Source organism: Lepisosteus platostomus, chromosome 5 (assembly GCF_059453375.1).
Source record: "Lepisosteus platostomus isolate fLepPlt1 chromosome 5, fLepPlt1.hap1, whole genome shotgun sequence".
Taxonomy (NCBI): domain Eukaryota; kingdom Metazoa; phylum Chordata; class Actinopteri; order Semionotiformes; family Lepisosteidae; genus Lepisosteus; species Lepisosteus platostomus.
The window spans coordinates 24,318,333-24,450,843 of NC_142615.1; the positions used below are offsets into that span (position 1 = coordinate 24,318,333).

A 132,511-nucleotide genomic window follows, 5' to 3' on the forward strand; every position below is an offset into this window, starting at 1 on the left:
GATCACAGAGTCCCCCTCTCACTGCCAGGACAGGAGCCCAGTGCAGCACGAATAATAATAATAATTAATAAGTCTGGACTCTCCACTCATGGCTCTTCCCAGGTCAGGGGGAAACTCCATTCGAAACGGGAGAAATCACCAGGACACGATACACCTTGCTCCGGACGATGGGAGAAGACCTGTACCTTCACGAGTCCGGGTTGTGAAAACTTCTTCTGGCAGTTCAAAACGTTTCGAAGGGACTACAGCGCTACCCTGTGTTCCATTTCTATCGTGTATTATTATACAGTCATAAGTATCTGTCCTGATCACAGAGCCCCCCTCTCACTGCCAGGACAGGAGCCCAGTGCAGCACGAATAATAATAATAATTAATAAGTCTGGACTCTCCACTCAGAGCTCTTCCCAGGTCAGGGGGATCCCCTCCAGCCCCCCCAGTGTGCAGCCCCCACCTGGATGATGCTCCAGTCCGCTCAGCACACAGCAGCTCTCAGTGGGGAGGAGAGCAGAGGGATGGAGCCAGTTCAGAGAAGGGGGGTGATAAGGAGGCCATGATGGGTCAAGACCAGGGGGGGGAATCAGGCCAGGACACTGGGGTAACACCCCTACTCTTCTCCAGAAACACCCCGGGATTGTAAATGAGCACAGAGAGTCAGGACGTCGGTTTGACGTCTCATCCGAAGGACGGCGCCTGTTTACAGTCCAGTGTCCCCGTCACTATACTGGGGCATCAGGACCCACACAGACCGCAGGGTGAGCGCCCCCTGCCGGCCCCACTAACACCTCTCCCAGCAGCAACCTCAGTTTTTCCCAGGAGTCTCCCCTCCAGGTACTGACCAGGCTCCCACCTGCTGGGCTCCAGTGGGGAGGGGGCTGCCAGCTGGGAGCTGCAGGGTGAGATGGCTGCTGGGCAAACGATGGCTTAAGAGCTTCCTAGGACACCCTGGACTTCGTGGTCGACTTCCTTCTCTTCAGATGGAGGAGGTTTGAAATCTGTCTCGTTTCAAGGAGTATTGGACACGATGCCCCCCCCGCTATATCCCCGCCAACTGGTGGCCTCAATCCGTCAACCACAAAAGAGAAAGAGAGAGACAGGTGAGTCAAGTGTCCCTAGAGCACAGAGACTCTGCTGGGATCACACTCGCAGGGAGTGAGCCTGGGTGTAGCCCACTAATACTGACCCACTGGACACCACAGGACAGAGAGGAGGAGGAGGAGAGAGACACACTGCCTGGACACCACAGGACAGAGAGGAGGAGGAGAGAGACACACTGAGGACAGAGAGGAGGAGGAGAGAGACACACTGAGGACAGAGAGGAGGAGGAGAGAGACACTGACAGACAGGGCTGAAAGAGAGAGAGATAGAGAGGCAGGGACAGGCAGACAGCAGGCTGAGAGAGACACTGACAGACAGGGCTGAAAGAGAGAGAGACACTGAGACCCAGGGACAGACAAGACGGCAAAACTCCACCACAGACAGGACAGGAGGCAGGGTGGGACCAGCACTGACCTTCTTCCTCTCTCCTGCCGGAGGAGCTGTCTCCATCTCCTCTTCCTCCTGCAAGTCAAGAGACAGGCTGAGAGAGAGACGGGCTGGCGGGACATCGGCGAACAGAGCTGAAGGCAGAGAGCCGGGGAGACAGGCCCAGCTGGAACAACGCAGGACAGACAGAGAAGCAGACAGGGAGACACACGGAGAGACACAGGGAGAGAGACCCAGCTGTGACAACACAGGACAGACAGAGAGCAGGGAGACACACGGAGAGACACAGGGAGAGAGACCCAGCTGGGACAATGCAGAACAGACAGAGAGCAGGGAGACACATGGAAAGACACAGGGAGAGAGACAGGGAGAGAGGGACAGACACAGAGAAAAAGAGAGACTCAGACAGAAGGACAGAAAGACAGAAATAGAGAAGTACAGACGGACAAAAAAACAGAGAAAATTACAGATGGACTGATGTACAGAAAGACAGAGAAAAGGACAGAAAGACAGATGGAGAGAAGGACAAATGGACAGAGAAAAGAACAGAAAGTCAGAAGGACAGAGAAAAGGACAGACGGACAGACAGACAGACAGACAGACAGACAGACAGACAGACAGACAGACAGACTCTGCCCCACTTGCCTCGTCAGACATCTCAGCCTCTCTCCTTGCCCTCCGCACTGGGGAGCCCCAGGCGGGGCCTGGCGGGGCCGGGCGGGCGATGGGGGGCAGGACGGGCGGGGGCAGGGGCAGGGGCACCGCCCCAGGCAGCAGGGGGGGCCGGAGGGGGGGGGGCCGGGGGCGGGGAGCGGATTGGGCTCTCGGGCGAGGAGGGGGGGGACACCGAGCGGGACAAGCTGGGCGACCCCGGGAGCTCCAGCTGCAGCTCGGCCGCCCTCTCCAGCTTCTGGACGAGCTCGGGGAAGCACGAAGACACCACGGGATTCTGTCCAGCGGGGAGAGGGGGAGACACAACGCAGGGGGGATGAGGAGCAGAGATTACGCCTGGACAGGTGAGTGTGTCCAGTTTGTCCAGTGAGAGTGTGGACAGGTGAGTGTGTACAGTGTGTCCAGTGAGAGTGTGGACAGGTGAGTGTGTACAGTGCGTCCAGTAAGAGTGTGGACAGGCGAGTGTGTACAGTGCGTCCAGTAAGAGTGTGGACAGGCGAGTGTGTACAGTGTGTCCAGTAAGAGTGTGGACAGGCGAGTCTCTACAGTGTGTCCAGTAAGAGTCTGGACAGGTGAGTGTGTACAGTGTGTCCAGTGAGAGTGTGGACAGGTGAGTGTGTACAGTGCGTCCAGTAAGAGTGTGGACAGGTGAGTGTGTACAGTGTGTCCAGTAAGAGTGTGGACAGGCGAGTCTCTACAGTGTGTCCAGTAAGAGTCCGGACAGGCGAGTGTGTCCAGTGTGTCCAGTAAGAGTGTGGACAGGTGTGTCCAACAGTAAGAAGCTGTCTTACCCTGTAACCCAGCTCAGGGGTGTTAGGGGGTGCTCTGTCTCCTCCTCAGATCTCACCTTCAGGTCTGGTGAAGTGACAGACCACAAGGAGACGCTGGAAACGAGGACACAAGACAGAGGTCAGGTCCACAGAGCTCACTCAATCACTACAGCAAGCAGAGACCTCTCGGCCATCAGGACTCTGGGGGTCAGAGTGGGGAGCTGTAGGGTATCGGGAGTTTAGGGGTCAGTGTGGGGAGCTGTAGGGTATCGGGAGTTAAGGGGTCAGAGTGTGGAGCTGTAGGGTATCGGGAGTTTAGGGGTCAGTGGGGGGAGCTGTAGGGTATCGGGAGTTTAGGGGTCAGAGTGGGGAGCTGTAGGGTATCGGGAGTTTAGGGGTCAGTGGGGGAGCTGTAGGGTATCGGGAGTTTAGGGGTCAGAGTGTGGAGCTGTAGGGTATCAGGAGTTTAGGGGTCAGTGTGGGGAGCTGTAGGGTATCGGGAGTTTAGGGGTCAGAGTGGGGAGCTGTAGGGTATCGGGAGTTTAGGGGTCAGTGGGGGGAGCTGTAGGGTAGATGTGGGGCACCGGGCCCACCACAGGGCGGCCGGTCCAGTCTCGCGGAAGGCGATCGGGTCAGACTTACGGAAAAGCACCGGGACTTGGGCCGGGATCTCTCCCACTGCCAGTCCGGGTTCTGCCTGACCGGTGTGACCTGTGAAGACGCCAAACAGCCCATCTCCGAGACAGCTCTGACCAAATAGCCCAGCCCAGTCGTGTCGAGACTAGAGGCCTTGGGCAGTCTCTACAGTGTGTCCAGTGAGAGTGTGGACAGGTGAGTGTGTACAGTGTGTCCAGTGAGAGTGTGGACAGGTGAGTGTGTACAGTGTGTCCAGTGAGAGTGTGGACAGTGTGTCCAGTGAGAGTCTGGACAGGTGAGTCTGACCAGTGTGTCCAGTAAGAGTCCGGACAGGTGAGTGTGTACAATGTGTCCAGTAAGAGTCTGGACAGGTGAGTGTGTACAATGTGTCCAGTAAGAGTCTGGACAGGTGAGTCTGTACAGTGTGTCCAGGAAGGGTCTGGGACGTCCAGAGGCAATCTGTACTCTCAGAAGGGCCATAATGGACCCGCGACCCTGTCTCTTGAGCCGAGGCGCGTCCTCAGTCAAGATCACCACTGGAAGTGTCTCTCCTCGTCTGGCGGTGTTACCGTGAGACCTGGTCTGTCAAGCGCTTTGCGCTGCTATGTGTATGAAAGGTGCTCTATCAGTCAAGTTTATTATTATTATTATTATTATTATTATTATAATACAGCGAGCGCTGCTGGGGGTGGAGAGGTCAGTCGGAGGAGGGCTGGACGCTGGACGCTGGACGGCGGGCGGGAGGGGTGGACTTACGACGCCTCGCCGGGCCCGGGTCCTGCTGCGACCGCGCACGGCCGTGCGGCATCTCTGTTGGTGCATCGTCCTGCCGAGACGAGCAGAGTCACAGAGGGGAGGGGAGGGGGCGGAGCCACACAGCTGGGCGGCTTGTTCCCCACCCCCACCCCCCTCTGTGTACAGTAGAGCCTCCTGTCCTGACTGGAGGAGCTCAACCAGCTGTGTCCTGAGAGAAGCCAGGGTATCGGCTTCAACCACACGGGCTGGGCGGCTTGTTCCCCACCCCCACCCCCCTCTGTGTACAGTAGAGCCTCCTGTCCTGACTGGAGGAGCTCAACCAGCTGTGTCCTGAGAGAAGCCAGGGTATCGGCTTCACCCACAGGGCTAGGCGGCTTGTTCCACACCCCTGCCACCCTCTGTGTAGAGGTGCACCTCCTCTCAATATCTTTTTACAGCACGATCACACCAATAAGAGTGGAGTAACGGTAAAAAAAAAACTTTTTCTCAACTTATTTTGTTATTTCTCACCAGCGGCGCTTTTGAGCGACTTACCGATTTCACGGGGATACTGAAGAGCGATTCTGAAGCTGAAACTAACGATCGAAGTCGAAGTAACTTTATTGGAAGAAACACATGTTTAGAAAGGACTCTATAGTCCTTTCCTCCTCCTCTCTCTTCACTCCTCTGAGCTCATGGGGCTCCGGCGCCGCCCCCCGCTAGAATCCGCCGCTCTGTGACGTCAGGCAGCTCATTGTGAAGCCCCCGTGACGTCACACCCAGCCAGGTGTCCCTGTACGACCCCGGTAGTCGCCACCTCGGACAGGCAGGGGAAACGGGTCCAGCTGTTTCCGGCCCAAGGGTTACAAAAGCTGCACTTGAATTTAAAGACAAAATCACGTCGAGGGCGCATTCAGCACCCCCACGTCCAACACGGGTTTCCGTGGGGTGGGGATCAGTAAAATAGACACCCCCCCTACCCCCAAGTCAAAGAAAGACCGACCTCCACCCCCCTCTAGCAGCCAAGGGCGGAAATTTCGGGCCACGCCACGTCCAAAAAACACGAGTCCCCCCCAACGTCCTGCGGGGAAAAGAGACGCCATTTTCTTTTCCGAGCGCTGCGTGGGACCTCACGACCCCCCCAAAAAAATGGGTTTCGCAGACGAGGAAAACCAGATACATCGACCTCTCTACAACACCACCCGGCTGATTTTGTTTCAGACCGTGGGAAAAAAATAAATAAAATTTTGCCCCTCACCGACCGCCGCGCAAAAAAACACAACTTCACGCTACAGAAACGGCCTGTGTGAGGGGGGGCATGGGAAAAAAATAAAACCTGCGTGTTTTCGGCAGAGTAAGCTCAACGGGGAAACTCCCTGAATCTCGGGGTTGCTTCTTGAACCCCGAAAACGACCTTTTTTCTCTCGTTTTCTTGGTGTCTGGGACGTTCACGAACCCCGCCGCGTCGGTGCGATTCCCAGCGGGACTTGAACATAGCCCCCCCCCGTGGGGACACAGTGCCCCCGTGTGGCCAAGAGGACCACCACCTGCAGGGCTGAGCTTTTACTGCCGTGTCCCGCTTTCACTCTGGCGATGAAGGAGGGAATCAAGGAGGAGAATTAATATTGTGATCCACCAGTCCATCACAGTACACACACACACCCTGGACAGGACAGCAGTCCATCACAGGACACACACACACTCACACACCCTGGACAGGACAGCAGTCCATCACAGGACACACACACTCACACACCCTGGACAGGACACCAGTCCATCATAGGACACACACACTCATACACCCTGGACAGGACACCAGTCCATCACAGGACACACACACTCACACACCCTGGACAGGACAGCAGTCCATCACAGGACACACACACACTCACACCCTGGACAGTACACCAGTCCATCACAGGATGTTCAGTGCCTCTCTCTAATAAAGTAGAAATGCGACATTAAACTCCGTTCGAAACGGGAGAAATCACCAGGACACGATACACCTTGCTCCGGACGATGGGAGAAGACCTGTACCTTCACGAGTCCGGGTTGTGAAAACTTCTTCTGGCAGTTCAAAACGTTTCGAAGAGACTACAGCGCTACCCTGTGTTCCATTTCTATCATGTATTATTATACAGTCATAAGTATCTGTCCTGATCACAGAGTCCCCCTCTCACTGCCAGGACAGGAGCCCAGTGCAGCACGAATAATCATAATAATTAATAAGTCTGGACTCTCCACTCAGAGCTCTTCCCAGGTCAGGGGGATCCCCTCCAGCCCCCCCAGTGTGCAGCCCCCACCTGGATGATGCTCCAGTCCGCTCAGCACACAGCAGCTCTCAGTGGGGAGGAGAGCAGAAGGATGGAGCCAGTTCAGAGAGGGGGGTGATTAGGAGGCCATGATGGGTCAAGACCAGGGGGGGAATCAGGCCAGGACACTGGGGTAACACCCCTACTCTTCTCCAGAGACACCCCGGGATTGTTAATGAGCACAGAGAGTCAGGACCTCGGTTTGACGTCTCATCCGAAGGACGGCGCCTGTTTACAGTCCAGTGTCCTCTGTCACTATACTGGGGCATCAGGACCCACACAGACCGCAGGGTGAGAGAACCCCCTGCCGGCCCCACTAACACCTCTCCCAGCAGCAACCTTAGTTCTTATTGTCAAGAAGGAAAGAATATTAGGAACATGAAAAGGCTGAATGTCTTAAATGCATTTTTTTATACTGAAACAGAGGAGCACACACACGTCATTACAAACGCACACCCGCACAGAGACGTTCTCAAGTGCCTTGTTCATATTTATGGGCTCCAACAGGAACAAAAAACGCCAGCCTGACAACTCGAGCATTCAAACCAAGAACCCAACACGTACTCACGTTGGCAGCCTGTGCATCCAGAACGTATCATTTCTTGAAAGGGATTGCTGTCCGCATGCACATCTGAATCCCAAACAGAATCTCTAGTAAAATACGATCATTTGTGAAATAGGCAAATGACTGTCTCAGGGGCCCATTCCTCATTCTCGAGACACATGTATGCAGTACGTACACCATGCATTGAGCAATAGGGACTGAAGACACCACAGGTAAGGTTAGAAGTCATTCTGAGGTGCCACATGTGAGGGATACAGCTAGGCATCTTAAATGCAGGGTTTGAGAGCCCTTTCAGGAGCACTGCATCCTTTGAGACAGACCCGTGCATGTTAAAGAAATTATCATTTCTTTCAGCATTAGGGACTAAATATACTAAACGTATGATGCTTAAATATTATTTTCACATATATTAATGTAATAAATGATTGCCTATGCTTTATGCACTACTTCACTGCTTCACTGCTCTATGCCGTCTGGAAATAAATCCTCAGACTGCTTACTGCCCTGGGCATTTACCAATAAATTACAGGAGCACATCTATATATCACTGCGTTGAAGCAGGAGACACACAGTCACTGCAAACACATCCTAAATACAGTGTTCCAGCACCTCTGACCTCATCCAGAACGTATCATTTCTTGAAAGGGATTGCTGTCCGAATGCACATCTGAATCCCAAACAGAATCTCTAGTAAAATACGATCATTTGTGAAACAGGCAAATGACTGTCTCAGGGGCCCATTCCTCATTCTCAAGACACATGTATGTAGTACGTACACCATGCATTGAGCAATAGGGACTGAAGACACCACAGGTAAGGTTAGAAGTCATTCTGAGGTGCCACATGTGAGGGATACAGCTAGGCATCTGAAATGCAGGGTTTGAGAGCCCCTCCAGGAGCACTGCATCCTTTGAGACAGACCCGTGCATATTAAACAAATGATTATTTCTTTCAGCATTAGGGACTAAATATACTAAACGTATGATGCTAAAATGTTATTTTCACATATATTAATGTAATAAATGATTGCTTATGCTTAATAAACAAATCTAATTAAAATAAAAGCTTAAGTTTTGTATTTATCTTGTACCATAGAACATGATTTTCTTTGTATTTCAAGCCCACAAAGTGTCCAAATGACACACTACATGATATAAGGAAGATTATCACATGCATATCGGTATTATCTTTCTTATGAAAATGCATTCCTTTCATTACCTTTTTAAAATGAACTCAAATTGTGTATAATGTAATAATTTAAGTAGAGGACGCCTTCACTGTCCTGACTCTCCGCTGTGTCTCTGATCCTGTCTCTGTCTGTGGCTCTTCTCTCAGTGTATCTGATCTCCTCCATGAGGACTCCTTCACTGTCCTGACTCTCCGCTGTGTCTCTGATCCTGTCTCTGTCTGTGGCTCTTCTCTCAGTGTATCTGATCTCCTCCATGAGGACTCCTTCACTGTCCTGACTCTCCCCTGTGTCTCTGATCCTGTCTCTGTCTGTGGCTCTTCTCTCAGTGTATCTGATCTCCTCCATGAGGACTCCTTCACTGTCCTGACTCTCCGCTGTGTCTCTGATCCTGTCTCTGTCTGTGGCTCTTCTCTCAGTGTATCTGATCTCCTCCATGAGGACTCCTTCACTGTCCTGACTCTCTCCTGTGTCTCTGATCCTGTCTCTGTCTGTCTGTGGCTCTTCTGTGAGTTTGACCTTGAGAGATCTGTAATGCTGAGTTCTCACTGGAGCAGTCCGATATGATGGTCAATAAAAGGTCCAGCAAAGTCAAAGCTGGTCGCTCCCAGAACAGGACAACGCAAGCTCAAGTATCAATTCATGACGTTTGTGGGTTTTAATGGATCCGGCCTGAGCAAGCCTGGTTCAGTTAGCAAACGGGCGGCCCACGATCGGCTTTCAACTCATTTCACAACTGCGGTCTCTCATCCTGTGTTTTGGGTTGTTTCAGAACGCCTGGAGAAAACGGACTCCGACTACTGCCTGGCGCAAACCCCACTCCCAGCTGGTAACGGTGAGATCCGAAGACCTTTTAGAACAGGACTTGTAAATATTCCCCTTCCATCGTCGTCAGAAGTATGAAGTGGCTCTGCGGGTTTTTTTTAAAAACCCAGCAACACCGACTTTGTCTTCACCCGCAGCGGAGCAGGTCAAGGTTTATCCCTGCGCTGGAAGGACAGGAAAAGAGACGCGGCGTTTCGGCCGCGGAGCCTCCTTCGGGCGCGTGAAGCCGGAAAAGACCACAGTCGAAATGTCGCGTCTCTTTCCCCTCTCTCTCGGCCGCGTGGAACGATCCCGTACCTGCTGCCTCTGCGGCCTGCGGGTGGCCAACACGGCCCCCTCCCTGACCGTTATCCCTACCTGCCGCGCGTCTTCAGCGACGCTTCCCTGACCGTTATCTCTCTTTCAGGAACCGCGGCACCGCAGGAATGCCATTACTCCGTGATCCAGGATCCCGGGCCCGCGGGCGGAAGTAGGTTTTGCCTTCTCGCGTGTAAGGGCTCGCAGGGCTCAAACAGCAGCGGCGGGGGGCGGCGAGACGCCTGTGGTGCGCGGGCTTGCTAGGTCAGTGCGAGGTGAAGTCGGGGCAGAGCCCCTGGACCACAGCCCCACCACCGGGAGCTCTGCTAAGTGGTGGGTTGGGCAATCATTACTGGATACGAGTGTCAAGTGTCAACACGAGTGTGAGCAGCGTCGATTCGAGTGTGAACGGTGTCGACACGAGTCCTGTTGGTCAGTACAGTGTCAATGCGAGTGTGAACAGTGAGTCCGGTTCTGTACAGTGTTAACTCATTGAATTCCCTCTTGCTCTGCACAGTGTTAACGGGTGAGAACACGTGTTTTATTCTTTGCAGAATTAACACAGACAGATACTGCTGTTGAATACTCCACAGTCAACAAACCCCGAGCCGCACAAAGTGAGGATCTTTTACTTCTATCTATTAAACTAGCAGAAATAAAACATCATGATAACTTCTTGCTGCTCTGTCCAGTTTTAACACAAGTGTGAACATTTGTAATAATAGTGAGTCCTGCTGTTGTGTCCAGCGTGAATACAAGCGTGAACAGTGAATCCTGTCGTCTGTACAGTGTCAATACGTGTGTGAACAGTGAGTCCTGTTGTTCAGTACAGTGTCAATACGCATGTGAACAGTGAGTCCTGTTGTCTGTACAGTGTCAATACGAGTGTGAACAGTGAGCCCTGTTGTTCAGTATGGTGTTAATGTAAGTCTTATCCTGTATAGTATAAGTAAACATAAGTATTGACCTGTATCCTGTTCTCTACAGACATCACACTACCCAACAGTGATGTGGAGTACGCCACCGTCAACAAACCGAGAGCAGCACAAAGTGAGGACTTTTTTAACTCTTTACCACAGTATAAAACCCACAGGAGTAATGAGAAGGACACTAAAAACAACAACACTGATAGTGAACAAGAGATTTTGAACAATACACATTTTAGTCAGATTTAAATACCCACAGACCTGACCGTTGGAAGTAGTAAAACAATGCAAATTATTTTTTTTCTGCGTGCAGGTTTTCTAAGAACTGAAGAAAGGTTAAAAACGAGAGAACGCCATTCGGTTTTTCAAGCCTGTCTGGTAGTTAGTGATTAATTGGACCCATGATTTAATCCACCTGTATCTGGAGAGAAGCCAGGGTATCGGCATCAACAACAAGGCTAGGCAGCTTGTTCCCCACCCGCCTCTGTGTAAAGACGCATCACCCATTCTTGGTTTTATTTTCACCTTTCACTATACGTGAAGAATTCCAAAAGGTGCACAAATGCTCCGGAGCTATTCTGTGGTTCGGCGATGTCTCTGGAGCCTTTTGTCACAGTGTGCGACTTCCCTGTGTGTCTCCCTGAACACAGGGTCTGACTGAAGGGGCACTGACCTGCAGGAATGGGAGGAGACCGAGCTGGGACGGTTCTGCCATGTCAGCGAAACTCTGGACCCCGACTTCATCTGCCAAAGAAACAGCAGCGTCAATTAACTCAGCCAGCGAGTTCAACTGTTGCCTCCCTTCTCTCCATCTCTGTGTGTCCCATCTCTTCATAACCCGTCTCCTATCAATCCTACTGTGTTTCATTTACTCTTCCTCACTCTGTCTCCTGTCCGGTTGTCTGCACTTAAAACTGAGGTATTTCCTGTGATCTCCTCTCTCTCGCTGTGTCTCGTGTCCTGTGTGTTTGTTACTGAGGGATTCTCTGTGATCTCCTCTCTCTCGCTGTGTCTCCTGTCCTGTGTGTTAGTATGTTTGTTACTGAGGTATTTCCTGTGATCTCCTCTCTCTCACTGTGTCTCCTGTTCTTCAGTGTTTTAATCCTCTTAAATAATTTAGCTCATTCCTCTCTCACTCACTGCGACTCCTATCCATTCTGTGTTCAGTTCCTCTGACTTGCCTCTTGCATCAGCGCTAGCAATATCATGCATCTATTTAATTTAAAATTAATGATCTGTCACCTTGATAGTTCGATATCTGCTACAGTTAGCATAGATGGCACAATTAAAGGGACGATGAGCTCAACATCTGTGCGCGTCTAATTAACTGAACCGTACAGAACGTCCTGCCTCAGCTAGTCTCTCGCTGGCGGGGTCGCCCATCGGCTAGGCCACGTCTCCAGGAAATTCTGCGGACTGGACACTGCGGGAGGGTGGGGCTGTGTTTCCACACGAACGCCGGAAATCACTCAGGATCTCCAGAGAGACTCCTGTAGCCTTACAGCATCACAGTCACAGGCCTCAGCATTGCAACTGTATAATATCAAACGCCCAGACACCCTGAGGTGAGGCCGACCAGTCTGAAGTATTACCTGTAAACACCAGGCACACTGGAACCTGATTTCATCGTCCACTTAGCGCAGAGGTGGGGCGGACAGTCAGTTTTCTGGGGAGAAAAAAAACAACACCAGGAATTTAGCATACTGAAAGGATCATGGAGTGATGATCTGGCTGAACCCTCTTGGCTGAGGGCTCCTGGCCAGAGGACGAGGAGGCTGGGACCCCCCCTGCACAGCGAGGAGGAGTGACCAGGGGGGGCAGCTACACAGGTGGAGACGGGGTGAGAGAGGGACGCGAGGGTGAGAGGGGGATCACGTGCAGTATTGACAGTGTTTCAGGAGAGGAGTCAGGAGTGATTGCTAAAATATCGACAGCCGAGTCTGACCGAACTAGGGTGTGGCCATCCCTCTCGAACTTTCATCACAAACTCCTGTCTTCCTGCGGTGTCTCTGAGGAAGCTACCATTTTTCACTGGCTAATAAGAGGTGGAAGAGGTGTTAGTGGGACAGCAGGGGGGCGCTCACCCTGCGGTCTGATACCCCAGTATAGTGACGGGGGACACTATACTGTAAACAGGCGCCGTCCTTCGGATGAGACGTAAAACCGAGGTCCTGACTCTCTGTGGTCATTAAAAATCCCAGGGCGTCTCTCGAAAAGAGTAGGGGTGTAACCCAGGCGTCCTGGCCAAATTTCCCATTGGCCCTTACCAATCATGGCCTCCTAATAACCCCCCTCTCTGAACTGGCTTCATCTCTCTGCTCTCCACCCCACTGAGAGCTGGTGTGTGGGGAGCGTTCTGGCGCACTATGGCTGGCGTCGCATCATCCAGGTGGGGGCTGTACATTGGTGGCGGTAGAGGGATACCCCATTCCCTGTGCAGCGCATTGAGTGGGGTGTCCAGAAAAGCGCTATATAAGTGTTAGCAATTATATAGCTCAGCCCCTCAGTAGTTGAGATCTCTGTTATACCCATCTAGAAACATGCAATCAGCATGTTATTGCTGAAGCAATAGTCACAACATTATTCCACACCTGGGTGAGAGGCGGGTTATGATGACAGTCGTGCTTTCTACACCTTATACTGAGCTCAGAAATGGACCGGGCGGACATCTCACGAGCAGATCCCTCCGCGTATAAGAAAGGCAACTTGTCTCTGCAAAAATACCACGGATTCACATCCAAAATATGATAAAAAGGCAAAAACACCACACTTGGAATGCAAACGTACCCTACAAAGGAAACACGGTTTTAAAACCAACTTGATTTTCCCCTGGAGAAACCTTTTTATGGACACACATCGCATCTATTACACATGTATAACTAAATATAAAGATAAAACTTAATATAAGAAGTCATGACATATCACACATGACGAAGTCTGGTCCAGAATAAACAGTTTACACTGACCCACCTTTATTTACCCTGGTCACTCACTTCTATTAACTGTTTTAATAAGGGTAACAAATGAATATTTGTTTCAATTTGGGATCTACATCTGGGAGCCCTGAAATGTTGGCCAGAGAGGAGAAGCTGATATTCAGACGTGAGAATATATTAAAAAAAGGATCTGATGTTGTTTTTCACCTGTCTAATCAAAGCTTGTTCAAAAATTACACACGAGTTTATAATCATACTCATTCCACTTTTTAACCCCGTATATATGCACAATATGAAACGTATATACACTAAATCTCACGTGTGACTCCCATAATATACATTTCTTTACGAAAATTAGGAACACTTATTACAATTATCAACCCCCCATGACGAGGCAATATTTCATACCTTTGTTTCTTTGTGGGTTCAAAGTTCTGTCCTGTCGTTTCACACGTAATGTTTTGGTAGTTATCTCAATTTTCCTTTGCAATTATCTCCAAGATCATCATCAACTTTTTGTAAAACGCTATGCACAACTGATATTTAAAGAAAGTCCTGTACCAAAACGTCTTCGTAGGGAAAGACAACTTTTTTTTCCTTACGTCAGTCGCTACACGGTTACTCTTAAAATCCATTCATCGCCTTTAAAAAAAAGTTTCGTTTTTTATTGTGGTTCACTGACATTTCTGTCACAATTCTGAGGGACCCCAAATAAAATTCACTTGCCGGTATAAAGACGCCGGCGAGGTTAAGACAGGTATCGAGACACCTGCGTATCTAACGGACGTTTAAAATAAAAAAATGGCGTGTAATGTTGCGAAGGCCTACTGTTTTTTTATAGTTTGTCGATTGTAAGGGACGTGGGCCGCGACAGAAATACTGGTCGGAGTGGGAAAAGGTTTATTGATGGTTTATTGTACCGCAACGGTCACAATTGACTCACCAGCAAAGATGGCGCCGAGGCCACATCGACTCCCTCCCGCCCTGCCTCGCACCGAAGCTCGAGCTGCGGAGCGCGACGCCGAACCGCCGGTCCGCGGGCGCGGGCGCCGGACATAAACGTCATAACCCCTTCCGAGGCGCAGGAATTATAGATCACTGTAGTTTCTTCTGGACCCGGGTTAGGGACAGTGTGACCTCCGTGAGAGTCTTCTGAGGAAGACAGTGTCTCATGGGTGTCCAGGCTGGGTACCATCTGTCCATCACAGGACACACAGACATACACACTCACACACCCTGGACAGGACACCAGTCCATCAAAGGACACACACACCCTAGACAGAACACCAGTCCATCAAAGGACACACATACAAACCCTGGACAGGACAGAAGTCCATCACAGGACACACACACACTCACACACCCTGGACAGGACACCAGTCCATCACAGGACACACACACTCACACATCCTGGACAGGACACCAGTCCATCACAGGACACACACACCCTGGATAGAACACCAGTCCATCACAGGACACACACACCCTGGACAGGACACCAGTCCATCAAAGGACACACATACAAACACTGGACAGGACAGCAGTCCATCACAGGACACACACACTCACACACCCTGGACAGGACACCAGTCCATCACAGGACACACACACACTCAAACACCCTGGACAGGACACCAGTCCAGCACAGGACACACACACTCTGGATAGAACACCAGTCCATCACAGGACACACACACACTCACACACCCTGGACAGGACACCAGTCCATCATAGGATGTTCAGTGCCTCTCTCTAATAAAGTAGAAACGCGACATTAGACTCCGTTCGAAACGGGAGAAATCACCAGGACACGATACACCTTGCTCCGGACGAAGGGAGAAGACCTGTACCTTCACGAGTCCGGGTTGTGAAAACTTCTTCTGGCAGTTCAAAACGTTTCGAAGAGACAACAGCGCTACCCTGTTTTCCATTTCTATCGTGTGTTATTATACAGTCATAAGTATCTGTCCTGATCACAGAGTCCCCCTCTCACTGCCAGGACTGAAGCCCAGTGCAGCACGAATAATAATAATAATTAATAAGTCTGGACTCTCCCCTCAGAGCTCTTCCCAGGTCAGGGGGATCCCCTCCAGCCCCCCCAGTGTGCAGCCCCCACCTGGATGATGCTCCAGTCCGCTCAGCACACAGCAGCTCTCAGTGGGGAGGAGAGCAGAGGGATGGAGCCAGTTCAGAGAGGGGGGGGTGATTAGGAGGCCATGATGGGTCAAGACCAGGGGGGGAATCAGGCCAGGACACTGGGGTAACACCCCTACTCTTCTCCAGAGACACCCCGGGATTGTTAACGAGCACAGAGAGTTGGTTTGACGTCTCATCCGAAGGACGGCGCCTGTTTACAGTCCAGTGTCCCCCGTCACTATACTGGGGCATCAGGACCCCCACAGACCGCAGGGTGAGAGCGCCCCCTGCTGGCCCCACTCACACCTCTCCCAGCAGCAGCCTTGGGGGAGGGGAGAGGGAAAAAACCAAAAGCTAAACAGATTTTTTTTAATTTTTTTTTTATTGATCCTTAACAAAAGAATAAAAATTACAAGCTTCAGTCCAGTCCAGTCTGGTGTCCCTCAGCTCCAGTCCAGTCCAGTCTGGGGTCCCTCAGCTTCGGTCCAGCACAGACTGGGGTCCCTCAGCTTCGGTCCAGCACAGTCTGGTGTCCCTCAGCTTCGGTCCAGACTGGGGTCCCTCAGCTTCGGTCCAGCACAGACTGGGGTCCCTCAGCTTCGGTCCAGCACAGTCTGGTGTCCCTCAGCTTCAGTCCAGACTGGGGTCCCTCAGCTTCGGTCCAGCACAGTCTGGGGTCCCTCAGCTCCAGTCCAGTCCAGTCTGGTGTCTCTCAGCTCCGGTCCAGTCCAGTCTGGTGTCCCTAGGCTCCTGTCCAGTCCCGTCTGGTGTCCCTCAGCTCCAGTCCAGTCCAGTCCAGTCCAGTCCAGTCCAGTCCAGTCCAGATCTTAGCCGGCACAGAACCAGGAAAGGAACCTGGAAAGAATATTGTTATTGCAGGTGTGAGGGACACAGACACAGACGTCACCATGACATCAAACAGCAAGAGGAGACTCCTCCTTGAATCACAGACACGACCAGGCGGCGCCCCCCTGTCTGCTCACCTGCACCTCTTCTTCCTCCTCTTGTCCTTCCCGGCAGCCAGCTCCTCCTCTCCCTCGCTCTTCCTCTCCTGAGCTACGGTCGCCACCTCCATCGGCTCGTCCTGGTCTTCTGTCTCCACCGACACGCAGCTCAGGGAGTTAAGAAGGGCGCACCAGCGCTTCTGAAGCAGAGACAGGAGAGTCACGTTAAGAGTCGGACTGGACACTCCAGTACATGAACACTGCACTGAGAGAGAGAGGGGTTCATACAGACACACTGACTGGACACTCCAGGACATGAACACTGCACTGAGAGAGAGAGGGGTTCATACAGACACACTGACTGGACACTCCAGTACATTAACACTGCACAGAGAGAGAGAGAGGGGTTCACACAGACACACTGACTGGACACTCCAGTACATGAACACTGCACTGAGAGAGAGAGGGGTTCATACAGACACACTGACTGGACACTCCAGTACATGAACACTGCACTGAGAGAGAGAGAGGGGTTCATACAGACACACTGACTGGACACTCCAGGACATGAACACTGCACTGAGAGAGAGAGAGGGGTTCATACAGACACACTGACTGGACACTCCAGGACATGAACACTGCACTGAGAGAGAGAGAGAGGGGTTCATACAGACACACTGACTGGACACTCCAGTACATGAACACTGCACTGAGAGAGAGAGGGGTTCATATAGACACACTGACTGGACACTCCAGTACATGAACACTGCACTGAGAGAGAGGGGTTCACACAGACACACTGACTGACTGGACACTCCAGTACATGAACACTGCACTGAGAGAGAGAGGGGTTCATACAGACACACTGACTGGACACTCCAGTACATGAACACTGCACTGAGAGAGAGAGGGGTTCATACACACACACTGACTGGACACTCCAGTACATGAACACTGCACTGAGAGAGAGAGAGAGAGAGAGAGGGGTTCACACAGACACACTGACTGGACACTCCAGGACATGAACACTGCACTGAGAGAGAGAGGGGTTCATACAGACACACTGACTGGACACTCCAGTACATTAACACTGCACAGAGAGAGAGAGAGGGGTTCACACAGACACACTGACTGGACACTCCAGTACATGAACACTGCACTGAGAGAGAGAGGGGTTCATACAGACACACTGACTGGACACTCCAGTACATGAACACTGCACTGAGAGAGAGAGAGGGGTTCATACAGACACACTGACTGGACACTCCAGGACATGAACACTGCACTGAGAGAGAGAGAGGGGTTCATACAGACACACTGACTGGACACTCCAGGACATGAACACTGCACTGAGAGAGAGAGAGAGGGGTTCATACAGACACACTGACTGGACACTCCAGTACATGAACACTGCACTGAGAGAGAGAGGGGTTCATATAGACACACTGACTGGACACTCCAGTACATGAACACTGCACTGAGAGAGAGGGGTTCACACAGACACACTGACTGACTGGACACTCCAGTACATGAACACTGCACTGAGAGAGAGAGGGGTTCATACAGACACACTGACTGGACACTCCAGTACATGAACACTGCACTGAGAGAGAGAGGGGTTCATACACACACACTGACTGGACACTCCAGTACATGAACACTGCACTGAGAGAGAGAGAGAGAGAGAGAGGGGTTCACACAGACACACTGACTGGACACTCCAGGACATGAACACTGCACTGAGAGAGAGAGGGGTTCACACAGACACACTGACTGGACACTCCAGTACATGAACACTGCACTGAGAGAGAGAGAGAGGGGTTCAGACAGACACACTGACTGGACACTCCAGTACATGAACACTGCACTGAGAGAGAGAGGGGTTCATACAGACACACTGACTGGACACTCCAGGACATGAACACTGCACTGAGAGAGAGAGGGGTTCATACAGACACACTGACTGGACACTCCAGTACATGAACACTGCACTGAGAGAGAGAGAGGGGTTCATACAGACACACTGACTGGACACTCCAGGACATGAACACTGCACTGAGAGAGAGAGAGAGGTTCATACAGACACACTGACTGGACACTCCAGGACATGAACACTGCACTGAGAGAGAGAGAAGGGTTCATACAGACACTGGACACTGGACAGGAGTAAAGAGAGGATCAGAGCATCACCCACCTTCTTTTTCTTCTGTCTCACAGGAGGTGGTGATTGGACCTCCTCCAGCTGGAGTCCGAGGAGGGAGAGAGGGGGCAGGAGAGGGACAGCACAGGGAGAGAAAGACAGAGACAGGTGAGTCAAGTGTCCCAAGAGTACAGAGACTCTGCTGAGATCACACTCGCAGGGAGTGAGCCTGGGTGTAGCCCACTAATACCGACCCACTGGACACCACAGGACAGAGAGGAGGAGGAGGAGAGAGACACACTGCCTGGACACCACAGGACAGAGAGGAGGAGGAGGAGAGAGACACACTGCCTGGACACCACAGGACAGAGAGGAGGAGGAGAGAGACACACTGAGGACAGAGAGGAGGAGGAGAGAGACACTGACAGACAGGGCTGAAAGAGAGAGAGACAGAGAGGCAGGGACAGGCAGACAGCAGGCCGAGAGAGACACTGACAGACAGGGCTGAAAGAGAGAGAGACAGAGAGGCAGGGACAGGCAGACAGCAGGCCGAGAGAGACACTGACAGACAGGGCTGAAAGAGAGAGAGACAGAGAGGCAGGGACAGACAGACAGCAGGCCGAGAGAGAGACACTGACAGACAGGGCTGAAAGAGAGAGAGACACTGAGACCCAGGGACAGACAAGACGGCGAAACTCCACCACAGACAGGACAGGGGGCAGGGTGGGACCAGCACTGACCTCCTTCCTCTCTCCTGCCGGAGGAGCTGTCTCCACCTCCTCTTCCTCCTGCAAGTCAAGAGACAGGCTGAGAGAGAGACGGGCTGGCGGGACATCGGCGAACAGAGCTGAAGGCAGAGAGCCGTGGAGACAGGCCCAGCTGGGACAACGCAGGACAGACAGAGAGCAGGGAGACACAGGGAGGGAGACCCAGCTGGGACAACGCAGGACAGACAGAGAGCAGGGAGACACACGGAGAGACACAGGGAGAGAGACAGGGAGAGACGGACAAACACAGAGACTCAGACAGAAGGACAGAAAGACAGAAAGAGAGAAGTACAGACGGACAAAAAGACAGAGAAAAGGACAGATGGACTGATGGACAGAAAGAGAGAAAAGGACAGAAAGACAGATGGACTGAAGGACAGATGGACAGAGAAAAGAACAGAAAGACAGAAGGACAGTGAAAGGGACAGATGGACAGAAGGAAAGATGGACAGAGAAAAGGACAGAAGGACAGAGGGACAGATGGACAGACAGACAGATGGACGGACAGACAGATGGACAGAGAAAAGAACAGAAAGTCAGAAGGACAGATGGAAAGAGAAAAGAACAGAAAGACAGAAGGACAGTGAAAGGGACAGATGGACAGAAGGAAAGATGGACAGAGAAAAGGACAGAAGGACAGATGGATAGAAAGATAGAAGGATAGACGGACAGACGGACAGAAAGACAGATGGACAGAAGGACAGATGGACAGAGAAAAGAACAGAAAGTCAGAAGGACAGATGGAAAGAGAAAAGAACAGAAAGACAGAAGGACAGTGAAAGGGACAGATGGACAGAAGGAAAGATGGACAGAGAAAAGGACAGAAGGACAGATGGATAGAAAGATAGAAGGATAGAAGGACAGACAGACAGAAAGACAGACGGACAGATGGACAGAGAAAAGAACAGAAAGTCAGAAGGACAGATGGACAGAGAAAAGAACAGAAAGACAGAAGGACAGTGAAAGGGACAGATGGACAGAAGGAAAGATGGACAGAGAAAAGGACAGCAGGACAGATGGACAGAAGGACAGACAGACAGACAGACGGACAGACGGACAGACGGACAGAAAGATGGACAGACAGACAGACGGACGGACGGACGGACAGACAGACAGGCAGACAGACAGACAGACAGACGGACAGACGGACAGACGGACAGACGGACAGACGGACAGACAGACGGACAGACAGACAGACAGACAGACGGACAGACGGACAGAAGGACAGAAGGACAGAAGGACAGACGGACAGACGGACAGACTCTGCCCCACTTGCCTCGTCAGACATCTCCGCCTCTCTCCTTGCCCTCCGCACCGGGGAGCCCCAGGAGGGGCCTGGCGGGGCCGGGCGGGCGATGGGGGGCAGGACGGGTGGGGGCAGGGGCAGGGGCACCGCCCCGGGCAGCAGGGGGGGCTCGAGGGGCATGGCGGCGAGGAAGGGGGGGCGGCGGGGCGGGGCGGTCAGGGGCCGGAGGGGGCCGGAGGGGGGGGCCGGGGGCGGGGGGCGGAGGGGGCTCTCGGGCGAGGAGGGGGGGGACACCGAGCGGAACGAGCCGGGCGAGCCCGAGCGGGACGAGCCGGGCGACCCCGGGAGCTCCAGCTGCAGCTCGGCCGCCCTCTCCAGCTTCTGGACGAGCTCGGGGAGACATGAAGACACCTCGGGATTCTGTCCAGCGGGGAGAGGGGGAGACACAACGCAGGGGGGATGAGACTACGCCTGGACAGGTGAGTGTGGACAGTGAGAGTGTGGACAGGTGAGTGTAGACAGTGTGTCCAGTGAGAGTGTGGACAGGTGAGTGTGTCCAGTGTGTCCAGTAAGAGTCTGGACAGGTGAGTGTGTCCAGTGTGTCCAGTGAGAGTGTGGACAGGTGAGTGTGTCCAGTAAGAGTCTGGACAGGTGAGTGTGTCCAGTGTGTCCAGTGAGAGTCTGGACAGGTGAGAGTGTACAGTGTGTCCAGTGAGAGTGTGGACAGGTGAGTGTGGACAGTAAGAGTCTGGACAGGTGAGTGTGTACAGTGTGTCCAGCAAGAGTCTGGACAGGTGAGTGTGTCCAGTGTGTCCAGTAAGAGTCCGGACAGGCGAGTGTGGACAGTGTGTCCAGTAAGAGTGTGGACAGGTGTGTCCAACAGTAAGAAGCTGTCTTACCCTGTAACCCAGCTCAGGGGTGTTAGGGGGTGCTCTGTCTCCTCCCCAGATCTCACCTTCAGGTCTTGAGAAATGACGGACCACTAGGAGACGCTGGAAACGAGGACACAAGACAGAGGTCAGGTCCACAGAGCTCACTCAATCACTACAGCAAGCAGAGACCTCTCGGCCATCAGGACTGTGGGGGTCAGAGTGTGGAGCTGTAGGGTATCGGGAGTTTAGGGGTCAGTGTGGGGAGCTGTAGGGTATCGGGAGTTTAGGGGTCAGAGTGGGGAGCTGTAGGGTATCGGGAGTTTAGGGGTCAGTGTGGGGAGCTGTAGGGTATCGGGAGTTTAGGGGTCAGTGTGGGGAGCTGTAGGGTATCGGGAGTTTAGGGGTCAGTGTGGGGAGCTGTGGGGTATCTGGAGTTTAGGGGTCAGTGTGGGGAGCTGTAGGGTAGATGTGGGGCACCGGGCCCACCACAGGGCGGCCGGTCCAGTCTCGCGGAAGGCGACCGGGTCAGACTTACGGAAAAGCACCGGGACTTGGGCCGGGACCTCTCCCGCTGCCAGTCCGGGTTCGGCCTGACCGGTGTGACCTGTGAAGACGCCAGACAGCCCATCTCTGAGACAGCTCTAACCACACAGCCCAGCCCAGTCGTGTCGAGACTAGGGGCCTTGGGCAGTCTCTACAGTGTGTCCAGTGAGAGTGTGGACAGGTGAGTGTGTACAGTGTGTCCAGTGAGAGTCTGGACAGATGAGTGTGTCTCTACAGTGTGTCCAGTAAGAGTCTGGACAGGTGAGTGTGTACAGTGTGTCCAGTGAGAGTCTGGACAGGTGAGTCTCTACAGTGTGTCCAGTGAGAGTCTGGACAGGTGAGTGTGTCCAGTGTGTCCAGTGAGAGTCTGGACAGGCGAGTGTGTCCAGTGTGTCCAGTAAAAGTCTGGACAGGCGAGTGTGTCCAGTGTGTCCAGTAAGAGTCTGGACAGGTGAGTCTCTACAGTGTGTCCAGTGAGAGTCTGGACAGGTGAGTGTGTCCAGTGTGTCCAGTGAGAGTCTGGACAGGTGAGTGTGTACAGTGTGTCCAGTAAGAGTCTGGACAGGCGAGTGTGTCCAGTGAGAGTCTGGACAGGTGAGTGTGTCCAGTGTGTCCAGTGAGAGTCTGGACAGGTGAGTGTGTACAGTGTGTCCAGTAAGAGTCTGGACAGGCGAGTGTGTCCAGTGTGTCCAGTGAGAGTCTGGACAGGTGAGTGTGTACAGTGTGTCCAGTGAGAGTCATGACAGGTGAGTGTGTACAGTGTGTCCAGTGAAAGTCTGGACAGGTGAGTCTCTACAGTGTGTCCAGGAAGAGTCTGGACAGGTGAGTGTGTCCAGTGTGTCCAGGAAGAGTCTGGGACGTCCAGAGGCAATCTGTGCTCTCAGAAGGCCATAATGGACCTGCAGCTTGGTGTTCCTCGGACCCGCGACCCTGTCTCTTGAGCCGAGGCGTGTCCTCAGTCAAGATCACCACTGGAAGTGTCTCTCCTCGTCTGGAGGTGTTACCGTGAGACCTGGTCTGTCAAGCGCTTTGCGCTGCTATGTGTGTGAAAGGTGCTCTATCAGTGAAGTTTATTATTATTATTATTATTATAATACAGCGAGCGCTGCTGGGGGCGGAGAGGCCAGTCGGAGGAGGGCTGGACACTGGACGCTGGACGGCGGGCGGGAGGGGTGGACTTACGACGCCTCGCCGGGCCCGGGTCCTGCTGCGACCGCGCACGGCCGTGCGGCATCTCTGTCGGTCCATCGTCCTGCCGAGACAAGCAGAGTCACAGAGGGGAGGGGAGGGGGCGGAGCCACACAGCTGGGCGGCTTGTTCCCCACCCCCGCCCCCCTCTGTGTACAGAAGAGCCCCCTGTCCTGAGTGGAGGAGCTCACCCAGCTGTGTCTGGAGAGAAGCCAGGGTATCGGCTTCAACCACACGGACTGGGCGGCCTGTTCCCCACCCCCACCACCCTCTGTGTAGAGGTGCAGCTCCTCTCAATATCTTTTTACAGCACGATCACACCCATAAGAGTGGAGTAACGGTAAAAAAAAAACAACTTATTTCTCCACTTATTTTGTTATTTCTTGCCAGCGGCGCTTTTGACTGACTTACCGATTTCACGGGGATACTGAAGAGCGATTCTGTTTATTACTATATAGTTCTTTCCTCCTCCTCTCTCTTCACTCCTCTAAGCTCACGGGGCTCCGGCGCCGCCCCCCGCTAGAATCCGCCGCTCTGTGACGTCAGGCGGCTCATTGTGACGCCCCCGTGACGTCAGCCCCCGACGCGCTCACGGCTCGGCCGCGAAACAAAAATGGCCGCCATTTTTCGCGGTTGTTTTTTTTTGGGGGGGCGGACATTTTATTTTTCCAACTCTCAGCGGCCAGCCGGGTGTCCCTGTACGACCCCGGTAGTCGCCACCTCGGACAGGCAGGGGAAACGGGTCCAGCTGTTTCCGGCCCAAGGGTGACAAAAGCTGCACTTGAATTTAAAGACAAAATCACGTCGAGGGCGCATTTAGCACCCCCACGTCCAACACGGGTTTCCGTGGGGTGGGGTTCAGTGAAAGTAGCACCCCCCCCGACCCCCAAGTCAAAGAAAGACCAACCTCCACCCCCCTCTAGCGCCCAAGGGCGGACATTTCGGGCCACGCCACGTCCAAAAAACACGGGTCCCCCCCGTCCTGCGGGGAAAAGAGACGCCATTTTCTTTTCCGAGCGCTGCGTGGGACCTCACGACCCCCCCCCAAAAAAACGGGCTTCGCAGACGAGGAAACCCAGGCACGTCGACCTCTCTACAACACCACCCGGCCGTTTCTGTTTCAGACCGTGGGAAAAAAAATAAATAAATAAAATTTCGCCCCTCACCGACCGCCGCGCAAAAAAACACAACTTCACGCTACAGAAACGGCCTGTGTGAGGGGGGGGCACGGGAAAAAAATAAAACCTGCGTGTTTTCGGCAGAGTAAGCTCAGCGGGGAAACTCCCTGAATCTCGGGGTTGCTTCTTGAACCCCGAAAACGACCTTTTTTCTCTCTCTCCCTCTCTCGTTTTCTTGGTGTCTGGGACGTTCACGAACTCCGCCGCGTCGGTGCGATTCCAAGCGGGACTTGAACATAACCCCCCCCCCCGTGGGGCCACAGCGCCCCCGTGTGGCCGAGAGGACCACCACCCGCAGGGCTGAGCTTTTACTGCCGTGTCCCGCTTTCACTCTGGCGATGAAGGAGGGAATCAAGGAGGAGAATTAATATTGTGATCCACCAGTCCATCACAGGACACACACACACCCTGGACAGGACAGCAGTCCATCACTGGACATACACACCCTCACACACCCTGGACAGGACACCAGTCCATCACAGGACACACACACACTCAAACACCCTGGACAGGACACCAGTCCAGCACAGGACACACACACCCTGGACAGGACACCAGTCCATCATAGGATGTTCAGTGCCTCTCTCTAATAAAGTAGAAACGCGACATTAGACTCCGTTCGAAACGGGAGAAATCACCAGGACACGATACACCTTGCTCCGGACGAAGGGAGAAGACCTGTACCTTCACGAGTCCGGGTTGTGAAAACTTCTTCTGGCAGTTCAAAACGTTTCGAAGGGACTACAGCGCTACCCTGTTTTCCATTTCTATCGTGTGTTATTATACAGTCATAAGTATCTGTACTGATCACAGAGTCCCCCTCTCACTGCCAGGACTGAAGCCCAGTGCAGCACGAATAATAATAATAATTAATTCGTCTGGACTCTCCTCTCAGAGCTCTTCCCAGGTCAGGGGGATCCCCTCCAGCCCCCCCAGTGTGCAGCCCCCACCTGGATGATGCTCCAGTCCGCTCAGCACACAGCAGCTCTCAGTGGGGAGGAGAGCAGAGGGATGGAGCCAGTTCAGAGAGGGGGGTGATTAGGAGGCCATGATGGGTCAAGACCAGGGGGGGAATCAGGCCAGGACACTGGGGTAACACCCCTACTCTTCTCCAGAGACACCCCGGGATTGTTAATGAGCACAGAGAGTCAGGACCTCGGTTTGACGTCTCATCCGAAGGACGGCGCCTGTTTACAGTCCAGTGTCCCCCGTCACTATACTGGGGCATCAGGACTCACACAGACCGCAGGGTGAGAGCGCCCCCTGCTGGCCCCACTCACACCTCTCCCAGCAGCAACTTTGGGGGGGGGGAGGGAAAAAACCAAAAGCTAAATAGATTTAAAAAAAAAAAATTTATTGATGCTTAACAAAAGAACAAAAATTACAAGCTTCAGTCCAGACTGGGGTCTGGGGTCCCTCAGCTTCAGTCCAGTCCAGTTTGGGGCCCCTCAGCTTCAGTCCAGTCCAGTCTGGGGCCCCTCAGCTCCAGTGCAGTCCAGACTGGGTTCCCTCAGCTTCGGTCCAGCACAGACTGGGTTCCCTCAGCTTCGGTCCAGTCCAGTCTGGGGCCCCTCAGCTCCAGTCCAGACTGGGGTCCCTCAGCTTAGGTCCAGCACAGTCTGGGGTCCCTCAGCTCCAGTCCAGTCCAGTCTGGTGTCTCTCAGCTCCGGTGCAGTCCAGTCTGGTGTCTCTCAGCTCCGGTCCAGTCCAGTCTGGTGTCCCTAGGCTCCAGTCCAGTCCAGTCTGGTGTCCCTCAGCTCCTGTCCAGTTCAGTCTGGGGCCCCTCAGCTTCAGTGCAGTCCAGTCTGGCGTCCCTCAGCTCCACTCCAGTCCAGTCCAGTCCAGTCCAGTCCAGATCTTAGCTGGCACAGAACCAGGAAAGGAACCTGGAAAGAATATTGTTATTGCAGGTGTGAGGGACACAGACACAGACGTCACCATGACATCAAACAGCAAGAGGAGACTCCTCCTTGAATCACAGACATGACCGGGCGGCGCCCCCCTGTCTGCTCACCTGCACCTCCTCTTCCTCTACTTGTCCTTCCCGGCATCCTGCTCCTCCTCTCCCTCGCTCTTCCTCTCCTGACCCACGGTCTCCGCCGCCTCCATCAGCTCGTCCTGATCATCTGTCTCCACCGACACGCAGCTCAGGGACTTTAAAAAGACGCACCAGTGCTTCTGAAGCAGAGACAGGAGAGTCACGTTAAGAGTCGGACTGGACACTCCAGGACATGAACACTGCACTGAGAGAGAGAGAGGGGTTCATACAGACACATGACTGGACACTCCAGTACATGAACACTGCACTGAGAGAGAGAGGGGTTCATACAGACACACTGACTGGACACTCCAGTACATGAACACTGCACTGAGAGAGAGAGAGGGGTTCATACAGACACACTGACTGGATACTGACTGGACACTGGACAGATGTAAAGAGAGGATCAGAGCATTACCCACCTTATTTTTCTGCTGTCTCACAGGAGGTGGTGATTGGACCTCCTCCAGCTGGAGTCCGAGGAGGGAGAGAGGGGGCAGGAGAGGGACAGCACAGGGAGAGAAAGAGAGAGACAGGTGAGTCAAGTGTCCCAAGAGTACAGAGACTCTGCTGAGATCACACTCGCAGTGAGTGACACCGACACTAACCAGCCTCAGGACAGCACTGCTAGAGCACCACAACCCAGACTCAACCACATCACAGCACAGATCAAACAGCAATATCTCACACACTGGGACACACACACACAAACACAACATAAACTGGAATGCTACAGAACCTTAAACAGACAATACACACTAGCTGAATATTTGACCAAAATAAAAAATAACAAACAGAAACAGACCCTGACGAAGTACAGGCTCAGTGACCACAACCTGGCCATAGAAACTGGGCGACACAGGCAGACCTGGCTGCCCAGAGAGGACAGGCTGTGCTCCCACTGCCAGCGGGGAGAAATAGAGACAGAGGTGCACTTCCTACTGCACTGTGACAGATACTCTGGGATTAGAGAAACATTCTTCCCGAAATTCAGAAATCTAATCCCAGAGTTCCCACACCTGCCAGAATCACAACGGGTCCCAATCCTACTGGGAGAGGGAGGAGGGAACTCAGTTGATCTGGCAGCCCAGTATGTGATCTCCTGTCACAGCCTGAGGAACAGTGAGTCTGTCTCCCAATAATGCTCCAGCCGCCTACAGTATATGTCAATATTTTATAATATGTCTTTGTTGTAAATGTCTGTAACGTGTCTGCTTTACGCAGAGAGTGGCGGGGGTTGGATGTCAAGGCCTGACGATACCGTATTACGCAGAGAGTGGAGGGGTGGGATGTCAGGGCCATACAACACTTCTTTATTCAGAGAGTGGAGGGGGTGGGATGTCAGGGCTAGATGACACTGCTTTACACAGAGAGTGGAGAGGTGGGTGTCAAGGCTATACGACAGTGCTTTCCGCAGAGAGTGGTGGGGGTGTGATGTCAGGGCCATACAACAGTGCTTTACACAGAGAGTGGTGGGGGTGGGATGTCAGGGCCATATGACACTGCTTTACACAGAGAGTGGCGGGGCTAGGATGTCAGGGCCATATGACACTGCTTTACACAGAGAGTGGTGGGGGTGGGATGTCAGAGCTTGACGACACTGCTTTATGCAGAGAGTGGAGGGGTGGGATGTCAGGGCTATACGACAGTGCTTTCGACAGAGAGTGGTGGGGGTGTGATGTCAGGGCCATATGACACTTCTTTACGCAGGGAGTGGCAGGGGTGGGATGTCAGGGCCTGACGATACTACTTTACACAGTTAGTGGTGGGGGTGGGATTTCAGGGCCATACGACACTTCTTTACGCAGAGAGTGGCAGGGCTTGACGACACTGCTTTATGCAAAAAATGGAGGGGTGGGTGTCAGGGCTATATGACAGTGCTTTCCGCAGAGAGTGGTGGCGGTGTGATGTCAGGGCCATACAGCAGTGCTTTACACAGAGAGTGGTGGGGGTGGGATGTCAGGGCCATATGACACTGCTTTACACAGAGAGTGGCGGGGGTGGGATATCAGGGCCTGACAACACAGCTTAACGCAGAGTGTGGAGGGGTGGGTGTCAGGGTTATACGGCAGTGCTTTACGCAGAGAGTGGTGGGGGAGGGATGTCAGGGCTTGACAACACTGCTTTATGTAGAGAGTGGAGGGGAGGGTTTCAGGGCCATAAGACACTGCTTTATGCAGAGAGTGGAGGGATTGGTGTCAGGGCCATATGACACTACTTTACACAGAGAGTGGCGGGAGTGGGATGTCAGGCCCTGACGATACTACTTTACGTAGACAGTGGCGGGGGTGGGATGTCAGGGCCTGACGATACTTATTTACGCAGAGAGTGGCAGGGGTGGGATGTCAGGGCCTGAAGATACTGCTTTTCGCAGAGAGCGGAGGAGGTGGGATACAACCTCTCAGTGGGGCCAGCAGGGGGCACTCACCCTGCGCTCTGTGTGGGTCTTAATGCCCCAGTGTAGTGACGGGGGACACGATCTGGCCCACCAGCGACGAGCAGGTTACCAGATCTAGACAAAGGGGGCAACTCTTAGTCGTATGAGCTTAGTCACATCGCAGCGATTAAAAAAACAAAACAAACATATTATGTCTGTTACTAACGACTTTTTTTTCCTACATTGAAAGTCTCTTTCCCGGGTGATTTTCTAGCGCGACTGGGGCTCTTCATTTCTCCTCGGTGTCTCATCGCGGGCGGATTTGAAACAGACCACAGAAGATGGTCACACACTATATTATTATTGAGAGACAGGCTCACTGTACCTCAGGCTGGGACAGTAGATCACACTGTATTATTATTATTAAGATTATTGAGAGTCTGGCTCACTGTTCCCCAGGCTGGGACAGGAGATCCCACACTGTATTATTATTATTGAGAGACAGGCTTACTCTCTGTTCCTCAAGCTCAGACAGGACATCACATACTGTATTATTATTGATTGACAGGCTCACTGTTCCTCAGGCTGGGACAGGAGATCACACACTGTATTATTATTATTTAGAGACAGGCTCACTGTCTGTTCCTCAGAGTTGGACAGGAGATCCCACACTGAATTATTATTTTAGAGAGACAGGCTCACTGTATGTTCCCCAGGCTGGGTCAGGAGCTCACACAGTATTATTATAATTATTGAGAGACAGTCTCACTGTCTGTTCCTCAGTCTGGGACAGGAGATCACACACTGTATTATTATTATTGAGAGACAGGCTCACTGTCTGTTCCCCAGGCTGGGACAGGAGATAACACTGTATTATTATTGAGAGACAAACTCACTGTCTGTTCCTCAGGCTGGGACAGTAGATCACACTGTATTATTATTATTGAGAGTCTGGCTCACTGTTCCCCAGGCTGGGACAAGAGATCCCACACTGTATTATTATTATTTAGAGACAGACTCACTGTCTTTTCCTCGGTCTGGGACAGATGGTCACACACTGTATAATTATTGAGACAGGCTCACTGTCTGTTCCTCAATCTGGGACAGTAGATCACATTGTATTATTATTATTAATATTATTGAGAGTCTGGCACACTGTTCCCCAGGCTGGGACAGGAGATCCCACACTGTATTATTATTATTTTGAGACAGGCTCACTGTTTGTTCCTCAGGCTGGGACAGGAGATCACACACTGTATTATTTTTATTGAGAGAGAGGCTCACTGTCTGTTCATCAGACTGGGACAGGAGATCCCACACTGAATTATTATTATTGAGAGACAGGCTTACTCTCTGTTCCTCAGGCGAAGACAGGACATCACATACTGTATTATTATTGATTGACAGGCTCATTGTTCCTCAGGCTGGGACAGGAGATCAGACACTGTATTATTATTATAGTGAGACAGGCTCACTGTATATTCCCCAGGCTGGGACAGGAGGTCATACATTATATTATTATTATAGAGAGACAGGCTCACTGTATGTTCCACAAGCTGAGACAGGAATTCACACTGTATTATTATTATTGAGAGACAGGCTCACTGTCTGTTCCTCAGGCTGGGACAGAGGATCACACACTGTATTATTATTGAGAGACAGGCTCACTGTCTGTTTCTCAGGCTGGGACAGAGGATCACACACTGTATTATTATTGAGAGACAGGCTCACTCTCTGTTCCTCAGGCTGGGACAGGAGATCACACATTGGCTTGTTATTGAGAGGCAGGCTCACTGTCTGTTCCTCAGGCTGGGACAGGAGATCACACGCTGTATTATTATTATTGAGAGACAGGCTCACTGTCTGTTTCTCAGGCTGGGACAGGAGATCACACACTGTATTACTATTATTGACAGATAGGCTCACTGTGTCTTCACTTGGGCTTGAACAGGAGATCACACACTGGATTATTATTATTGAGAGAGGCTCACAGTCTGTTCCTCAGGCTGAGACAGGAAATCACACACTATTATTATTACTGAGAGACAGGCTCAAAGTCTGTTCCTCAGGCTGGGACAGTAAATCACACACTCTATTATTATTATTGAGAGACAGGCTCACTGTCTGTTCCTCAGGCTAGGGTAGGATATCACACACTGTATTATTAGTATTGAGAGAAAGCCTCAGTGTTCCCCAGGCCGGGAAAGGAGATAACACATTGTATTTTTATTATTGAGAGACAGGCTCACTGTTCCTCAGGCTGGGACAGGAGATCCCACACTGTATTATTATTATTGAGAGACAGGCTCACTGTCTGTTCCTCAGGCTGGGACAGGAGATCACAAACTGTATTATTATTATAGAGAGACCTGCTCTTTCCTGACTGTTCCTTAGGCTGGGACAGCAGATCATAATCTGCTTTATTATTATTGAGAGACTGGCTCACTCCTGTCTGTTCCTCAGGCTGGGACAGGAGATCACACACTGTATTATTATTATTGAGAGACGGGCTCACTGTCTGTTCCTCTGACTGGGGCAGGAAATGACACACTGTATAATTAGTATTGAGAGACAGGCTCAGTGTTCCCCAGGCTGAGACAGGAGATCACACACTGTATTATTATTATTGAGTATCTGGTTCACTGTTCCCCAGGCTGGGACAGGAAATCACACACTGTATTATTATTATTGAGAGACAGGCTCACTGTCTGTTCCTCAGGCTGGGGCAGGATATCACACACTGTATTATTAGTATTGAGATACAGACTCACTGTCTGTTCCTCCTGCTGGGACTGGAGAACACACACTGTTCTATTATAACTGAGGGACATGCTCACTGTTTGTCCTTCAGACTGGGACAGGACATTCCATACTAGGTTATCATTATTGAGAGACAGGCTCGCTGTCTGTTCCTCAGGCTAGTACAGGAGATCACGCACTGTATTATTATTATTTAGATACAGGCTCACTGTGTGTTCCTCTGGCTGGGACAGTAGATCACACTGTATTATAATTATTGAGAGGCTGACTCACTGTTTCCCAAGCTGGGACAGGGGATCACACACTGTATTATTATTGAGAGACAGGCTCACTGTCTGTTCCTCTGGCTGGGGCAGGGAATCACACACTGTATTATTATTATTGAGAGACAGGCTCACTGTCTGTTCCTCAGGCTGGGACAGGAGATCACACACTGTATTATTATTGAGAGACAGGCTCACTGTCTGTTCCTCTGGCTGGGGCAGGGAATCACACACTGTATTATTAGCATTATTAAGAGACAGGCTCGCTGTCTGCTCCTCAGGCTGGGACAGGATATCACACACTGTTGTAGTGTTCTCTCACGAGGCACCAGTTCTGTAGGGGTTTGGGCATTTACTGGGACAATTATTTTTGTGGCAGTAAATCACAAAATTGATTATTTTAATGGTTTAGAATCCAACCATGCGACATAACTCAAACAATGCACACACAGGTACTAATACACGAGGATACATTTGTTAATATATAGAATATGCATGCAAACCTAACAGATCTTATCGTAAGGCTTAACAGAATACAAAAGATATAAATTCATTCAGTTACAAAGAGTTACACATATCAAGAGGACATAAGTATATCATTCATTTAGACCGTTTCGTAATTGAACTTGTTTACAACGTCTACATGAGATACTCAAAACAAGAACATAACCCTTAGGAATTAAATTGATATCAACTGGTTGGGAGCAGTAATGCAATAAGGTTCAATACTCACTGCCAGTGGGTCCCTTTTCTCACCGTTTCCGTAGTGCAGCGGTTATCACGTTTGCCTCACACGCGAAAAATCCCCGGTTCGAAACCGGACGGGAACAGCCTCTTTCTGTACGCTCCTGTACTTCACAGAGGTCTTGAGCGACCGGTCACATGTTCCTTTCCTTCTGAGTGACGTTCCTGCAACACTCTCCCGCTCCTCTTGGTGCGCTCATGCCGCAACACAGGAAGGCTGGAGCAGGTGGCTGTGGGCTTTGCGCACTGCCGAAATAGCTCAGCTGGGAGAGCGTTAGACTGAAGCTCTGAAGGTCCCTGGTTTGATCCCAGGTTTCGGCATTTTGTTTCATCGCGCCCTTTGTTCCTCTCTCCAGCGCCCCCTGCCTACAGTGACGCGTCCCTTTCTCAGCCCGAAACGCAAGCGAGACACCAGCAGCGGTCCCTGCAGGTTTCCGTAGTGTAGAGGCTATCACGTTCACCTAACACGCGAAAGGTCCCCGGTTCGAGACCGGGCGGAAACAGCCTCGTTTTGCACGCTCCCGTACATCACAGAGGTATTGAGCGACCGGTCATTTGTTCCCAATGTATTTCCGGTGCCTTCATGCACTCTTGTACCAAACGCACGTTCCTTCTGTACGCGGAGCCGATCATTTGCAATTGGGCTGTGCAGACAGACCAGGACGAGCTCTGTCGGCTCAAAAGCAGCGCAGGACCTGCAAGAACAACAGAAAGATTAGCATCCAGCGGGGGCTTCTTAGTGAGCCCAAGATCTCATCAAAAATCGGCTAAAGCAACAGGGCTGGGCGCATTGTTCCATTCTCCGACCACTCTCGGTGTAAACAAGTCCCTCCTGGTCTCTGCTTGAAATGCACTTTCCTGCGTTTGCTTTGGTGTAACTGGCTTCCCCTGCATGGGCGAATGTGAAGAAGATCCTTAGTAAGTCATTGAAGAAAACCGAGAAGAGGTCGGAGTGGCCTCTGTTGTTCATCAATGATCCAGTCAGGCAGTACTCCTCTGTAAAGCGCCGTTCGTTCACATGGATTGGCTTTTTTTTGCCTTCATTCGTGCAAGTAGTAAAAGCAGACGCCCCTTTAGGGAGCCCGTCAGCACCCGGAGTTTTCCCCTTCTGTAAGCTCTCCATAGCCTCTCAGCTCTTCTACTGTCAAATCCCCCTCAAGTACTTCCCTATCTTCTTCACTCAAAAGGTTTTCTAGCTTTGAGGTAAAAAAATTAATTTCTTCATCCTTTACCTCTGTAGAGCTGTACAGTCTTAAGTAGAAGTGTCATGCCCTCTGCAGCCAGTGGGCGGTATTCTCTGTCCTGTCCCTAGTTTCTGGTCTGCTGTCCTTCCTGTCCCTCTCTTTCCCTTGGGCTATATATTTCCGGGTCTTGCGCTCTGTCCTCGCTCAGCACTGACGTTCGGATGTCCTGAGACCCGCCTAGCACCAGGGCGCACAGGTTTCTATACGGCATTCCTGAACTCTTTGCACTAATGAGCCCGGGCCTTTTTCCCGTCTCGCCGCTACACATATGGGTCTTTTTCCGCCCTCCTGCTCCCCACGGTTAGTCCCCTTGGACGTCCGTGACAAGAAGGCCTCGATGCAGGAGAGGATAGCACTCAGCTCTGTACTCTCTCTTCCCTCCTCATCAACTACACTTTCCATGACAGACTTGGAGCCTACCACTTTCCTGAAAAAGAAGCGAGTACACTTCTCATTTTCTTCCAAGAACTGCACTCTGCTTCTTAACAGCACTCCTCGACTGCTTTCTTCGGCTATGCTCCGGATGTCCTTTTTTAAAAGGGTGATATCCTCGAGCACATCGAAGCCACTGTGCAGCATCGTGTAGAGACGCTGCAGCTGCCTCTGTTTCCTGGCTAGCACTCCTCTCCGTCTGGCAGCAGCCTTCCTTCCCTCAGCCATGAAAAAGACCTTTGTCCTCACCTTCACCTCCTCCCACCACTCTCCTACTGACCCGTACAGACACTGCAAGGACAGCCACTGTGATAGTTTCTCCTTGTAGCAGGATACTACCCCCTCGTTCTCTAGCAGCTTTGTGTTGAGTTTCCAGAGGCCTGGGCCAAAGACAGTCCCGCCCTGGAGTTCCACTCTACACCCTAAAGCCTGATGATCTGAGAAGAAGACAGGCTGAAGAGTGACCCCAACAATTTTCACTCTCTCTGAGACAAAGCAATAGTCAATTCTGGAGCTGCTATTCCTCCCTGACCGTGTATATCCTGCTGTTGTGGGATATATACATCTATATGTGTCTGAGAGTTTAAAGTCTTGAACTAAGTTTTGCAGGGCCAGTGAGCTGGAATCCAATTTTATCGGAGAGCTAGACTGCCTGTCTGTGTGCTCTAAGATACAATTAAAATCCCCTCCCACTATCACGTCAGTGCTACATAACAATAGGGAAGAGAGTGCTTTGAGTAGCTCCACCCTTCCTCCCACGTCAGTAGGACAATACACATTGATTAGACGCAGGTTAACGGTCCCCCATTCGACATCCACACACAGCAACCTGCCATCTATGACCCTCTGAATACTTTTCAATTTGAATGCCCATCCTTTGAAAAGAATGGCCACGCCAGAGGTTCTGTTGTTATTGTCCCCTGACCAATCAGAAGGCCCTTTATCCCACCTATCTTCAAAGCTTTTATACCTCTCTTGATAGGCCAAAGCACAATCCTGCAACATCAACACATCTCCCTCTCTCTGCTGGAGGTGATCAAAGACAGACTGGCATTTAACTCTGTCATTGATACCTCTGGTGTTAAGAGAAATTATGTTTAGAGTCATATTACATAAGAAAGTGGAACCAGTCTTTACAAAACACATTTCTCTTCTGTCTCACCTGTTACCTTCTTCTTTTTCTTCTTACCAATTTCCTGCCAGCCATCCTCTGAATGAGCCTTCATCAGGGTGGCAGCAGTAAAAGCGTTCACGGAGTCCATTTCAAGGAAGGGGGTAGAGGGAGGGGTGGAGGGGTTCCAGCTGTCCCCATCACCATGCTCTCCTTCCTCCTCGCTCGGGGAGAAAACAGAGTCATTTGCCTTTTCCTCAAGTCCAGCTCCTGGGGGAAAGGGGTGCAGCCGATGCACCAGTCTCCTCTTCCCCCTCACCCACCAGCTGCTGCAGATCCTCCGTGATGGACTGGATGGAGGAGAGGAGGGCATCTGTAGGACTTGCAGAGTCTGAGAAAAGCAGCTCCGCTGAATCCTGGGTATCCTCGCTGGACCCGCTCCACCAGGGCGCCCCACACTGGCCCTTGTTCTGAGGAGCAGGAGTGGGGGAGGGGTCCTCGCTGTTCTCGGGGGTTTTCAAACCCTCGTGCTTGTCTGGTGCAGTCTGCGGTTGTGGGGGCGTAGTGGATTTCTCTTCCACCGACCCCAGAGCCACAGCAGGACTGATCCTGGCTGGAGGCTGAGAGTCTTTGTCCAACAAGGGTTCTTTGTTTGACTTGTTGTTTGCTTTGAATTTTCGGGCCAGTTTGGCTGAAACAAGCACTGCCTCATCCTTTCTCATTTTGAGTTTATTGGCGTAGGCGTGAGGGCAGTTCTTAAAAACGTGTCCTTCCGAGCCACATAAATTGCAATTTGGCAGCATTGAACAGTCAGAGGCTAAATGTCCCTGTTTGCCACAGGTCTTGCAGCATTTCACAGTGCAGGACGATGCCAGGTGTCCCACAGCACCACAGCGCCGACACACCTTTGGTTGTCCCACATAAAAAACATAGCCATTGCAGGCGCCCAGCCGGATTGTAGAGGGCAGGTGCCTTAAGCCTCCATTTACATTGTCCGGTAGCAAGCGAACCTCGAATTTCCTTGCTCCTGTTTTTATACCGTCAACATCTCTAACCTCAGTTCCATGGTGGACGGTGCAGTACTGGTTAAGCCAGGTGTGAATGTCCTCCGTCTTTGCCAGTTCCGAGAACATAACAACATGCACCGTTTTCCTCTCTCTGTGTGTCAGAGACTGCAAGTTGATCTTCTCAAGGGCAGGAACTTTCCCTCTTTTTGCCTCAAACACATCCACACATTGTTCAAACAGAGAATAGGTAGCAAAAACAACCTCAAATGCTTTCTGACCTGGGAGAGCGAAGATGAAATCCAAGTGCCGAGGTTCAAAGCCAAGTTCCTTCTGCAACACTTTTCTGCTGAACTGCATACGATCCATGAAGAGATCATCCAAAAGCTCAAAACGCACAGCATTCTTGCGGGATCCAAAAGTTGCCATTTTGTAAACTACAAATCAAACACTGCTTTCACAAAACAAGAAAACAATCCAACTACTCGAACTACAGGCTGATCAAGGTATCTCCCCTGCCAGGTAAGTATGAGCTGTACAAGCCCCTGCAAGCGGCCTGCACCCAAAGCACAAATCGCGCAGCCTAGGCCAGCTCCTCGCCCCGCACACCACGTGCCTCCTGCTGGGCCCACTCTTTCGCTCAAAAGTGTGGGTAAAACGAGAAAACGAGCGCGCTGTTTCCTACACATCTGCAGTCGCCATTGCGCATTCGCAGCATGTCCCGGGACGCAATTCGGCCTCATTTGCATAACACCAGACCGGCAGATCGCTACGCAAGCTCGCGTCGTGCGCTTTCCACACACCGAACAAACACTGGAGCCTTTTCAGCAATTTCCAAAAAACGGGCCTGCTCGCCTGCCCACAAGGCTCCGTCTCTTACCCGCTCTCCAGAGCCTGCTGCCTTCTGTGCTGTTCTCTCGGCCCCGCTGCAGCGCACACAACTCCTGCAGCGCGGGGAGAAAGTTTCGACGCTCCGCCGCAGGGAAGGCTCGCTCCGTGCGCACACGTCCTTTCAATGCCAGTTCAACAAGTGCTCCGCATTAGCAGCGTCGGGGCTCCGGCATGTCGCACCTCACCTCACCTCGCACAGCCCCCTCCTCGAATGTCTGGCGCTGGGCATGCCCCGCTCTCCTCCACCTTATCTTATCGCGTGTGACCACTGACAATGGCCACAATACCGGGGAATGGCACCTGTAAAGTGTTAATTGGGGCACAGGAACAGCCCGTCTCGTCTCGGGGGCCGGCTTCAAAGACAATACAGCAAACACAGCGGGGCGGGGGAAGTAGACGACACGACACATGCAGGTACATTCAGCTCCGGTGGGAACGAGTCATTTGTCGGTCTTTTCAAGTGATGGGAGTCGAGTAATCCTTCGCTTGTATCGTTTCTCCCCGGTGACTAGATCTCACCCTGCGACTCTCGACTCGGCTCACCCACGGCAGCCCAGCAGGTGTGAGCCTAGCCGGCACCCGGATGGGAGATTCCCCCCGGAAAAGCTCAGGTTGCTGCTGCTCCTACAAGAGGTGTGACTGGGACCAGTAGGGAGCGCTCACCCTGCGGTTTGTGTGGCTTTCTTATGCCCCAGCATCCTGATGGCGACACTCTGCTGCACAAACAGGCGCCGTCCTTCGGGGGAGGCGTAAAACCGAAGTCCCGACCCTCCTTGGCCATTAAGAAATCCCAGGGCGTCTCTCAAAAAGAGACTTTCCCCTTTACCAATCAGTCGGGGTCTCCTCCTAATCCCCGTCTCATATGTAACAATCAATGACGAGGCCCCCCTGTCCCGCGATATTGTATTTGTCTCTTGGCCGCTGGCTGGCGCCGTGAGATTTAGTACTCGCGCAAGAGACCGGGGGCAAAGCGCGAACGCGATGGACTGGTGCGCTTTATGTGCTGAAATAAACCCGCGACAGCCCAGAAATGTTTTCAGAGTGCTGTGCACTGGAAGTTTTTGTCTTGTGAAGACTTGGCTTGTGCTCCTCCGTGCAGTTTGTTTGTTCTCCTCCAGTGCGGGACAAGCCAACACAAGGGAGCACATTCGCCAACATCCAGGTACGCAATGCGATTTGGAAAGAGGCTCCTTCCCAAAGAGTTGCACACGAACGATCCTTCAGTCCCGCTCGGGGGGCACAGAGCCCCAGCCACACACAGCTTCAAGTAGCGAGTTAGGCGCCATGGCTTTCACTTGCGGCCACACCACCCTGAATGTGCCCGATCTTGTTTGATCTCGGAAGCTAAGCAGGGTTGGGCCTGGTTAGTACTTGGATGGGAGACTTCCTGGGAATACCAGGTGCTGCAAGCTTTTGCTCTCTCGGCCAACAGGGGTCGCCGTTGGTACCGTAGGCTTTGGGAGGAAAACCTGGAGGATGGAAAGGTGATCTATAGCCTCATCTCTAGAGATGTTTTGTTGCTATGGCATGTGTGTGACCCATATAAAAAAAAAACCTGTTTGTAAAACGAATATCGAAGCTGCCTCTAAATCTGCAAAGATGAGTCGATAAACCACTTGTTTTTCGTATAACTATATATATATTCATTTATTACTGATTTCATTCATTGAGCACGGATACAATAGAGGTACAACCATTCACTGTTTGACATGTCTGCACTGGTACAGAACCTAGCAATCAGAAAACGGGTGAAACTGTCTTGAGAATTAGCATACAGTACCGAGGCCCCCATGACCAAATAAAGGCTAACCTCGATAATCAGCCTAAATAATGCAGACTACAGCAAAACGACTGACTTTGAAAAGGGAATGAATGTCTGGAAGGAGTAGTGTAACCAGCTTGAAATGCTTCTCCGGACCTCTAACTAAAAGAAACCGGGAACCAGCAGTGGCATCGACTCCTTTTGAACTGGGATCCTATCGCAGATCGTGTTGTCGTAACTCTTCTGTATCTGATATTGGACCAAGCACATCAGGGGAGAGCGCGAACGCAGTCCCCCACTACCAGAAATTATGCAGTCGAGATTCCCACATTTGGGGAATTCGCAGGGGTCAGCACAGCCGGAGTGCAATGGCCCAGCCTCACCCTGGGTGAACCGATTTTTTAAGAACTTTATTTTCTTTTCACCAAAAAATACAGGACATCACAAATTAGAAAGCTTTACATTAATATACATACTTAAAACAGTATATATGATCACATCTCATTACATTTTGACACGGTACCAGTTACATAGCAACAATTTTCTTTTTTTCTGGTGCAAATCACATTCTTTACTTAAACATGATAATGTTTTTCACAGTTTCTTGAGATATTGACTTATGCTCTCTATTTCCCAAAGATTTTCTGCTTCCTCCCTCCCTTCTCTCCCTTCTCTGAGGTAATAGTTCTCTCGGGTGATGAACAGGGCCAGGCTACCTGCTGCCTTGACTGGGACCTCGATGCCTTTGAACAGCCCCATGTTCCTCACTCTCCACAGGGCGTCTTTCCCACTCTTCACCACGGCCCAGATCCTGTCAAACACGTCAGGAGGAAGTTTGTCAGGAGAGATGCCGTATATGACAAAAGCAGCGGTCAGGGTAAATTGGGGCGAGAGAGCTTGCAACCAATCTTCAAACTGTGCCCAGAAGGCCTTAGCAAAAAAGCAGGACCACAGGACATGGGTCACAGTCTCCTCCTCGCCGCAGCCCACCCCAACGCAGCGAGGGCTGGGGGTGAGGCCTAAGAACTAAGAAAGTTCGTACCGGTAAGCACTGGTGGACGACACTCCAGGCTAAATCTCTGTGAATGTTGCACAGAAACTTAGAGGATGTGTGTTTCCACACCTTCCTTGTTTGGGCTGATGTTAAAATGCCCACAGGGGTCTGCCTATTGTTCTGGGGTGCAATGAAATCTTCCAGTTTTTGGACGCTGACATCTCGGAGGGGAATATGGCGAATTGGGTGAGATCTTAGAAAACTTTTAACTGTCCCATAAATTGCAGGGCATGTGTCAGAGAGTGGGACATCCAGCTTGGGTCTGACACCCCACACTCTGAACACCTCCCTACCTACCCAGAGCCTGGCACAATAAGTCCAGGTACGCGCTGCAGGTGCTGTTGCAAAGCCTCTCAGCACAGAGGCCAGGAAAATGCACAGCAGCTTCGTAGCAATATCTGGGACAGACTTCCCTCCTGAGGGTAGCGGCCTGTACATTATTTCCCTTCTGAGTCTTTCCTGCTTCCCACCCCATAGAAATTGAAACATCAATCTCCTCAGCACCGCCGCAACACGGTGTCGGATTGGGAAGGTAGAAGCCAGAAAATTCAAGACAGGCAAGAGCTCGGCTTTGATGACCAGCACCTTACCTGTCATGGTGAGGTCTCGGTCCTTCCATTGCATCAGTTTTTTGTTTAAGATTGGCAATTTGTTCTGCCAATTTACTGTTCCCATCTCTTCTCCAAAATACACCCCCAGGACCTTAATTCTCTTCTCTTGCAGCCTGAGGTCATGTCCTTCTTTTGGCTCCCTCCAGTTCTGATAAAAAATCTCACTCTTAGATTTGTTAATTTTTGCAGAGGAAGCCAAAGAGAAACGATCACATCACTGCAGAGCTCTGCTAATTGAGGCATTGTCAGAGAGGAGCAGGGTGACGTCATCCATGTATAGAGATGTCTTTACCTCTCCTCCCCCACTTCCAGGCACTGGTATCCCATTAATGGCCTGATCCTGGCGCAAGGCACAGGCTAAGGGCTCCATAGCCAAAACGAATAACAAGGGGGATAATGGGCAGCCCTGCCTCACCCCTGAACAGACTTCAAAGGGGCGTGATCTATTGCCATTAACCATTACTCTGCTGTTGCTACCTGTGTACAGCAGGTTAATCCACTTTCTCATGATGGGGCCAAACTTCATGTGCTCAAGTACCGATGTTAAGTACTGCCGGTTTAGGCGGTCAAAGGCCTTTTCTAGGTCTACACCTAAAATGCACAGAGGGAGGGAGCGATCCTCTGAGTACAGACAGACATCCCTCAACAAGGCCAGGTTGTCGCTCATCAGGCGTCCTGCTATCCCACAAGTCTGTTCTTTCCCTACCAGTGAGGCCACTACATTTTGTAGGAGCAGGAAAAGGGCTTTGGACAGAATCTTAGTGTCCATGTCTAACAGGTTGAAGGGTCTCCAGTTCTTTATGTCATTCTTTGCTCCTTTCTTAAACAAGAGAGAGATAGTGCCTTCTCTTAAGGAGTCAGGCAGCAATTCTGTCTTATAGCTTTCCTCGAATAGGAGCAGTAGCCGATCCTGAAGCAGATCCCAAAAGGTGCAGTAAAATTCTTTAGGGAGCCCGTCAGCACCCGGATTTTTCCCCTTTTGTAAGCTCTCCATAGCCTGTCTCAGCATTTCTACTGTCAAATTCCTCTCAAGTACTTCCCTATCTTCTTCACTCAAAACGTTTCTAGCTTTGAGGTAAAAAAATGAATTTCTTCATCCTTTACCTCTGTAGAGCTGTACAGTCTTGAGTAGAAGGCCTCGGTGCAGGAGAGGATAGCTCGCGGCTCTGTTCTCTCTCTTCCCTCCTCATCAACTACACTTTCCATGACAGACTTGGAGCCTACCACTTTCCTGAAAAAGAAGCGAGTACACTTCTCATTTTCTTCCAAGAACTGCACTCAGCTTCTTAACAGCACTCCTCGACTACTTTCTTTCGCTATGCTCCGGATGTCCTTTTTTAAGAGGGTGATATCCTCGAGCACATCGAAGCCACTGTGCAGCATCGTGTAGAGACGCTGCAGCTGCCTCTGTTTCCTGGCTAGCACTCCTCTCCGTCTGGCAGCAGCCTTCCTTCCCTCAGCCATGAAAAAGGCCTTTGTCCTCACCTTCACCTCCTCCCACCACTCTCCTACTGACCCATACAGACACTGCAAGGACAGCCACTGTGATAGTTTCTCCTTTTAGCGGGATACTAATCCCCTCGTTCTCTAACAGCTTTGTGTTGAGTTTCCAGAGGCCTGGGCCAAAGACAGTCCCGCCCTTGAGTTCCACTCTACACCCTAAAGCCTGATGATCTGAGAAGAAGACAGGCTGAAGAGTGACCCCAACAACTTTCATTTTCTCTGACACAAAGCAATAGTCAATTCTGGAGCTGCTATTCCTCCCTGACCATGTATATCCTGCTGTTGTGGGATATATACATCTATATGTGTCTGAGAGTTTAAAGTCTTGAACTAAGTTTTGCAGGGCCAGTGAGCTGGAATCCAATTTTATCGGCCTTTTGGCTAAGATCAAGTTCAAGTGGCATGCCCGCAGTTCTTGTCTTTCCAAAGTTCTAGAAGGCGATCGAAGATCCTGAAGAGCGCTTGAGCTGGTATCACCCTAGGTTGAGCCTAGGGGGTTAAGGCCAAGCAGCAGCTGAGCTGGGTGGGATCCGGCAGCAACGTTCTCTCTCTCTGCTCTCTCCTCTCCCCTCTCCCTTTCTCTCTCTCTGCCTCCTTGGCCTCTTGGCTGGGAGTAGGTACTCGTGGCCTGCCCGCGGTGCTTACTTTCTTCCTCGAGACACGGAAGCACTATCCGCTCCCTCCCTCTCTCTCCTCCTGCGCCTGCACCTAGCTGGGCTTTGCCCACAAGGACAAAGGCCAGGGCTCCCTCGCTGCTCCTTTAGCAGCTAAACCCTCCTCTCCACAGGACCTTGCTCTCTCTCTTTCTCTCCTTTTTTCTTTTTTCTCCTTTCCAGATGGCAGACAAGAAGACACTGATCCGGTTCCACTGGACCAAGAAAACAGAGACGATGCCAACTGCGAAATCCTTTTTCATTACCTTCCTGAGAGGGATCCTGCAGTTGGTGGCCGGAGATCTCTACTGCCTGCAAGACAACAAGGCAGAGAGATACATGGAGGCCTACATGGCCACGGTCGCCTCATATGAAAAGGCAACGAAAATGATCAGAGAAAAAGGTAAGCACCCCCGTTTCTCTGATTTCAGGCCGGAGCCTATGAGGAAGACAAACCAGAGGACCATCACAGTCCTCACATACAACCCCTACGTACCAATGGAACTGGTAACAGCGTACCTAAGGAGGTATGTAACTGTGGTGGGCAAACCGACGGAGATCAGGGACAGTTGCGGCGTCTGGTACGGCAAACACCTGTACCGAGTCCTCCTGAAAGAGGACCTAGAGGGCGTCGACGGTTTCCAGCACCCCCCGGCCCACTTCAACATCGGAGCCGACAGGGGGTAGCTTTACTACCCCAGGATGCCGGATTTCTGCAAGAAGTGCAGACAGTCAGGCCACAAGGAGAACACGTGTGACATCGTCAGATGTCACAACTGTAACAAAGAGGGGCACCTGGCAAAAACCTGCCGGGCAGCCAAAAAGTGCGATGGATGCGGCGTCGAGGGACACCTCCTTCACTAATGCAAGGTAAGCAAACCTTCGTTTGCGCAGGTGGTGGAAGCCGACCGGCAGAAACCGGTCTCAAGACAAAGGGAGATAGGTGAGAACAAAGAACCCGCACCTCCCCTGCAGAGAACCGAAACTGCCGAGGCCACACCCCAGCCGCACCAGTGCCTCAAGATGGCCGCCAGGACGACGGACAAAATGGCTGACCGGAGGAAGGGCCCTGGATAACTCCCAGCAAGAAGGGAAAGAGGATCCACCTTCGGAAGGACAAAAGAAAAGAGTGGTAAGGGAGAACCGTTTCCTCGTCCTAGAGGAAACGGAACTTTCTTCCCCCGAGGCCCAGGAACCAACGGAGGAGGCAGCCCAGGAAATGGAAACCCTCCCCCCCGAGGCCCAAAGATGACAGGAAGTGACAGCCCAGGAAACGGAACCCCCCTCCCCCGAGTCCCACGGACAACAGGAGGAGGCAGCCCAGGAAGTCAGAACCCCCTCCCCTGAGGCCCAGGAACAACAGGAAGAGGCAGCCCAGGAAGTGGAGCCCCCCTCCCCCAAGGCCCAGGAGCAACTGGAGGTCCCTGAAACTCCTGGAGAAAGGGAAGAAAAAAGCCTTCCCGAAGCAGTGGCGGAGAGTATCCTCGAGGAAGACTAGGATTACTTTGAAGCCGCCCTGGAGCCGGGACTGATGGTAGGGCTGGACCTGTCCAGCATGTTTACCTTTCAGTCCCCAGCGAGACCTGGAGGGAGCCCAGCATATTCCCCCCAGGACCCGAACGAGAGGAGTTACATCTAGGCTAAACAGTGCCCAGATGTAGACTCCCAAGTTTTCCACTGTAAGCACAAAGAGAGGAGGTTCAACTTTCACTTGTTTAATCATGACTGTGAAACTTATCTTTCTAACAACTAACGTGAGAGGGCTAAGAGACCCGGTGAAAAGACGGGGAGTCTTTCATGATCTGGCCTCAAAGTCTTTCTCAGTTTGTTTCTTACAGGAGGTCCACCTGAAGGATGAAAGGGACAAGCTGACATTCAGCAGGGAATGGACGAAGGGAGAATCATGCTGGAGCGTAGGAGGGGTCCACTCTTCCGGAGTGGGAATCCTCCTCGGAAACCCAGAGATGACGCTGGTTTCCTCCTTCTCGGTGGTGCAGGGCCGGATCCTGGTCGTAGACATCGACCGGAGGGGGCAGAAGTTGAGAGCAATTAACGTCTATGCTCCAACAGAACCCTCTATCCTGAAGGAAGTGTTTGCTGACCTGGCCAGCTGCTGCACCACCAACAGACAGGTGGTGCTTGGCGGGGACTTCAACGTCGACCGGGAGAAGGGGAGCGATGCTAGCTCGGCAGAGCTGGAGTCGCTACTCAAGCAGTTCTCCCTGGTAGACGGTTTCAGACGGTGCTGCCCTAACGACACCGGAACGACATGGAAAAACTCCCGGGGAGTGTGCAGCCGCCTGGACTACATCTTTCTGCACACGACCTGCTCCCTGGAGTCGGCGACGGTGTCCCCGGAGGGGTATTCCGACCACGAGCGATTGATGGTGGTGGCTAACACCAACCTGCCGCCATTCGGTCGTGGGTACTGGAAGCTGAACCGGGAGATACTGGAGGAAGATGACTTCAAGGCACTGTTCCGTAAAGACTACGCGAGCTGGGTCGATCTGAGAGATGGCTACAGCTCCATGGTGGAATGGTGGGAGTCGGTGAAAGACAGGACCCGAACCCTGGCGCAGACGTACTGCAGACGGAAGGTGGCCAGGGAGAGGAAGGAAGCTGCACGACTCCAGGGCCAACTAGAGGAGGAGTACAGCTCGGCTAACGGGGGAGGAGCCTTCAATTCAGCCCGGGCACGGGACCTGAAGGAGAGGCTCCGCAAACTCAATCAGGTCCGAAGAGCCCAGAAAAAGAGGGTGATCCACGGCCTGAGACGGGGAAATGGAGAGGAAGTGCTGGACGAGAGCGACAAGGTAGAAGCGGCCACCGCTTTCTACACGGAGCTCTTTTCAGAAAAGCAGATGGAGGTGGAGGCAGGCGATGCTTTTCTGGAGGAGCTGAAAGCACGAGTACCGGAGGAGGTGAGGGAGGACTTGGAGGGTCCGATTGCGGCCGAGGAGCTGAAGGCGGCGCTCTTGTCCATGGAGAATGGCAAGGTGCCAGGGCCGGACGGACTCCCCAAGGAATTCTACACCTGCTTCTGGGACACCCTGGCGGAAGACCTGGTGGAAGTGGCGCAGGAGATCTTCCGCCGGGGGAAACTCGGAGACACCATGAGGGAGGGCTCCCTGCTCTTCAAGAGCCCTTAGCAGAGACGGTGAGACGGGACCCTGTCATCGACGGCCTGGAGATACCGGGAGGCGTGGGGGAAACCCTGAAGATCTCCCAGTACGCCGACGACACGACGCTGTTCCTGAGGTCGGACAGGGGGTTGAGGAGGGCCCTGCAGGTCATGTAGCAATACTCCAGAGTCTCGGGGTCGAAACTCAACCGCCGAAAGAGCAAACTGAAGTTCTTCGGGCCCTGGAAGCACAGGGCGACGGCGCCGGAGGGTCTCGAGCTCTGCACGGAGCCCCTCAAAATACTGGGGGTTTCCTTCCAGAGCCAGGACAACGAGACCAACAACTGGACCAAGAGGATCGCCAAGGTGAACGCGAAGCTGGGTCTGTGGAAAACGCGGTCGCTGTCCTACACAGGGAAAGTGATCCTGCCGGCTTTGGTTTACCTGGCGGTGGTGTACCCGCTGCCGGCAAGACTCAGACGAGCGCTGCAAGGGATGATCTTCGGCTTCGTCTGGGGCAGGAAGTACGAGTACATCACGAGAAACCGGATGTGTCAGCCGGTCGAGGAAGGGGGTCGAGATGTCCCACATTTCTCCCTGAAACTCGACTGCATCTTCTACTGCAACCTCTGTCGGGCGCTGCGGGAGCCCATCGGACCTCAGGAGGAGGACGAAGTGCCTAGTCGCCAAATGGGGTTTCCCCATGGCGAGGGAGCGCTGGAAAGGACTTTGGGCCCTATACAGGGATTAAAGGACAATAGCGAGTGGTAGGTTTGGAGGGACTCTCTTATTTGCGCAAATCCGCCCCCACTTGCAAAGATTGATAACGGACAATCAATCTCCGTTACGCCGTTGTTATTTATTACATGGAGTGTTAATATGTGTGAGATGTTTCTTTTGAGATGTTTATTTTGCGGAATAAAGTATATTTTGTAGAACAAAAAAAATCTTATGACAAGGTTTACAAGTTATCTGTTGAACTACATTCTAATAGGTGTGGTCACATTCCAGGTCATTTGTTTACGTTTTTGTTTCTGGAGTACCTGTTAGATGAAATGTGCTAATATGTAACCTAACTCCAGTGTGAATAACTAGAAGAGGGGAGCAGCTCCATTCCAGACCAAGGGAGCTTTGAGATTGGCTGGGCCAGATCTCTCATTTGCATATCTGATTTGGAAATACAACATTAAACCCCCTTCTTGCATGGATTTAACTTGCACCCAAGAGACCCCTACTGTGTATTGCTACTTATTTTTTATGATAAGTGGTGATTACCAGTTGACAGGTTTCATTTGTTGAATTATAAATGGTTCTGTATTATCACCCTGAATGGCCTGTACTCAAGGTTTGGTAGGGTATGTGTTTTCATTTCATTTACCAACTGGAATTTTTGCTCTTTTAGTATTTGTCTAGAAGGCTTTCTAAAGTTAGGAAGCCCATTTATTTGGTGAAAAAAGATTCTGTATTAATATTAATATTTCTCATACAACATAAATAGGGTCTTTTATGAATAAAAAGATCTTGCACTTGGAAATCTTGATAAAGCTGTGTGCTTCCATACATTCAAGCAGTTTTGATTCCTAATATTTGACCTTAGGTGCGGAAACGGGTCTTTTTTGCCATTTGATTTCCAATTGATCAGCACAGTATAGAAAATAGACCCATAAAGCAACCTCAGCAGTGACAAATGTCACTGGGTCACTTGGGTTTATACGTCGGGGTCCGGTAGTGAAGCTCCGCTCCTGTTTAGCCTCCGAAGCCGTACAGGGTGCGGCCCTGGCGCTTCAGCGCGTACACCACGTCCATGGCAGTGACGGTCTTCCTCTTGGCGTGCTTGGCGTGCTCGGTGTAGGTGACGTTCTCCAGGAACACCTTCAGCACCCCGCGGGTCTCCTCGTAGTTCAGCCTGGAGATCCGCTTCACTCCCCCACGGCGAGCCAGGCGGCGGATTGCGGGCTTGGTGATTCCCTGGATGTTGTCGCGGAGAACCTTACGGTGACGCTTAGCACCTCCTTTCCCGAGTCCCTTTCCGCCTTTGCCTCTTCCAGACATCTTCTAGTTATCAGCTGTGAACACGACACACACTGCTCATCTTTGATGTATAATAGACATCTTTCTTTGATGTCTATTATACATCAAAGAAAGATTTTTATAGGTGTAGAAACTAGTAAATAAAGCCAATGATTTGTTTTAGAAATGTATTCTTAAAATATACAATTATTCACACCTGATCAATATGTAGTTCAAATTATACATTATATACAATATTGTATTCAAATGTCTAATCATCATAAAAAACACAACTAGTAAACTTCAGTTACAAATTCTAGTAACATGGCAATATATATAGTAATGACAAACACAAACTAATTACATGAACACGCTAATATTTAACTCAAAACCACATTTCGATTCAGATATAAATTTTTAAAATTTACAACTTCTTTATTTCCACGAAAATATTATTAATGTAGCACAAACGCTACTTTCTAATAAAGACAGAAAGAAACTGTTTGTTTTGTGTCTACTGGTGATCCTCCTCTCGATACTAATGAAATGTTTAATATGATCCCTCGAGAAAAAAAAGGAATCAATTTCCGCCTGGAATGATTGATGCCCCATCAAGCGGTTTGTAATATCCCTGGAAGTTTATACAGTAGAATCCTGGTTCGTGGCTTAAATTCAAGGTAAATGAGACTAAGGAAACGAGTTGGAAACTTGATGTCGAAGTGGGATTTAAATCACCCATTTCACATTTTACTTCATTGGGCAGTATGTGCCAGAGAGCAATGCTACAGCATCTCTTCGATAGCTCAGTTGGTAGAGCGGAGGACTGTAGTGGAGTCAACAGGGAATCCTTAGGTTGCTGGTTTGATTCCGGATCAAAGGAAGGTGCTTTTCATGTAATTTAATCAAAGAGTTAAAAAAGCGACTCTGTTTTATTCAGACATTGATCAAAAGCTCAATAATCGACTAAGCAAAGGCTCCTGTTCCGAATTCAGCCCACGTCTGATTGTCTTGTTTTGGCCAAGATCTGATCTTTGAATTAAGGGACTACACTGTCTGCTTTGTAATTCAAAAATACATACAAATGTCAAGTTTTTTGTAGATATAAAGGTGTTCTCTGTTTTCAAAGGATAGTTACTTAATTGGCATAATGATTTGGTATTGATTTTGTATCGTTGTATTATAAAGTTTGTGCTTTCTGTGTTTTTATCGTATTGTGAACTTATTTTTTAAACAAATGCTTACAAAGGCAAACACGGCACACATCTGTTTATACCAGCGGTGAATTGTACATTTTTATTAAGTACAAGCTACTGTGCACTTCTGGGAGTATAACAGGTTCGATATAAAGTGGCAAAAATATAAAAGGGGAAAATACCCCAGACTGCATGTAAAGCCCTCGTTGTGACTGTTTTAGATAAAATGGCGTACTATGCACGAAATGTTGCAGAAACACAATCTGATATTTTGATACAGCTAGGCCAGCGCTTCCAAAGCACGCAGGTGTAGAACAGGACTTAATGCATTTTTATACAAAAATTCGTATTCTATATTCTGGTCGCTTGCAAATTAGAATGGCATATGTTTAGCAATAATATTATTTATGGTACCTGAAAGTTTCAGGTTGTTGCACAAAGCTAAGGTATGCGTATACGTGATCTGACAACTGGAATCAATTTCCTGTCGTTAAACTCTGTTTATTTTTAAGTTGAGGCCCAGGATCCAAATCTTTAGTTCTGATTTTTTAAAGTGATATCTTTCCTTCCTGTCGTGGAAGTCACACGATGTGAACAATTGTTTTTTTTACGTTGCGATCCAAAGAGCCTCAGACGCACAGTCTAACAGTAACCAAACCAGAATGGATTCTGCTGGGAGCCGGGCTGAGCTCATTCTCACTCCCTTTGCTGAAAACAGAATTATTTCTTCCCCGAACATCGTCTACAGATCACTTGTGCGCTTTTAACCTTCTCGCAGCTACGGGCGAGACTGACGCTCATGATATGAAGGCACCCGCTGGAAGACATTCTCTAACTCTCACAATCGCGACAGACTTCGGTTTAAAAAAAAAAAAAAGTAGATATAGCCCTGAAAAAAGCATTAGCTTTATCAGTTTTTACATTAATCTATTTTGAATCAAAGTTTGATTTTTTTTATTGCATTTTACATTATAATAATAATAATCATCATCATCATTATTATTGCTTACACTTATATAGCGCTGTTCTGGATACTCCACTCAATGTGCTTTACAGGTAATGGGGACTCCCCTCCACCACCACCATTCTCCTGAATGATCACAGGACCTCGGTTTTACGTCTCAGCCGAAGGACGGCACCTGTTTACAGTTTAGTGTCCCCGTCATTGTACTGGGGTATTAGGACCCGCATGGACCGCAGGGTATGCGCTCAGCGACAGAAACCAGATGTGTGTCGGGCTCGGCTGTGAGCAGGACAATGACGTCACGGGGACAAAGTAGAGGAAATCAAAACGGTTCTATAAAAGACCTGTGTCAGCTGTTGGTTTGCAGTCTGGACTCTAAATCCTCCGATCCGATTTTAAATCTCTCTAATACCTGAGCGGCTTCTTCCGAGTATTTATTCGTATACTTATTAGTAGTATGAAGGATGTGACAAATTTATGATTTCTTGGAACAAAATGGTTTTAATTTGCATTCGAAATGAAGCGGAATTTTAGCGCGACACACAAACCCTTTGTCTTTTTTAGATAGTGATTTTTAAACAGATATAAATGTAGAAAACGTGTTTTATTTTAGCACTACAATAGCAGGGTCAGTGGCGTAATGAATAACGCGTCAGGACTTCCATCAGAAAATTATACTGTAGGTTGGACTGCCGTCTGGCTTGTTTCGTTTATACCACTTACATTCTTTTATATAAATGAACTCCACCTGAAAGCTATAGAACACACTTTAGGTAAGTTGTCTGCAGCCTCATGCGAATTTCAACAACTTACCCAAAACACTGTACTGTCTGGAGTTCAGCTCCAGCTCTGAACTCAATTGCAATGAAAAACCATGCGTAACAAAACTGGAGAACAGCTGAACTTGTGCTCAGTTCGGTGATGAGGGTTCAGAACTGTCCTTGTTGTAATTAGCACGAACTGCACAGGCTCTGAATCAGACCATGTCAATTAGTCTGATCAGTGTAGGACACGTTAATGTAGAATTATTAATAGGCTTATTAGTTAGTTAGTTAGTTAGTTCAGGTTTACCCACCTGAACTAATGTAGAATTATTACTTGGTCTGTCTCTTGTTTGTATATAAATGAATGTCTCTGACAACTTAATGTTAGTTTTATGATGTAGGTCAGGCGTTGACATATGCACGAGTATACGAAATGTCTCACTCCTGATTCAACTCATGTTCTATAGGAGATTGGCGATTCCTCCTGTTTCTCGTACAACCATATCAGAACAGAAGACTGTGTCACCCAGCTGTGATTCAAGATCGACTCGCATCTTTATCCCTTTTTTGTTCGTGATCATTATTTTCTTTAGTTATGATCAATATTGAACTTTTTCGAAATGAAATGACAATAATCAAACATGCTGGCAGATTTTTGAAAAGTATTCGGAATTGACAGGGTGCCCCTTTGGAACAGTCGTCAGAAAATGTGAGAAAATGAAAGTTATGTAAGCTCTCACACAAAGCATTGAAGATTGGAATCTGAGTGTAAAAAAGCTACCCGTCTCCCAATGATAGGCAGGGATACACACCATGACTCAAATAGACTCAGCGAACTTTAACACCTATGATATTACGAGTGCTTTGCACGTGTCGAATTTCAAGAAGGAACTACTACAACAGTTGTGGATATAATTCATTACCACCGGCAAAGTCCAATACCGGCAACTTCTGAAAAAATAATGTTCACTCATGGAATTTGGTCTTTGAACGGCTGGCGGGAAAATTCATTTATCCTCCTGTTGCACCCTCAGCTGAAACATGTTAAAATAACAACGCAGATTTGTTGGAGAACCTGACAAGAATTATTGGGTTAGCACTGTATGTATTCTGGTATATTTACTTTAATTTTAATATAAATGAAAACATGCATGCTGTATAATCTATTGTAATTTTAAAATATGTTAGCTGAGGATGCGAGGGGGGCTATTATACCTTGTGAAACACGCAAGGAACTGTAAAAAAGGCTGGTATTTGAAAAAAATTGGCGATCACAAGAAAACCACAATTTATGTGGTATTATCATCAATATCCTTCAAAATCTATGTTCAAATGAAGGATTTAAAGAAACTATGAAAAAAGCAACAGTAATAGCAGAGGATTTTGATTTTTGCTCTTCAAGTCAGTAGATCGACGTAGAGTTGCGCCCCTACAAACAGCACAAAGGATGAAACCCACCTCTTTCGTTATTGCTATGTTTGTGCCGGTGAAAGTAGCATTTGTGCTATTGAAAGCATCTCGGAAGATAAAGTTGCAGTCACTTCCACATGTCATGATATCATCGGACGACAAGAGCTGAAGCCCCCCAGTCCAAGCCAGGAATGTGAGGAAGACAGACATGGAGGAAGGTAGTGTGGCCGAGTGGTCTAAGGCGCTGGATTTAGGCTCCAGTCTCTCTGGGGGCGTGGGTTCGAATCCCACTGCTGCCAAATGTTAGTGTTTTAAGACCTGCAATACGACCAGTAAAAGTGCTTTTTGTTAGGCTGCAGGAGGTGTTTAGAGATAGACTTTCTAAAAGACAGGCTAAACATCAAGGCAGAAAAAATATTTTGTTTTCTCAACAAAAATTCTCTTTGGCATGTTCAGCTTTATGTAGGGAACAACATCTGCCAAGATCACTTTTGAGGCAGTGCACATGATAGTGTACCGGCAAGTACAGTACATTCAATATTGGCTGTGGTGGTGAGCTGCTTTTGTCTGTGAAACTTTTAATTCTTCACGCCGAATCGTTGGCAGGGGTAATAGCTTATCTTTGAACAGAGCGCTCCATCAGAAATACTTTGTTCGTGCTCAAAAGAGATCAGAGGATTAACTTCATGAATTCACATAGCATACCTTACAGGAAAGATTTAAAAGGGGAATTGATTGTGCTACCTGATGTTGTTCCTGTGGTTTCTTTGGATACAAAGGTGAATGTTCTTTGATGTTCTGCTAGAGTATCCACTGGGTGGGTTTTATCGATTAGCTCAGATAGGTCATCAGTGCTCCGTCTCCGGAAAATAATCAGCACTGTTTTTTCCTGTGCTGTCTTTTAAAACATATAAGATCACGAGTTTACAGATTTCTCCAAATAACAACTATACATTTTAACCCAGCGGTTAGCATTCCTTCAATCCAATAGTTTTACTCTAGGTTAAAAGCAGCGCAATATACAGAGAGATGATATTCAAATATTTCAACGTTCTGTTGGATTACCTGTATGGAGATATCGCTCAGAATTCCTAATATGATTTTGAGTTCAGTTTTGCTTTACTACTTTCAGAGTCTTATATTGACCTTGAAGCAGAGAAGTGACATAATCACAAATAGTCTTATTAATATTTCAGTTAAATCTTTTTTTCTGTAGTAACATCAGTTGATATTAATATTAGTCCTGATTTATAATTTTTTGTCATGGTTGATCTTAAATAATTTTGTAATTTGTTTCAGTTTTGAAAAATCATGCAGAGAAGCTACCAAAACTGGTATAGTTCATATAATGATTAATGCAATAGCAGCATTTTGGGTTGAAAACAAAAAGTATATCTTGGTATGAATCCTAACACTTCATAGGCAGCGTTCTAGGACTTCTCGCTTCAGATAAAGTTGTCAATACATCATAGATTTCTACTCAATCAATATCAGCAGTGTTATCACTACCGAACGCTAAATATAGATCCTGGCAATACTTCGTGAGATCTTCGTAAGAAAATCCCAAATACTACGGAAGGAATCAAATTTATATGTTTCTTTGGATCGAGAAGATGATCATTATGAGACTCAAAACATGCCTGTCTTTTCTTTTTTCGAGGACAAATGGATTATTGAGGTGTAAAGATGGGTTCAAAACCAAAATCACCTGCTATCGCTGCTGTTTCTTCAAATCCTTCAACTGATCATCGATATCGAGGAATAATATATAGTTTCTTCAAATCCTTCAACTGATCATCGACATAGAGAAATAATATTATACAATTGTGGTTTTCTGTTAATTGCCAATTTGACTGTAATTACATCTTCGTTTACAGATGTCTTGCATGTATCACAAGGTATAATAGTCGTCGTGCGTCCTCAGTTAAAATGTACGACAAAAGTACAACATTTATGGTTACATCCATATTAAAATGAAGGTAAATATACCAAGATATTAAAATACAATTGTACAGTCCTAACTTAATAATGCCTGTGAAGTTTTCCAACAAATCCGAACTGTAATTTTGAAATATTATAGCTGAGAATGAAAAGAGAGTACAAAGATCAAATTCAATGAGTGAAAATGCACCAGTAGTTCTCTAAACTGAGTTTCTTCCCTGAAATGACTTGCTTGCGAAGCACCAAGCAGCCTTGAACGGATCGCGGAAATCAAATATACAGTACAGATGGATTCAGAGTGTGCTTTCCAACTTTTGTGCAACAATTACCTTTGATAGGGTGGAGTTGTCTTCGCAATCTGGGTTAAATAAAAAGGAGTGACGTCAGTGTTAAACAGCTTTCCTTCTTGGAGAACAACGGTTGTGTTCCATATTTCTAATTATTTTGGTTTCAAGATCGCAATTTAGTGTGAAACATAAAAGCTAGCTGGATAAGCTTTATTAATTTCCCTCATGGGATCAATAAAGTATCTACAGCAGTGGTTCTCAAACTTTTTGGACCAAGTACCACCCCTAATCCAACCAAAGCATCCAAGTACCACCTACAAGTCATCATCTCATAGGAACCCCACAAATAAATATTATAATAATGAACTTTATTTGATATAGCGCCTTTAAAGGTGGCTTCTCAAAGTATTTTACAGAAAAAAAACATTAACAACAACTAATAAAAAAGCACCATTTCAGTGAGAAGGGTGAGCCTATTTAGTTGAGCAAAGGAGATGTGAATTAATTTTTCGAGCCTTGATACAATTCACAACAGAGTCTAACAGATATTAAATCGCCAGGCATTTTCTTGACGGCAAAGGTCTCGCGGTGGATGTTGTAATGCGTACATTAATTTCTGGAGCAACCTCTCTAATTCGTGCAACTGCACCGTTATGTCGGCTTGTCATTGCTCTAGCACTGTCTGTACAAACTCAGACGCATTTTATCAAGTCGAGGCCATTCTCTTCGAAAAATTCATTCAGAAGCTGAAATATGTGCTCTCCTGTAGTTCCTGTTGGTAGCGGTTTACAGAACAGAAAGTCTTCATGGGACATACCCTCAAACTCGTATCTAACGTAAACGAGCAAATTGGCCAAATCGACTACAGACTCATCTAATTGCAGTGAAAAACATCTGCTCATCTTAACGCGCTCTATCAGTGTACTTTTGATATAATTCTTCATTTCAATAATTCTATGAAAGACTGTGTCTTTCAGGGGGAGGGGGGCAGCAGGTCGAGCTGTTTAGCAGCTTTTTCTCCACACATAATACGTGTCAGCTCTTTTGCCAACGGTAAATAAGGTTCTTCAAAAATAGTGTAGCTTACCTGCTTTAGCAATCCACAAGCTTGCATTTTTCCGCGTTTCTGTTTTTATTTCCGTATTTAAAGTTTTTATTTCATGCGCATGGGAGCGAAACACAGAGACGCTTGGTGTATTTTTCTCAAATTCGAACAGTTCTTAAATATTTTTCTGTTATCACTCTTTCGTGTGCTCACAAGATTGCCTGCGTTCGTAGCACGTATTTCTATGCATTCCTGTGTTTACAATGTTGGCATTGTTCCAAAATCACGCACATTCTCCTTTCTCCCTATTTGCTGGAGATACAATAGCTTTTTTTAAATACAATTGGTCACTTGCATCCGTAGCACGCATTCCTATAGAGTGGTATAGAATTACAGAGTATCTCTTGTGTCCACTGAAGTATTAGCATGCACTGTATCGTAGTACGTAGGCTGCGTATTCGACACGTATTAAAATACAAAATATGAAAACCCGTCCCGATTTTTCAGTGCACACTACACAGTTCCAGGGTCATTTGGCGTACCACCTGGTGGCACTCCACGTACCACTGCCAGTACGCGTACCACAGTTTGAGAACCACTGATCTACAGTATCTATAAATCTCTTACACGTCATTTACAATGGCTTTTCAACTAATAGCCCGTGCAGGGATCAAACCCTAGCTATTGGTACAGTACGAGTTGCGTAAGGCTCTGTAACGCGCAGATGAGAAACTAACCTCTACTTCTTCATTATATACACAGTGAGCTATATATGCGAGCTTACTGCCTCCTACGGGCTCTGTATTTGATTGCGGTACAAGACCGGCCGTGGAGATAAAGTGAGACGGGTGTGTACATTAAAAGGCTCATAGTGTCCCTGGGAGGGCTCAAACCACCACCCTTTTGGTTAACAACCGAACCACAAAGACTCATGTACAGCTTAACACTTCTCGGTCTCAGTGAAAGTGATACACTCCGTAAAATTTCCAGAGATTCATTTATTTTTAAAGGAAAATCACCAACAGCGGCCGAGATCTACTGGAGTTTTTTCATTCTATACTGCGATTTCTGAAGGGTACTCTGTGAAAATACGAGTTTTGACGAGAAGGGATGGACATATAAGGTCAAAAGGCTTGGGGAATTGAACTTTAAGGTGAAGACTGCGGGTTCAGTAGCAGCAGAACCTGATCAGTATCAGTTGACTCCGATATACTTTGAAAATGAACTTGGGGATTTAGAGTCAGACGTGCTACCGTTGCACCATGGGGTACTTAATTAAAAAAAAAATAGAAAAAAAATCAGTGTTCCTGGATCTGTAATTGAGAACAACACCTGCACAAGAGCTGCGCAGGAAGAATTAAATGTGGTCTGGGATGAAGAGACTCTCTTCGGAAGAGCGGCGCTCTTCACAGGAGATTTTTTTTTGTGAAGTTGATTTGTCTCCTTTGGGAAATTCAAAGGTGCTGATAGCCGTGGCGCAAAGGTAGCATATCTGACTCCAGATCAGAAGGCTGCATGTTCAAATCACATTGAGGTCTGCTTTTCGTTTTTCAGGTTCTGCTCGTCCTAAACACGGAATTCACACCATGTAGTTGAGTTCTATCTGTACACCACATAGATAATCTAAACAAAATAGAGCCCTACTGGACATACAGTTAGGATCTCACACAGCGAATACCCTTGAACACAAGAGAGAAGGCACAGTTCACATCTGCGAAACATCACATCCGTCTTAAGAGAGAGCTACATCAGAGAATGGAATCCCGGAAGTTTCAAATAACTTCTTTTAATACAGGTTCAAGCAAACCTGAAAGTTAGGGAGTTTCCGGACACTTTTGTTTTATTAAAAAGTGTCTGAAGCCTGAAAATGTAATTTGAAAAAAAAAACCGCTATTGGACATTAGCAGGTACTTTTTGTAACGATTTGCTATTTCATGCTGGAAAACAAAGGAAACAGACCCAATGTTTGCTTTTAGGTGCGGTTCATTACATAATAGACATCTATTACTGAGGAGCTTGAATAAAATTTACACGAGCCAGGTAGAAGTCGAACCTACAATCTTATGATTCAAAATCAGATGCGTTATTTATTAAACTGCTGGTATTTCACATAACCGGGATTCCCCCATAGTGTGCTCAGCGTCGCTACTAGTAATATACCGCCCCGTCTAAAATTTCAAAGTGAGAAACATGTGTTTTCCGATTTTTTATGATTTTTAAAATATTATTTCTTTAAATCAGACAAAGGGTTTATGTTTCGCACTGGAATTCCGATTGATTGAGAATTCAAAGAAAGACTGTTTTCTTCCACAACACCGTATAATTATTACATCCACCAGACTCTCCAACTTCTCCAGACTTTGGTGGGTGAGCATTTACTCCGATAAATTAGGTCACGTATCATGTTAAATCACCTCTTCTCAACACAACATTTCCTGGTGCACGTTTTCTCTATGAAAAAAAAGACATTTTTCCCTTGCACGATTTCTCGTTTTTTTATCAAAGCGTACAGAAATAAAAAAGAAGAAGAAATAGTGTTGCAAAAGAACTCTGTCGCCCTTGGGAGATGTCAAACGCATTGGACATGAAAAATGCCGGATAAAAGCCAGTTCTCTTCGTTTCTCAGTGTCGGGGCTGCTACTGTATGTAAAAGAGGCAATTTGCTCTGAGAGCAGGTACAGCGCTTTCTGAACGCAGATGTCTCAGAGCGGTGTGTCCAAGCGGCTGTAAAAGGTGAAGGTTGTCCTGTCACCGTAGCCTAGTTGGTTAAAGTGCATCTTTATTAAAGAAAAGAACTGCGGTTTGAATCCCAGCCGTGTATTTCTTCCTATCTTGTAGTACAGAACGTATCATTTCGGGCAATCACAAAGGGCTTGATTTCGTTAAAAGCATGTGTTCATTTCCTTTCTGGAAAACTTGTTTTTGATGAAATTCACACAGCTTGTGAAACATGAAATTCAGTTCTTGGTTATCAGTGCAGAAGAAATATTACCGGCTGGCAAAATAAACGGTAAGAGATTTTTTTTTTTTGATTCGAGAAGAGACTCCACCAGTCAGTCTCTGTGGCGCAATCAGTTAGCGTGTTTAGCTATTAACCGAAAGGTTGGTGGTTCAAGTCCACCCAGGGATGGGTTTCTTCTGTGATGTAAACATTGTTTTCACATAGGTCGATTGGATTTCTCAGCTAAACCATAGCCATTTTAATATTTGTAGGAAATGTGACTGTTCAACACTTGTCAAAAATGTCCAATAATGCCCAACATCGCAACTCCCCAGAAAACCATATTCACCCAAGAAAAATGATCGTTGAATCGTCATTTATACTCCCGTCACATCCTCTGCTGAAATATTTTAAAAATACAATGCAGATTTGTTTGAGAACTTGACAAGCATTGTTTTGTTAGCACTGTGCAGTTGGATTTTGATATTTGGACATATTTACCTTAATTTTAAACTGTAAATACTGTACAATCTATTTTAATTGTGTTGTAATATTAAAATATGTTAGCTGAGGATGCAAAGGGGTGAAAGGGAAAGGTCAGAGGGTATAGTAACAACAAGGTTAGGATTGGTGGAGGTGGTAGGGGTGTTGATGGTTTTTCTCTGTAGAGGATGATTGAGTTTTTTATCCTTCTCTGAAGTGAGAAACTGGAAGAGTGCAGTTGAGAGATCTGATGAGGTTAGTTATAAAAGGAAGTTGATGTGGAGCTGTTAGCCGTAAGAATTCCTTAATGTCTTTGATGTTGTCATCAAAAATAAACTGCAGTAAGCAAAGATAAAAAGAAAATTATCTGTGCATACTGCCCTGTCTTTCTAACACCTGAAGAAGGCTCCATGGCCAACACGTCGTGTTTCCTTTCTTCTCTTTTCAGCATGGAATAACCCTTTACTTGTTCCTTTGCAGCCTACGCATGCTGACGCAGCTACTCACCTGATATTTAACATTCCTATAATCACAACTATGAATGTCCACTGTGGGTATTTTTTCCATGATTATTTATTCTATCATTGGAGCATATTTTATGTCATACCGAAGTGTCATAATCACCGAATTTTTTTTTTCATTTAGAAAGTCAGAAAATGATAAATCACTATGAATTGCATTAAGCCTGTTCTGATCTAGAGTTTCTATATACTTTAACATGCCATGTTCACAATGTCACAACTCAGAAATGCAACAGTGAAGTGTTGTAATTACCAATGTACATAGTGTTGGAACATTGAGATGTTTTGGTAATGAGGAAGGAGGGACATGCCATGTTCACAGGGTCATATTTGAAAAATTTCCTAAAGTTCAGGATTTTGATAGTCTGTTCCATTGTCTCTCACACCTCAGTGTCAGAATTTTTAGATGTTTTTATAACCAGGGGGTAGGTTTATAGCAAGAAGCAGGAAGTGCCATCACCCGTTGCTCATCCTCGGTTAACCATATATTCTCATATGCCATGTTCTAAATGTCCCATTTATATTAAAAAGTTCTTGTAAAATGCAAGATTTTAAGACTTTTTATGATCAGAAGGCAAGGTCGTGGTAAATATGCAGAAAGTGCCTGTGAACTTATGTTTTGCCTTTGTCTTATTTACTTATTGTGTTTGTGTTATTGTGAGTTTTGAAAATTGGTTTACAATTTTCTGAAATGTGTTTCACACAAAAATGTTATTTGGATAGTCACTACTTACATATTCCCATTTACTGAGGATAAATACAGTAATCCATCCTGATTAGTACTTTTAAAAATTACTGTAAAGAGCCATCTACAGGCGAAAGGCGGCATAACAACACAGCAGCAGCATTAAAGGCAGAAGAAGAAGCTGGCGAATAAGAAGCCAGCTTCAGCCTCGTTAATGCAATACCATTGGGTGAGGTGGAAAAATATTTCTTGCTCTGAATCCTAACATTTTTATAGGAGGTGTTCTAGTACTTCTTGCCTCAGATAAAATTGCCAATACACTTAATTTCTACTCCATCAATATCAGCAGCGTTATCGGTACTGAGTCCTAAATGTACGTCCTGTCATCATATAAAATGTCAAAAGATTCGACTGCATTCAACTGATCAAATTTCTCTTCGATGACAGTTATAATTTTATCCAAAATACATCCGAAACAAATTTGCACTGTTTTTTTTTTTTAATCCAGAAGAGCATCATCATGACTCAAAACATACCTGTTTTTTCTTCTTTCCAGGAGGAAGGATTGTTCAGATTCAAACATTGGTCCAAAATCAATGTACTCTCCTATCGCTGTTGCTTCTTTAAATCATTCATTTGAACGTCGATATTGAGGGATGATATCGTACAAATTGTGGTTTTCTTTTAAAGCAAATTATATTAAAATATGAGCCTCTGTTATAGTTGTCTTGGAAGTTTCGGAAGGTATAATAGACCCCCTTGTGCCCTCAGCTAAAATATGATAAAATACAACAAAATGTATTTACATAGAACAGCATTTATGGTTACATGTATATTACAATTAAGATAAATATACAAAAGTATTAAAATACAAATGTACAGTCCTAGCATAATCATGCTGTCCAACTGTCTTTTTTGCTTGTCAAGTTCTCCAACAAATCTGTGTCGTAATTTTAAATATTCTAACTAAGGATGCATCGAGAGCATAAATGAATTCTTCTGCTAGCCGTTCGAAGGTCAAAGTCCTTGGCTGAATATGATGTCCTTGAATGTTGGTCATTATTGGCCATTCCCAGTGATATTGACTTACATACTTAATTGTTTAACAAAAACATTCACATTTCTTGCAAATATCAAGTGGGTTAAGGTTTTGCTAAGAAATCCGAATAAGTAGAGATGAGGTTTACATTGCAATAATGAGAAGTGCATTTCTGGGTGGGCTCAAACCACTTACCTTTTAATTAACAGAGACTCACGTGTGTCCTTTTCTCCATTTGCAAGCTTAAAAAAAAGAAAATAATGCTTTTTTCTTACCAGCCTGCGATATACAAGGCAAGATTTGTATTTCATCTTTAACAAGCTGTATGAATTTCATGAAAAGCAAGTTGTTCCAGAAAGAAAATGAAAACTTGCGTTAAACAAAATCAAGCTGTACGTAATCATCCATAGTGATACATTTTGTAAGACAAGACAGGAAGAAAAGCACTGCTGGGATTTAAGCATCTCCTGTTTAAGAGGAAAGCATGTTAACCAAATCAGCCAAAGTGCCCTCAGTGTATCAACACCATGTCTGAGTCAGTGATTGCAGCTGACTGTCACTGGAGGACAGTTCATCGTGAACAAGTCAGCCTGCATAATGAGGGGGAAGAGACTGACTTCTGTGATGCAGTATCGACAGATACTAACCTTCTGTCCAACTGTTCTCTGCTGCATTCTGGAGTAGCAGGTAAATATTGGTTTCCATGCGTGTGTAGGGGTTTTGTGTATTTACTGGGACAATTATTTATTGTAGCAGTAAGTCACAAAATGATTCTTTGATGGCTATTAGAAAACCGACTTTGCGGGTTAACTCATTAACGCTCACACACAGATACTAATACACTTATTAATACATAAAATGTGCATATAAACATAACATATCTTAAGAGTGTGGGTTAGCAGAATACAAAAGGTATATATTAAATCATGAAGAGTTCCAAACCAAGAGGGACATACATTCAGTATACCATTCATTTAGACTGTTTCGTAAATGAACTGGGATTACAACTTCTACACTAGATACTCAAAAGCAAGTACATCACTCATAGGTATTAGATTGATATCAATTGTGGTTGAGGTAACAATTGAATTCTCGAGCTGTAATGCAGAATGTTGAATACTCATCCGATCTGTGTGGATTCAGATCTCCCGCAGACACAAAGAAGCAGTGGCAGGCTGTTGTTGTGTGCAATCGGCACTCTCTGGCTCGGTGCCAGGCAGTGGCCGGTGCGGCTGGTGAGAAGGAGAGGAGGGAGAGATTCCTGCTGCGATGCGCTGCTGATGCTCTTTGAAGACCGGCTAGTTAGTGTTGGCTGAAACTAGCAGAGCTTGTGCACATGGAAAGTGACTACGGGTCCAAGCCAATCACACTCTTTAGATGGGAAGAAAACTAGTTCGTTCCCGATGTAGCGCTAGTCCTGAATCCTGAGATTCAGCTGTCGACAGTTCCAACCGTAGTTCACTCGTTGATCAGGCGAGCTTTGAAGGTGGAGTACCCGTGGTTCACGGGGCTTGCTGCTGGGCTAACCTCGGGCGGATCCTTTGGTTATGCGTGGGCAACCTCCGTTCTCGACTCTTAAAACAAAGTTAAGTCCTGGCACTCGGACACACTGGCCGTCACGTGATTGTCCGAGCTGAGTCTGAGAACGTCCTGGAGGGGCACCTTCTGGGCATCGTGCTGCCTGTTTTATCTGGAGGAACTACGGTAGTTCAGTGGCTTAAAGTTCCGCGGGCATTCGAGACCCACGTGGGGTTACCCTGCCTTACCAGTTCCTGATTGGCTGATTGAGGTGGAGGATGAGTAACAGTGACCTCTGACCTTAGGGTTGTAAAACTTGGGATGAACCTCTCCCATGGAATCTCCCAGACAGTAAGGCGCCAGAGATGACCACTTATTAGGGTGGCTGGTGAATCTCAGCCTTGGGAGCTGTTCCTTATCAGGAAACTCTATCAGCTAGAAAAACACCTTAAATGTGAACCAGATGGAATGGCCTCTCTGTATCCAGCTGCACTGAGATGAGGGAGAGAGGGACTGGCAAGGGAGCAGCAAACTTAATTCCTGTATTTTAAATATGCCTTGCCGCTACAGAAGTGTCCTTAGAAGAAAAACATCTTCTATGATAGTGGTACAGTCCATCACACCCCTCCTATAGCCTTTCAAAGAGAAAAAAAACTGACAACATGTCTATGTGTGGTAATCAACCAGGTCTTACAAACATTCTTAAACCCTTCCACCTCCTTTCATCGCAAATGATTTGTACATGTTAGAAGGTTAATTTTGGCTTCTGATATTATGGTGGATTAAGAGTCCTGAAATCTTTGTAGAAGTACAAAGATGAAAGAAAGGGCAGTGTAATCATGGCCAAGAGAAGGCAAATGTTGGACTATCTGCTTGGATTGAATGGAGCAAAACGTAGGCAACTCCTTGAGCAGAACCTGCTTCATCCTTCAGACTGGGGTTTCTGAAGATCTGTACATTTGAACTTTCAAAGTGACTAAAGTAAAGGAGTTTTCCCTTTTTACCACATAATTCCCACAGATCAACACTAACAGAGAGCCTAATTCCAGACAGGATTCAATCACTGTCTCTCAGGCATCCCAGCAGTGGATTTCATGACTTCAGAAAGCCATCTTCACCAGTGGAGAACTCAATGCTCTGAGGTTTACTGGCAGAGTCTCACACTGGGTAATGTTAGATGTTGATAAATAATGTCCTATGGAATTCTACTATTGATAAATTCTACTATGGAACTGCGATGTGTCTTGAAAAAAATCTTCTATGATAGTGGTACAGTCCAGCACAGCCTTTAAAAGAGAAAAAAAAACAAGGTAAGTCTGTGGTGTAATCAACTAGGTCTTGCAAACATACTTAACCTCTTCCAGCTACCAACATTACAAATGCTGTTTACACATTAGATGGTTATTTTTGGCTTCTGATATTATGGTGGATAAAGAGCCCTGGAATCTTTGTAGAAGGACAAAAGAAGGAAAGAAAGGGCAGTGTAACCATGGCCAAGAGAAGGGAAATGTTGGGGAGAGCTTTTTTCACTTTTTATCATTGTTTTTCCAGCCCAACAAAGATCAACATATATGAGCAGGCGTCCTGTGCCAAATCCAATCTGCCTTCCTTCCAATCATACAGGAATGTGAGTGAATTAAATATTGACATATGAAAATACACAAAAATATGCAATCACACTGTAGTGTGCTTTCTGAAGGCACCAGTTCTGTAGGGTTTGGGCATTTACTGGGACAATTATTAATTGTAGCAGTAAATCACAAAATTGATTCTTTTGATGGCTTTAGAATCCAACCATGCGACATAACTCAAACAACGCACACACACAGGTACTAATACACGAGGATACATTTATTAATACATAGAATATGCATATAAACCTAACAGATCTTATCGAGAGGGTTATCAGAATACAAAAGGTATATATTCAATCAGATACAAAGTGTTACACATATCAAAAGGACATACGTTCAATATATCATTCATTTAGACCGTTTCGTAAATGAACTTGGTTATAACTTCTACATTAGATACTCAAAACAAGTACATAACTCTTAGGAATTAAATTGATATCAACTGGTTGGGATAACAATTGAATTCTCGAGCAGTAATGCAGTGAAGTTGAATACTCATCCAATCTCTGGGGATTCAGATATCCTGCGGACTCAAAGAAACAGTTGCAGGCTGTTGCTGTCCAATCCGCGCTCTCTGGTTCGGTGCCAGGCTGTGCTGTGCGGCTTGCGACGGTGCGCTGCTGATGCTCACTGACCGGCTAGTTAGTGTTGGCTTTAACTAGCAAAGTTTGCGCACAGGAGAAAAGATGACTGTGGGTCCCAGCAAGTCAGGAAGAAGACCAGTTCGTTCCTGATGAAGCGCTAGTTCTGAATAGTGATTCAGCTGTCCACAGTTCCAACCTGTTCACGAGGCCTGCTACTGGTGCTAACCTTGGGTGGATCCTCTGGTTACTCTCTGGCAACCTCCGCTCTAGACTCTTAGAACAAAGGAAAGTTCTGGCACTCGGACACACTGGCCGTTCCGTGGTTGTCTGGGCTGAGTCTCAGGATGGTCAGGAGGCGCTCTGTGAGAATGTCCTGCCCTTGGGAGCCTTCTGCTCCTGGGCCGTCCTGCCCTGGAATTCTCCTTTGAATTCCCTTTAGAAAAGTCCACAGAATTCTCCTGAATCTTACTACAGGCTCTCTGTGTTTCTTGTTTTTACCTGGAGGAACTTCAGCTCGTTGATTGGTGAAAGTTCCATGGGCATCAGAGTCCCACGTGGGTTACTTGGCCCTACCAGTCCCTGATTGGTTGATCAAGGTGAGATATGAGTCATTTACTCCTGACACCTAGGAATGCAGTCCAGATGTCCATCTGGCACTCCCTAGACAGATAGGCGCCAATGGATGACCATTGATCATGATAGCCAGGCTTAGCTAAGTGCATCCCCCTTTGGGAGCTGTCCCTTATCAAAGGAAACCTTAAATCAGCCTGCATGAATAGTTTCTCTGTGGCTGCACCACAGAGATGAACAGAGATGGGGCCTCATTTGGGAAGGCTCAGAACACTTAATTCTTTCTTATTAATAAGCCTCGCTGCTACAACACATATGCAGTTTGAGCAAACATAAGACAATAACCAAGTACCACAAACTACCAGGCATCTAGTATCATTAGCAGTTCAGGTGGGGAGCTGCATCACCATGTGTAGGCTGCAAAGGAACAAGTAATAGGTCTATTCCATGCTTAAAAGAAAAGAAAGAAAACACAACATTTCAGCCGTGGAGCCCTCACACCTGAAGAAGGCTCCACAGCTGAAACGTTGTGTTTTCTTTCTTCTCTTTTCATCTAGTGTCATTAGCCTTTTAACAGTTCCTGTCAAAATAAAATAGAAATGGATAACATTCTAGAGAGAGTTTGAAATACCAAGGTACAATTTAAAACATATCTCTTCCACTACAACCACAATATTTTGGAGAGATCGTTGAACCTCACTGTTCTGACATGTCCGTTAGCCTCCGTCCTGCTTCAGCAATGAATGTGGCGGGGCACATTCTGAGGGAGATGAGGTCAATCATGTGGCAGGAAAACCACGCTATGCTTTTTTTTGAGATCCTGAAAAGGACAGAAGGGCCATGTATATGTGTGCAGCTGGATATGTAATTACAGGTGGCGTAGCAGATTCTGCTGAAGCCCCACTGCGTAGTGTGGACGGTAGCTGTGTATATTGCAGCAGAATTGTGCATGTGAGATCAAGGGGGCATGTCATGTGTTTCAGCACTTCACTCCCTTCAGTAGCACATGATTCCCTGAGTTCGTTGGATGACCTGTGGACCGATCTTTCACGATGAAGAAATCCTTAAGAAGAATAGATCTCGGCCCACCATCCCAATGCCTCCGTCTCAAAACAGCAACCTCCCACTGCCCTTAGTCTGCAAGGCAGTCCTTTCAAATGCGATGACAACGCCTAGACCTTCGTTGCCTTTTGTACGAGCTGAACTTTTGTGCTCATCAATTCAACGCTCTTTCCATCAACTCATCTTGTCTTTTGACGCTTCGTGTTTTGCGCTCCTTTGACTATTGGCATATCGGGTGACTGCAAACACTGAAGTTCTTGCTTACGGAGTGTGGAACATTGTTTTCAAGTGATCGCTGTTCTGTCATGGTGACGCCGAGTGAATCTTTGCTTGGCAACATGGGCAGGCTGACAGCAGTGCGAGCGAAAGATATGGCAAATTTCTTGACTTATTTCTGAATGTGAATGTTCTTTAGAAAAGGGATGCGGCATTGCTTCTCGCCCGTGTAAAGGTCACGCATTCCAGACGTGGTTATGAGCGAACAGTTGCCGCAAGTGTTTGAAAAGAGCAAGAGAGGAAGCAGCCCTGCCCCGTGTGAGGATCAAACTCAGGCCCTTCAGAGGACGAGACTGACGTACTACCAATTACGCCAACAAGCCCAGCTACAGGACACACACCGGAAAGTTTGCCTCACATGGATTTCAGTCGCCCGTTCCCTAATCTTTAGACGCCCTCTGCTGAATGTTGCATTTGCCTTTTGATCTCACCGATACATTTTTGGTCTGTTTCTGTTGCGAGTCCGTCTTTCAGATCTCACCTAGCATAAGTCTCTCTGGCTGAAGTGGCCTCTCTGCTTCAGCATCGTGCCCTCACTCAGCCATTAAAAATGTCACTCGGACTTCTGACAAGCTGACATGAAATGTCAAGAGAGAGTGGCGGAGACGCTTAAGCCAGAGAGAAGATGAAAAGGGGGCGTGGCAGCGAAACGCTTGACAGCTGCACGATGCTCATCAAGCTCTAAGCACACACCTGGAGGATGCGGGAATTGATCCTGCTACCTCCCACATGCAAAGCAAGGGCTGTACCATACAAGCCAACCCCCCTCGCTGGGGCTTATGCCTCGGCGTCACCTAGTGCCGCTTGTTCCCCTCTTACCGGGCACAGTTCACTGCCCTTCGTCTGCAAGGCAGTCGTGTAATTGCGGCTTTCTTGACTTATTGATGAAGGTCTGACTGGACGAGCGAATGACGCCTCTCCCCCATCCTCAAGCTCACTGACAGATTGAAATGGAAAGTGCTGCTGTGGCTCGTTGGTCTAGTGGTATGATTCTCGCTTAGGGTGCGAGAGGTCCCGGGTTCAACTCCCGGACGAGCCCTTGTGTGCACCTTTCCTCCTCTTCCACAAGACTGGGAACTGATATCCACATCACTTCGCAGCGTCTGCTTATGACAAACGATGGAATGTGACTAATGACTGAACGAGCCTGGTGAATTCTCATCATGTGGCACAATGAGAGCGTGCAGTCAGCTGTCCGAGGCGGCAACCTCATTGCTCTTTCAAAAGAACACGTACTGAAAACTCATCACCACTATGTCGTAGATGAGCACCGCGATCGCTTGTTGTCATGCGTCCTTACTTGGGAAATGCAGAAGCAAAAACTGCCCTCTCTCAGCCACCGAAACGTGTGCGGCTCGCCTTGCGCTCTCTGCGCCTCGCATATTTGTGGAGCTGTCTGCTCTTCTTTCTGTTGAAGTAATCAAGTTACGGGGCGTCCTGCAGCATATGATGTTCTCACTGAGAGCTTTCAAGATTTGAAGGAAAACTACGAGCTTGATTGCTCAAGTCGAACGAATGTGATTGTTAAGCAATCGATGATCAAAAGCACGTCTTCTAACAATTCCTGAGAGTATTATCAGCACTGTTTTCACTCGGATATACTTTTCACTTGCTAAGCTGACAAATTGGACGAGAAAATGCCGGAGACGCACTCAGTGCAGACTGAGGTTGGGAAGGAGGTGTGGCCCTTCAACGCTTGACAACTGAAGGACATTCTCTCCGCAACGGAGGAGCACCTGTCAGAAGTCGCAGAAGCTAAACAAGAGCACCGGGCTTCTGGAGATCCAAACTCAGACCTGGAGGATGCGGGCATCGATCCCGCTACCTCTTGCATGCTAAGCGAGCGCTCTACCATTTGAGCTAATCCCCCTCGCTTCATGCGTCTCGGCATCATGTCTTACTGCCTCTGCCCCTCTTACCGGGCACCGCCCACTGCCCTTGGTCTGCAAGGCAGTCCTTTCAAGTGCGATGACGACGCTGGGACCTTCGTTGCCTATTGTACGAGCTGAACTTTTGTGCTCATCAATTCAACGCTCTTTCCATCAACTCATCTTGTCTTTTGACGCTTCGTGTTTTGCGCTCCTTTGACTATCGGCATATCGGGTGACTGCAAACACTGAAGTTCTTGCTTACGGAGTGTGGAACATTGTTTTCAAGTGATCGCTGTTCTGTCATGTTGACGCCGAGTGAATCTTTCTTTGGCAACATGGGCAGGCTGACAGCAGTGCGAGCGAAAGTAATGGCAAATTTCTTGACTTATTTCTGAATGTGAATGTTCTTTAGAAAAGGGATGCGGCGTTGCTTCTCGCCCGTGTAAAGGTCACGCATTCCAGACGTGGTTATGAGCGAACAGTTGCCGCAAGTGTTTGAAAAGAGCAAGAGAGGAAGCAGCCCTGCCCCGTGTGAGGATCAAACTCAGGCCCTTCAGATGACGAGACTGACGCACTACCAATTACGCCAACAAACCCAGCTGCAGGACACACACCGGAAAGTTTGCCTCACATGGATTTCAGTCGCCCGTTCCCTAATCTTTAGACGCCCTCTGCTGAATGTTGCATTTGCCTTTTGATCTCACCCATACATTTTTGGTCTGTTTCTGTTGTGAGTCCGTCTTTCAGATCTCACCTAGCACAAGTCTCTCTGGCTGAAGTGGCCTCTCTGCTTCAGCATCGTGCCCTCACTCAGCCATTAAAATTGTCACTCGGACTTCTGACAAGCTGACATGAAATGTCAAGAGAGAGTGGCGGAGACGCTTAAGCCAGAGAGAAGATGAAAAGGGGGCGTGGCTGCGAAACGCTTGACAGCTGCACGATGCTCTCCCTGCAAGGCGTGACCACAGGCTAAAGGACACCTTTTGGCACATCAAGCTCTAAGCACACACCTGGAGGATGCGGGAATTGATCCTGCTACCTCCCACATAAAAAGCAAACGCTGTACCATACAAACCAACCCCCCTCGCTGGGGCTTATGCCTCGGCGTCACCTAGTGCCGCTTGTTCCCCTCTTACCGGGCACAGTTCACTGCCCTTCGTCTACAAGGCAGTCGTGTAATTGCGGCTTTCTTGACTTATTGATGAAGGTCTGACTGGACGAGCGAATGACGCCTCTCCCCCATCCTCAAGCTCGCGACAGATTGAAATGGAAAGTGCTGCTGTGGCTCGTTGGTCTAGTGGTATGATTCTCGCTTCGGGTGCGAGAGGTCCCGGGTTCAACTCCCGGACGAGCCCTTGTGTGCTCTTTTCCTCCTCTTCCACAAGACTGGGAACTGATATCCACATCACTTCGCAGCGTCTGCTTATGGCAAACGATGGAATGTGACTAATGACTGAACGAGCCTGGTGAATTCTCATCACGTGGCACAATGAGAGCGTGCAGTCAGCTGTCCGAGGCGGCAACCTCATTGCTCGTTCAAAAGAACACGTACTGAAAACTCATCACCACTATGTCGTAGATGAGCACCGCGATCGCTTGTTGTCATGCGTCCTTACTTGGGAAATGCAGAAGCAAAAACTGCCCTCTCTCAGCCACCGAAACGTGTGCGGCTCGCCTTGCGCTCTCTGCGCCTCGCATATTTGTGGAGCTGTCTGCTCTTCTTTCTGTTGAAGTAATCAAGTTACGGGGCGTCCTGCAGCCTATGATGTTCTCACTGAGAGTTTCAAGATTTGAAGGAAAACTACGAGCTTGATTGCTCAAGTCGAACGAATGTGATTGTTAAGCAATCGATGATCAAAAGCACGTCTTCTAACAATTCCTGAGAGTATTATCAGCACTGTTTTCACTCGGATATACTTTTCACTTGCTAAGCTGACAAATTGGACGAGAAAATGCCGGAGACGCACTCAGTGCAGACTGAGGTTGGGAAGGAGGTGTGGCCCTTCAACGCTTGACAATTGAAGGACATTCTCTCCGCAACGGAGGAGCACCTGTCAGAAGTCACAGAGGCTAAATGAGAGCACCAGGCTCCTGGAGCTCTAAACTCAGACCTGGAGGATGCGGGCATCAATCCCGCTACCTCTCGCATGCTAAGCGAGCGCTCTACCATTTAAGCTCATCCCCCTCAATTCATGCTTCTTGGCATCATGTCTTACCGCCTCTGCCCCTCTTACCGGGCACCGCCCACTGCCCTTGGTCTGCAAGGCAGTCCTTTCAAGTGCGATGACGACGCTGGGACCTTCGTTGCCTATTGTACGAGCTGAACTTTTGTGCTCATCAATTCAACGCTCTTTCCATCAACTCATCTTGTCTTTTGACGCTTCGTGTTTTGCGCTCCTTTGACTATCGGCATATCGGGTGACTGCAAACACTGAAGTTCTTGCTTACGGAGTGTGGAACATTGTTTTCAAGTGATCGCTGTTCTGTCATGTTGACGCCGAGTGAATCTTTCTTTGGCAACATGGGCAGGCTGACAGCAGTGCGAGCGAAAGTAGTGGCAAATTTCTTGACTTATTTCTGAATGTGAATGTTCTTTAGAAAAGGGATGCGGCGTTGCTTCTCGCCCGTGTAAAGGTCACGCATTCCAGACGTGGTTATGAGCGAACAGTTGCCGCAAGTGTTTGAAAAGAGCAAGAGAGGAAGCAGCCCTGCCCCGTGTGAGGATCAAACTCAGGCCCTTCAGATGACGAGACTGACGCACTACCAATTACGCCAACAAACCCAGCTGCAGGACACACACCGGAAAGTTTGCCTCACATGGATTTCAGTCGCCCGTTCCCTAATCTTTAGACGCCCTCTGCTGAATGTTGCATTTGCCTTTTGATCTCACCCATACATTTTTGGTCTGTTTCTGTTGTGAGTCCGTCTTTCAGATCTCACCTAGCACAAGTCTCTCTGGCTGAAGTGGCCTCTCTGCTTCAGCATCGTGCCCTCACTCAGCCATTAAAATTGTCACTCGGACTTCTGACAAGCTGACATGAAATGTCAAGAGAGAGTGGCGGAGACGCTTAAGCCAGAGAGAAGATGAAAAGGGGGCGTGGCTGCGAAACGCTTGACAGCTGCACGATGCTCTCCCTGCAAGGCGTGACCACAGGCTAAAGGACACCTTTTGGCACATCAAGCTCTAAGCACACACCTGGAGGATGCGGGAATTGATCCTGCTACCTCCCACATAAAAAGCAAACGCTGTACCATACAAACCAACCCCCCTCGCTGGGGCTTATGCCTCGGCGTCACCTAGTGCCGCTTGTTCCCCTCTTACCGGGCACAGTTCACTGCCCTTCGTCTACAAGGCAGTCGTGTAATTGCGGCTTTCTTGACTTATTGATGAAGGTCTGACTGGACGAGCGAATGACGCCTCTCCCCCATCCTCAAGCTCGCGACAGATTGAAATGGAAAGTGCTGCTGTGGCTCGTTGGTCTAGTGGTATGATTCTCGCTTCGGGTGCGAGAGGTCCTGGGTTCAACTCCCGGACGAGCCCTTGTGTGCTCTCTTCCACAAGACTGGGAACTGATATCCACATCACTTCGCAGCGTCTGCTTATGGCAAACGATGGAATGTGACTAATGACTGAACGAGCCTGGTGAATTCTCATCACGTGGCACAATGAGAGCGTGCAGTCAGCTGTCCGAGTCGGCAACCTCATTGCTCGTTCAAAAGAACACGTACTGAAAACTCATCACCACTATGTCGTAGATGAGCACCGCGATCGCTTGTTGTCATGCGTCCTTACTTGGGAAATGCAGAAGCAAAAACTGCCCTCTCTCAGCCACCGAAACGTGTGCGGCTCGCCTTGCGCTCTCTGTGCCTCGCATATTTGTGGAGCTGTCTGCTCTTCTTTCTGTTGAAGTAATCAAGTTACGGGGCGTCCTGCAGCCTATGATGTTCTCACTGAGAGCTTTCAAGATTTGAAGGAAAACTACGAGCTTGATTGCTCAAGTCGAACGAATGTGATTGTTAAGCAATCGATGATCAAAAGCACGTCTTCTAACAATTCCTGAGAGTATTATCAGCACTGTTTTCACTCGGATATACTTTTCACTTGCTAAGCTGACAAATTGGACGAGAAAATGCCGGAGACGCACTCAGTGCAGACTGAGGTTGGGAAGGAGGTGTGGCCCTTCAACGCTTGACAATTGAAGGACATTCTCTCCGCAACGGAGGAGCACCTCTCAGAAGTCACAGAGGCTAAATGAGAGCACCAGGCTCCTGGAGCTCTAAACTCAGACCTGGAGGATGCGGGCATCAATCCCGCTACCTCTGGCATGCTAAGCGAGCGCTCTACCATTTGAGCTCATCCTCCTCGCTTCATGCTTCTCGGCATCATGTCTTACCGCCTCTGCCCCTCTTACCGGGCACCGCCCACTGCCCTTGGTCTGCAAGGCAGTCCTTTCAAGTGCGATGACGACGCTGGGACCTTCGTTGCCTATTGTACGAGCTGAACTTTTGTGCTCATCAATTCAACGCTCTTTCCATCAACTCATCTTGTCTTTTGACGCTTCGTGTTTTGCGCTCCTTTGACTATCGGCATATCGGGTGACTGCAAACACTGAAGTTCTTGCTTACGGAGTGTGGAACATTGTTTTCAAGTGATCGCTGTTCTGTCATGTTGACGCCGAGTGAATCTTTCTTTGGTCAACATGGGCAGGCTGACAGCAGTGCGAGCGAAAGTAATGGCAAATTTCTTGACTTATTTCTGAATGTGAATGTTCTTTAGAAAAGGGATGCGGCGTTGCTTCTCGCCCATGTAAAGGTCACGCATTCCAGACGTGGTTATGAGCGAACAGTTGCCGCAAGTGTTTGAAAAGAGCAAGAGAGGAAGCAGCCCTGCCCCGTGTGAGGATCAAACTCAGGCCCTTCAGATGACGAGACTGACGCACTACCAATTACGCCAACAAACCCAGGTGCAGGACACACACCGGAAAGTTTGCCTCACATGGATTTCAGTCGCCCGTTCCCTAATCTTTAGACGCCCTCTGCTGAATGTTGCATTTGCCTTTTGATCTCACCCATACATTTTTGGTCTGTTTCTGTTGTGAGTCCGTCTTTCAGATCTCACCTAGCACAAGTCTCTCTGGCTGAAGTGGCCTCTCTGCTTCAGCATCGTGCCCTCACTCAGCCATTAAAATTGTCACTCGGACTTCTGACAAGCTGACATGAAATGTCAAGAGAGAGTGGCGGAGACGCTTAAGCCAGAGAGAAGATGAAAAGGGGGTGTGGCTGCGAAACGCTTGACAGCTGCACGATGCTCTCCCTGCAAGGCGTGACCACAGGCTAAAGGACACCTTTTGGCACATCAAGCTCTAAGCACACACCTGGAGGATGCGGGAATTGATCCTGCTACCTCCCACATGCAAAGCAAACGCTGTACCATACAAACCAACCCCCCTCGCTGGGGCTTATGCCTCGGCGTCACCTAGTGCCGCTTGTTCCCCTCTTACAGGGCACAGTTCACTGCCCTTCGTCTACAAGGCAGTCGTTTAATTGCGGCTTTCTTGACTTATTGATGAAGGTCTGACTGGACGAGCGAATGACGCCTCTCCCCCATCCTCAAGCTCGCGACAGATTGAAATGGAAAGTGCTGCTGTGGCTCGTTGGTCTAGTGGTATGATTCTCGCTTCGGGTGCGAGAGGTCCCGGGTTCAACTCCCGGACGAGCCCTTGTGTGCTCTTTTCCTCCTCTTCCACAAGACTGGGAACTGATATCCACATCACTTCGCAGCGTCTGCTTATGGCAAACAATGGAATGTGACTAATGACTGAACGAGCCTGGTGAATTCTCATCACGTGGCACAATGAGAGCGTGCAGTCAGCTGTCCGAGGCGGCAACCTCATTGCTCTTTCAAAAGAACACGTACTGAAAACTCATCACCACTATGTCGTAGATGAGCACCGCGATCGCTTGTTGTCATGCGTCCTTACTTGGGAAATGCAGAAGCAAAAACTGCCCTCTCTCAGCCACCGAAACGTGTGCGGCTCGCCTTGCGCTCTCTGCGCCTCGCATATTTGTGGAGCTGTCTGCTCTTCTTTCTGTTGAAGTAATCAAGTTACGGGGCGTCCTGCAGCCTATGATGTTCTCACTGAGAGCTTTCAAGATTTGAAGGAAAACTACGAGCTTGATTGCTCAAGTCGAACGAATGTGATTGTTAAGCAATCGATGATCAAAAGCACGTCTTCTAACAATTCCTGAGAGTATTATCAGCACTGTTTTCACTCGGATATACTTTTCACTTGCTAAGCTGACAAATTGGACGAGAAAATGCCGGAGACGCACTCAGTGCAGACTGAGGTTGGGAAGGAGGTGTGGCCCTTCAACGCTTGACAATTGAAGGACATTCTCTCCGCAACGGAGGAGCACCTGTCAGAAGTCACAGAGGCTAAATGAGAGCACCAGGCTCCTGGAGCTCTAAACTCAGACCTGGAGGATGCGGGCATCAATCCCGCTACCTCTGGCATGCTAAGCGAGCGCTCTACCATTTGAGCTCATCCTCCTCGCTTCATGCTTCTCGGCATCATGTCTTACCGCCTCTGCCCCTCTTACCGGGCACCGCCCACTGCCCTTGGTCTGCAAGGCAGTCCTTTCAAGTGCGATGACGACGCTGGGACCTTCGTTGCCTATTGTACGAGCTGAACTTTTGTGCTCATCAATTCAACGCTCTTTCCATCAACTCATCTTGTCTTTTGACGCTTCGTGTTTTGCGCTCCTTTGACTATCGGCATATCGGGTGACTGCAAACACTGAAGTTCTTGCTTACGGAGTGTGGAACATTGTTTTCAAGTGATCGCTGTTCTGTCATGTTGACGCCGAGTGAATCTTTCTTTGGTCAACATGGGCAGGCTGACAGCAGTGCGAGCGAAAGTAATGGCAAATTTCTTGACTTATTTCTGAATGTGAATGTTCTTTAGAAAAGGGATGCGGCGTTGCTTCTCGCCCGTGTAAAGGTCACGCATTCCAGACGTGGTTATGAGCGAACAGTTGCCGCAAGTGTTTGAAAAGAGCAAGAGAGGAAGCAGCCCTGCCCCGTGTGAGGATCAAACTCAGGCCCTTCAGATGACGAGACTGACGCACTACCAATTACGCCAACAAACCCAGCTGCAGGACACACACCGGAAAGTTTGCCTCACATGGATTTCAGTCGCCCGTTCCCTAATCTTTAGACGCCCTCTGCTGAATGTTGCATTTGCCTTTTGATCTCACCCATACATTTTTGGTCTGTTTCTGTTGTGAGTCCGTCTTTCAGATCTCACCTAGCACAAGTCTCTCTGGCTGAAGTGGCCTCTCTGCTTCAGCATCGTGCCCTCACTCAGCCATTAAAATTGTCACTCGGACTTCTGACAAGCTGACATGAAATGTCAAGAGAGAGTGGCGGAGACGCTTAAGCCAGAGAGAAGATGAAAAGGGGGCGTGGCTGCGAAACGCTTGACAGCTGCACGATGCTCTCCCTGCAAGGCGTGACCACAGGCTAAAGGACACCTTTTGGCACATCAAGCTCTAAGCACACACCTGGAGGATGCGGGAATTGATCCTGCTACCTCCCACATAAAAAGCAAACGCTGTACCATACAAACCAACCCCCCTCGCTGGGGCTTATGCCTCGGCGTCACCTAGTGCCGCTTGTTCCCCTCTTACCGGGCACAGTTCACTGCCCTTCGTCTACAAGGCAGTCGTGTAATTGCGGCTTTCTTGACTTATTGATGAAGGTCTGACTGGACGAGCGAATGACGCCTCTCCCCCATCCTCAAGCTCGCGACAGATTGAAATGGAAAGTGCTGCTGTGGCTCGTTGGTCTAGTGGTATGATTCTCGCTTCGGGTGCGAGAGGTCCCGGGTTCAACTCCCGGACGAGCCCTTGTGTGCTCTTTTCCTCCTCTTCCACAAGACTGGGAACTGATATCCACATCACTTCGCAGCGTCTGCTTATGGCAAACAATGGAATGTGACTAATGACTGAACGAGCCTGGTGAATTCTCATCACGTGGCACAATGAGAGCGTGCAGTCAGCTGTCCGAGGCGGCAACCTCATTGCTCTTTCAAAAGAACACGTACTGAAAACTCATCACCACTATGTCGTAGATGAGCACCGCGATCGCTTGTTGTCATGCGTCCTTACTTGGGAAATGCAGAAGCAAAAACTGCCCTCTCTCAGCCACCGAAACGTGTGCGGCTCGCCTTGCGCTCTCTGCGCCTCGCATATTTGTGGAGCTGTCTGCTCTTCTTTCTGTTGAAGTAATCAAGTTACGGGGCGTCCTGCAGCCTATGATGTTCTCACTGAGAGCTTTCAAGATTTGAAGGAAAACTACGAGCTTGATTGCTCAAGTCGAACGAATGTGATTGTTAAGCAATCGATGATCAAAAGCACGTCTTCTAACAATTCCTGAGAGTATTATCAGCACTGTTTTCACTCGGATATACTTTTCACTTGCTAAGCTGACAAATTGGACGAGAAAATGCCGGAGACGCACTCAGTGCAGACTGAGGTTGGGAAGGAGGTGTGGCCCTTCAACGCTTGACAATTGAAGGACATTCTCTCCGCAACGGAGGAGCACCTGTCAGAAGTCACAGAGGCTAAATGAGAGCACCAGGCTCCTGGAGCTCTAAACTCAGACCTGGAGGATGCGGGCATCAATCCCGCTACCTCTGGCATGCTAAGCGAGCGCTCTACCATTTGAGCTCATCCTCCTCGCTTCATGCTTCTCGGCATCATGTCTTACCGCCTCTGCCCCTCTTACCGGGCACCGCCCACTGCCCTTGGTCTGCAAGGCAGTCCTTTCAAGTGCGATGACGACGCTGGGACCTTCGTTGCCTATTGTACGAGCTGAACTTTTGTGCTCATCAATTCAACGCTCTTTCCATCAACTCATCTTGTCTTTTGACGCTTCGTGTTTTGCGCTCCTTTGACTATCGGCATATCGGGTGACTGCAAACACTGAAGTTCTTGCTTACGGAGTGTGGAACATTGTTTTCAAGTGATCGCTGTTCTGTCATGTTGACGCCGAGTGAATCTTTCTTTGGTCAACATGGGCAGGCTGACAGCAGTGCGAGCGAAAGTAATGGCAAATTTCTTGACTTATTTCTGAATGTGAATGTTCTTTAGAAAAGGGATGCGGCGTTGCTTCTCGCCCGTGTAAAGGTCACGCATTCCAGACGTGGTTATGAGCGAACAGTTGCCGCAAGTGTTTGAAAAGAGCAAGAGAGGAAGCAGCCCTGCCCCGTGTGAGGATCAAACTCAGGCCCTTCAGATGACGAGACTGACGCACTACCAATTACGCCAACAAACCCAGCTGCAGGACACACACCGGAAAGTTTGCCTCACATGGATTTCAGTCGCCCGTTCCCTAATCTTTAGACGCCCTCTGCTGAATGTTGCATTTGCCTTTTGATCTCACCCATACATTTTTGGTCTGTTTCTGTTGTGAGTCCGTCTTTCAGATCTCACCTAGCACAAGTCTCTCTGGCTGAAGTGGCCTCTCTGCTTCAGCATCGTGCCCTCACTCAGCCATTAAAATTGTCACTCGGACTTCTGACAAGCTGACATGAAATGTCAAGAGAGAGTGGCGGAGACGCTTAAGCCAGAGAGAAGATGAAAAGGGGGCGTGGCTGCGAAACGCTTGACAGCTGCACGATGCTCTCCCTGCAAGGCGTGACCACAGGCTAAAGGACACCTTTTGGCACATCAAGCTCTAAGCACACACCTGGAGGATGCGGGAATTGATCCTGCTACCTCCCACATAAAAAGCAAACGCTGTACCATACAAACCAACCCCCCTCGCTGGGGCTTATGCCTCGGCGTCACCTAGTGCCGCTTGTTCCCCTCTTACCGGGCACAGTTCACTGCCCTTCGTCTACAAGGCAGTCGTGTAATTGCGGCTTTCTTGACTTATTGATGAAGGTCTGACTGGACGAGCGAATGACGCCTCTCCCCCATCCTCAAGCTCGCGACAGATTGAAATGGAAAGTGCTGCTGTGGCTCGTTGGTCTAGTGGTATGATTCTCGCTTCGGGTGCGAGAGGTCCCGGGTTCAACTCCCGGACGAGCCCTTGTGTGCTCTTTTCCTCCTCTTCCACAAGACTGGGAACTGATATCCACATCACTTCGCAGCGTCTGCTTATGGCAAGCGATGGAATGTGACTAATGACTGAACGAGCCTGGTGAATTCTCATCACGTGGCACAATGAGAGCGTGCAGTCAGCTGTCCGAGGCGGCAACCTCATTGCTCGTTCAAAAGAACACGTACTGAAAACTCATCACCACTATGTCGTAGATGAGCACCGCGATCGCTTGTTGTCATGCGTCCTTACTTGGGAAATGCAGAAGCAAAAACTGCCCTCTCTCAGCCACCGAAACGTGTGCGGCTCGCCTTGCGCTCTCTGCGCCTCGCATATTTGTGGAGCTGTCTGCTCTTCTTTCTGTTGAAGTAATCAAGTTACGGGGCGTCCTGCAGCCTATGATGTTCTCACTGAGAGCTTTCAAGATTTGAAGGAAAACTACGAGCTTGATTGCTCAAGTCGAACGAATGTGATTGTTAAGCAATCGATGATCAAAAGCACGTCTTCTAACAATTCCTGAGAGTATTATCAGCACTGTTTTCACTCGGATATACTTTTCACTTGCTAAGCTGACAAATTGGACGAGAAAATGCCGGAGACGCACTCAGTGCAGACTGAGGTTGGGAAGGAGGTGTGGCCCTTCAACGCTTGACAATTGAAGGACATTCTCTCCGCAACGGAGGAGCACCTGTCAGAAGTCACAGAGGCTAAATGAGAGCACCAGGCTCCTGGAGCTCTAAACTCAGACCTGGAGGATGCGGGCATCAATCCCGCTACCTCTGGCATGCTAAGCGAGCGCTCTACCATTTGAGCTCATCCTCCTCGCTTCATGCTTCTCGGCATCATGTCTTACCGCCTCTGCCCCTCTTACCGGGCACCGCCCACTGCCCTTGGTCTGCAAGGCAGTCCTTTCAAGTGCGATGACGACGCTGGGATCTTCGTTGCCTATTGTACGAGCTGAACTTTTGTGCTCATCAATTCAACGCTCTTTCCATCAACTCATCTTGTCTTTTGACGCTTCGTGTTTTGCGCTCCTTTGACTATCGGCATATCGGGTGACTGCAAACACTGAAGTTCTTGCTTACGGAGTGTGGAACATTGTTTTCAAGTGATCGCTGTTCTGTCATGTTGACGCCGAGTGAATCTTTCTTTGGTCAACATGGGCAGGCTGACAGCAGTGCGAGCGAAAGTAATGGCAAATTTCTTGACTTATTTCTGAATGTGAATGTTCTTTAGAAAAGGGATGCGGCGTTGCTTCTCGCCCATGTAAAGGTCACGCATTCCAGACGTGGTTATGAGCGAACAGTTGCCGCAAGTGTTTGAAAAGAGCAAGAGAGGAAGCAGCCCTGCCCCGTGTCAGGATCAAACTCAGGCCCTTCAGATGACGAGACTGACGCATTACCAATTACGCCAACAATCCCAGGTGCAGGACACACACCGGAAAGTTTGCCTCACATGGATTTCAGTCGCCCGTTCCCTAATCTTTAGACGCCCTCTGCTGAATGTTGCATTTGCCTTTTGATCTCACCCATACATTTTTGGTCTGTTTCTGTTGTGAGTCCGTCTTTCAGATCTCACCTAGCACAAGTCTCTCTGGCTGAAGTGGCCTCTCTGCTTCAGCATCGTGCCCTCACTCAGCCATTAAAAATGTCACTCGGACTTCTGACAAGCTGACATGAAATGTCAAGAGAGAGTGGTGGAGACGCTTAAGCCAGAGAGAAGATGAAAAGGGGGTGTGGCTGCGAAACGCTTGACAGCTGCACGATGCTCTCCATGCAAGGCGTGACCACAGGCTAAAGGACACCTTTTGGCACATCAAGCTCTAAGCACACACCTGGAGGATGCGGGAATTGATCCTGCTACTTCCCACATGCAAAGCAAGCGCTGTACCATACAAACCAACCCCCCTCGCTGGGGCTTATGCCTCGGCGTCACCTAGTGCCGCTTGTTCCCCTCTTACCGGGCACAGTTCACTTCCCTTCGTCTACAAGGCAGTCGTGTAATTGCGGCTTTCTTGACTTATTGATGAAGGTCTGACTGGACGAGCGAATGACGCCTCTCCCCCATCCTCAAGCTCGCTGACAGATTGAAATGGAAAGTGCTGCTGTGGCTCGTTGGTCTAGTGGTATGATTCTCGCTTAGGGTGCGAGAGGTCCCGGGTTCAACTCCCGGACGAGCCCTTGTGTGCTCTTTTCCTCCTCTTCCACAAGACTGGGAACTGATATCCACATCACTTCGCAGCGTCTGCTTATGGCAAACGATGGAATGTGACTAATGACTGAACGAGCCTGGTGAATTCTCATCACGTGGCACAATGAGAGCGTGCAGTCAGCTGTCCGAGGCGGCAACCTCATTGCTCGTTCAGAAGAACACGTACTGAAAACTCATCACCACTATGTCGTAGATGAGCACCGCGATCGCTTGTTGTCATGCGTCCTTACTTGGGAAATGCAGAAGCAAAAACTGCCCTCTCTCAGCCACCGAAACGTGTGCGGCTCGCCTTGCGCTCTCTGCGCCTCGCATATTTGTGGAGCTGTCTGCTCTTCTTTCTGTTGAAGTAATCAAGTTACGGGGCGTCCTGCAGCCTATGATGTTCTCACTGAGAGCTTTCAAGATTTGAAGGAAAACTACGAGCTTGATTGCTAAAGTCGAACGAATGTGATTGTTAAGCAATCGATGATCAAAAGCACGTCTTCTAACAATTCCTGAGAGTATTATCAGCACTGTTTTCACTCGGATATACTTTTCACTTGCTAAGCTGACAAATTGGACGAGAAAATGCCGGAGACGCACTCAGTGCAGACTGAGGTTGGGAAGGAGGTGTGGCCCTTCAACGCTTGACAATTGAAGGACATTCTCTCCGCAACGGAGGAGCACCTGTCAGAAGTCACAGAGGCTAAATGAGAGCACCAGGCTCCTGGAGCTCTAAACTCAGACCTGGAGGATGCGGGCATCAATCCCGCTACCTCTCGCATGCTAAGCGAGCGCTCTACCATTTGAGCTCATCCCCCTTGGTTCATGCTTCTCGGCATCATGTCTTACCGCCTCTGCCCCTCTTACCGGGCACTGCCCACTGCCCTTGGTCTGCAAGGCAGTCCTTTCAAGTGCGATGACGACGCTGGGACCTTCGTTGCCTATTGTACGAGCTGAACTTTTGTGCTCTTTTCATCAACTCATCTTGTCATCTTACAGTCTGGGTAATTGGAGACTGCACTGTTCTGCTTCCTAAGGTAATATACGGGTTTTTCGCATGAAGCCGTATTGAACAGTATTTCTCGCATTGTGAACATGTGCACACAGCGGTCCCCCGGGTTCCAGTTAGTGCATAATTATGCATCAATGAAAAACTAAATTAGCTCACTGAAAGTTTGATGTAGAGAATGTGGAAATTTCCAGAAGTTGTGGTCTTTTAAATGCATTTGGTTTGAAGACGTTCTGTGCTTCCATTGTGAAGATATGGACAAAACAATATTTGAGCGTGGTAAAAAAAAGTCATAAAAATGACAAAGTGAAGGCTGAGAAAGCATTCACAATGCATTTTATACACAAAGCAAGTGTTTTTGTAACTCTAAGAGATTTCCCGAAAGCACTACAGGCGTGCCAAAATCGTTTTCGAACTTCAAGCTAACTTTACCCCCGTCTTAGAGAAAGGACTGCCTTTCACTTCTCTGTGTTTTCTTTCACAGCACTGTGCACCTTTTCATTGCTCTCGCTTTCAGAGCCTCTGCACAGCACACGACTCGACATCAGGAGGCACATTGAAGTGAAAGCAGAAAGCGCTGCGACATGCACTGTGCAGATCCCGCCACACTAAGAGGTGAGTGGGTCTGTTCGATCACAGCGCATAGGCGAATCCCCAAACAGTGTGCGTGGCAACAAAAAAAGCTGCTCTGTTTTGAACTGGGGACATTGCACGTGTGAGGCTAACGTGATAACCACTACACTATGGAAACGGTGGGAAATTGTGCCCAGTGGCCCACTGCTGAGCTTCACCAATGCTAGTCAGGGACCAATGCTATTCGATGTGAATTAAATGCTATTCAACTGTCCAATTCTATTCAGGGGTGGAAAAGGGTGGAGCCGTGTGTGTCTTTTGTTCAAAGACACCCCCATCTCAGAGCCGGAAGTACAAGCCTTCCTCCCGCAGGTCCACAAAGATGTTATTGTTTAAGAAGATCCTGCGAAAGTCGGCCATCTGCCTTTCAGCCCTGCAGTAGTCCAGGCTGAAAGAGAAGCAGCCCTTCACCCTGGCAATGTACAGCCTGACAAGGTCTGGCTTCAGGCCATTGTACATCATGAGGTTCCTCCTCTCCCAGACAGCTGTCCTCGTTAGGCTGAGGAGGAGGTTCACTAAAATGGCATTAACCCCCCCCCCCCTCAGACCCGCGGTACCCAAAGAGGAACAGCTCTTTCTAGGGCACCCCGTCAAGAACAGCTCCTCGAACAGAGCGAAACAGACAATCCAGCAGAACCATCAAGTACGCCCTGGCTCGAGCTGGGGGAAGATCTTACCCCAGAACACCTCTGAGACCGGCACTCTGAAGCGTTTCGCCATCATCAGCCTGTAGAACATGCTGGTGGTGCACCCCAGGAGGTCCACCCCACGGTCCCCCCACTTCACCCTCAGCTCCGGCCAGCCCGGGCCTGCTGCCCCGTCTTGTAGATGGAGCTTCTCCAGCCAACTGTCCGGGAGACCGAGTTTGAGCTGCTCGTAATCCTGACGGATCTTACTGACAGGCAGCTCGTCGTCGACCTCTCGCACAGCGTCGACAATAGCCTGGGTGGGCAGAAATCCGTCCTTTACTTCATAAAGAAGATCCTTGACCTTGGATATGCCAGCCCCGTAGAGCTGCCTGTTCCATCGAGACACCAGCAGGGGGTTGAGGAACAGAGCCTGTTCCAGAAGCTGGGCCCGGGTCTCCGGCGTGTAGGAGACATGCTGGGACATGAACTACCCCCTCGCCAGCAGGACCTCCCTGTAAAAGGAGGGCAGATGTTTTATCAACCCCGGAGTGAGCCTCACCAGGAGGGTCTCCTGCCCCAAGCCCCCGCAAGTCTCGAGGTAGCTTGCCATACCAATCTTCCAAATGCTGACATTATCCAGGTCAAGGAACTTCTTCACTACTTTCAGCCTAAAGCTTTTCAGCTTCAGGCCTACATCACACAGCTTCAGCCCACCCCTGGAGATTTCCCCAATAAGGATGTCATGAGTGACCCGCGGAGGCTTCCCCTCCCACACGAATCCAACCACCAGTTGCCTAATCTCATTCTCTACCCGTTCAGGAAGAGGCATCACAGACAATGGGTACCACAAGAGGGACAGGCACAGTGTGTTAACGAGCAGGACCCTTCCCTTTAGGGTCAGGGACCTGTGTCTCCACCGATTTAATTGGCCCTCATCTTAATGAGCTTCTCCTTCCACAGGAGAAGCCCAGTGGCCTGCTCATCAGCGTTAATGTAGACGCCAAGGACCTTCAGGTGACCCGTCTCAACCCTGAAAGGGTAGCCGAAGAGCCGGGCAAGGTCTGCCCTCCCCTACGGCATGACCTCAGACTTCTCCAAGTTTACCTTGGCGCCCGAGGCAGCGCAGTAGGCCTGCACCACCTCTAAAATGGCCGAGATCTCCGCCAACGTCAGTCTGGTGTCGTCAGCATATTGGTAGATCAACGAGGTGGCGGTGCCCCCAGGCAAGGTCACTGGAAAGAAGCTCGTGAGGGAACCATTCACCTAGACACAGCTCACGATCCCCTTGTCCCCTTGACCCTCACACCTGAAGAGTGCTGGCTGTGATGAATTAAACCAGTTTTACAGGTTTCAATCACAGACCATGTGACATGGGACTCAGTAAACTAACAGCGCCATCGGATTTGATAATACCTAACCAAAATCCGCAATATGGAAACAGAACCTGTGTGATTGTTGATAGATGATGTACTCGTAACATTTTTTCAAGACGAACTACAACATTTAAAAAATGACTTGTATGTACTTGATATCTCTAATCAATCCACGGGTTCCAGCACAAAACGAAAGTAAAACGCATACCGTTTCGCGCTTCTTATTAGTTGCTCAAAAGTAATTTGACCGTATGAAATGCATAATATAAACCTAGAAACATAAACGTGAGCAGTACTTAAGCACTGTAGTATCGGTGTTAAGACATACCTCTCAAAAACTGTAAATCAAGTTAAAAATATCTCAAGACCGATTCTGGTCGTAATGAAACCATGCAAGGGAGTTTTTATGTCCGTTGCAGTTCTTTTGCAACATGAATATAATTATATCGTTATTAATTTCTTGAGATACGCGATTCCATATTATATTCCCTTTTAATCAAATTCTAAAAGTATGCTTGTTGACTCCGGTATCACGTTAGTTAAAGACTTCGAAGCTTACAATGTTTAGGGAGAAATGGAATACTGGTGTGTATTTTTTTCTTTTCATGATAGGTGTCGCATTTTAAATCATTTTCGTAGTTAGAAATTATGAAACGCCCTGTTAAAAGCAAGGAAGTTTTTATGCCCGTTGAAGTAAAACAAAATGCCTGACAAAGTATGGCTTGGACAGATTCCAAGTGCTTGTACAAATGTGCTAAAGAAATTATACTTTGAGTATACAGCTTGTCCAAGGTCATCCATTATTAATACTATTAGTAATATCTTCAGTAAAGGCTTTGATGCATATATATTTCTGATAAAGGTAGGTTGTGTACTTTTGTCCAACTGAGCAATCTTGCTTTCATAAAATATACCAACATTTTAATGACTGATGATTAACATGCTGTAATACACAGTTCAAAATTAAAGGCTCAAATGCTGTACATGAGAGGTTAAGCTCCCCCTGGCGGTTTTACAAGGCGACGCCGGATAGTTAGTCACGTGACACACGTGAACTGCGTGATACCGCGTGATACCGCGACACGCCCACCGGGGTATGCCGCGAAATACCTCACCCATTTTGAATGGCTGCATCTGTACATGCTCGGGAAAGCGAATCCGAACAAACCTCATGCCATCAGCAATGGTGGTCCCAGGGTAGTGGCGCATCCTGATGTCCGAAATCACTCTCACCCCCCAGCTACTCAGCTTCTCCTTGATAGTCTCGTTTGAGATATATGCCGGGAAATGGAGGAAGGACACCACTACCTCCTTCCGCTCCAGCCAGCGGCAGTAGCAGGGTGTGCCCTGCACATCCAGCCCCACAGCCACCGCGTCTGCATGTTCCTTTGAGTCCAGAGTCAGTTCAAACTCTTTTGGCGTCCGGGGGTGGCAGGCAAAAAGAGAGCCCTCCCCACAGACGCCGTGCACAGCTGCGATAATAGCACCCGCAGACGGTTTCTCCACGCCGCTCACATCCACCACAACAGTATGCGCCCTTGCAAAAAGCCGCCGGGGGGGTCGGTCCGAATTCCTCATCCTTCTCTTTCCTACACCACTCTCCTCCTCCACTACAATAACATTCTCTGCCTCCATGTTTTTTCCTTCCATTAAAACACAAACAGGACTCAGAAAGCAACAAAAAAGCAACAAAAAAAAAACCAAAAGTCTCTCCCCTCCCCAAACAGAGCTAGGCTGAAGGGGAGGGCTTCAAAAATCAAAAACAAAAAACACCAAAAAAAACACAAAAATTCACAAAAAACAAAGTCTTACTAAAGACAAACAAATCCTCTTCTTCTTCTCCTTCTTATAGAGAGGACAGCTCCGTCACCTCTTTTACGACGCTGGTTTTTTTCCCTTGCGTTTTTCTCTTCTTCCCACGTTCTCTCTCTTCACTGCCTCCGTCCCCGCTCTATTTCACTTCAGCCTTTCACTCTTGCTTCCTTCCAATGAGGACGGAGCTGAAAGGGCGCTATAGAGGATCGCTGTGGAGAGCTGCTGCTTTGCTTTGACATCTGAGCTCTGTGGAAAACGATCTCAATACAATTCTGAAAAACGCGACTCCCCGAACGCCAGCCGAACAAGTCTCCACAGCCGAAGCGCTGTGTCTCTTTTCAGCTGGCGATAAACCTTTCCTCGATCCTTTGCGGACTTGTAAAACTGTTCATGATCAGAATAAAAAACGCTCACGCTAATACACAAGCACCCGTGTCTCGCCAAAGCTGACAAATAAACAGACGGACAAGCCGCACTGCACGTGTGAACAGGGGAATGAGCGAGCGAGCGGGGATAGGGCGCCTCCTGCGCTTAAAAGCTTACAGCACCTGGTATTCCCAGGCGGTCTCCCATCCAAGTACTAACCAGGCCCATCCCTGTTTAGTTTCAGAGATCAGACGAGATCGGGCACATTCAGGGTGGTGTGGCCACAAGCGAAAGCTATGGTGCCTGACTCGCTACTTGAAGCTGTGTGTGGCTGGGGCTCCGTGCCCCCCGAGCGGGACTGAAGGATCGTTCGTGTGCAACTCTTTGGAAAGGAGCTGCTTTCCAAATCACATTGCATACCTGGATGTTGGCGAATGTGCTCCCTTGTGTTGGCTTGTCCCGCACTGGAGGAGAACAAACAAACTGCTTGGAGGAGCACAAGGCAAGTCTTCACAAGACAAAAACCTCCAGTGCACAGCACTCAAAACATTTCTGGGCTGTCGCGTGTTTATTTCAGCACATAAAGCACACCAGTCCAACATGTCGGCCGGGCGCTCTGCGCCTCCGCCCTCTTGTGGCCTTGCGGCGTCAGAGCAAGAGGCTCCTTCTCGCTGCCTTTCCGCTGTGTTGCAGAGCCCCGAGAGGGAACCTGGAGCGCACACTTTGTGGGGGGCAGGGGACCGCGTTCGCGCTCTCTTGCGCGAGTACTAAATCTCACGGCGCCAGCCAGCGGCCAGGGGACAAATACAATATCGCGGGACAGGGGGGCCTCGTCATTGATTGTTACATATGAGACGGGGATTAGGAGGAGACCCCGACTGATTGGTAAAGGGGAACACTAACACCAGAGTGACACCCCCGGCGGCTCTTTTTGAGAGACGCCCTGGGATTTCTTAATGGCCAAGGAGGGTCGCCATCAGGATGCTGGGGCATAAGAAAGCCACACAAACCGCAGGGTGAGCGCTCCCTACTGGTCCCAGTCACACCTCTTGCAGGAGCAGCAGCAACCTGAGCTTTTCCGGGGGGAATCTCCCATCCGGGTGCCGGCTAGGCTCACACCTGCTGGGCTGCCGTGGGTGAGCCCAGTCGAGAGTCGCAGGGTGAGATCTAGTCACAGGGGAGAAACGATACAAGCGAAGGATTACTCGGCTCCCAGCACTTGAAAAGACCGACAAATGACTCGTTCCCGCCGGAGCTGAATGTACCTGCATGTGTCGTGTCGTCTTCTTCCCCCGCCACGCTGTGTTTGCTTTATTGTCTTTGAAGCCGGCCCCCAGGACGAGACGGGCTGTTCCTGTGCCCCAATTAACACTTTACAGGTGCCATTCCCCGACATTGTGGCCATTGTCGGTGGTCACACGCGATAAGATAAGGTGGAGGAGAGTGGGGCATGCCCAGCGCCAGACATTCGAAGAGGGGGCTGTGCGAGGTGAGGTGAGGTGTGACACGCCGGAGCCCTGACGCCGCTAATGCGGAGCACTTGTTGAACTGGCATTGAAAGGACGTGTGCACACGGAGCGAGCCTTCCCTGCGGCGGAGCGTGTTGTGTGCGCTGCAGTGGTGCCGAGAGAACAGCACAGAAGGCAGCAGGCTCTGGAGAGCGGGTAAGAGACGGAGCCTTGTGGGCAGGCGAGCAGGCCCATTTTTTGGAAATTGCTGAAAAGGCTCCAGTGTTTGTTCGGTGCGTGGCAGGCGCACGATGCGAGCCTGCGTAGCGATTTGTGGGTCTGGTGTTATGCAAATGAGGCCGAATTGCATCCCGGGACATGCAGCGAATGCGCATTGGCGACTGCAGATGTGTAGGAAACGGCGTGCTCGTTTTCTCGTTTTGCCCACCCTTTTGAGTGTTAGTGTGGCGTGTGAGTGTGCGAAAGAGTGGGCCCAGCAGGAGGCAGTGGCGTGCGGGGCGAGGAGCTGGGCTAGGCTGCGCACTTTGTGCTGTGGGTCCGGGCCGCTTGCAGGGCCTTATATAACTTATACTTACCTGGCAGTGGAGATACCTTGATCATCCTGTAGGTGGAGTAGTTGGATTGTTTGCTTGTTTTGTGGAAGCAGTGTTTGTTTTGCAGTTTACGAAATGGCAACTTTTGGATCCCGCAAGAATGCTGTGCGTTTTGAGGTTTTGGATGACCTCTTCATGGATCGCATGCAGTTCAGTAGAAAAGTGTTGCAGAAGGAACTTGGCTTTGAACCTCGGCACTTGGATTTCATCTTCGCTCTCCCAGGTCAGAAAGCATTTGAGGTTGTTTTTGCTACCTATTCTCTGTTTGAACGATGTGTTTGAGGCAAAAAGAGGGAAAGTTCCTGCCCTTGAGAAGATCAACTTGCAGCCTCTGACACAGAGAGAGAGGAAAACAGTGCATGTTGTTATGTTCTCGAATCTGGCAAAGACGGAGGACATTCAAACCTGGCTTAACCAGTACTGCACCGTCCACCATGGAACTGAGGTTAGAGATGTTGACAGTATAAAAACAGGAGGCAAGGAAATTCGAGGTTCGTTTGCTACCGGACAATGTAAATGGAGGCTTAAGGCACCTGCCCTCTACAATCCGGCTGGGCACCTGCAATGGCTATGTTTTTTATGTGGGACAACCAAAGGTGTGTCAGCGCTGTGGTGCTGTGGGACACCTGGCATTGTCCTGCACTGTGAAATGCTGCAAGACCTGTGGCAAACAGGGACATTTATCCTCTGACTGTTCAATGCTGCCAAATTGCAATTTATGTGGCTCGGAAGGACACGTTTTTAAGAACTGCCCTCACGCCTACGCCAATAAACTCAAAATGAGAAAGGATGAGGCAGTGCTTGTTTCAGCCAAACCGGCCTGAAAATCCAAAGCAAACAACAAGTCAAACAAAGAACCCTTGTTGGACAAAGACTCTCAGCCTCCAGCCAGGATCAGTCCTGCTGTGGCTCCGGGGCCGGTGGAAGAGAAATCCACTACGCCCCCACAACTGCAGACTGCACCAGACAAGCACGAGGGTTTGAAAACCCCCGAGAACAGCGAGGACCCCTCCCCCACTCCTGCTCCTCAGAACGAGGGCCAGTGTGGGGCCCCCCGGTGAAGCGGGTCCAGCGAGGATACCCAGGATTCAGCAGAGCTGCTTTTCTCAGACTCTGCAAGTCCTACAGATGCCCTCCTCTCCTCCATCCAGTCCATCACGGAGGATCTGCAGCAGCTGGTGGGTGAGGGGGAAGAGGAGACTGGTGCATCGGCTGCACCCCTTTCCCCTCAGTGCTCCCAGGAGCTGGACTTGAGGAAAAGGAAAAATGACTCTGTTTTCTCCCCGAGCGAGGAGGAAGGAGAGCATGGTGATGGGGACAGCTGGAACCCCTGCACCCCTCCCTCTACCCCCTTCCCTGAAATGGACTCCGTGAACGCTATTACTGCTGCCACCCTGATGAAGGCTCATTCAGAGGATGGCTGGCAGGAAATTGGTAAGAAGAAAAAGAAGTAAATCAAGAGAGGTATAAAAGCTTTGAAGATAGGTGGGATAAAGGGCCTTCTGATTGGTCAGGGGACAATAACAACAGAACCTCTGGCGTGGCCATTCTTTTCAAAGGATGGGCATTCAAATTGAAAAGTATTCAGAGGGTCATAGATGGCAGGTTGCTGTGTGTGGATGTGGAATGGGGGACCGTTAACCTGCGTCTAATCAATGTGTATTGTCCTACTGACGTTGGAGGAAGGGTGGAGCTACTCAAAGCACTCTCTCCCCTATTGTTATGTAGCACAGACGTGATAGTGGGAGGGGATTTTAATTGTATCTTAGAGCACACAGATAGGCAGTCTAGCTCTCCGATAAAATTGGATTCCAGCTCACTAGCCCTGCAAAACTTAGTTCAAGACTTTAAACTCTCAGACACATATAGATGTATATATCCCACAATAGCAGGATATACATGGTCAGGGAGGAATAGCAGCTCCAGAATTGACTATTGCTTTGTCTCAGAGAGAGTGAAAGTTGTTGGGGTCACTCTTCAGCCTGTCCTCTTCTCAGATCATCAGGCTTTAGGGTGTAGAGTGGAACTCCAGGGCGGGACTGTCTTTGGCCCAGGCCTCTGGAAACTCAACACAAAGCTGCTAGAGAATGAGGGGGTAGTATCCCGCTACAAGGAGAAACTATCACAGTGGCTGTCCTTGCAGTGTCTGTACGAGTCAGTAGGAGAGTGGTGGGAGGAGGTGAAGGTGAGGACAAAGGCCTTTTTCATGGATGAGGGAAGGAAGGCTGCTGCCAGACGGAGAAGAGTGCTAGCCAGGAAACAGAGGCAGCTGCAGCGTCTCTACACGAGACAGTGGCTTGGATGTGCTCGAGGATATCACCCTTTTAAAAAAGGATGTCCGGAGCATAGCGGAAGAAAGTAGTCGAGGAGTGCTGTTAAGAAGCAGAGTGCAGTTCTTGGAAGAAAATGAGAAGTGTACTTGCTTCTTTTTCAGGAAAGTGGTAGGCTCCAAGTCTGTCATGGAAAGTGTAGTTGATGAGGAGGGAAGAGAGAGAACAGAGCCGAGTGCTATCCTCTCCTGCATCGAGGCCTTCTTGTCACGGACGTCCAAGGGGACTAACCGTGGGGAGCAGGAGGGCGGAAAAAGACCCATATGCTTAGCGGCGATACGGGAAAAAGGCCCGGGCTCATTAGTGCAAAGAGTTCAGGAATGCCGTATAGAAACCTGTGCCCTCAGGGAGCGGACGTGGGGCGCCCTGGTGCTAGGCGTGTCTCAGGACATCCGAACGTTAGTGCTGACCGAGGACAGAGTGCAAGACCCTGAAATATTTAGCCAAGGGAAAGAGAGGGACAGGAAGGACAGCAGACCAGAAACTAGGGACAGGACAGAGAAGGACCGTCCTCTGGCTGCAGAGGGCGTGACACTTCTACTCAAGACTGTACAGCTCTACAGAGGTAAAGGATGAAGAAATTCATTTTTTTACCTCAAAGCTAGAAAACGTTTTGAGTGAAGAAGATAGGGAAGTACTTGAGGGGGATTTGACAGTAGAAGAGCTGAGAGGCTATGGAGAGCTTACAGAAGGTGAAAACGCCGGGTGCTGACAGGCTCCCTAAAGGGGTGTCTGCTTTTACTACTTGCACGAATGAAGGCAAAAAAAAAGCCAATCGATGTGAACGAACGGCGCTTTACAGAGGAGTACTGCCTGACTGGATCGTTGATGAACGACAGAGGCCACTCCGACCTCTTCTCGGTTTTCTTCAATGACTTACTAAGGATATTCTTCACATTCGCCCATGCAGGGGAAGCCAGTTACACCAAAGCAAACGCAGGAAAGTGCATTTCAAGCAGAGACCAGGAGGGACTTGTTTACACCGACAGTGGGCGGAGAATGGAACAATGCGCCCAGCCCTGTTGCTGGAGCCGATTCTTGATGAGCTCTTGGGCTCACTAAGAGGCCCCCGCTGGATGCTAATCTTTCTGTTGTTCTTGCAGGTCCTGCGCTGCTTTTGAGCCGACAGAGCTCGTCCTGGTTGCCGGTTGCTGGCACAGCCCAATTGCAAATGATCGGCTACGCGTACAGAAGGAACGTGCGTTTGGTACAAGAGTGCACGAAGGCACCGGAAATACATTGGGAACAAATGACCGGTTGCTCAAGACCTCTGTGAAGTACAGGAGCGTGCAACACGAGGCTGTTTCCGCCCGGTCTCGAACCGGGGACCTCTCGCGTGTTAGGCGAACGTGATAGCCGCTACACTACGGAAGCCTGCGGGGACTGCTGCTGGTGTCTCGCTTGCGTTTCGGGCTGAGAAAGGGACGCGTCACTTTAGGAAGGGGGTGCTGGAGAGAGGAACAAAGGGCGCGATGAAACAAAATGCCGAAACCCGGGATCGAACCAGGGACCTTTAGATCTTCAGTCTAACGCTCTCCCAACTGAGCTATTTCGGCGGTGCAAAGAGCACACAGCCACCTGCTCCAGCCTTCCTGTGTTGTGGCATGAGCGCACCAAGAGTAGCGGGAGAGTGTTGCAGGAATGTCACTCAGAAGGAAAGCCACCCAGCTGCGCCCTCTGAGCTCTGTCCAGCGCATCTTCCTCGCATGGACTCCTGCCTGCGACGGGCAGGAAACAATTAGCAAGAACAGAACGACACCCCATGGGTGTCTCATGACCGCACCTTAGGTTGTGACACGTGCAGGTGTGAGGGGTTGCCGGGCTACTTTGGAGCAGAGCTTGGGCGGAGGGGGGGCGGGAAAGCAGACAAAGAGGTGACACCTCAAGGTCTGCACGATCACAGCTCTCCGCCGCCCCAGGCTTCCGCTCGATAAGCTACTGGACACACCCGCCCCTCCTCACACAGACCGTGGAAAAGCCCCCGAGTGGGAGGGCTCTCTCTTCCTCCCAGGAGCTCTTGGACACGACGCACAGACAGGGCGCGGGGAGCCGCTGCCTGCAAACACGGCTCCAGGAAGGACTCCACTCCGCAGGAGCCGCAGAGCAGAGGAGATGAGGGCAGCTTAGCTCCTGTGCAGAGACCTGAGCTGTTGTTGCTGTGGATGCTGTCTTTTCTGCACTCGGGGTAGGAGTGAATGTTGAGTTGCCCTTAGAAATGAAGCAGAGCACTTCAACGGCACGGGTGTGTGTGTGTGTGCGCCCTGGTGATTCTGGGAGACAGATCAAACCTGGGCTAAAAGAGAGGGGGCTTAGCCCTCTTCCATTTGCTAGTTCAAAGTTGTACAACCCATTTGTATCTGCTAGGCGGCGCAGTCGTCGTGCACAAAGAACGCTTTGAAAAGCGTCAAAGGCAAGTCATTCCGAGTTGGTCGTTTGTGTTTTCCGTTCAGACGCGAAATGCTGAAATGATCTCTCGGCTCCTCGGTTGTCATTTCTGCTCCGTAAAGGGATCACAGCACGCGTCGGCTTCCAGCATGCTGGATCGGGACACGATGCCGGGGGTTGGAGAGAGCGATGTCTTCCTCGTTAGTATAGTGGCAAGTATCCCCGCCTGTCACGTGGGAGACCGGGGTTCGATTCCCTGACGGGGAGTAGCTTTTCTTTCACCTCCTTAGAGAAATGACTGCCTTTCACTTCTCTGTTTTCTTTCACAGCGTCGTGCACCTTTTCATTGCTCTCGCTTTCAGAGCCTCCGCACGGCACACGACTCGACATCAGGAAGCACATTGAAGTGAAAGCAGGAAGCGCTGCGACATGCACTGTGCAGATCCCGCCACACTAAGAGGTGAGTGGGTCTGTTCGATGCACAAAGAACGCTTTGAGAAGCGTCAAAGGCAAGTCATTCCGAGTTGGTCATTTGTGTTTTCCGTTCAGACGCGAAATGCTGAAATGATCTCTCGGCTCCTCGGTTGTCATTTCTGCTCCGTAAAGGAATCACAGCACGCGTCGGCTTCCAGCACGGTGGGTCGGGACACGATGCCGGGGGTCGGAGAGAGCGATGTCTTCCTCGTTAGTATAGGACCTGTCACCTGTCCCCACCTGTCACGCGGGAGACTGGGGTGCATCAGGACGCGCCTTGAAGTGAAAGCAGGATGCGCTGTGACATGCACTGTGCAGATCCCGCCACACTAAGAGGTGGGTCCAGTGGGTCTGTTCGATCACAGCGCTAGTCGAATCCCCAATCCCCTTTTGTGCCTGGCGACAAAAGATGTCTGTTTCCGCCCGGTTTCGAACCGGGGACCTTTCGCATGTGAGGCAAACGTGATAACCACTACACTATGGAAACGATGGTAAGATGTGCCCAGCGGCCCAGTGCTGAGCTTCGCCAATGCGATTCAGCTGCTTCCAGTGCCTTTATTGGAGTGCGCTGATGGACCGTGCTCTCTCTCCAGAGACCAGCACGCCTGTCATGGACAGAGCAGGAAAGGCGGCGCCACATTCTACAGCCCTCTCCACGCAATCGACGAAATCGGGCTACTGAAGTGGAGAAAATCGCCTCTCCAGAAAGTGCAAATATCATCTTGGAGACTATAAATCCTATTGCCGAAGGTCAGCCCTGTCTACCAGAGTAACCCTCCCACAGCGATGATCAGCTCGTCTCACACGCGAGAAGTTTCGGTTGGAAACAAGCGCCCCCTCTTCTCGCACGTTTTGCACGTTCGAGTAGTTTAAATGCGGCTCTTTCGTACACGGTGCTGATCTTTTGGAAAGCAGGAGGCAAAACCGAGTCGAACCGCCTGGGTGAAAACCAGGAACCCTAACCGCTAGACTATATGGCAGCGAACAACCATGCTGTTCCCGGCATCATGCAAGCAAACTACATAAATATGAGAAAACACGCAAGAGAGTTGTCACTCAGAGTGTCGAAGGGACGATGTATACTGGGGCTCAGTTGAAATGCAACGTCAGGACTTTTCCGAATTATGTCACACGAAGAGAGCACAGCCCTTTCCGCCCTGCCGCGTGTGTCTCGGTAACTCGCTGTGATCGTATAGTGGTCAGTACTTTGCGTTGTGGCCGCAACAACCCCGGTTCGAATTCCCCCCTTATAAAATATGGCATACGTCAGGACTGCCTATTTTTACACATACAATGTCAGGGCAGATCTTTCCTTTTTAGATGTACAGGCATGCATTACCATGACATTGTGTGTTCCACAGTTACAACAATATGTTATTGATGTTTTTGTACAAGTGATAGTTACAATTATACATATAAAACAACCCTAATCCTACAAATACATAAAGTCCTACTCCAGGACCCAAACGCAGACCTCAGCCATGTGGAGATCTATCGTCAGGATCTTGGAACAGCAATACTGACCCAACTCCGATTATAATTTTTTGGCTTATAGATATGCCAACACCCGGAATGTATTGATACCATATCCCCAGAAATGCTCCTCAGGCCTAACAAGCACACTGTTGGTCTTAGGAAACATCAGACACAGAAACGGTAACAACATCCTTCTTTCTGTTCACTCAGTCTCTGGTGCCGTGGGTCGGTGAAAGTGCGATACGCGGATCCAGCGATCTCATCCTGTCACTCAGATGGCACAGTCAGTAGTTGGTGGCACTTGATATGGTCCCTCCCAGCAGGATTGCAACGTCTGGCAGGGTATCTCTTCTTCACCTACACCCACTCGCCAGGTATCCGGTCGTGTCTCACCTCTACTGGAGGTCCCCAAGCGTCCGGCACCTGTTCACGAGCCCTGTGCACTGCTTCAGTTAACAAACCTACAATACTTTAATAGAGAGTTAGTTAATTCATCAGTGCGTTAGCCAAACTTGGCCTCCAGGGAGTTTCTTTGGCTGCCCGTGATGATCTCAAATGGGCTCAGTCTCACAGTTCTGTTTGCTCCAGCCCGCAAACCGCACAGGACTGCAGGTAGAGCATCTACCCACGGTGTTCTTTCAGTTGATATTTCCTTAGTTGGTCTTTCAGACTGTGGGTGATGGGGGCAATGTGACTTCTAACTTACCCCTAGTGAGGCAATTACAGCCTGGCACACCTTCCCAGTGAAGTATGCCCCTAGATCAGTATCCAAGGGGAAGGGCAGTCCGTACCACGGGATCATCTTTGTCATACACTTGGGTATGTGCCAGCCCACATCCCATCATTATACAACCCCACATTTTTACACATTTGTTCTAACCACTATTAAACATCTATTAAAGCCCTCAACCTGAATTCTCCCCTTTCCCCAATAGAGGTTTCACAGGGGTCTCAGACTCCCGCTCTCCCAGTGCCGCTCGTCTGGCATCTGCATCTGCATGGTTGTTACCTTGAGTTACTGGAATTCTTTATTTATTGTGTTATTTACACCTTACTCAAGCTGCTTCTGTCGGCAGCTGTAAAACTACAAATCAGTTCAGAGACAAGCCCAGTATTCTTAACTGGAGTCCCTGCCGTTGTGAGAGAATCCTATTTCTCCATAGCCATCCAGAATAGTGGCCTACATGCAACAAATACATACATTATATACATATACAGTAACCCTTTGTCCACACTTACATATAAAGGAATGGTTGATCCATCTGAGGAAACCCCAGTCTCAGCACCTGTAAGAGAGCTTGTTTCAAATTATTACAGGCGGCTTTTGCTGCTGGAACCAAGGCAATCTTGTCCTTGTACTGCACTCCCCCCTTAAGCAGATCTGTTAAAAGTTGTGCTCACCCCGTAAAAACATTGCACCCTGGCCCTGTTAAAATTCCACAATGCTCGACACAAAAGGGCCTTATTATAACTGCTTAATATTAGACACTCTAAAGCTGAAGCAACTCAGACTTGTGGGTTTCCTCGTCAGGGGAAGAACTCAGAATACCATCAACATACTGAGTGATCACAGTCAGTTGAAGCCACGTGATACCCTGTTCTGGATAGTCATTCTTTGTAATGCATAATATTCCAACCCAATAGATCTGGGATAAAACCACCCATTAAAATCTGGTACTCGGCAAGTAAAACCTGCTGCCCCAATACTCCTGTGGCTTCCTGCCGTCTCCCCATATACATTACTCTATAGCACACTGTTGAACAGAGGAGTGAAACAAGCATGACAGTAGTGCTCCAGTATCCCCTAACAGAGAAACCAACACTCCATTAACAATACATTTTTATCCACTGGACTGGGACAGACCTAGGGAGGCTACAAGGGATTTACAGGATCTAATCGTTAGGTAAACAGATCTTCTCACAAGACGTTTTTCTCCCCAGTCTCGATTCTAAACCTACAGCGTTTCAGCATGTCTGGTTTTGAGACATTCGAAAAAATCCAAATTGTTTCCACTATTGCAACTAATTGTATAAAAATACAAAAACTGTTTATCTAACTACTTTTACGTCCACCTGTACTGTACTTATACGTTTCAGACGCTCTTATATTTTCCAATCTCCTTACAGATGCAGCCATTCAAAGTGCGCGGTACAGACACGTACCGGAGGTAATTGGCTACGGCGTCGTGCATCGTGACGCGCGATGACGCAAAATACCGCGGTGCGTGATTGGTTGACCGACAGGGGCACTCGTGGTCCGTTGGTCTGTCGTAGAAAGACTTACTGTAAACGTCTTTACTGTGCCCGTTGTAGATATTGAATTTTACCACTGAAGGGAAATCTTAGTAGCTGAGCATAAAAAGAATAGGAGCTTACTGTAACGCGTGTGAAGGCCATAAACGATATTAATTTTGGAACATAAACATACAGTATATAGCTGGTCTTGGTACTTTAAAGAAAAAAATACACACCAGTATTCCATTTCTCCCTAAACATTGTAAACTTCGAAGTCTTTAACTAACGTGATACCGGAGTCAACAAGCATACTTTTAGAATTTGATTAAAAGGGAATATAATATGGAATCGCGTATCTCAAGAATTTAATAACGGTATGATTATATCCATGTACTGCGACAGGGCTCTGTAGGGCTGTTTCGCCTACGTGTTCATGCGAGCTGTCTTGTAGCCCACTGGTCTAGGTGCGTGACTACCAACTGGCAGGTTGTGTGTTCAAATCCAGCTGGTGCTGGACTTTTCATTTTTATTTATTTATTTTTTAATCGCGTAACATAAACATATTACCGTATGCAAACTGTACTGTATACAGTATGAATATGTATATTTAATGTCTTAACTGTGCCCATTTAAGTATTGAATATTCATATCTAATTTACCACTGAAGGGAAATATTATTACATGGGGATTCAGTTGTCTGAAAAAACGCGTTTATTTCGGGCTGAAAAACACGTTTTGAAAAGTGTGCTGTTACTGCCCCATAACTTACATGGGGTTGACCAAACTTGCAGAAACATGTTTATTTCTGCTGAGAAACACGTTTTGACCCTTTCTGCACACTGGGGTTAAGAGCTGAGTGTGTGGGCTCTTCTGAGCATAAAAAGAATAGGAGCATACTGTAACGCGTGTGAAGGCCATAAACGATATTAATTTTGGAACATAAACAGACAGTATATGGCTGGTCTCCGTACTTTAAAGAAAAAAATACACACCAGTATTCCATTTCTTCCTAAACATTGTAAGCTTCGAAGTCTTTAACTAACGCGATACCGGAGTCAACAAGCATACTTTTAGAATTTGATTAAAAGGAAATATAATATGGAATTGCGTATCTCAAGAAATTAATAACGATATAATTATATTCATGTTGCAAAAGAACTGCAACGGACATAAAAACTCCCTTGCTTTTAACAGAGCGTTCCATAATTTCTAACTTCGAAAATGCCAGGTGAAAGGATTTGTAAACATATTTTGTTAAAGCAAGTCAGTTTTTTCCGCAACATATAAAATACATTTTTCCAAGAAAGTTTAGCCTTTGTCACTAATGAAACCACTAAATAAAGACATAAATATAGAAATCTTAAGATTTGTTTTATTTAATGTTGGTAGCAGGATGAACTGTCAGAGTGTATATTTTGTTGCAGAGTTGCTGCAAGATGTTAACAGTGAAAAAGGTATTTAGAAATGAGTTATTTCAAGATGAAAAAGAAAACATACACGAAACATGGTTTCATTATGACCAGAATCGGTCTTGAGATATTTTTAACTTGATTTACAGTATTTGAAAGGTATGTCTTAACACCGATACTACAGTGCTTAAGTACTGCTCACGTATATGTTTCTAGGTTTATATTATGCATTTCATACGGTCAAATTACTTTTTGAGCAACTAATAAGAAGCGCGAAACGGTATGTGTTTTAGTTTCGTTTTGTGCTGGGACCTGTGGATTGATTAGAGATATCAAGTACATACAAGTCATTTTTTAAATGTTGTAGTTCGTCTTGAAAAAATGTTACGAGTACATCATCTATCAACAATTACACAGGTTCTGTTTCCATATTGCGGATTTTGGTTACGTAATATTATTTTCTAGATTTCACGTTGTGAATATATGATTTGGGCAAACAGAGCCGCAAAGAAGTACATTATTGGTTGTTGTTTTTTTTTTTGCAGTTTTATCTAGAACAAGTGATGCTTAAACCTTTGTCTGATTCTTGTGAAACTATCCACACTACAGTTACAGTACCTAGGAGTTGACTTCAGTGATGTCACTGATGGGATGTTTCTAAAAATCCATCCTCTGTAAAACGTCTTCTCTAGTTGTCCTGCATATGTATTCGCTAATGAAGCTGTGTGTTCTGAGCCTGGATCTCTACATTTCTGTATGAACCAGCTTAGAGGGCTAAAGACAGCTTGTGTTTAAATTGAGTGTAAGGCAATTTATGCTTCTAAAGTCATGGTCAGCATTTATTTTTGTACTGTGCTGTAAACTTGTTCTGTTAAAGTCACATTATTTTATAGCGTTTTTATAGCGTTATCAAATCCAGTGGCGCTGTGTGTTAGTTTCCTGACTCCCATGTCACATGGTCTGTGATTGAAACCTGTAAAACCGGTTTAATTCATCACAGCCAGCACTCTTCAGGTGTGAAGGTCTTCTGCTCAGAATGAAACGCTAAAATGTTTGTGTATTTTCTAATGGTAGTGGGGGCAGGGTGTGTGGGAACAGGTTTGGTTGAAATTGCATTGGAGATCTATGTTCTTCACACCTGAAACATTTTCTCTGAAAGCATTTTCTTTGCAGTTTAACCGATCTTGTTACAGCATTTTACAGTTTACTATTATTAACCATATTAATTTTAAGTGCTTAATGTAAAATCTTGTAAAAATATATTTTCATTGTTCAAATATACATTAAGTCTGACTATCATATAATAAGTTAAATACAAAACTAAAGAAAAAATAGGGTTAAATATAATTCAAAATATTTTGCTAACAATGTTAACTGTTGATGAATAATAAAATGTATTAACTAAGGAGTAGGATGGCACAGTTGTTAGTATGTTTTTTGTTTTGTTTCTTTTTCATAAATACAACAGTAGTACCTGATGTCTCAGTGGCTTTCAAAATTAAATTATGCATGCAAACCTGTGAACTAGAAAGATAACTAAGATATCCATCCATTATATTCCATAATATCCATGAAATATATGGCGCTGAAATATGTGTGACGCAGTGGTGGCCTGACACGGTGAGGTGCCCTGGCAGCTGTATGATGCAGTGGTGGCCTGGCACGGTGAGGTGCGCTTGCAGCTGTGTGGCACGGTGAGGTGCGCTGGCAGCTGTGTGATGCAGTGGTGGTCGGGTATGTAGAGGTGTCGTGCGAGGCATGCTTTTTGCACGCATGAAGTAAATCCCACGATCGCTTTTGAACTTGGACAAAGTACTTCCAAAGGAGCGCTATGCGCAAAGATTTAACAAGCTCAACCCCCGCCGACGATTTGTTGTGAAGAACATTCAAGTTTCACAGACAGAAGCAGCACGCCAGCACAGCCAACATTAAAACGGAGGGCACACTACGATTTGCATTGACACAAAAGTGATCTGGGCAGACGTCGTTCCCTGCATAACGCAAAAAGTGGCAAAGCGCTTTTGGGTTGAGAGGACACAAGAAGGTTTTTGTTTTGTGCCTTGATGTCAAGCTGAGAAAGTATCTTTAAACACTTTGCTTAGTTTCTCGAGAGACTGCCAAAAAGCAGTTTTCTCCCTTCCGTCTGAAGCCAGCTGAAAGGGGGTCTCGACAGAAGCACCTGGAAGCGGTGGGATTTGAACCCACGCCCCTGAAGAGACTGGAGCCTTAATCCAGTGCCTTAGACCGCTCAGCCACATGACCCGCTGCGTGCTGTCTCTTTGTCTCATTACTTGCCTGGAGGAAGCCGGGTGGGTTTTGCTCTTGTCGCCTGACTTAGTGGCGTTATGACCGTGGAACTGACTGCACCTGCTTTTTCTGAGATGCTTCCCCTCTCATGGCGAGATCTCAACTTCTTTAACACCTCTGGATAAAGATCTTCTGTGGAGCAGGTTTCAGACCTCTGCGTACAGCACCCTTGATGTCATTTTATTTTTACAGCAGCCGCATCTGGAAAGTTGTGTCTTTTACGTTTTATTTGAACAACAAAACTACATACAATACAAACAAGAGCACATATAACGTATCAAGAAAACCATCAAGGGCACATGCTATAATACAATTACACTTTATGAAAAACGATTACACAAAGGTATTCGGGTTTGCTTGAACCTTTAAAAAAAAGTGATCTGAAACTACCCAGCTTACAATCTCTGAGGTAGTTGTCACTAAACTCGGACGTGATGTGCCACACATGTGCCGTGTGCCTTTACTTTTGTAAAAAAACTGGTATCGGGAAAATTAAAGTCGAAAACCAAAACAGTAACATATTTAAGAGTAAATGCCTCCTAATAGCTAGCAAGCGCTCCTAGTTAGTAAAGTTGTTTGTGTCCCTGCCTGTCACGCGGGAAACCGGGGTTTGATTACCGACGGGGAGACAGCTAGTTTTTTTAATGTCCAGATTCCAGTCTTTAATGCTGTGTGTGAGAGTTTACGTAACTTTCCTTTTCTCACATTTTCTGACGACTATTCCGAAGGAGCGCCCTGTCAACTCCTAATACTTTTCAAAAATCTGCCTGCATGTTTGATTAGTTTTGTTTTACTTAGAAAAAATTCAATATCGATCATAACTAAAGAAAATTATGATCAGAAACAAAAACAAAATGTTGAAGATGCAACTCGATCTTGAATCAGAGCTGGGTGACATGGGCAAACTTGTCCTGCACTGATCAGACTAATTGAAATGGTCTGATTCAGAGCCTGTGCAGCTTGTGCTAATACAACAACACCAGTATTGAACCCTCAGCACCATACTGACTACTGAGCACAAGTTCAGCTGCTCTCCAGCTTTGTTACGCATGTTTTTTTATTGCAAATGGAGCTGATCTCCAGACAGTACAGTGTTAGTCAGCAGCCTCTACTAGTAATACATCGCCCCTGTCCAAAATCTCTAGGTAAAAAAAACACATTTTATACATTTGTCTGTTTAAAGATATAATCTCTTTAAAAAAGACAAAGGGTTTGTGTGTCAATTGTTTCGAATTAATTTCGAACGCAAAGAAAAGTAGTTTTCTTCCTAGAAATCACACATTTGTCGCATCCTCCATACTATACTTCTCTCTTGTAGTAGTAAAGCATTTTGATTTAAACTGAACAATATATTAAATGTTTAATCTATACACTTACGATTAACATAGGCAGCCTTGAACGGATTGCGGAAATCAAATATACAGATGGATTCAGAGTGTGCTTTCCAACTTTTGTGTAACATTTTCCTTTGATAGGGCGGAGTTGTTTTTAAAATCTGGATTAAATAAAAAGGAGTGACGTCAGTGTAAAACAGCTTTCCTTCATGGGGAACAACAGTTGTGTTCCATATTTCTAATTATTTTGGTTTCAAGATAGCAATTTAGTATGAAACATAAAAGCCAGCTGGATAAATCTGTTACACGTCATTTACAATGGTCTTTCAACTAATAGCCCGTGCAGGGATCAAACCCCAACTGTTGTTGCGAGTTGCATAAGGCTCTGCAACATGCAGATGAGAAACTAACCTCCGCTTCTTCATTATATACACAGTGAGCTATATTTGCGAGCCTACTGCCCCCTGCGGGCTCTGTATTTGATTGCGGTACAAGACCGGCCGTGGAGGTAAAGTGAGACGGGTGTGTACATTAAAAGGCTCATAGCGTCCCTGGGAAGGCTCAAACCACCACCCTTTTTGTTAACAACCGAGCCACAAAGACTCATGTACAGCTTAACACTCCTCGGTCTCAGTGAAAGTGATACACTCCGTAAAATTTCTGGAGAATCATTTGTCAGTTTCCCTACGGGATTAATAAAGTATTATCTATCTCTCTTAAAGGAAAATCGCCAACAGTGGCCGATATCTATTAGAGTTTTTTTTCATTCTATACTGCAATTTCTGAAGGGTACAGGCTTGGGGAATTGGACCTTATGGTGAAGGCTGCGGGCTCAGCAGCAGCAGAACCTGATCAGTATTGGTTGACTCTGATATACTTTGACAACTTAACTTCTGGATTTAGAGACATTTACCTTAGTGTCGGTATACTAAGATGTTTTGGTAACGAGGAAGGAGGGACAAAGCAAATTGGCAGAATGTGTGCTATTTTGTTGACTACAAGTCCTCACATGCCAGAGGGTCAATATTAAAAAAAACGTAACAGTATAATCTCTTGTACTTCACAATTTAATAGTGTCTGTTACATTGTGTCTCACACCTCAGTGTCAGAATTGTGAGACGAGTATGTAATCAGGAGGGAGGGCAATAGCAATTCAGCAGAAATTGCATTCACCTTTTCCCAATGCATTCTCACATGCCATTTTCTCACATGCCATGCTCAGAGGGTCATATTTTTAAAATGGTATCATAAAATGTCCTGAAGTTCAGGATTTTGACAGTCTGTTATATTGTGTCTCACACCTTGATGTCAGAAATATGAGATGATTTTAAAATCAGGAGGGAGGGCCCTAGAAATATAGCAAACATTGCATTTACCATTTGACAATGTATTCTCTCGTGCCATGTTCAGAGGGTCGTATTTAAAAAAAACGGTACAGTACAATGTCCTGAAGTTCAGGATTTTGATAGTCTTTTCCATTGTCTCTCACACATCTGTGTCAGAATTTTTAGACATTTTTATAACCAGGAGGTAGGTTCGATCACCCTCTGCTCATCCTCAGTTAACCATATAGTCTCATATGCCATGTTCTAAATGTCCCATTTAAAACTGCTATATTAAAATGTCTTGTAAAATGCAAGAGTTTGAGACTTTTTATGATCAGAAGGCAAGGTCGTGGAAAATATGCAGGAAGTGCCAGTGAATTTACGTTTTGCCTTTGTCTTATTTACTCGTGGTATAACATGCCAGTTTGTTTTATTGTGAGTTGTGTTTCTGAAATGTGTTTCATACAAAAATGCAATTTGGACAGTCTCTACTTACATATTCCCCTTTACTGAGGAAATGTACAATAATACATCCGGATAAGTATTTTTAAAAATGACTGTAGAGAGCCATCTACAGGCGAAAGACGACATAACATCACAGCAGTAGCATTTAAGATGGAACGAAAAACACAAAGCAGCAGCTGGCGAATAAGAAACCAACTTAAGCCTCGTTAATGCAATAGCATTAGGTGAGGTGGAAAAATATTTCTTGCTCTGAATCTTAACATTTTTATAGGAGGTGTTCTAGGACCTCTTACCTCAGAAAAAAAACTGCCAGTACATCACTTATTTCTACTCCATCAATAGAAGCAGTGTTATCAGTACTGAGGCCTAAATGTACAGTAGGTCCTATCATCATATAAAAAGTCGAAAGTATCGACTGCATTCAACTGATAAAATGTATCTTCTATGAGAGTTATATCTTTATCCAAAATACATCAGAAACAAATGTGCATGTTTTTTTGGGGGGGTCCTGAAGACTGAGACTCAAAACTTTTTTTTCCTTCTTTCCAGGAGGAAGGATTATTCAGATGCAAACATTGTCCCAAAATCGATGTACTTTTCAATGATATTCAAATCCTCAAATTCTTCATCTGAATGTCGATATTGAAATATGATATCGTACAAATTGTGGTTTTCTTTTTAAAGCAAATTTTATGCTTTAAATTAAATAAATTGTATTTATTATGAATGTGCCGGAATTTTTTCAGTACTTTAGAGGGTTCTGCCATTTTAGATGTTATGCTGTTCCTGTCTGATTTATCAAATGTGTCATTTAAATCTCCCGTCATTTCTATATCAGCCTGAAGGCCTTGAAGTAAAGATTGCAATTCATCCAAAAATGCAATTCATCCAAAAAAAGTTTCCCACTGGTGATACATACAAGGAAATGAATGTACATTTTCCCCCCAAATCAACAAATTTAAAATCAAATACCTCCCTCATTTGCAGGTGGAGAGAATAATATCAGAATAAATACAGGTTTAAAAGTCAGGAGCATTGATAGTCCTATTTTAAAATTACACTAAAATGCTCACAATATATTAAAAAGCTCTGTAAAATAATAAAAAAATTAAAAAAGGTAAAAAGAAATAATACACAGTTATAAAGCTCAGGAATTATCAATGGGAACTTACAATGGGTTGATATGATTTAAAAAATAAAATATTTGAAAAAATCCACTTACAATATGCTAAAAATGGCAAGAATACTTAAAACAGGTTTTAAAATTTTAAAAAAATAAAACAAGTTAAAAATAAATACTAAAAGGGTTTAAAATTCAGGAATGTGATTGGTCAGATGCTTACAATGAGTGTTGCTGGTGTTTCGTGTGATTTACTGAAATGAAAAAATATTCAATTTAAAAACGGCAAGAGCTCGTATGAAAAAAAAGTTCTTAAGTATCTTTGTTGTAAGAGCTGCACCAGAACTAGTGTATTCATATACATCAGAAAAGTAGCTGAACGTGACTGGTTTATATTCAGTTATATGCATTGGGGACGAAAAGGAGACTTACATGGATTTTATTAGGTTTTAGGAATCAGAACATTTATTTTTACACATTTATGCCTACGAGCAGAAATAACTTCCTGCTTTCAGCGCTTTTATTGTTTCTGCTTGTAACCTCGAACAGAGAAACCTAGTACTGACTCACAGAAACGCCCCGGAGTTTCTGTGTTTCTGGGATTTAAGAGGGATGTACTGTATGAAGACAGTAAAGGGAGTTTTTTTTTCCCGCTGTAGAGTATGAAGGCGGTTTGATGAGTCTGGAGGGAGGAGACGAGCATTCCGCACGGGGAGCGCAGAACAACAAGTTTCACCTGCAGCTCGCCAAGTCCTGTCCTATATAACCGCTGAGCCTGGGACACACTGAGTCTCTAACCAGTGTTTGAGATGTAAAGGGTTAAACCCAGAAGTCGAGAGTGGAGTTTTTGTATAAGTGTAAGATTAAGGGAATAGGGTTTTGGTGGGTTTGGTGCACAGCAGAGGTTTCGGTTTAGGTAAAGTTTGCTTTTGACACATTTGTAACGGCCATGGCGGCCTGTAGAGTCGGCATGCACCGTTACTTTTGCTCACTTTTGGTGTATAAGGGTGGTGAGGGTTCGGCTCACTCGGGTGATATTTCACGGTTGGACTTTTCAAGGAAGGTGTTACAGAAAGGATTAAGGCATTAGATGTCAAATGCTTAATCACTTTGCTGAAGGGAATTGGTTTTGACATTAGTTTCAATCGGCGAAGTTACTGGAACAATTTTGGATAAAAATAGAGTAGAAAAAAAGATGTGGGCCTGATTAGAATGTTTGAATGGCAGAAGCTGATGGATCTTTCTAATGTGGTGTGAGCCTGGTCAGTACCTGGATGGGAGACCTCCTGGGAAAAACCAAGGTTGCTGCTGGAAGAGGTGTTAGTGGGGCCAGCAGGGGGCACTCACCCTGTGGTCTGTGTGGGTCCTAATGCCCCAGTATAGTGACGGGGACACTATACTGTAAACAGGCGCCGTCCTTCGGATGAGATGTAAAACCGAGGTCCTGACTCTCTGTGGTCATTAAAAATCCCAGGGCGTTTCTCGAAAAGAGTAGGGGTGTAACCCCGGTGTCCTGGCCAAATTTCCAATTGGCCCTCACCAATCATGGCCTCCTAATAATCCCCCCCTATGAATTGGCTACATTACTCTGCTTTCCTCCCCACTGAGAGCTGATGTGTGGTGAGCATTCTGGCGCACTATGGCTGCCGTCGCATCATCCAGGTGGATGCTGCACATTGGTGGTGGTGGAGGGGAGTCCCCATTACCTGTAAAGCGCTTTGAGTGGAGTGTCCAGAAAAGCGCTGTATAAGTGTAAGCAATTATTATTAATTAATAGGACTGTGATTGTTCGCATGTTTAATGAGATGGTGATGAAGGAAGATGTTTTGACATGGTTGTCTAAGTATTGTTTAGTGAAAGGTGAGCTTCAGAAAGTCTTGGATGATGATGGCATCTGGAACTGTGCATGGAGAGTACCTGTTTCATTGCATGAAGACAAAAAATGGTTATGGTGGATTTAAACACATTCCTTCTTTGATTGGATTAGGTGAAAATAGAGGCCTTGTGTTCTACCAAGGGCAGCCAAAACCGTGCAGGAGATGTGGGGAGCTGGGTCACTTTGTGCATGCCTGTACAAAGGTGGTGTGTGTTAAGTGCAAGGAAATTGGACATGCATATACTGAATGTACAAGCGTGAGGAAATGTAATCTCTGTGAGTGTGAAGGTCATGTGTTTAAAGACTGTCCAAATTCCTTTGCAAATAGAACAAAACTGGGAAGACCATTGCTCTTCCAATAGCCTGCCACCTGTGGAGACTGAAAGTGCTCAAATGAAATGTACAGAACAGAGGGTGCAGTCTAAAAGAGACATTGGATTTAGAAAATGATTGAACTCCGAGTAGAAGAGTGAGGGAAGATCATTTTCCGAGTCCTCAGGTAGGTTCTCCCATGGGTTTAGATGTCTCTAATATATGTGATCTTACTTACCAAGCTTTAGAACCAAAGACTCAAGGAGGGCAGGTGGTGAAATATCCTATGGATTGTGGGGGTGGTGGAGGAGGAGACAATTAAAGCAAAAGGGGGGGGGGGAGGCCTGTTGGGTAGGTGTCATCTACTGAATGATTGTAGCCAGAGCTTTTAGTCTCCCCTGGTCCTACTTTAAGTATGGCTCTTAATATTGTGTCAATAAATGTGAGAAGCATTCGCTCCAAGTTAAGGGCAAGGAATATCCTATCATTTGTGAGGAAGGTAAATGGAAAAACTGGGGACATTGGGCCCATCAATCTGGAGTGGGTCCAAAGAAAATAAATCTGATGGTATAGCTGTTCTAATTAAAAATAAGATGGTAGAGGTACGTCAGCACCTTGTAGTGAAACCAGGGAGAGCACTGGTGGTGTATCTGGGTTTCATGAATGTCTAATTTAAACTCTTAAATATATATTGTCTGAGTTGCTCACATGACAGATATGTCCTAATTCAGGAACTGAGTATATTTATTGGGATGGGAACCAGTGGTTTTAGCTGGGGATTTTAATTCTCTTTTAGAAAGAGAAGGCAGAATGAGGGGCGAGAGGCGGGTCCAATTTGATAAATCATCAATATTATTGCAAACATTATGTAAAGATTTTAAACTGAAAGATGGCTTCAAACTTCATAGTCAGGGGAGGGCAGGTTTCACAAGGCACTAGTCTAATGGGACCCAAGCCTCACGCCTTTTGTTTGATACGTGATTTTACTTGCAAGACCACAGGCCTAACCCCTGTTTTTTTTTCTCTGACCATTGTCTGCTGTCATGTACAATTTCTATTCCAACAGCTGTTACTGTGGGGAAGGGTGTGTGGAAGCTCGATATTTTGCTTCTGGAAGGTGAGGAAGTGACGCACAGGTTCAGGGAAAGATATAAGGAATGGCAGTCTTTGTATGACCTGTTTGGCACAAGAGCACAGTGGCCAACCCGCTCTGACCCCCAGCTTCTCTCCCTGTCTGTGTGACTCATGGAGTTAGAAAGACTACAAGCTGTGCAAACTTCCAAATCTGTAACATCATTTCAAGGGTGTATGATAGATCATTCACAAGATCAAATGGCTGTTTATTATTGTAAGAACTGTAGTTCACTACTGTTCTTTTGACTCTTGAGCTTGCATTATACAGCCGTTGAGTGCATTTTGAACCTAAGAGATATCCAACTGATTCAACCTGTCTGATGAATGTTAAATGGGTTGTGACTTTTGGCAAAGTTTTTTGCAACATTATTTGTTTCATGAATACCATTCATCTCTATAACAACTTTCCTGTACCCTGAACATATGTTTTAAATTGCTTGATCCCATTTGGTGCAAACTTTCCATTGTACTCGTAATGTGTTGTTTGCATTAGGAGTGTGTTAAATAAGCAGAAAAGAAGCCCGTTTCTTCTACTGCTTCTGATCTTATATAGTGGTCAGAATCTCTCATCCAAAAGCTGATGAGTGGGAGGGGGGGAAATTAGTGCATAAAAAAACATTAAAGAGCATAAGGGTTTTCATCACATGGACTTGTTTGACTGTTTAGGATTAATGTTTTGGTGCCAGATCAATTAAAGGACAACAACCAGAAACACTGGTTCTCAGACTGAACGCATTCTCCTTCAATAATCTTTTTTACCAACAGGTGAGTGGAGTTGCCATGGGCACCAGAATGGGACCCAGCTATGCCAATATCTTTGTTGGCTGGGTAGAAGAACGCTTCTTCGCTTCCTACACTGGCTATGTCCCTGACCTCTACAAGCGATGTATTGATGACTGCGTCAGTGCCGCCACATGCTCCAACGATCAGCTTAAGTGCTTCCTGCACCATTTCACCAACTTCCACCTGTACCTCAAATATATAGTTAACATATCTTCAACTACTCTTCAGTTTCTGGACATCAACTTCTCCATCAACTACCACAGACTCTCCACTTCTGTTTATTACAAACCCACAGATTCACACAGATATCTTGTATAGCTCATTTCACCCCAAACATACTAAAAATCTCTCCCTTTTTCACAGTTCCTTCGGCTACAACAAATATGCAGCGACGACATCGAATTCCAGAACCAAACCCTCAAAATGAACTCCTTTTTCATCAACAGAGGATACCCCAGCAGTGTTATTGACAGGGCCCTTGCCCGAGCCAAAAACACCCCTCGGACCATCAACCCAATCAGGAACTCCCACCGTAACAACCGCATTCCTTTGGTGCTTCCCTAACACACTTCCTATCCCCAGGACTGTTAACGACAACTTTTCCATCCTACAGGATGATCCCTCTGTTGGGGCCCTCTTTTCTGACCGCCCCATCATCTCATATCACCAGTCACCTAATCTGCACAACCTTCTTGTTCACAGCTCCCTTGACCGCCCTCAGCAACCATCCACACCAGGTACTTTCCCTTGCAAAAGAGCTCGCTGTATCGCCTGCAAGTACACATCCAACACCACACTCATTCAAGGCCCCTCAGGACAATTCTGGATCACCCAGATGGCATCTTGTACCTCCAGCAACCTTATTTACTGTATCTCTTGCGTAAATGCCCAGTTTCTCTCTATATTGGAGAAACAGGAAGGAGACTTGGAGACCGCTTCAGAGAACATGTCAGGGCTATGAAGATTAAAGATCTCTCCAAAAACCACTGTTTCTCATTTCACCTCTGATGGCCATGACCACTCTAATCTCTCCATCTGTGTTCTCAAAGATGGTTTTCTGAACTCATACATTAGAAAGAAAACCAAAACCAAACGTATCCTGCAGCTAGGATCACACCTTACCCCTTCTCTAAACGAAAGACTACTATTCTACTAAATTTTCTCCATTCATTGGAAGTTTCATTTCACACCTCTCAACACCTATTCTGACTTCACACCTCTTGATTGGCCTCTCTTTCTGTCCCCTGCTCCCGCCTCTCACCCCTCTTCCCTCCCAGCCTTTGTTCTCCCACTACATTACCTTTGCCTACTGCCTTCTCTCTCTCACACCTGAGTGAGGCTCCACGGCCGAAACATTGTTTTCTCTCTTCTTTTTTTTCAGCATGGAATAAACCTATTACTTGTTCCTTAACAACCGGAAACAATATCTTCGGTCTTTCCAGAGCTGTAAGTAGTCATTCCAAGTTTATTAACTTGTCTCTGTGCTTGTATGTACTCTTCAATAGCCACTGATGTTCTGTACAACAGCTATTTTTACAAATAAATTTGCATTTTTTTGGACTTCTTTTAAAGAATTGGCACATTTGGCAGAGCGGCGGCTCTGTGGCTAAGGATCTGCACCTGTGGCTGAAAGGTTGCTTGTTAACATCCCACGGTCGGCAGAGGAATCCTACTCCATTGGGCTCCTGAACAAGGCCCTTAACCCCAACTGCTGCAGGGGTGCCGTATAAATGGCTGACCCTGCGCTCTGACCCCCAGCTTCTCTCCCTGTATGTGTGTCTCAAGGAGAGCAAGCTGGGATATGCAAAATAGGAATTTCTAATGCAAGAAATTGTATATGGTCAATACAGTGATCTTATCGTATTGGCACATGGTAATCTCCAAGGAACAAGTAATAGGTTTATTCCATGCTGAAAAGAGAAGAAGAAAACTGTCAGAAATCCTCAGTGAAAAGGTATGCAGATCCTGTGCAGATGCAGGAGCAAGTAGTTATTGAGACAGGCGAACAATCCAGAACGAGATTGTTAGGTGAAAGGTAGATCGAAATACTGGAAATACAGAGAGAAGCAAACAATTCAAAACAGAAGGTAAGGTCCAAGGTCGAGAGGCAAAAGGGAGTTCAGTAACCAGTAAGCGAGATTCAGAGTAAACGCGAGGTAGTGCTCTCAAAGAGAAGACTCAATACCGAGTAGCGGGAAGCGGGTTTGAATGGTTAAAACAGTGCTTTGCCGCACAGCAGAGCATGTGCTGGTGGATTAACACATGTTATTATTAACCCGCTGCTGGTACTGGTTAGTTATTTTGTGAGTTGATCTCCCCTGGCTGGTGGTCGTGACAGTGACAGAATGCCGTTTTGTGATTGATGCTATATCAAAATATAGGGTCCCTCAAAAATTAAACACAGAAATAAGAACATTTAATGGCTTGTACATCTGTTGCACTCCTACACTATTAACATCCATTGGGAGTTGAATTTCAATTATGTTTCCACTTCATTCAGATGTGTTCCCTATTTTTCAGATTGTTGGCAATGCCACATGTTAAAAGAGGACAGAGGAGTAGGAGGCCAGACCTGTGGTCAAGGGCTGGTGAAGTAGGGAATGAGATCAAAGAATTTCTGAAGTTTTCTAAGCTAGAAAAAAAATTAGGTGGCATGACAATATGTGGTCAACACTGTCAAACAGAGTCCTTGGAGAGGATTGCTCCAGCAACAGGAAATGGTTATCAGTGATTTGGCATGAAGATAGAAAAAAAGTAAGAATCCAAGTGCTTAGGGCGCAGAAGGAGGTGAGTATTGGTAAGGATTCCAAACCAGATGACAGTACACAATCTATAGTCCATATTTCAAGTCAAAGTGAGGGACATAGTTTGGAAGGCAACACAGAGCTCAGAAGTTCATCAGAAGATACAGAAGATGCATGGGCTGCACACGGCAGCACAGACAGTGGTGACATGTTTGAAGGAGAAAAAATCTGTGTAGAATCAGAAAAAAAGCCTGAAGAGCACAGTGAATATTCCCAGGGGGCAAGCGTGCCTGGGACGTCACCTCAGGATAAAAGGGGATTAAGAAAGATTATGTCTGTGCCTAACACTTTCCAAGTATGTCTGAAGGCTGAACGATGGAGAAAAATACCACCTCTAAAAGGTAAATCTAAACTAAGATGACCATGGACCCATATGTTATATAGCGAGTTCAGGAAGATAAATCATTGCTGCCCAATAGCCTTCAAATACCAATACATCAGGAAACAGCAGAAAAAAAAAACTTTCTGATGATTACAACAGTCTGTACTTTCAGTTCCTACCCTTCAGTACCTTCAGTTCCTGTAATGTAAAATACATAATGATAACAAGACACAAACCAATGGGCAATGATGACATCACAATTGATGTTGTACGAGTAGGGAAAATACAACACAGTGAAAGGGAAACAAAATTTCGACAGGCACGTCAGCCTTATCGTTGAAAGATTGCCCGTGCCCTCACAAAAGGAATCAGCAATGTGTACTACAGGCAGCTGAGCAGAACTCCGCTTGCTGAAATTGCAGCAGGCAATTTATCTAAGGCTCACAAGCAAGTATTAAACACTTCAGCATTTACTATTCGAATACCACACTTTGTCAAAACACTGCCGCTTCTTAAGCTTATAAGTAACGGTTTTTGAGCACGCATTGTGTTGTTAATGCTTATATTAAAAAAAAGCATAAATTCACATAATGGAATTTGGACTGAACAAAGTAGTCCAGCCCCTTTACAACATTACATACCCACTGATTAAAGCTTAAAACTACAGCAGCAGGAGAAACAATAATGGCAACAACATGTTTGGAGTTCGGCATTTCATTTATTCTGCGGAAACATCGTATGGGAATGAACTGCCTGAGATAAAAGAGTAATTGCGGCTTCAGATCGTTTTACAGAGCATTGCGTTGTTCTGTTCATGCTGACTACACGCTTTAAATTTGTCATTTACTGCAAGCGTTGCTTTTCCAGGTTTTTCTGAAATTCCTCGCATTTGAGCCAGCACTAAAATATTTCATTCCCGTCGCTGAATACATCGTGGAAACGGTATTTGCAACGGAATGCTGTCACACATGAAACCTCTTTGTTATTCGGTTCTGAAGTTTGAAAATGAAAATAAAACGGGGGTCACCTCATAGGCTTGAAAGAAGTCCAAGCAGCATAAAAACCCGAGAATTCTCACAAATTGCATTGTGCTGCACCTTTCTTCTGCTGCTGTTATAAATCAGCCTTAAACATTTGAATGCATACCTTACTGCTGCTAATCACATTCACGTGTTTACGAAGCTTTTTTCTGTCCGTTAAGTTTTTGCTAAGCAGTTTCTCCGTTTTCCTCGTATTGTGATTGTCAGCGAGCACAACAAGACTGAAACAGTGTAAAGGCAGGTAAAAAAGACAGGGTAAAACGCCTGATTGTCGGTAGTGGGATTTGAACCCATGCCTCTATTTGGAGAGCGAAACACAAAGCTTAAAAGACACAAATCGGTGAATTTGCGGTTTTAAACCGCTCGACTATCCTGAAGAAACGGGTGCTGAGTGAACCAGTCGCATCCGATTTTCCGTAACTTTAGGACGATTGATACAACTGGACGAACAATTTGTGGCGTTTAGCATGACATGGAAAACGGTACCGGAGCATTCGGGTCCGGACTACCAGACTCAGAAACAGTTTTTATCCCCGCACTATCGAACTATTAAACTCCCAGCCTCTCTCACTCTCTCCTCACCTCTCACCTATGACCTGAACCTCACAGTGCCTTCTTTCTTACCAAAAACCCAAACACACATTGAAAATCTACCTCTACCTTACATGTCAAAAAGCTCACTCCCCATCATTTCTATCCCTTTATTCCATTCTTTTGATGCATGTTTTTGCACATAACCTGTTACCTTTTTGTTGTTTTGCACACTGCCCATTGTTTTTTTTTTGCACATCGGCTGTTGTCTCTGTCTTTCTTTTGTTATACAATTGTATTGTTGTTGTGTTTTTTTCTTGTACTACTTATGTCCGAGAGCTAGCTAAATAGCATTTCGTTATACCATATACCTGTGTATGAGTATAATGACAATAAACTTGGACTTGAACTTGAACTTGACATAGTCTTGCAGGCAGTATATTATTTTATCGTTTACTCGTTTAAAAAAACATGGTCTTCTTGTTCCTAAGTCAGATTTTTAGTGCTTTCGAACGTTACTTCCAACCTGGACTGACAGCTCACCCGATCTGTTTGTGATCAGACCATGGAGTCGGGGGCTGTACCAAGCGCACGTTCCTTCCCAATGCTGAGGCGATCATTCGGAAGATAGGTGTGAAGAGAGACAAGCTTTGTCGACTAAAAAACAAGGCAGGATATGCAAGAATATTAATCACTGGCGACAGTTATGTTCTCTTACTATTGAGACTCCTACATTGCAAGTTTTCTTGAAGACTTTGAAACAGGCATGGGTGGGGTTTGAAACCACAATCTTCAGTTTACAAGACCGACACCTTATCACTTGGCCACTGGACCTTCGAGAAAGCATGGGAATAATGTTGTTCAAATTATTTTTTTCTGAATCTGGTTTACATCGCCTGGAGGCAGCAACAACAGTAAAAGGGATACTTAACAAGGAGATACGCTGTAGCAGTGCGACTCCAACAGATGCTCCTGAAGAGACTGGAGGTTTAAGCCAGCTCCTTAGAGCGCTCGGCCACGTTACTCTCAACAGCGGCTCTTCAGCTCTTGTTGTTTGACCTAGTGTTTTTATAACGCGTGGAATTGACCGCAACTTCGTTTTCTGAGATGCTTTCTCTCACGTGGTGAAATCTCGACCTCTTTGGCATCTCTGGCTATAGTTCTTCTGTAGAGCAGGCTTTCACACCTCTGCTTATAGTGAAGTCATTTTATTTTTACAGGAAGACCCATTCCATAACGATCTCTCCTGTTTTAGAAATGCTTCATAAGGCGTGTTTGATTCAACGGACAAACAGTATACTAATTGTACAATGTAGATTTATCCGGCATTCATACTGGATTTGAGTGGGATTCTGAAATACTTCTTGCAAAGGTATGCAGACTTTCTTGAACCTATAATAAAAAAACAGACCTGCAACTTCCTAGCTTCCAATCTCTGATGTTGCTGTCCTTAAACTCGGACGTGATGTTCTGCAGACGTGTGCATAATGTCCTGTTTTCTTAAAGTGTAGACATTTTGCTGTTCACGCTCCGCATTCATCTGCTTTGTGCATTGTTAGTCCGCACCTTTAACATGTAATGTCAGCCGTCCCCTGTTCTTCTATATCTCTAGCATGACTGCGTCCGGCTGCTCAGCTTTTGTTTGTAAAGTTTGAGCGAGCGCCCTGTTCAGTGTCACTTTGTCACTGTGGTCAGAAAGCATTCTTGATTCTGCTTGAGCTGCTTCATGAATTCTAGCGACTGTAAGAGCTCTTTCTAAAGTCAGCCCTTCCTCCTGCAGCAATTTATAGTTTCTTATGTGCACATTTTTCCACAAGTTGATCTCTTAACATGTCAGTTTCCAATACTCCAAAGTCACACGATTTAGCCAGTTCTCTTAGTGCAGTCACAAAAGCAACAACAGATTCGTCCTGAGACTAAGTTCTCTGCCTAAATTTATGCCGTTCCAAAACCACATTTCTCCGCGGTGTAAAGTAAGCGTCTAAGGCAGCTACAGTCTGTTCATATGTACCTTTTTCTCCAGGGAGGTTGGCGAAAATCCGCTGCACGGGAGCCCCGATACAGTGCAGTAGTGTAGCCCGTCTCACGGCATCCTGAGCTTCTGTAGATCCACTGGCTATTTAAAAAAATCTGTACGACTCCATCCATATCTTGTATTCCGTATACAAATACGGAGCTCCGAGGTTCAGTAGAAATGGTGGAAAAAGCTGAGCATAAGCAAAGCTTCTCGGCGCGGCTGCCATATCTTCCATGGCGCAAGCTAAACGAAAAGTCCGAAAATTCAGAAGTTCGTGTTCTGCTCGCTTTGAGTCCGTTAACCACTCATCTCTCGTCGCCATAAATGTTGTGTATCTTAATAAAGAGACGTTTTCATATTAGTTTAACTATTTTATTAACTACACAGATCACGCCCTTACACCATATATTCCCGCCTTCTACTCTCTCAATCTGTTGTCTCGCGATGTCTACTCACTATACTACATTAAGCATGACTTCTTGTTGCAGTTGAGCTCAAAGCTGGAGATGAACTCCATATTCTACCGCCGTAACTAGTCCGAAACGTAGTACACAGTACACACTTTTTAAGTGAACTCAGGTTGTTAAAAAATTAAACCAGCGCCCTGTCACAGAAACGTACCCCAGTCTCCCGCGCAACAAGCGGGGGTACTCAGCACTATACTAACGAGGAGCGCTTGTCTGCAGCTGAGCGTCAGCTCTGTTTACTGTCAGCAGTCATTTCCTCATTTCCAAAGACTTTTTCACCTGCTTTCAGCTTTTAAACTAAACGCTCAAGAAGTAATTAATGTCAGTTGGAAGTCTGTTTCTGTTGTCTCAGCTCTTGATAAAGAAAAGCCGTGCATGGGAGACTCCCTCTCTGAAGAAGTTTGCCGTCACCCTGCGAGGGAGAAGAGCCATCAATCACCGAGGCAACTACTGAGACAGTTAACATTAAACACGTGAAATGCGAGATGTTGTGATTTTTTTTCCCGCTAAAGGCTTCTATCGTTTCTACTCTAACGAGAAAGACCACTTTATTAGAAGTGAGATTTTAACAAACGTCTCCAGGGTTAACTGCGACCTGAACGCAACGCCTTAGACCACCAGCCATCTGGCCTGTGGTACTTAGAGCAGTGCTCAATAAAAATGATCAAAAACCGAAAGCGCTTCTTATGCGGATCAGTATATTCCGATACCACTGGTTCTGCAGAAGAAATAAGAAAAGCCGAACTCAAAGCAGTGTGTTGCCATTACGGGTACTCTGCAGCTGCTTTAAGATCTACTCACACCGTGTTGCCATTAAGGCTACCTAGTTAAAAAAAAACTTATCGTCATCTTTTTGAACGTGATTATTAGACACCCGTTAAATCTCCACCGAGGTTTCTTGAGAGATCGTTCAGCGAGCGAGTATTAAAAAACTACGTCGCTCCCAACCTCTGCTCTCACTGTAAACTCGGACGTGATGTTCTGCAGATGTGCAGTGTGCCTTTCCTCTTGTCGTATTCAAGAGTACTCACTGTGTGAGCTCCTCACTGCGTGTTCTGTACTCTACTGTGATTTAATTTAGATGATTACGTGGAGTAGAGTGACAAGATCTTCTTGAACATTTTCGGTTTGTGAAATGAAACACTAAATACACTACTGTAAATACAAGTAATGGACATTTAAAATAACCACAGTACAGCTAGAAGAGTGAAAGATAAAAGAATGACATTCACAATAAGAGCAGCACAACCGCCCGAACAGGGACTTGAACCCTGGGCCCTCAGATTAAAAGTCTGATGCTCTACCAACTGAGCTATCCGGGCTCTGAAAGAAGGTCAACACTGTCGGGATCCTCGCAAGTCACGTGTCTCTTGTTCCGAAGAGCAGTCATATCTGACCCGTCTGGAATGACCACTGACAGACTTTATCCAGAAGCGACGGCACCACTCCCAGTAGAATGAGTGAGAAATACAGCATGACATGGGTAGCTAAGGGGCTCCCACAATCCATCTTTCCTCACATTACTGATTTTTTTCAATAGCATTTTGACCTTTTTTCACAGATTTTTTTCTCATTTAATAAAATCTTTTAATCAACAACATTAAAAAGAAAATAAATGGAACGTTTTTTGGAACAATAATTAAAAAAAATATTTCAATGCCTTGGTTGTATACGTGTGCACACCCTTTATAAAGGGAGTTGCAACAGTGCTGAAATTTAAAGAGCATTTCTGTAGAGAAAACAGCCTTGATGTTCAGCTTAGGGAGCTTGTCTTTTCGAAATTCTATTTCTTAACACCTTGCACAGCCTCCCGACAGACTAACAAATATTTTTTGGAGAAATTGGCTCACACACCGGAAGACACTAACGTTTATTTACGTTAGAGTAAGTGAATAACAGTTTAACCGAAAAGGTTTGTATTTGTGATTTTGTTAAAATTCAATACATCGTCTATCAACAGTTAGAATTTATTAAGAAATTGTTTTATTTCATAAACTATAAGACAATTCAGAGAGTTTATAGGTCATATCCGTCGCTTATGTTCTTTTAACTCTAGCGTTCAGGATCCAAACCCAGGTGCGGACTGTTGTGTTTCTTGAATCTCTTGTAATCATCAAAAGTCGATGTGTAGTCCTTCAGTACTTTCTCCAGTTGTGCCATGGATATTTTATATGTTCAATACTTGTCATGCTCTTTTGCATTTTCCTTAACAAACGGAAAAAGTTCGAAGTGTGTTTATGGCTGTGCTTCACATCTACACGACAGCACTTGTAACAGTACAGGACACGCAGTGAGGAGTTTGTGAAGCTTTCAGTTTAATGCGGAGTTCAGAAGGAGGATTCGCTCGCTGAATGATCTCTCAGGAAATCCCGGGTGAGATTCAACAGGTGTTTTCTGCAACAGCCATGACAAGTGTAAAGCAATCTCAGGATTTCCTGAATTTGAACTAAATTATTAGTTCAAATAATTTAGGATTTAACAGAACTAAAAGAGGTACATTTAAAACAGCACTGCAACTCAGCAGCACGTCGAGTGTGCCTGCATTTAATTGTGTAAACCTGGCTCTCTCTGAACACAAGCAAAGAGTTCTCACTCACCAGAAGATTGCGATGTGAGTACTGTAACATAAAGTACCTGGAGATTCCAGGGATTGAACCCGGGACTTCATACATGCGAAGCATGCACTCTACCACTGAGCTACATCTCCGATGAAAAAAAGCTTACGGAACAGACTTAGAGATGTGCAAATGCTCACTGATCACACCACTCATGAAGAATGCCAGCAGTTTCCCACTTTCGCGTTTCTTCTACTACAGAGTAAATTCATAGGAATGAAAAAATAAGGAAGGAAAAATAATGGCATCGAAGCTTCAAGAGACTGTGCACAAATTAATCTGTTATTTTTGCATCCAGTTACATGGGCGACGGTGGTTGATTCCCAGACGGGGGAGTGCTTTTTTTCTACCTCATTACTCGACTGTCTTTCAATTCTGTTTTATTTGAAAGCTTTTTGCATCTTTTAAGTGCTCTTGATTAATCTATGCATAGAAAAACAGCAGTGCTGATGATTTAATGTAAAAGGGTGAAACGACGCCCCAAATACAGGAATGGTAACAGGAAGGATCGTGTTCTTATTTAATATGTCCTTTTGAGGTGTCTTGTCAATGCACACAGGCGGTAGAGCTGAATAATTTACTTTTAGTGGTGTTTTTAAACAAAGATGGAACACGTTCTTTCTATACCAGGAAGAAAGGAGCAGACTTTACCTTTAAGAGGCAAAAATGACACCTTATCAAAGCTAATATTAATTAAAATGACATCACAACAAAAGAGTGGAGCCTTGAGTGAATAAAGCCTTGAGTGGAGCCTTGAGCTTTCATTGGACGTCTGTGTCTCCATAACTTTGTAGGTGAGAGAGAGGAGTGTGATAATTTGCAGGTGCTTCTCGGAAGTGCGTTGGTGGTACAGGCGCCTTCCAAATAATTGAGTCAGGTTTGAATCCCAGCCAGTGCAAACCCAAATCTTTTCAAGATAATCTGTGGTCCGCTAACACATCTTTTGAAACACTACAACAGGTAACACCCGTGTGAAACATCATGAGCATCTGTTAAACCTCTCTACCTGCCCGTTCCTCACAGAGACATGACGAGGGTCTAAGGGGACATTTTGAGCCGTAGAAACATTTTATCATTCCGTACTTTCCTGTGCAGTCAGGCCAGTTCCACTTTAACTGCGCCCGACAACGGAGGTCGTTTTGAAAACAACGAGAGTAAAGGCACACTGCACGTCTGCAGAACATCACGTCCGAGTTTAAGGACAGCAACATCAGAGATTGGAAGCTAGGGAGTTTCAGGTCTGTGTTTTTATTATAGGTTCAAGAAAATCTGAATACCTGAAGAAGTATTTCAGAATCCCAGTCAAAGACAGTACGAATGCAGCATAGATCTGCATTGTACAATTAGTATACTGTTTGTCCGTTGAATCAAACACGCCTTATGAAACATTTCTAAAACAGGAGAGATCGTTAGGGAATGCGTCTTCCTGTAAAAATAAAATGACTTCAAGGGCACTATAAGCAGAGGTGTGAAAGCCTGCTCTACAGAAGAACAAAAGCCAGAGATGCCAAAGAGGTCGAGATTTCACCACGTGAGAGAAAGCATCTCAGAAAACGAAGTTGCGGTCGTTTCCACACGTTATAAAACCACTAGGTCAAACAAGAGCTGAAGAGCCGCTGTTGAAAGTAACACGGCCGAGCGCTCTAAGGAGCTGGCTTAAACCTTGAGCCTCTTCAGGAGCATCTGTTGGAGTCACACTGCTACAGCGTATCTCCTTGTTAAGTATCCCTTTTATTGTTGTTGCTGCCTCCAGGCGATGTAAACCAGATTCAGAAAAAAAATAATTTGAACAACATTATTCCTATATTTGCTTGAAAGTGCCATGGACAAGTGGTAAGGTGTCGGTCTCGTAAATCGAAGGCTGTGGTTTCAAACCCCACCTGTGCCTGTTTCAAAGTCTTCAAAAAAACTAGCAATGTGGGAGTCTCAATTGTAAGAAAACATAACTGTTGCCAGTGATTAGTGCATATCCTGCCTTGCTTTTTAGTCAACAAAGCTTGTCTCTCTTCACACCCATCTTCCGAATGATCGCCTCAGCATTGGGAAGGAACGTGCGCTTGGTACAGCCCCCCGACTCCATGGTCTGATCACAAACAGATCGGGTGAGCTGTCAGTCCAGGTTGGAAGTAACGTTCGAAAGCACTAAAAATCTGACTTAGGAACAAGAAGACCATGTTTTTTTAAACGAGTAAACGATAAAATAATATACTGCCTGCAAGACTATGTCATGTTCAAGTTCAAGTTTAAAGTTCAAGTTCAAGTTTATTGTCATTATACTCATACGCAGGTATATGGTATAACGAAATGCTATTTAGCTAGCTCTCGGACATAAGTAGTACAAATAAAAAAACACAACAACAATACAATTGTATAACAAAAGAAAGGCAGAGATAACAACTGATGTGCAAAAACAAACAACAGGCAGTGTGCAAAACAACAAAAAGGTAACAGGTTATGTGCAAAAACATGCATCAAAAGAATGAAATAAAGGGATAGAAATGATGGGGAGTGAGCTTTTTGACATGTATGGTAGAGGTAGATTTTCAATGTGTGTTTGGGTTTTTGGTAAGAAAGAAGGCACTGTGAGGTTCAGATCATAGGTGAGAGGTGAGGAGAGAGTGAGAGAGGCTGGGAGTTTAATAGTGCGGGGATAAAAACTGTTTCTGAGTCTGGTAGTCCGGACCCGAATGCTCCGGTACCGTTTTCCATGTCATGCTAAACGCCACAAATTGTGTTAGTCCAGTCGTATCTATCATCCTAAAGTTACGGAAAATCGGATGCGACTGGTGCAATGAGCATCCATTTTTTCAGGATAGTCGAGCGGTTTAAAACAGCAAATTCACAGCTTCGTGTCTTTTAAGCTTTGTGTTTCACTCTCCAAATAGAGGCACGGGTTCAAATCCCACTCCCGACAATCAGGCGTTTTACGCTGTCTTTTTTACCTGCCTTTACACTGTTTCAGTCTTGTTGTGCTCACTGACAATCACAGTACGAGGGAAACGGAGAAACTGCTTAGCAAAAACATAACGGACAGAAAAAAGCTTTGTAAACACGTGAATGTGATTAGCAGCAGTAAGGTATGCACTCAAATGTTTAAGGCTTATTTATAACAGCAGCAGAAGAAAGGTGCAGCACAATGCAATTTGTGAGAATTCGCGGGTTTTTATGCTGCTTGGACTTCTTTCGAGCCTATGAAGTGACCCCCGTTTTATTTTCATTTTCAAACTTCAGAACCGAATAACAAAGAGGTTTCATGTGTGACAGCATTCCGTTGCAAATACCGTTTCCACGATGTATTCAGCGACGGGAATGAAATATTTTAGTGCTGGCTCAAATGCGAGGAATTTCAGAAAAACCTGGAAAAGCAACGCTTGCAGTAAATGACAAATCTAAAGCGTGTAGTCAGCATGAACAGAACAACGCAATGCTCTGTAAAAACGATCTGAAGCCGCAATTACTCTTTTATCTCGGGCAGTTCATTCCGATACGATGTTTCCGCAGAATAAATTAAATGCCGAACTTGCCAAGCAAGTTTAATACTTGCTTGTGAGCCCTAGATAAATTGGCTGCTGCAATTTCAGCAAGCGGCGTTCTGTTCAGCTGCCTGTAGTACACATTGCTGATTCCTTTTGTGAGGGCACGGGCAATCTTTCAACGATAAGGCTGAGGTGCCTGTCGAAATTGTGTTTCCCTTTCACTGTGTTGTATTTGCCCTACTCGTACAACATCAATTGTGATGTCATCATTGCCCATTGGTTTGTGTCTTGTTGTCATTGTGTATTTTACATTACAGGAACTGAAAGTACTGAACTGAAGGTACTGAAGGTAGGAACTGAAAGTACAGACTGCTTTAATTATAAGAAAGTTTTTTTTCTGCTGTTCTTTTTCCTGATGTATTGGTATTTGAAGGCCATTGGGCAGCAAGGATTTATCTTCCTGAACTCTCTATATAAGATATGGGTACATTATCATCTTAGTTTAGATGTACCTTTTAAAGGTGGTATTATTCTCCATTGTTCAGCCTTCAGACATACTTGGAAAGTTTTAGGCACAGACATAATCTTTCTTAATCCCCTTTTATCCTGAGGTGATGTCCCAGGTAAGCTTTCCCCCTGGGAATATTCACTGTGCTCTTCAGGCTTTTTTTCTGATTCTACACAGATTTTTTCTCCTTCAAACATGTCACCACTGTCTGTGCTGCCGTGTGCAGCCCATGCATCTTTTGTATCTTCTGATGAACTTCTGAGCTCTGTGTTGCCTTCCAAACTATGTCCCTCACTTTGACTTGAAATATGGACTATAGATTGTGTACTGTCATCTGGTTTTGAATCCTTACCAATACTCACCTCCTTCTGCGCCCTAAGCACTTGGATTCTTACTTTTTTTCTATCTTCATGCCAAATCACTGATAACCATTTCCTGTTGCTGGAGTAATCCTCTCCAAGGACTCTGTTTGACAGTGTTGACCACATATTGTCATGCCACCTAATTTTTTTTTCTATCTTAGAAAACTTCAGAAATTCTTTGATCTCACTCCCTACTCCACCAGCCCTTGACCACAGGTCTGGCATCCTACTCCTCTGTCCTCCTTTAACATGTGGCATTGCCAACAATCTGAAAAATAGGGAACACATCTGAATGAAGTGGAAACATAATTGAAATTCAACTCCCAATGGATGTTAAGAGTGTAGGAGTGCAACAGATGTACAAGTCCATTAAATGTTTTTATTTCTGTGTTTAATTTTTGAGGGACCCTATATTTTGATATAGCATCAATCACAAAACAGCATTCTGTCAATGTCACAACCACCAGACCGGGGAGATCAACTCACAAAAGAACTAACCAGTACCAGCAGTGGGTTAATAATAACTTGTGTTAATCCACCAGTACATGCTCTACTGTGCGGCAAGCAGCATTGTTTTAACCATTCAAACCCGCTTCCCGCTACTCGGTATTGAGTCTTCTCTTTGAGAGCTCTACCTCGCATTTACTCTGAATATCGCTTACTGGTTACTGAACTCCCTTTTGCCTCTGGACCTTGGACCTCACCTTCCGATTTGGATTGTTTGTTTCTCTCTGTACTTCAGGTATTTCAATCTACCTTTCACCTAACAATCTCGCCTGACGTTCTAGATTGTTCGCCTGTCTCAATAACTACTTGCTCCTGCATCTGCATAGGATCTGCATACCTTTTCACTGAGGATTTCTGACAGTCAAAGCCACATAAAAAAACTAGAAAAGAAGTATGTGTTTCTTAAAAAAAATACCCCCAAATTGTTTTTGTTTTTTTTTAAGTCAACATATCTGGGTTGTGTTTGCAAGATTTTTAAAAATTGCAAAGTTTGTGTGGGTATGATTGTAAAAAATCAAATCATAACTGAAGAAGTCTCCATGGTCAAAACATTGCGTTTTCTTCTTCTCTTTTCAGCATGGAATAAACCTATTACTTGTTCCTTGGAGAATACCATGTGCCAATAAGATATGATCACTGTATTGACCATATACAATTTCTTGCATTAGGAATTCCTATTTTGCATACCCCAGCTTGCTCTCCTTGAGATACACATACAGGGAGAGTAGCTGGGGGTCAGAGCACAGGGTCAGCCATTTATACGGCACCCCTGGAGCAGTTGGGGTTAAGGGCCTTGTTCAGGAGCCCAATGGAGTAGGATTCCTCTGCCGACCGTGGGATGTAAACCAGCAACCTTCCAGCCACAGGTGCAGATCCTTAGCCACAGAGCCACCGCTCTGCCAAATGTGCCAATTCTTTAGAAAGAAGTCCAAAAGAATGCAAATTTACTTTTTTAAAATAGCTGTTGTAAATAACATAAGTGGCTATTGAAGAGTACATACAAGCACAGAGACAAGTTAATAAACTTGGAATGACTACTTACAGCTCTGGAAAGACCGAAGATATTGTTTCCAGTTGTTAAGGAACAAGTAATAGGTTTATTCCATGCTGAAAAAAAGAAGAGAGAAAACAATGTTTCGGTCGTGGAGCGTTCTTCAGGTGTGAGAGAGAGAAGGCAGTAGGCAAAGGTAATGTACAGATGCAGCCATTCAAAGTGAGCGGTACAGACACGTACCGCAGGTATAATGACACGGGGTACCGCGGTGCGTGATTGGTTGACCGACAGGGGCACTCGTGGTCCATTGGTCTGTCGTAGAAAGACTTACTGTAAACGTCTTTACTGTGCCCGTTGTAGATATTGAATTTTACCACTGAAGGGAAATCTTAATAGCTGAGCATAAAAAGAATAGGAGCATACTGTAACGCGTGTGAAGGCCATAAACGATATTAATTTTGGAACGTAAACATACAGTATATAGCTGGTCTTGGTACTTTAAAGAAAAAAATACACACCAGTATTCCATTTCTCCCTAAACATTGTAAGCTTCGAAGTCTTTAACTAATGTGATACCGGAGTCAACAAGCATACTTTTAGAATTTGATTAAAAGGGAATATAATATGGAATCGCGTATCTAAAGAATTTAATAACGGTATGATTATATCCGTGTACTGCGGCAGGGCTGTGTAGGGCTGTTTCGCCTGCCTGATCATGCGAGCTGTCTTGTAGCCTACTGGTCTAGGTGTGTGACTACCAACTGGCAGGTTGTGTGTTCGAATCCAGCTGGTGCTGGACTTTTATTTTAACAAACATTTCTTCGAAAAAATAGGTAAGCGATATTATGGACAATCAATTGACTTTTATATTTCAAAATATCGCAACATGATCGATATTTGCGATATTTTGAACATATCTTCCCTTCTGACAGCGGTTCCTGCTTCTATTGTGTGTGTGTGTGCAACAGTAAATTTTTATAGAGAAATGGAGGCTGGACAGTATGCGTTACAATATAAACATATATATTGATTTAAATCGTGTTCTGATTTAAATCGCAAACGCGTGTTTAATTATGTGTTTTTTAATCATAATCAGGCTAATGCATTTCTACATTTTCTGTATGAACCAGCTTAGAGGTTCATACAGAAAGACAGCTTGTGTTTAAATTGAGTGTAAGGTAATTTATGCTTCTAAAGTCATGGTCAGTATTATTGTACTGTGCTGTACTGTGTCACATTATTTTATAGCGTTTTTATTGCATTATTAAATCCGGTGGCGCTGTGTTAGTTTCCTGACTCACATTACTTAAACTGTGACACTGATCATTCATCTCTAAATAAACTTTATTTTATATAGCGTTTTAAGCGAATAGGTAATTAGATTGCTCATAAACCTAATCACTTTTTCTACATAAACACAGCGTGATTGCTCTCTGAAAATGCTTTTCCTTTATTTTTAAAGTAGGCTCAGATTTCAACTATAGATTGTATTATTATAAACTTTCTTGGAAAAATGTATTTTATGTAAACCATGTTTGCTATTAATTCATTTAGGGCTAAAATACGTTCATTGTCTTCCAATCGAGTCGAGTTGACATTGGAAGCCTGCCACACCCGGACTGTTAAACCAACGCATGAGCACGTCAAAGCCCATTGAGCCAGTATTGGCTTTAGTATTTAGTATTTAGTATATTGTAACGCTTACGGCAGACAGGCACTGTGTAGGAGCCGACACACCAGAGCAGCGCATCGAGGGAGTGTCTGCATTTATAACTTAGTTTTTAAAATTAGTCAAGCAATACGAAGCATCTCCTTTTACTTAGTGCCTGAGCATACTGCAACGCGTGTGAAGCCCATAAACGATGTTAATTTTGGAACTTAAACATACAGTATATGGCTGGTCTCGGTACTTTAAAGAAAACATACACACCAGTATTCCATTTCTCCCTAAACATTTTAAGCATCGAAGTCTTTAACTAACGCGATACCAGAGTCAACAAGCATACTTTTAGAATTTGATTAAAAGGGAATATAATATGGAATCACGTATCTCAAGAATTTAAAGACCAGACAATCGCAAACTCGTTTTCAATAAAATTATTTTATTCATTCAGCAGTTTGTGAGAGGGACATCCAGCAGGGAGAGACACACACACCGGTTTTCATTGACAAAATTGTTTTTTTTTCAATTCCTCTTGTCTAACAGGAATGTTTTGTTTGTGGACAGACTGTTAGACAAGAGGAAAAGACCGCCTCCTCCTACGAAGCATTTCGTTGATCCAATCACGAATTCTTTTCCAGTCGTACGCAGCAAGGGTTGAAAATCTCCGATTCACCATCGTACTAATGGTTTCCCGGAGATTGCAAGGCAAGGCACTTTTGCCTCTGGACCCATCGAAATTTACAGACGTGGTCCACCCCCAGTAAATTTCACAAGTCACAAGATTTCGAAACACGAGGGCGGCGTAGCGGTCGGCTCTTGCTTTCCCGTCTATGCCGATGCACTGCAAGTACAACCCCCCCTCCATCTCCTGGGTGATGGGTAGCAGTTGGACATCTGGGAGAATTATTCGTCCCACTGGCATCTGTGAATTCCGCTGTGCTTCCTGGGGGGAGCTAGCCGCCGGGGACAGCATCAACAGATTCCTGCGCGGTGGTGAACTGAGAGGCCGGGATGGAGTGTCCTGAGGCGGTGTGTGCTCTGCGGTGGCAGAGCTTCCGCCAGGCATTGCAGCCTGCGCGGCGGGGAGAGGCACTTTTCGGGAGACAGCTGCTCAACTGTTTGACTGCTGGAACTCTAGCCTCCCAATCCTCCCCAGTAATGCATCGTAATGCTCCCGCTGCTGCCGAAATGTCTCCATACAGGTGCTGCTTCTACAGGTTGGCACCCTGGCCAGTGGCCGAGAGCAGAGACCCACGGTCTGTGGCAAAATAACATAATTCATGTAAGAAATAAAGTCACACAGTAGTATTCATCAGTCGCGGAACAGAAGTCAAAATAAACTTTTCTTTTTTTCCGTCTTACCGCTTTCTTTTTTACTGTCCTGGTGGTAGATCGTTTCGCCCGTGCAGTGTTTTCTTGAAGAACAGGCTACGAAGAAATAATTATAATTTAATTTAAAATTCAAAACGGCAATAATACCTTGTAATATGCGCTGTAATCGCGTATTTCAGATGAAGTCTGCTGTATTTGCTTACCCTTTGCTCTTTGGAAGCTGGGGCGGCAGAAGCACCCCGTCTCTTCCCGTAAAACGCCTTGGTCTCCATACTGTACTGTGGTCGCTGTAGTGCAGGTTCGCAGTTTTTTTTTTGTGATGGGAGCTCACCCAATCCCTTGGTGTCTTTTATGCGTCACACATACTGTATTTCAGCGCCATATATTTCATGGATATTATGGAATATAATGGATGGATATCTTAGTTATCTTTCTAGTTCACAGGTTTGCATGCATAATTTAATTTTGAAAGCCACTGAGACATCAGGTACTACTGTTGTATTTATGAAAAAGAAACAAAACAAAAAACATACTAACAACTGTGCCATCCTACTCCTTAGTTAATACATTTTATTATTCATAAACAGTTAACATTGTTAGCAAAATATTTTGAATTATATTTAACCCTATTTTTTCTTTAGTTTTGTATTTAACTTATTATATGATAGTCAGACTTAATGTATATTTGAACAATGAAAATATATTTTTACAAGATTTTACATTAAGCACTTAAAATTAATATGGTTAATAATAGTAAACTGTAACATGCTGTAACAAGATCGGTTAAACTGCGAAGAAAATGCTTTCAGAGAAAATGTTTCAGGTGTGAAGAACATAGATCTCCAATGCAATTTCAACCAAACCTGTTCCCACACACCCTGCCCCCACTACCATTAGAATATACACAAACATTTTAGCGTTTCATTCTGAGCAGAAGACCCTCACACCTAAAGAGTGCTGACTGTGACGAATTAAACCAGTTTTACAGGTTTCAATCACAGACCATGTGACATGGGACTCAGTAAACTACAGTAACACCGTATTTGATAACGCTATAAAAACGCTATAAAATAATGTGACTTGGCACAGAACAAGTTTACAGCACAGTACAAAAATAAATGCTGACCATGACTTTAGAAGCATAAATTGCCTTACACTCAATTTAAACACAAGCTGTCTTTAGCCCTCTAAGCTGGTTCATACAGAAATGTAGAGATCCAGGCTCAGAACACACAGCTTCATTAGCGAATACATATGCAGGACAACTAGAGAAGACGTTTTACAGCGGATGGATTTTTAGAAACATCCCATCAGACATCCCATCATATTCACAACGTGAAATCTAGAAAATAATATTACGTAACCAAAATCCGCAATATGGAAACAGAACCTGTGTAATTGTTGATAGATTATGTACTCGTAACATTTTTTCAAGACGAACTACAACATTTAAAAAATGACTTGTATGTACTTGATATCTCTAATCAATCCACGGGTCCCAGCACAAAACGAAAGTAAAACGCATACCGTTTCGCGCTTCTTATTAGTTGCTCAAAAGTAATTTGACCGTATGAAATGCATAATATAAACCTAGAAACATATACGTGAGCAGTACTTAAGCACTGTAGTATCGGTGTTAAGACATACCTCTCAAATACTGTAAATCAAGTTAAAAATATCTCAAGACCGATTCTGGTCGTAATGAAACCATGCAAGGGAGTTTTTATGTCCGTTGCAGTTCTTTTGCAACATGAATATAATTATATCGTTATTAATTTCTTGAGATACACGATTCCATATTGTATTCCCTTTTAATCAAATTCTAAAAGTATGCTTGTTGACTCCGGTATCACGTTAAAGACTTCGAAGCTTACAATGTTTAGGAAGAAATGGAATACCGGTGTGTATTTTTTTCTTTAAAGTACCGAGACCAGCCATATACTGTATGTTTATGTTAAGATTTCCCTTCAGTGGTAAAATTAGATATGAATATTCAATACTTAAACGGGCACAGTTAAGACATTAAATATACATATACATATTGTATACAGTACAGTTTGCATACGGTAATATGTTTATGTTACGCGATTAAAAAATAAATAAATAAAACTGGAAGGTCCAGCACCACCATTCTGTTTATATGGTTGTTTTTGTTGGTTGGTTGTTATTATGGTTATTAATAATACGATCTATAGTTGAAATCTGAGCCTAAATAAAAAGAAAAAGCAAGTGATTAGGTTTATGAGCAATCTAATTACTTATTCGTTTAAAACGCTATATAAAATAAAGTTTATTATTAATTTGCTGGACAGAGCGGTGAACATTATTATGCATAAGACAAAGATAACGATCCTGATCAGTTTAGAAATCTGTGTACGCTGTAAGGTTTTTACTTCTTAATTTTTTAAAATACACGTTTTGAATAGAAAGAAATCCTCTTCCTGGTACAGTATGTATAGCAAACCAGCACGTCTTTTTTCTCCAATCAGAGGGGTGTCAGATAGTGTCAGCCAATCACCATTCTGCGTTGGGTAGCAACGGGTGACTGTTCTCAGGCGGAAGATGTAAACAGCTTAATGTTCGTGTTAAATATTTTTTTTTAATTCAATTAAACGGGCACAGTTAAGACATTAAATATACATATACATACTGTATACAGTACAGTTTGCATACGGTAATATGTTTATGTTACGCGATTAAAAAATAAATAAATAAAAATGAAAAGTCCAGCACCAGCTGGATTCGAACACACAACCTGCCAGTTGGTAGTCACACACCTAGACCAGTAGGCTACAAGACAGCCCGCATGATCAGGTAGGCGAAACAGCCCTACACAGCCCTGCCGCAGTACACGGATATAATCATACCGTTATTAAATTCTTTAGATACGCGATTCCATATTATATTCCCTTTTAATCAAATTCTAAAAGTATGCTTGTTGACTCTGGTATCACGTTAGTTAAAGACTTCTAAGCTTACAATGTTTAGGGAGAAATGGAATACCGGTGTGTATTTTTCCTTGTGATATTTTAAGCTCTAGTTAAATGATAGGTGTCGCATTTTAAATCATTTTCGTAGCTAGAAATTATGAAATGCCCTGTTAAAAGCAAGGAAGTTTTTATGCCCGTTGAAGTAAAACAGAATGCCTGACAAAGTATGGCTTGGACAGATTCCAAGTGCTTGTACAAATGTGCTAAAGAAATTATACTTTGAGTATACAGCTTGTCCAAAGTCATCCATTATTAATACTATTAGTAATATCTTCAGTAAAGGCTTTGATGCATAAATATTTCTGATAAAGGTAGGTTGTGCACTTTTGTTCAACTGAGCAATCTTGCTTTCATAAAATATACCAACATTTTAATGACTGATGATTAACATGCTGTAATACACAGTTCAAAATTAAAGGCTCAAATGCTGTACATGAGAGGCTAAGCTCCCCCTGGCGGTTTTACAAGGCGACGCCGGATAGCTAGTCACGTGACACACGTGAAATGCGTGATACCGCGTGATACCGTGACACGCCCACCGGGGCATGCTGCGAAATACCTCACCCATTTTGAATTGCTGCATCGGTAGTGGGAGAACAAAGGCTGGGAGGGAGGAGGTGTGAGACGCGGGAGCAGGGGACAGAAAGAGAGGCCAATCAAGAGGTGTGCAGTCAGAATAGGTTTTGAGAGGTGTGAAATGAAACTTCCAATGAATGGAGAAAAACTTGTGATCCTAACTGCAGGATAAATTTGGTTTCAGTAGTCTTACTAATGTATGAGTTCAGAAAACCATCTTTGAGAACACAGACGTAGAGATTAGAGTGGTCATGGCCATCAGAGGTGAAATGAGAAACAATGGTTTTTGGAGAGATCTTTAATCTTCACAGCCCTGACATGTTCTCTGAAGCGGTCTCCAAGTCTCCTTCCTGTTTCTCCAATATAGAGAGAAACTGGGCATTTACTGCAAGTGATACAGTAAATAAGGTTGCTGGAGGTGCAAGATGCCATCTG

General features: G+C 46.7%; 1 protein-coding gene, 3 long non-coding RNA genes and 15 other non-coding genes across 19 annotated transcripts; 12 read left to right on the forward strand and 7 right to left on the reverse strand.

Annotated features, from left to right (window-relative positions):
- Positions 1-2,214: 2,214 nt before the first annotated feature.
- Positions 2,215-14,360, reverse strand: LOC148665269 (uncharacterized). The gene is made up of 7 exons (XR_015936549.1): positions 14,286-14,360; positions 11,999-12,072; positions 11,080-11,150; positions 4,317-4,386; positions 3,567-3,635; positions 2,946-3,038; positions 2,215-2,431 (listed from the first exon to the last, which is right to left on the reverse strand). It is a non-coding gene; the product is annotated as an uncharacterized LOC148665269 (long non-coding RNA).
- LOC148665270 (uncharacterized) lies at positions 9,089-11,156 on the forward strand. Its single transcript, XR_015936554.1, has 5 exons — positions 9,089-9,193; positions 9,590-9,652; positions 10,035-10,097; positions 10,468-10,530; positions 11,057-11,156. It is a non-coding gene; the product is annotated as an uncharacterized LOC148665270 (long non-coding RNA).
- A 24,153-nt stretch (positions 14,361-38,513) lies between the features above and the next one.
- Positions 38,514-38,632, forward strand: LOC148665271 (5S ribosomal RNA). The gene has a single exon (XR_015937271.1). It is a non-coding gene; the product is annotated as a 5S ribosomal RNA (ribosomal RNA).
- Positions 38,633-39,252: 620 nt separating this feature from the next.
- Positions 39,253-39,417, reverse strand: LOC148665272 (U1 spliceosomal RNA). Its single transcript, XR_015938333.1, has one exon. It is a non-coding gene; the product is annotated as a U1 spliceosomal RNA (small nuclear RNA).
- Positions 39,418-47,306: 7,889 nt separating this feature from the next.
- LOC148665273 (U7 small nuclear RNA) lies at positions 47,307-47,364 on the forward strand. The gene has a single exon (XR_015938930.1). It is a non-coding gene; the product is annotated as a U7 small nuclear RNA (small nuclear RNA).
- A 306-nt stretch (positions 47,365-47,670) lies between these two features.
- LOC148665274 (histone H4-like) lies at positions 47,671-47,976 on the reverse strand. The gene has a single exon (XM_088631589.1). It carries the CDS (start codon positions 47,974-47,976, stop codon positions 47,671-47,673), a length of 306 nt encoding a protein of 101 aa, XP_088487715.1.
- A 4,506-nt stretch (positions 47,977-52,482) lies between these two features.
- On the forward strand, positions 52,483-52,564 carry trnal-uag (transfer RNA leucine (anticodon UAG)). Its single transcript has one exon. It is a non-coding gene; the product is annotated as a tRNA-Leu (tRNA).
- Positions 52,565-67,818: 15,254 nt separating this feature from the next.
- On the forward strand, positions 67,819-67,890 carry trnap-agg (transfer RNA proline (anticodon AGG)). Its single transcript has one exon. It is a non-coding gene; the product is annotated as a tRNA-Pro (tRNA).
- A 2,115-nt stretch (positions 67,891-70,005) lies between these two features.
- On the forward strand, positions 70,006-70,077 carry trnap-cgg (transfer RNA proline (anticodon CGG)). The gene has a single exon. It is a non-coding gene; the product is annotated as a tRNA-Pro (tRNA).
- Positions 70,078-72,191: 2,114 nt separating this feature from the next.
- On the forward strand, positions 72,192-72,263 carry trnap-cgg (transfer RNA proline (anticodon CGG)). Its single transcript has one exon. It is a non-coding gene; the product is annotated as a tRNA-Pro (tRNA).
- A 2,107-nt stretch (positions 72,264-74,370) lies between these two features.
- On the forward strand, positions 74,371-74,442 carry trnap-cgg (transfer RNA proline (anticodon CGG)). Its single transcript has one exon. It is a non-coding gene; the product is annotated as a tRNA-Pro (tRNA).
- Positions 74,443-76,558: 2,116 nt separating this feature from the next.
- On the forward strand, positions 76,559-76,630 carry trnap-cgg (transfer RNA proline (anticodon CGG)). Its single transcript has one exon. It is a non-coding gene; the product is annotated as a tRNA-Pro (tRNA).
- A 2,116-nt stretch (positions 76,631-78,746) lies between these two features.
- On the forward strand, positions 78,747-78,818 carry trnap-cgg (transfer RNA proline (anticodon CGG)). The gene has a single exon. It is a non-coding gene; the product is annotated as a tRNA-Pro (tRNA).
- Positions 78,819-80,935: 2,117 nt separating this feature from the next.
- On the forward strand, positions 80,936-81,007 carry trnap-agg (transfer RNA proline (anticodon AGG)). The gene has a single exon. It is a non-coding gene; the product is annotated as a tRNA-Pro (tRNA).
- Positions 81,008-87,015: 6,008 nt separating this feature from the next.
- Positions 87,016-87,134, reverse strand: LOC148665283 (5S ribosomal RNA). Its single transcript, XR_015938025.1, has one exon. It is a non-coding gene; the product is annotated as a 5S ribosomal RNA (ribosomal RNA).
- Positions 87,135-92,720: 5,586 nt separating this feature from the next.
- On the reverse strand, positions 92,721-92,793 carry trnaf-gaa (transfer RNA phenylalanine (anticodon GAA)). The gene has a single exon. It is a non-coding gene; the product is annotated as a tRNA-Phe (tRNA).
- An 18,359-nt stretch (positions 92,794-111,152) lies between these two features.
- LOC148665285 (uncharacterized) lies at positions 111,153-112,287 on the forward strand. The gene is made up of 2 exons (XR_015936555.1): positions 111,153-111,318; positions 111,445-112,287. It is a non-coding gene; the product is annotated as an uncharacterized LOC148665285 (long non-coding RNA).
- A 6,015-nt stretch (positions 112,288-118,302) lies between these two features.
- On the reverse strand, positions 118,303-118,375 carry trnak-uuu (transfer RNA lysine (anticodon UUU)). The gene has a single exon. It is a non-coding gene; the product is annotated as a tRNA-Lys (tRNA).
- A 1,313-nt stretch (positions 118,376-119,688) lies between these two features.
- trnaa-cgc (transfer RNA alanine (anticodon CGC)) lies at positions 119,689-119,760 on the reverse strand. Its single transcript has one exon. It is a non-coding gene; the product is annotated as a tRNA-Ala (tRNA).
- Between the last annotated feature and the right edge of the window lie 12,751 nt (positions 119,761-132,511).

Bases quoted from the DNA above. Each gene is read 5' to 3' on its own strand.
- LOC148665274 (XM_088631589.1), bottom strand. From the start codon at position 47,976: ATGTCTGGAAGAGGCAAAGGCGGAAAGGGACTCGGGAAAGGAGGTGCT.